This window comes from Lepisosteus platostomus, chromosome 2 (assembly GCF_059453375.1).
Source record: "Lepisosteus platostomus isolate fLepPlt1 chromosome 2, fLepPlt1.hap1, whole genome shotgun sequence".
NCBI lineage: Eukaryota > Metazoa > Chordata > Actinopteri > Semionotiformes > Lepisosteidae > Lepisosteus > Lepisosteus platostomus.
The window spans coordinates 33,771,378-33,874,048 of NC_142612.1; the positions used below are offsets into that span (position 1 = coordinate 33,771,378).

Genomic DNA, 102,671 nt, shown 5'->3' on the forward strand with positions numbered 1-102,671 from the left:
CATAACTCTCTATCATCAGTTCAGATGGACTGATACCAGTGGACTTTTGATGGAGTTGATAATGGGAAATTTCCCATTTTTTGCCGTGAATGTTTGTGATATTCTACCATGTCAGAACCTTATGTTTTATGTGGCACAAGAAACTTGTATGCCCTTTCATTTTTTAATTCTTTCATTTCCCTTCCTGTGAATTGTGTGTCCTGATCTGATTCAGTTCTCTGGGAAAGATGTGTAACTGGTGTTCTTGAATACTCTTGAATGAATACTCTTAGCTCTAGGTAGAGGCCCAGTGAAATCAATTAGAAATGTTTCCCAAGGCTTTTTTGAAGCTTCAGCCCTTTCCAGTTTAGCTCAACCTCTTATTCCTTGACTCACGGCTGCACATACTGCACACATTGCACCACTCCTCTGTGTCAATTTGCATTCCAGACCACCAGCAATATTTTTTACAGAACTTGTTTTTTTTTCTTCTGGTAAGGAATGTGTTCAGAAACAATTCTGATCTTATCTCACATTTTAAGGTGTACGTGTATGGCTGATACAAGGTTTATATGAGCAAATATGGTTTTTGACCAATTCATCACATTTCCATTCAAGTGTACAAAGATCTTTTGTTATTACCATGTTGATTATGATCTGTCACGATATGTGCCTGTACTTTAAAGTGATGTAATCTACCTCCAAAGCCCCCCAGTCATCAGATTTGAAATGTTCCTCGGTTTTTAATATTCAGGAAAAATTAAGAATTACAATTCGGAATTCAGGAATAGTAAATTGCAAGACTCCTCTGATGAGTGTTGGAAATCAATCAAACATAATAAGTTACGGACTCACCAATGGATTCTAAATATAGAATATAAATATGATTGTTGGTTTGCTACTGTATGCATATAAATATGTTGTATTTCTACAACACCCAAACATGCATAGCAAACCAACAAGAGTAATCATATTTATATTCTCAAAGACAAGTAATATGCATTTACTATTGTGAACTAACCTTTATCAAACATGTGTTTGCAATAATAATTTAACTATCAAGAATTATAATGAGAATTAAGATGCTTCATGCCCAAAGATGCATTAGCCAAACGTTTCTTAATAATTAATAATAATAATTGCTTACACTTATATAGCGCTTTTCTGGACACTCCACTCGAAGCACTTTACAGGTAATGGGGACTCCCCTCCAGCACCACCAATGTGCAGCATCCACCTGGATGATGCGACAGCAGCCATAATGCACACAGTACGCTCACCACACATCAGCTATCAGTGGGGAGGAGAGCAGAGTAATGTAGTGAACTGATCTAGTCTTTCAAAACAATGTTAGCAAAAATACTGTTGAGAGAACCATTAGTGAACTGTGGTCACAGTATAATTACTTTCAAATATAGATTCAAATTATATTTGAGTCCAAGACAAAGGATTTTCTTTTCAAGAAAAGAGACCAATGAAGGAAAAAGAGTAGAATTGGATCTATGCATAGATGTACTGTATATATATAGAAGCACATGAATTATCCTACCCAAGACTAAGACAATAAAAGTAAAAAGGCAATGGACACATTTTATCAATCATTTAAGAAAAATACAAGGAAAAAGGAATACACTGCTTCTAAATATCTAGATGAATACAAGTTTCGAATAAAGAAAATAAGTTGCAAATACAGACTAAAGGGTGGCCATGAGAAATTTGAGAGGTGGCCATGAGAAAATCTTGCAATGGGGACTCAAATAATAAATTATTATTTTTTTAAAAATCGACCTGTTAAGGATGACTCAAAAGGTCTGTGATATAATATAATATTGTTTAAAAAGAGGAAAAGGAAATTGCTGATGTATTAAACTAATATATTATGCAGGTATCTATCGGAGAGGAAATTGACAAGATGCTGCTGGCTGAAGAAAGCTGTAGATTAAATACTTCCTCATTACACAATGCTAATATCGGTTGAGGATGAGGAAGGGAGCTGGGCACCCCACCTCCTTACATTGTCCTAAGATCAGCTCACTGGCCTCACTCCTCTCCAGCTGGAATCTGGTACAGGATCCATTAATGGATGGATAGATGAATATTGCCATCCAGATTTAATCATAACCTAAACTCATCGTAATTCATGTATTCATGCAAATGATATAGGAACAGAATGACAGAAATGTTAACAGTATAGTACAGATTGGATAATGTGTCTTGCTAGATTCTAAAAATCCCCAGGTCATACAGGACACAACTTACACAAATTTGACTTTACATGAAAGTGGGTCACGTAATTTTCAAGAGCAGATTATATTACATGTGTGAAGAGCAAGCAGTGTGTCAAGTGGATAAATATTTTGGAGTGACTGTAAGGAATGCAGTCTCCACCAACATCCTCCAGGGCTCTGACTGTACACTTCAGTCCCACATTGCTTTCATGTACTGTTCAAGTTACAACCCCAACCCAGTGCTTTTTTTATTGAAAAGTATGAGTAATCCATACTGAAATCATGCCAGGAAGCACCCAAGTGATTTTATTATTTTTATTATTTACTGTACGTGGCACAGTGACCCAGTGCTTAGCATTGCTGTCTTGTAGTCTTGTGTACCTGAGTTCAATTCCGGACCTGGGGTACTGTATGTTCTCCTTGCATTTTATGTTTGATTTTACTGAATACAACAAAGGAGGGTAATTCCTCCCAATATACACCTCGTGCGTCTATGGAACACAGACATTGTGCACAGAAACTTCAAGCCAATTTGAAAGAGCTATGAAAATAAACAGTAGTGAACAGTAGAGAACATGGCAGAAAATTAGCAGCAACTGCGGATCAACACAGAACACTTGAATTTCATGGGCATTATATATAGAGATTAATGCTTCTGACATTTCAATGACACCTACTGTATCATTGTGCAATGTATACTTCCTTTGTTTATTATACTGTATCTCATGTTTTTAAAGAGGTTTATTAACCTCTTCTGGGCCGCCCCCAGCTTTTAAAGGCTCCTAGGCAAGATCTTGGAAAGGAGTGCCTCCAAATCACAATTTACACTACTACAGTTCCCACCCCAAACTTACTTTATTATTTAGAGCTATTAAATTAATTATGACTGCAAAATGTTTATTAACCAGCTTTGAAGAAAACCTCATAAATAACTTAAAACAAGAACAAGAAGCACATATTTCACACAGATAACTCAAATTTTAATGTTGAAAGTAATAACGTGAAATGTGAATCTATTAACTTCCAGTAAAACATGTTTAGCAGTCTACATGTCTAGGTAGAAAATGCGGCTTGTCTACCATTCTCCAGCTTCATGGATCTGACAGACTCAAAACCTAATGAAATACAAATGATTTATTGCAGTGACTTGATTTGTCACACTTCTGTTTGGTGTGCTTACAAGTTGCAACTACATGATTTTAATTTTAAACCATTTCAACATAGTTTACAACAGAAGTAAAAGATGTTAGATGTAATGAAACATTAATACAATTGATCATCACAACATTTACTACAGTACTTTTTAAAATTAAATGAAAAACATTCAGTGTAGCAGCAGCTGAAACCACACTGATACTTTCATCTTATGGCAAACATGAGAGTCATTTACTACAGTACATTGACAGTGAAATAAACCCCTACATTTACATTTACAACTAATAATATTATATTTTATAACTAACAAACAGATTAGCCTAGCACAGCAGCAACAGAGGAAACTGGAGGAAATTTCTGACTCATATTTGAAGGTGCTGATCTAAAAAACATATTTAGGGGTCCCCTGGTGGCTTCTGGGCCCTAGGCAGTCTGGTAGTTCACCTAAGCTGGCCCTAATTACAGGACAGAAATTGTGTTGTACTCTAGATTTCAATTTATAAACCAGGTTACATTTGTAGTCCTTGGAGCATTTATATATTTAAGTAAATAACTTAACCAACACAATGAGAACAATCTGTAAACTTATCTAAATTTATAGTATTAAATATGATAAACGATAAGCACTCAACTGCTATCTTTGGAGTTTCTGGTTTTTGAATGTTATTCAACAGAACAGAATTAGGAAGTAAAAACACATGAAAGATGTGGAGTAGCAGGTTTGATGTCTGTTGTCGTGCATTTTGTCATGAGACATTTCCTGCAAAGGAATGTGGAATGTTTCGGTTTCACACAGCATCTGGGGTATAAAAACTCACTGAGAGCTAATCAAGAGCAGAAGGACAACTCGCAAGATGCTGCCCTATGTTGTTTTAGCCGCGCTCCTCATTCTGCCTGGTAAGTTGCATTTTATATGACTGTTATTTTTATTATTTTGTAAAGCACTACCAAATATGACAAGGTCATAAACAGAACTCTGTGTAATTAAAATCATTTTGTCTTTTCTGCATTGAAATGCATGTGAACATGAAGTCTGTGAAAACAATAAAAACAAGTTGCTATTTCAAAATGAGTCACAGAATTTAGTTATTAGCCGGAACACAAACATAAAGTGACATGAGACACTGTGAACATCCATGGAACAGCCTGGCAGAGACGGAGTTGAACAGTCCTGGAACGGATCCTTTCACAATGGAAGTGTCAGATTCCAGAGTAACATTGTTTCTTTTCTTCCAATCAAGATGTCTAGGGCATACGTAGTAACAAAAATGGGTTTATGATTGAAGAGTGAGTTTTCTTTCCATGATTTCAGGACATGCAGATGAGGTGCAGTATCTGGAGAAAGCACCGCGAAATACAACCCAGCGTGTTGTAGGAGGGGTGACTGCCACTCCCTACTCTTGGCCTTGGCAGGTAAGAGAGCAGATTTCTTGTAGAATTGAAAAGTATTGACGATCTGAGGAAGACTCATGACGTTGGACTGCAGGATAGTGCTGACTTCACTGCAGCATAACTTGGAGTAAATAACTGGTTTGTCATATAAGGAAAAGGCCTAAAAAATAAGAACAATACACGTGTAGCAGTTGTAGTATAATGCTGCTTGTAATAGGTAATCTAGGCTTATCTTTAAAAACTACTGAAAAATCATTTTAAGAATTTGATTTTTAAGTTTATTTTTGGAAAATAAATTTTTTACAGCTCTTTCATCTTAGTATTATGTAATTTTTGGTTGACCTATAGACATGAATATCAAGTGTTATATTGTATAACAAAAGTATTAAAGCATTATACAAAGTCAACGTCGCCACTTAAATATTTCCAATATGCATTTAGATATCTTGTGAAGATTTTTTAATGAAACTCATGTAGAAACAGTAAAGTGAGGAGGTTTTATATAAAGTGGTTTGGTCTGGATGAAGTGCTCGCACAGCAAGGAATCTTGAATGCATCATGTCCATATTTTCTGTTTACTGTCCTCACACAGTGTTCTTTTTATTGTTGGTGCTGGGTTCAGGTCTCGTTGCGGATTTTCTCCGGTAGCTGTTTGTACCACACCTGTGGCGGCACTTTGATTCACAGCCGGTGGGTTCTGACAGCTGCCCACTGCATCCAAAGGTATGCGACTATCTCTAGTTAATTAGGACAGGGAAAAGGGACAGAATTCAGTGTTGCATCATAGAAGGTCAAAAGTTTTTCCCTCTCCTGTTTCTTCATATTTGATATTACACCTACCTGATCAGGGAAGAAGACGTCATTAAAAATTCTGTTTCCTTTAACAGTGGAACATCTATGGTTGCTTTTCTGGGAGAACACAATATTAATGGGATTGAAGGGAAGGAGCAACTCATTCCTGTGGAAAAGGCTGTGGTTCACCCCAGCTGGTCTAACAATGCTGCAATTGGGTTTGTGTTGCATTTGTTTTAATAAATGTTTTGGGAGATTCTGTTATTTCTGAATTGGTCAGTAGATTAATCAATAGGTTTAAATAAGCATGTTTTTAAAAGTTGTAGTGGAAGATGACTTATAAAAGCTATCAGAGGATTGTGATGCTTTTCTCAGCATAACCTGTTATGGAGATAGACAGGAGATTTGAGATATCAGGGAGGGCAAGGGGCATCTTTTCCTGTTCACTTCCTCTTCACAACATTTCCTGCCCTGTTTTAGCTCATGTCAATTCCTTTCCTCAGAACCTAAAAGTTTATATTTAAATCAATGATATTGTCCTCTAGAGTTTGTGCACAAAGTTATCGAACTAGCCTTGAAAGTGAACCATTGCTTATATTCACCTGTGTGTTCAGAGCCTGTCTGTGTTTTTCACTCTGGGCAGCCTTCCTTTGAAATATATTTGACTGAACTGGTCTCTTCCTGTGCTCCCTGTGTTATGTGCAGATATGACATTGCCATGGTGAAGCTGATTCAGGGTGCTGTTCTGAACTCCTATGTTGCTCTGGCGACACTGCCCAGCAGTAGCTATATCCTTCCTTCAAACAGTTTGTGCTACATCACTGGATGGGGACTTACTAGCAGTAAGTTTGTAAGAGGAAAATGTCTTCTGAGTGACAAAACCCATTTGAATCTAAACAGGAGTACAAATCAGTGTATCCTTATTAGTTCTGTAATGTATTCAGGTGAAATGAGTATTCAAATCCTTCCTTCCTTCAAACAGTTTGTGCTACATCACTGGATGGGGACTTACTAGCAGTAAGTTTGTAAGAGGAAAATGTCTTCTGAGTGACAAAACCCATTTGAATCTAAACAGGAGTACAAATCAGTGTATCCTTATTAGTTCTGTAATGTATTCAGATGAAATGAGTATTCAAATTGAAGATAAATAAACTGATTGAAGATAATAAAATACTGTGTGCTTTGTTGCAAAAAAGCACTTTACTTAGCATATACATGCAATTACATTGTTAAAAGTTGCATTCAAATATTTGTAAAAAGATGCATTAAATGTTTTAAAGGAGACTCTCCCTCACTAGTAATGATGCTTTCCTCTAAACTCAGGCATCTTTCCTTTTGCCAGAAATAAATTAGTACTCTGAGCACAGATAAAACATTACTGTGTGCCAAACATCTAAGGTGGGAATTAGCCAGACAGGACTCTCTTAACCCTTAGTGTAATAGTGATTCTTACATCTTTCTGAGTGTCTCCAGTTAGTACTGATGTGGCCCATGACAAGGTATTAAATATTTTTAAAACGCAGGTGTGCCGGAGAAACATACACACTGCTTTACATTCTAGGTGGGAAATATCAGTGAATCATCACCTGGAGACTTCAGAGTTCACAATAGAATTGTGTTGTAGGCAAAGGGGATTATAAATTGCTATAAATTCATAGTAACATCAGAAATGTTGTTAACAGCCAATGGACAGCTGGCAGCCAACCTCCAGCAGGCCAGCCTCCCCAGTGTAGACTACACCACTTGCTCCAGCAGCTCCTGGTGGGGATCAACTGTTAAGAGCTCCATGATCTGTGCTGGTGGAGATGGAATCAGATCAGGTTGTAACGTAAGTAAATCCACTCCAGATATCAGTTCTGTCATTATTGTTTTACTGTAGCTGTGGCTTTTTTTTTGTTTGATCTTAAGCTTGTATTTTGTTTCACAGCTGCATTAAGTACTCGATTGTTTGCATTGATCATGAAGATGGCTATCCCAGAAAAAAACATTTCTTTAGGTGTAAGTTTTGACACACTGACTTGTTTGCAAGGACTGTCTTTGTGTACTATTCAAATGCCAGAGCTTTGATGATTAATGTTTCCCCCTGCTCTGTAATCTGCTCTGTCCTGCAGGGGGATTCTGGAGGACCCCTGAACTGTTTTGTCAGTGGAAGATACCAAGTTCATGGAGTGACCAGCTTTGTGTCTTCATTAGGCTGTAATGTTTACAGGAAGCCTACAGTCTTCACACGTGTCTCAGCATACACAAGCTGGATCAACAGTGTAAGTCCAAAACTTTGTTTTTGATGACAAATGTTGATGGGTTTGCATTTGCAGGCAGGGGGTGTTTTAAAGAAATTTGCCACTAAAGAAGTGGAATTTGGAATATTAAACATACAATTTGGAATAATACTAATTCACAAAGTACATATTATCATATGTCCTACAACTGAATGTGCTCTGTTGTTCATATGTTTAATGAGTCTATTGCAAGCTTTTGCTCTAATAACTCTTTGCATGATCTGTGTAGCCCAGAACAATGTTGGCTTCCATTTTCTTTTATACAATTTAGCAGATTAAAAGTGCTTTTCTTTCTATATAAAACTGTATATTTATGCAGATATACAGTAAAACAAAATAAAATAAAAAATATCATTAACTATAACAGTATGTACAAATTGAAAAATGTACCATCCATGCTGCATTTTCCAGAATGCTGTCAAAACTTAGTTAACTTTTGGTACCTTCAGGCCACCTTGGTGACGTGTGTTTCTCTTCTTCTAGATCATCGCCAGTTATTAAGTATCAGTGGGCTGTGGTGAATGGATAACATTTCTGACACCTGCTGTGTGACAAGAGATGCACAATAACATCTATGTGTAATTTACTAGCAATAAAGCATTTTTCTTGCAAAAGCAAGCTATCTTTATTTTGTACTCTATATCTGCTATATTTTGATACTGACACATTTAACTTAAAGTAAATAAAGACATTAGCAATGTGAACAAAGTAATAGATGTTTTCCCAATATCAGAGTCTACATTTGGACAGGTATTTAGTAACAAGAACAACATTATAACACAAGCACACAACACAAAAAATTGCACAACATATAACATTAAATGTTACATAACACACAAAACTACTGTACGCGTTCCAGAGGCCTGCATCCTAACAGACTCAGAAAACGCACACGTAAGCCTGTAACCTGAAACACTCTGCAGTACCTTTACAGGCCAACAAGAGAAATACTCTTTTATCCAATACAGGGTTGCGGAAGAGGCGAAGTGAAATACCCAGCACTTTCAATAAAAGAATACAACTCAGCAATAGATCTCTTCCTGAGAGAATGGAATCTCTCTCCCTATTGTAAAAATGCATCATCAAATTAGGATAGAATCCTCTTTATCTAGAAGATTCTACAATAAATGAAATCAGTATTTTCTAAAAATACTATGACAGCAAGCTCTCAAAGACAATGCTCGACTTAATTTGCTAGATTCTGGTCTCCAAGACTGATCAGAGCAAGGTCCTCTACCATGCCACAAAAAAAGGCAGAAATATACAGTTGACATGATAGAGCAAGAGACAGATGATGATGTTTCTTCTTTTTTTCTCTCCTTCTTCTCTATCTCTTCTTTGTCTCCTCCTTCTGTTCTTTATCCAGTGTTTTTATGTTTTTTGTGTGTTTTCCTTTATTCAGTAGTTTATTCAGTATGAAAAATGCAGTGTATGTTTGGCGTAGTTCACCTGTTTGAGAGAGTTAACAGCCCATACCCCCCAGTATTGTGAGAACTGACCCAGGGCATTGTTGCAGGGGTGGTGTGAGGGCTATGAGAGAGTCCCAGTTGCGAGACTTATATATGCTGGTGAGCTGACGAGTGTGAGATTAGGTCTACCCTTCCTCCTGAATTTCTATTATAACTTTCTTACACCTGTGGTTTATTATTAACCACAAAAATTCTCCAGAAAATGTACTTTGATCCACTGGGATTACCTGTCTCTAATGTCAGCTTCAAGGGGTAAACATCCCTGCTTGAACTCATTGTTTTTAAATATTGAAAAACCCCAGCTTTTTTATTATTCTCCCCTCAAAAAATATTGTCCTCAATAATTGCTTGTATCAACATGCCAAAAGGGTGAAGGAAATGTAACAGATTTTTGCTTTACCTTTTATACACAGTGTTTGAGAGTCACTATAGCCTTCCTAAGGCACGGGGGTGCAGTGGTATCATCGCACAGTGAGTCCCTGGGTTCAGTTACCTGTGCTACAGTATCTCTGCTGTTGGTATGGAGTTTATATGTTCTCCCTGTGTTTGCATGGATTTCCAGTCGGCGCTTTCCTCTCACAGTCCAAAAACACACTAGTTTGTTAATTGGTTTCTGGAAAAATTGGCCTAGTGTGAGTGTGTGTGAGTGTTTGTGTCTGTGTGTGCCCTGCAATGGACTGGTGTGCTGTTGACAGTATTTTTAGCTCCCCTGCGACCCTGAACAAGATGAGTGGATGGATTTTGCCTTTCTATTCAAAGACTGTGCTTTTTCTATTCTTTCAATTTGTTTTGCTTTTTTTGGTTTTGAAATAAATAATAAATGTCCCTACAAATTGCCTGACAAACTGGGTGTGTTGGTGTGCCAGGTCCTGCCTATTTTGGTTCTACACTTCCACACCCTGAGACTGATTCTACTCTCCCAAACCCTGACACTGTTCCTTCTCGTTATGGAGTTTATATAACAAAAGTTCGGGAGGGATGACAACAACCACACTCAATCGTTCCAAGCCGACAGTAATTAGCAATCACTCCCTTCGTCCTTCCTCCACCAAACGCTATAAATACCAACTTGACATCTCTCTCCCTCGCGTGTGACTTTTGCATCCCACCTCCACCCCAACTCCACCTCTGCAGCTGGTACCCTTGAGGGAGGTTGACCCTCAGCCAAGGAGGTTAAGCCAAATATCAGCTCCATAATAGTTCATTAGGCTTTGATCTTGGGTGTTGTCATTCCTAGTGAACATTCTTAAACACTTCTCTGCCCAGGATGTTCTTTCCTGCTAAACTCTTCTCAGTCCATCTATTCCCCATCCATACAATCCTTAGGTCTACAGACAATTGTGCCGTAATAGTAGCAGTCTGTCTCTTTCTAGCCAGAGTATGAACGGTTTTATTCCCCGTCACAAATTAGTGTTCATCACTCAAAGATCAATTGAATCCATTCAATCTGTGTATTTATGTTGTTTTATGGTTTTATTTATTACTATCAATTAATCTGTGTCCAGTGGCAGCAGATGAACTCATGGTTTTGCTACTCTAATAATTCTCTGTATGGGGGTTTTATTCAGAACAATTAAAAGAAATAACTAGTCAGTAGTTCTCATCAGTATGAGAACCGCCCCTTGCTGTCTGTACTAAACCTAGTTCACTTCACTTGCAGCTACTTCTTCTGAAATCATTTGAGCTCCTGTAAAAAGGACAGTTTTGCTGGAGACACTGGCGTGCCAAAATCATTTTCAAACTTCAAGCTAATTTTAACTGCGGTTTCAAATACAGGGGCTCCAGATCTCCAGAGACGCTGTAACACACAGTCGTAATCCTGTCACTCATAATTTATCCCTGACTCTATTTGCCAAAAGGCGGTACTGGAGGTGGGGGGGCAGAGAAGTTGATTGAATGTTATTTGAGTTACGGTATTAGTGGCAAGTAGGGAAGCACGCGTGATTAGCAATTTTATTTGAAGAAATTAAGGTAGGAATACTCAAAATAAGTCCAATATTAAAGTTTAATTTTAGTTTAGATAGTTCTGTTACAACCGCAGCGTCCGCTGCTGCCAGTTTTTCTAAATAAACTTTTGTTAAGTTTTATCATTGTTAATTAAATAATTAATTTTACTGTCTGAGTTTGCTGGCTTGCAGTAGCTAGAAATTAATATTTCGATATTATTTAAACGTAAGAGTTCATCAAATGAACCATATGTACGACACATTTCCATCCTGGACATCATAGTCAGTTTTTTCTAACGTGGTGGTTGCTTTTAATACAGTTTACAGTATAATAAGACGTACATACAAATCAGATATGAAATTATTGACTCCCTCTGACTTTTGCACTGAAAAGACAGGTGCAATACTGTAGTTTTGACCTTCGGTTTGTGTGCAAATACGAAAGGCTTTTCTAATGACGACATCGAAATAAGTTGTTTTCATTCGGATATAATTCTGCATTAAAAAATCGTACTTTTTTAGGAAATCGCTGGATTTGCAAAATGCATGAGCCAATTAAGATGCATTAATTAATCTTGATGTTAATGCATTGCTGGCATATTTACGAGACGTACTGTGATTGGTGCAATATTGGAAATTCTGCAAATACTTTCTTTGCATTTTAGAGTAGTCTAAGAAAACGCTGTGCTCATGACGCCATAAAATAATAACAAGGAATGACTTATTACCCTGTAGCTTGAAAATGTAAAAGATAATCTTAAAGTTGTTTGTCATGATTCCATCCATATGTTCTGTAAGTAATAAAAAGTGAGCGAACAGCTGATTTACATGGAGTGACAAATAATAACAACAAAATGTATTTTCTGTTATTGCTGCTCTCAGGGTAAGGTCATTTTTCCTGTTCTAATAGGATCGGGCTGTGAATCCGGCCTGCTGCATATTTTCAGGGCGACCAGAAACGACCCAATTAAATTAATAAATTAATTAATAAAGAAAGGGTTTTTTTATTTTACAGCTTTATTTTATTTTAATGCACAGTGTGTGTTTGCATACCTGTTGGAGTAAATTAGGAAGCACGTGCAGTGCAGTATGTTTGCATGTCTTTCCGTGTGTATGAATGGTCTGGAATTCGTGTCTGGAAAAGGCAACCTCACTTAAATAAAGCAAATATTTTTATAATATGTAAATAAACATTGACAAAAAGTATAGAATGACGCAAGTTTTTCTTCTAATGTGAATGATTTTATTTTTTTATTTTTATTTTATCGCTTTACACATTCTTTCTACTCTAGCGTTGCCACTAGAAAAAAGAAACAACAACAACACATGTCTTTTCTGTTATTGCTTCTGTCAGGGAAAGGACATTTTTCCTGTTCAAATACAGGGGCTCCAGATCTCCAGAGACGCCGTAACACAGTCATAATCCTGTCACTCATAGTTTATCCCTGACTCTATTGGCCAAAGGGTGGTACTGAATGCGGGGATGCAGAGAAGTTAATTGAATGTTATTAGTGTATTAGTGGCAAGTAGGGAAGCACGCGTGATCAGCAATTTTATTGAAAGAAATTAAGGTAGGAATACTCAAAATAAGTCCAATATTGAAGTTTAATTTTCGTCTAGATAGTTCTGTCACTACAGCTCCGGCACTGCTGCCAGTTTTTCGAAATAAGCTTTTGTTAAGTTTTATCATTGCTAATTATATCATTAATTTTACTTTCTGAGTTTGCTGGCTCGCAGTAGCTAGAAATTAATATTTCAATATGTTTTAAATGTAGGAATGAGTAGCTTCATCAAATGAATCATAATAACGACACATTACCATCTTGATTTGGACATCATAGTCACTTTTTTTCTAATGTGGTGGTTGCTTTTAATACAGTTTACATTATATTAAGATGTACATACAAACAAGATATGAAATTATTGACTCCCTCTGGCTTTTGCACCGAAAAGACAGGTGCAATACTGTAGTTTGTTCCTTCAGTTTGTGTGCAAATACGAAAGGCTTTTCTAACATCGAAATAAGTTGTTTTCATTCGGATATAGTTTTGCATTTTACAAAAATCTTACCTTTGTAGGAACTCGCTGGATTTGCAAACTTCTTGAGCCAATTTACATGCATTAATTAATCTTACAAATTAAAGTTTTTCTTCTAATGTGAATTATTTCATTTTTTAAGTTGTGGAAGCACTTTATATCACTTTACACATTCTTTCTACTCTAGCATTGCCACTTGAAAAAAATCACTAACCGCGCAAAATTACTTCGAACACAGTGCGGCCTGCGATTTATAACAGTACACAAAGTATACCACTAAGTATTCTAGAAAATGCATTAAAAATAAATATAAATTCATTTTTTGGGAAACCCTACGTCTGCATCATTGCAAATAACCTCCTGTGTATTCCGCAATCATAAGAATACAGTAACTTTAACATTTAACAAGGGTAGTTTGTGTGTTGTGTAATTGTCTGAAATCAGACGGGTTCCATTGAGTTTCCTGTTTAATGAAATGCAACAATACATTCTAAAATTTTTCCAAGAAAAAGTAGGTCAGATATAGAGTGAAAATGGTTTAGGTAGCATTAAAGTTTTTAAGGCTATGCATGTGTAAAGTAGTATCATTGTTGGCAGGCATTCCATTTTGTCATGTGTTTTAGTTTGTACTGCATTTCAGACTTTAAGCCAAGTTAGACCTAAATGCTTTTCTACCTTAATATTAATCTTTTTTATCACTCTTGGTAAATTGCATTCATATAATCTATTTTCTGCTACTTCTCACACCTTCTAAAATGGGTGAGAGTCTGCAGGTTGAAAACCACTGACAGAACAGTATTGAATGATATACTGGCTTGTTCTCATGTTGGTTTTGGTAGGTTTGGAGGCAGGCATGTGAAAGGGGGGGACAAGTGATGTTAGTTTACAGATATAATTGCAGGGCAGGGCTTGTTAATTCATCTTATGTTTCCTGTTCAGGCAAAAATGGCTAGGTTTCCTTGTATCTGGTCTAGTAGATCTGTCTTGGGATTTGCTTTCCATGTCTACTCAGGCTCAGCACAGCAAAATGGTGAATCCAAGAGCTTCTGCACGCAAGAGGAAGGCCGTGGCCCCTAAGCGCCAAGATCTCCCCCCTCCTTTACCACCCCAGCGATCAGAAAGACCAGGTCATGATTTACTTTATGATTTTAGCAGTTCCTGTTTTAAGCCAGCACGTGTAGATGTCGGTTCTCTTCTGACTCCTATCACTGAATTTGTAATATTCCATTTGATCACTCCAGTGGTATCATTTGTATTGGTTATCTGTCACATCCTTTTGCAAGTGAGCGTCTGCAAGCTTAATAGGAAACACATTGGTGGATATGTGAGCACAAACTGTATTTACACATTTGTGTCTATGGTTAGTCTGTTGCCTTGTCTCTCTTTGTGGTCAGTGCATTAAATGGTCTGTGTTATAGAGGGAGAGTGTCACGACCACCAGGCAGTCAAGACCGACTCTTAAGCGAGCTAATCATCACCAGCAGCGGGTGATTATTAACAAACGCCGCCGCACGAGTTAAACCACCTGCACACACTCCACCATGCGGTGCGCAGTGCTATTTATACCATCTTCACTTGCTTCCCGCTGCTCGGTATTGAGTCTACTCCTTGAGAGCTTTACCTGGCGTTTTTTCCTGTACCTCGTTTATTCTGGTTATTGGACTCCCCTTCTGGCTTTTCGACTTTGCACCTCCCCTCTCGCCTCGGACTGTCTGCTACCGGAGTTCTCCCTGGATTACTATTTACCTTACGCCTTTTGACCACGACCTTGCCTCTCGTTATGTATTGTTCGCCTGCCTCATCTATTACCCGTGCCTGCGTCTGTTTAGGATCCTTGTATCTTCCCACCAGGGATTCCTAACAGAATACCGAGCCAAAGATGGATCCCGCGGACGCACAAGCCTTTCGCTCACTTTTCAATCGCCATTCCCAAGCTCTCACCCAGCTTCAGTCTTCGCTCCACATTCTCTCCAACCACGTTGCTAGCCTTCCGCCCTCCCCTGTCCCTTCGCCTCCAGCACAGACCACTGCTCCGATCCCTGTGACCCCGCCCACCACTCCCGTAACCTCGCCGTTTGTTCTCCCAGAAAGATATGATGGCAACGCCACGGGCTGTAGGGGTTTTATTGCACAATGCTCCTTGGCTTTCCAGTTGCATCCTGAGCATTTTTTTTCTCCCCGGGAGCAGATCGGTTTTGCCCTTTCCTTGCTCACTGGCAAGGCTCTGGACTGGGCAGCTGTGTTGCTTGCTAGGGGAGATTTTCAGTTTGCTGATTTCCAGCTTTTTGCTGACCGGCTCCAGGCACATTTTTCTCCGGTCAACCCGGACCTGACTCATCTCCGGCTCGCCTCGCTTCGTCAGGGTGATGGATCTCTGAATGATTATGTGGCTGAATTCCAAGCCCTCGCCACGGAATCTGACTGGAACCCTGAAGCCCTGATTTGCCTTTTTTCTAAGGGTCTCTCTGAAGATCTAAAGGACCACCTGGTGCTCTCACCACTTCACAACCGCTCTCTCGAATCAGCAATCGCTCAGGTGGTTGAACTGGACACCCACATTCGGCTGCGGAGAGCAGAGAGTCATGCTGGAAGCAGTCCTGGCCGTCCTGAAGGTACTACCCACATGGTGCCCACTCTGCATCATGCACCCCTTTCCTCGGAGGAAAAGGAAAGGCGCCGTCGGGAGGGACTGTGTCTCTATTGCTCTGCACCTGATCACCTTCTCTCTGCTTGTCCCTTGAGACCCCCGTATCCCTCTCGAACCCTTCCGCAGCCTGCTGTTAGAGTCAGTAGTACCGTTTTTTCTCAAACCTCGTCTGGCCCTTTATTCCCAGCTGAAATTTCTTGGACTGACTTACACCTTCCCCTTTTGGTTTTTGTTGACTCGGGGGCAGCGGGGAACTTTATGGACGCCACTTTTGCTAAGAAGTGGGATATTCCCCTGGCTCTGGTCTCACCCCCGATCTGTATTCAAGCTCTGGATGGATCCCCGATTGCACCTGGACGGATTACCTGGCAGACCGTCCCTCTCTCTCTAACAGTTGGTGCTACTCATGTTGAGGAAATTTCACTCCTTCTCCTGGACTCGCCTGCCTACCCAGTAATCCTGGGTCTTCCCTGGCTCAAGAAGCACGATCCCCACATCTCCTGGGACAAGAATGAGCTCATTGCCTGGAGCCACTCCTGTCATGTCAACTGTTGTCGTCAGCCGGTTAAGGTTGCTGCTGCAGTAACCTCTATGGAGGAGCACTCTCCCATCCCGCCCCAATACAGGCATCTGAAACAAGCCTTTGATAAGCAGAAGGCTCTTTCGCTTCCACCTCACCGTACCTGTGACTGTGCTATAGAGTTGCTCCCTGGAACCCTTCCACCCAAAGGACGGATCTACAGAGAATCAGGCTTTACAAAATTATATTAAGGAGGCTCTGGAGTCATGATTCATTCGTTCCTCCTCTTTTCCAGCCTGTGCGGGTTTTTTCTTTATTGGGAAGAAGGACGGCTCCTTGCGGCCGTGTATTGATTACAGAGGACTGAAACTCCATTACGGTCAAACATCGTTACCCCCTGCCTTTAATTCCAGCCGCTTTGGAGTCCGTACGGGGAGCCTCCATCTTCTCGAAGTTAGATCTACGGGGGGCTTACAACCTAATCAGGATACGTGAAGGGGATGAGTGGAAGATGGCTTTTATGACCACCCATGGACATTATGAATATCAGGTGATGCCTTTTGGTCTTGTTAATGCCCCGGTGGTCTTGTCTTCCAGTCATTCATGAATGACATCTTTAGGGACATTATTGGGAATTTTGTTTTGGTTTACCTGGATGATATCCTCATCTTTTCTGCCAACCCTAGGGATCATGTCCACCACGTCCAGGAGGTCCTGACTAGACTCATTAACAACAAACTCTATGCCAAGCTTGAGAAGTGTGTTTTTCACGCCTCAAAAATTAACTTTCTGGGTTACATCATTTCCCCCCTTGGTGTAGAGATGGACTCTGCTAAGGTGGCGGCCATCAATGACTGGCCAGCTCCTCGTAACTTAAAGCAAATTCAACGTTTTCTAGGTTTTGCCAACTTCTATAGACGTTTCATCCAGAACTTTAGCTCCGTCGTGGCGCCTATCACAGCACTAACCCGCAATCGACCAGGCTTGGGTAAATGGAACCTGGAGGCTAACCAGGCTTTTTTACGTTAAAACAACTCTTCAGTTCGGCACCACTTCTACGACACCCGGATCCCTCTCAGCCATTCATTGTGGAGGTTGACGCCTCAGCCTATGGGGTTGGGGCAGTCCTCTCCCAGCGCCACGGGGATAAGCACATTCCACATCCCTGCACCTTCTTTTCAAGGAAGCTCTCCCCCGCCGAGGTTAATTATGATGTCGGTAATCGTGAACTCCTAGCTATCAAGCTGGCCCTGGAGGAATTGAAACACTGGTTGGAGGGGGCTCATCACCCCTTTGTCATTATCACGGACCATAAGAACCTGGCCTACATTCAGTCGGCCAAACGCCTCAATTCCCGTCAGGCCCGTTGGTCTCTTTTCTTTTCTCGCTTTAATTTTGTTATCACCTATACGCCTGGCTCTAAGAATGGGAGGGCTGATGCTCTCTCTCGGCTCCATGATCCCCCGGATCTGGACTACACACCGGAACCAATCATTTCATCTAACAGAATCCTCGGGGCGATCCACTGCTCTATTGAGGATCAGATCAGACGTGCCCTCAACGGAGCTATAGTTCCTTTGTGCTGCCCGCCGGATAAGCTTTTTGTACCGGACAACTTGCGTTCTGCTGTCCTGCAATGGGGGCATGACTCCCGGTTTGCAGGCCATCCCGGGTGCACACGCACTCTGGACCTACTCACCAGAGATTTCTGGTGGCCTTCCATGCGATCAGATGCTGCAAAGTACGTCCGTGCTTGCCCGGTCTGTGCCAGGATCAAGACTTCGCGTGCCAAGAAGACCGGTTTACTTCACCCTCTTCCGATCCCACACCGCCCTTGGTCCCACATAGCTGTGGACTTCATTACGGACCTTCCTAGCAGTCAAGGTCATACGGTAATCTTGGTGATCTCTGATCGTTTTTCCAAGGCAGCCCATTTCGTCCCCCTCCCAGCATTGCCCACAGCCCAGGAAATGGCGTCACTGTTTGTGCAACAGGTCTTTAGGATACATGGGTTGCCCGACGATGTGGTCTCAGACAGGGGACCTCAATTTGTCTCGGCCTTTTGGAAGGCGTTCTGCCAAGCTTTAGAGACCCATGTATCTCTGACTTTGGGTTATCATCCTGAGGCCAATGGTCAGGTGGAACGGACCAACCAAAGCCTCCTTACCTTTTTGAGAGCCTTCACCTCCAACTCGCAGGATGACTGGTCATCGCTACTTCCCTGGGCAGAATATGCCCATAATTCTCTTACCTCCTCCTCCACAGGTCTCTCTCTCTTACTCTGTTCTCTAGGTTATCAACCCACTCTCATTCCTGTCACCCCTCCAGACACGGCTGTGCTGTCGGTGCGTCATTATATTTCCAAGCTGCGGAGGACCTGGAGAATGGTGAGGACAGCTCTCACCAAGTCAACTCAGCGCCAGGCCAAATTCGCAAACCGACACCGCAGACTAGCCCACCGTTTTCGCAGAGGACAGTTTGTTTGGCTATCAACAAGGAACCTACCTCTACACCTGCCTTCCAAGAAGCTCCGGCCTAGGTATATCGGCCCCTTCAGGACACTCTCCCGGATCACCCCAGTTACCTTCCGTCTTGCACTTCCCCCCACCCTCAAAATCTACCCGTCTTTCCACGTCTCCCTCCTGAAACCCTTCTACCACTCACCTCTTGCGGCTCCCCAACATCGCCCGCCACCCTCGCGTCGCATTCTGGGGCACCAGGCATATACAGTCCACAAGATCCTCGACTCTAGACGGAACCGCGGTACCCTTCAGTATCTGGTTGACTGGGAGGGTTATGGCCCTGAAGAAAGATCTTGGGTTCCGGAGAAGGATATTTTTGACCCTATGCTAATCAGAGACTTCCACAGGGACTATCCCGATCGGCCTTCTCGGGCGTCGGGAACCGCCCGTGAAGGGGGGGGTACTGTCACGACCACCAGGCAGTCAAGACCAACTCTTAAGCGAGCTAATCATCACCAGCAGCGGGTGATTATTAACAAACGCCGCCGCACAAGTTAAACCACCTGCACACACTCCACCGTGCGGTGCGCAGTGCAATTTATACCATCTTCACTTGCTTCCCGCTGCTCGGTATTGAGTCTACTCCTTGAGAGCTCTACCTGGCGTTTTTTCCTGTACCTTATTTATTCTGGTTATTGGACTCCCCTTCTGCCTTTTCGACTTTGCACCTCACCTCTCGCCTCGGACTGTCTGCTACCGGAGTTCTCCCTGGATTACTATTTGCCTTACGCCTTTTGACCACGACCTTGCCTCTCGTTTTGGATTGTTCGCCTGCCTCATCTATTACCCGTGCCTGCGTCTGCACAGGATCCTTGTATCTTCCCACCAGGGATTCCCAACAGAGAGATGCTAATGGACAAAGTATGTTTCTTCCAGGGACCAGTGCTATGATGGAGGTCAGCCCGGTCCAGGAACCTACTAACAAGCAGCTACGCAGGGGCCCTTCCACCAGAGCAGTAATGTCCTTTGCACTTCAACTGGGCACCACACAGGATACACACACACTGGATAAACTACACACACTCTGGATAGACACTGGATACACACACACTAGAAGCACACACTCTGGACACACACACACTGGATTAACTGTACACTCACACTTGATACACACACTCTGGATACACACACAAAATGGATAAACTGTACACTCACATTGGATATACACTCACAATGGATACATACTGTACACACAGTGGATACACACTCACAAGGGATAAATACTGTATTTAGCTTTGCCTGTGTCCAGTCCAGTACATCTGTGTGTAGATTGATTGTTCTTGTCTACACAGACTCAGCAGAGCAAAATACAAAATCAGGAAGAACCAGGTTCTGCTCGTAAGAGGAAGGCTGAGGTCCCTCAGCGCCAAGTTCCTCCCCCTCCGCCACCACCCCAGAAATCTGACAGTGCAGGTCAGTGCGAAGCTCCACCACTGTGTTTCTGTGTGTCTTCATCTGCCTGTCTGTCCCTCTGTGTCTCAGTTATTGTATTGGCCTCCCTTCAAATTTTAGTTCAGGGTTATTGTCACGTGTTCCTGAGTACAATGAAATGCTTACTTCCGTGTTTTCCTCAAACATGACAAATGACATAAAATATTACATAACATTGACAGAAAATGACATAACAAATTACATCTCAATTCTTGGAGACAATAACAGGGTAGCAGCTATTATTTAACAAACATTTAGATAGCAAAGCTGTGTGCAAAGTTCAGCAGTGGCTGTAAATTCACTCTGCTTTCTGATTCACAAATTCAAAGTTGTGGTTGTGTTTTGAGTTCAATGCAAAACAGAGGGGTGTAAGTGGGTGGAGAATTTAAGAGGTGGAGTTTAGGAGTCTTATGTCTGTGCTGTAGAAGCTTTCTTTGAACCTAGAGGACCAGGCTCTTATAAAAAGTGCATTTCCAGGGTGGTTTTGATCCTTGATAATTTTACTTCCCGTTCTTAGGTAGTGCGTGGATACTGCATGGTCATGGTCATGCATGGCATGGTCATCTGTCACTTTAATCATTTAATTTTTGTAAAGTCAGCTCTTGCAATAAAAAAATCAGTACACACACAACTGAATGCAAAGTGCTGCTCCTGTAAAGGTCCTTAAATTTGTCTTTTTTGTGATCCAGTCATACAATATGCCATGGGAAAATAATTGTGAGCATATGTCAGTTAACCACTGAAGTACACTAGTCATTGCCAAGCCTGGCCACATACTGTAGGTTGTGCATTATACAGTATAGTTTGACATTCTCTTCATATTTTCTTTTGAGGCAGGTTAATCTGCTAACCTTATGCTTTGTAGGAGTATATACCCAACCAAAATTGTGTTTATCTGAACAGCAGTTACTTACTTTTGAAATATTGGAATAAACAGATATATGCGATATATATAAATCTCTAAATTTATGAAGAAAAGTGTGTGACTGATATGCGAGTGCAGACTGTATGTGTCTATATTTTTGGTTAGTCTGTTGCCTCATATCTTTGTGTGAACAGTGCATTAACTTATTTGTTTTGTACAAGGGGAGAAGCCAGTGAAAAAGCGTACATACCGTCCAGGGTCCCGCGCTTTGATGGAGATTCGCCGGTACCAGGAATCCACTAATCTGCTTCTACGCAAACGCTCCTTCGCCAGATTGGTAATGTCTTGTACACACTCATGCTACACAAATAGTGGAAATACAGTAAGGCAGTGCACTGTATACAATGGACTTCTTTATTGTATGTTTTCTTGGTAACAGAAGAGCACTGATGCTGACAATAACTCTGCATGCTTGTCTGGTATCATTGTGTTTTGCTACCACAGTCCCACTACCCGGAAGCAGTGAGTGAGGTGAGGAGCAGTGAAGCTAAAAAACAAAGTAGAATTAGTAGGAGTTTAACTCAAGTCGCTTACTTGTGTCTCTCCACTCAATTCTAGAAGGTTTTGTGGGGGGGTTTTAATCACCAGCAGCTTCAGACATTTGCAGGGACATTAAATAGGACCATTTAAGCCTTGATTGATCTGCCGCTAAAGATGTTGTGTGGTTCCAGGTACGCGAGGTGTGTAAGCAGATGTTTCTGATGGATTACAGATGGCAGGGCATCGCTATCACCGCGCTTCAAGAGGTGAGACTGTGGGTTTACCTTGTGGTCTACTGTCTTTGAGTTTAGTGGTACTTTACTGTCACTCTACACCATTGACATACTTGTGTACTTGAATTTATATTTACTTCTACATCAGATATGAGTATACATATAAAGATTCACATTTAAATTGTTCCAGAAATGGCCAGATCCCATCACATCTATTGCCTGTCTTTGTCTGCCAATGCATGGTACAATATACCTGAAGCTGTACCTGGTTATCTGTACAACGCAATGTAATCACCCAGGAATCTGAGCCCTCTACTGCCACCTATCGGACTGTTGCAGCAGACCTAGTGTCTTCTGTAAATTACTGATCTTACTGTGATTGTTTTTCCACATATCAAATGTGGTTAAATGTTCCTGAATTGTTAGCCTTGAGACAGAAATTAATCTTGAGCTTTGTTATAGGGAAATTATTTCGTTTAACAGTTTAAAATTATTTAAGGATCTTGAATAATTGTGAACCGTGACATATTCCAGTGGGATAGACTGGCATTCCGTCCAGGGTGTGCACTGGCTTGGGTCTTTCGCATGCTGAGATCTGGCTCCCCTGTGACTCTAAATTGGAAGAAGCAGTTGGAAAGCAGATTGATGAGTGGAAATATACCATGTTTGGTGTACTGACTACTTGACACATTTTTTATGCTCACATCATCTGCTCCTTGTATTTATATAATATGAATGCAATACGTGAGCCTTTGCAAAATCCAGGTTTACCAAATTGTTGTGGTCATTTTGTCTGTCTGTTGGGAAATGCGCCCGGTGTCTCTGATCTACACCTCTGCCCTCTCTTAGGCTGCAGAGGCGTTCCTAGTGCGGCTGTTCCAGGACTCCTACTTGTGCTCATTGCATGCCAAGCGGGTCACCCTGTTCTCCAAGGACGTCCAGCTGGCCCGCCGTATCCGGGGTCCTGAGGACCGCGTGTGAGGAGCCAGTCCAGCACTGTTCAGCAGGATGGCCACAATGTCTGGATATTTGTCAGTTGTTACAGGTGTTGTATTTCCACAAGTTCTGTTAAGTTGGAAATGATTATGTTCGATTTTTGAGCTCCTGTTGAAAACTTTTCTATGTTATGCAAAGACTGTATTTGAAATTGTTACAGTATGTTCTGTTGTTTGAATTTTTATGATGTTGAAATAGTGGCTTGAATTCTGTACCTAAGAATACCAATAGTTTTCATTTGCGAGCACTTTTCAAAGTCCTGTACTATAACTCACATAATACTGAGCCTGTTACTGACTTTTCAAGAAAAGACACATTGGAAATGGTAGTTTTAAGTAGTATGTGGGAAAACAAAATGTATTTTCTGTTATTGCTTCTGTCAGGGTAAGGTCATTTTTCCTTTTCTAATAGAATCGATCTGTGAATCCGGCCTGCTGCATATTTTCAGGGCGACCAGAAACGACCCAATTAAATTAATAAATTAATAAAGAAAGGTTTTTTTTATTTTACAGCTTTATTTTATTTTAATGCACATTGTGTGTTTGCATACCTGTTGGAGTAAATTAGGAAGCACTTGCAGTGCAGTATGTTTGCACCTCTTTCTGTGTGTATGCATGGTCTGGAATTCGTGTCTGGAAAAGGCAACCTCACTTAAATAAAGCAAATATTTTTATAATATGTAAATAAACATTGACAAAAATTATACAATGACGCAAGTTTTTCTTCTAATGTGAATGATTTTATTTTTTTATTTTTATTTTATCGCTTTACACATTCTTTCTACTCTAGCGTTGCCACTAGAAAAAAGAAACAAGAACAACAACACATGTCTTTTCTGTTATTTCTTCTGTCAGGGAAAGGACATTTTTCCTGTTCAAATACAGGCGCTCCAGATCTCCAGATACGCCGTAACACACAGTCATAATCCTGTCACTCATACTTTATCCCTGACTCTATTGGCCAAAAGGCGGTACTGAAGGCGGGGATGCAGAGAAGATAATTGAATGTTATTTGAGTTACGGTATTAGTGGCAAGTAGGGAAGCACGCGTGATCAGCAATTTTATTGAAAGAAATTAAGGTAGGAATACTCAAAATAAGTCCAATATTAAAGTTTAATTTTCGTCTAGATAGTTCTGTCACTACAGCTCCGACACCGCTGCCAGTTTTTGTAAATAAGCTTTTGTTAAGTTTTATCATTGCTAATTATATCATTAATTTTACTTTCTGAGTTTGCTGGCTCGCAGTAGCTAGAAATTAATATTTCAATATTTTTTAAACGTAAGAGTTCATCAAATGAATCATATTTACGACACATTTCCATCCTGGACATCATAGTCAGTTTTTTTTAACGTGGTGGTTGCTTTTAATACAATTTACATTATAATAAGATGTACATACAAATCAGATATGAAATTATTGACTCCCTCTGACTTTTGCACTGAAAAGACAGGTGTAATACTGTAGTTTTGACCTTCGGTTTGTGTGCAAATACGAAAGGCTTTTCTAATGACGACATCGAAATAAGTTGTTTTCATTCGGATATAATTCTGCATTAAAAAAATCGTACTTTTTTAGGAAATCGCTGGATTTGCAAAATGCATGAGCCAATTAAGATGGATTAATTAATCTTGATGTTAATGCATTGCTGGCATATTTACGAGACGTACTGTGATTGGTGCAATATTGGAAATTCTGCAAATACTTTCTTTGCATTTTAGAGAAGTCTAAGAAAACGCTGTGCTCATGACGCCATAAAATAATAACAAGGAATGACTTATTACACTGTAGCTTGAAAATGTAAAAGATAATCCTAAAGTTGTTTGTCATTATTCCATCCATATGTTCTGTAAGTAATAAAAAGTGAGCGAACAGCTGATTTACATGGAGTGACAAAGAAATAATAACAACAAAATGTATTTTCTGTTATTGCTTCTGTCAGGCTAAGGTCATTTTTCCTTTTCTAATAGAATCGAGCTGTGAATCCGGCCTGCTGCATAATTTCAGGGCGACCAGAAACGACCCAATTAAATGAATAAATTAATAAAGAAAGGGTTTTATTATTTTACAGCTTTATTTTATTTTAATGCACAGTGTGTGTTTGAATTCCTGTCTGGAATTCGTGTCTGGAAAAGGCAACCTCACTTAAATAAAGCAAACATTTTTATAATATGTAAATAAACATTGACAAAAATTATAGAATGACGCAAGTTTTTCTTCTAATGGGAATGATTTTATTATTTTTTTATTTTATCGCTTTACACATTCTTTCTACTCTAGCGTTACCACTAGAAAAGTGCAATACTGTAGTTTGTTCCTTCAGTTTGTGTGCAATACGAAAGGCTTTTCTAACATTGAAATAAGTTGTTTTCATTCGGATATAGTTTTGCATTTTACAAAAATCTTACCTTTGTAGGAACTCGCTGGATTTGCAAACTACTTGAGCCAATTTAGATGCATTAATTAATCTTACAAATTAAAGTTTTTCTTCTAATGTAAATGATTTCATTTTTTAGTTGTGGAAGCACTTTATATCACTTTACACATTCTTTCTACTCTAGCATTGCAACTTGAAAAAAATCACTAACCGCGCAAAATTACTCCGAACACAGTGCGGCCTGCGACTTATAACAGTACACAAAGTATAGGTAGATAGATACTTTATTGATCCCGTGAGGGAAATTGCAGTGCAACAGCAGCTTAACACACACAACACAGCCACATTGTAACGAACTATATAATAATAGTACAATACATACAATACAATACTAGAGTTACTCACAGTCCGGACACACAAGAGCAAACTAGAACAGAACAGTACACAGAAAAAGTATCACATATATGAATATAGATATAAATGTAATATAGATATAGATATAAATATAGATGTAAATGTATTGTACAGGTCCCTGGCATATATTGCACAAAAGTGGTTGTAAACGGGAAAAAGAAAAAGAAAGAGAACAGATGTAGCAGTAGATGTGTATATGCGTTTAGTCCAGAAATACCACTAAGTATTCTAGAAATTGCTTTAAAAATAAATATAAATTCAATTTTTGGGAAACCCTACGTCTGCATCATTGCAAATAACCTCCTGTGTATCCCACAATCATAAGAATACAGTAACTTAAACATTTAACAAGGGTAGCTTGTGTGTTGTGTAATTGTCTGAAATCAGACGGGTTCCTTTGAATTTCTTGTTAAATGAATTGCAACAATACATTCTAAAATTTTTCCAAGAAAAAGTAGGTCAGATATAGAGTGAAAATGGTTTAGGTAGAATTCAAGTTTTTAAGGCTATGCATGTGTAAAGTAGTATCATTGTTGGCAGGCATTCCATTTTGTCATGTGTTTTAGTTTGTACTGCATTTCAGACTTTAAGCCAAGTTAGACCTAAATGCTTTTCTACCTTAATATTAATCTTTTTTATCACTCTTGGTAAATTGCATTCATATAATCTATTTTCTGCTACTTCTCACACCTTCTAAAATGGGTGAGAGTCTGCAGGTTGAAAACCACTGACAGAACAGTATTGAATGATATACTGGCTTGTTCTCATGTTGGTTTTGGTAGGTTTGGAGGCAGGCATGTGAAAGGGGGGGACAAGTGATGTTAGTTTACAGATATAATTGCAGGGCAGGGCTTGTTAATTCATCTTATGTTTCCTGTTCAGGCAAAAATGGCTAGGTTTCCTTGTATCTGGTCTAGTAGATCTGTCTTGGGATTTGCTTTCCATGTCTACTCAGGCTCAGCACAGCAAAATGGTGAATCCGAGAGCTTCTACACGCAAGAGGAAGGCCGTGGCCCCTAAGCGCCAAGATCTCCCCCCTCCGTTACCACCCCAGCGATCTGAAAGACCAGGTCATGATTTACTTTATGATTTTAGCAGTTCCTGTTTTAAGCCAGCACATGTAGATGTCGGTTCTCTTCTGACTCCTATCACTGAATTTGTCATATTCCATTTTATCACTCCAGTGGTATCATTTGTATTGGTTATCTGTCACATCCTTTTGCAAGTGAGCGTCTGCAAGCTTAATAGGAAACACATTGGTGGATATGTGAGCACAAACTGTATTTACACATTTGTGTCTATGGTTAGTCTGTTGCCTTGTCTCTCTTTGTGGTCAGTGCATTAAATGGTCTGTGTTATAGAGGGAGAGTGTCACGACCACCAGGCAGTCAAGACCGACTCTTAAGCGAGCTAATCATCACCAGCAGCGGGTGATTATTAACAAACGCCGCCGCACGAGTTAAACCACCTGCACACACTCCACCGTGCGGTGCGCAGTGCTATTTATACCATCTTCACTTGCTTCCCGCTGCTCGGTATTGAGTCTACTCCTTGAGAGCTCTATCTGGCGTTTTTTCCTGTACCTCGTTTATTCTGGTTATTGGACTCCTCTTCTGCCTTTTTGACTTTGCACCTCCCCTCTCGCCTCGGACTGTCTGCTACCGGAGTTCTCCCTGGATTACTATTTGCCTTACGCCTTTTGACCACGACCTTGCCTCTCGTTATGTATTGTTCGCCTGCCTCATCTATTACCCGTGCCTGCGTCTATTTAGGATCCTTGTATCTTCCCACCAGGGATTCCTAACAGAATACCGAGCCAAAGATAGATCCCGCGGACACACAAGCCTTTCGCTCACTTTTCAATCGCCATTCCCAAGCTCTCACCCAGCTTCAATCTTCGCTCCACATTCTCTCCAACCACGTTGCTAGACTTCTGCCCTCCCCTGTCCCTTCGCCTCCAGCACAGACCACTGCTCTGATCCCTGTGACCCCGCCCACCACTCCCGTAACCTCACTGTTTGTTCTCCCGGAAAGATATGACGGCAACGCCGCGGGCTGTAGGGGTTTTATTGCGCAATGCTCCTTGGCTTTCCAGTTACATCCTGAGCATTTTTTTTCTCCCAGGGAGCAGATCGGTTTTGCCCTTTCCTTGCTCACTGGCAAGGCTCTGGACTGGGCAGCTGTGTTGCTTGCTAGGGGAGATTTTCAGTTTGCTGATTTCCAGCTTTTTGCTGACCGGCTCCAGGCACATTTTTCTCCGGTCAACCCGGACCTGACTCATCTCCGGCTCGCCTCGCTTCGTCAGGGTGATGGATCTCTGAATGATTATGTGGCTAAATTCCAAGCCCTCGCCACGGAATCTGACTGGAACCCTGAAGCCCTGATTTGCCTTTTTTCTAAGGGTCTCTCTGAAGATCTAAAGGACCACCTGGTGCTCTCACCACTTCACAACCGCTCTCTCGAATCAGCAATCGCTCAGGTGGTTGAACTGGACACCCACATTCGGCTGCGGAGAGCAGAGAGTCATGCTGGAAGCAGTCCTGGCCGTCCTGAAGGTACTACCCCCATGGTGCCCACTCTGCATCATGCACCCCTTTCCTCGGAGGAAAAGGAAAGGCGCCGTCGGGAGGGACTGTGTCTCTATTGCTCTGCACCTGATCACCTTCTCTCTGCTTGTCCCTTGAGACCCCCGTATCCCTCTCGAACCCTTCCGCAGCCTGCTGTTAGAGTCAGTAGTACCGTTTTTTCTCAAACCTCGTCTGGCCCTTTATTCCCAGCTGAAATTTCTTGGACTGACTAACACCTTCCCCTTTTGGTTTTTGTTGACTCGGGGGCAGCGGGGAACTTTATGGACGCCACTTTTGCTAAGAAGTGGGATATTCCCCTGGCTCCGGTCTCACCCCCGATCTGTATTCAAGCTCTGGATGGATCCCCGATTGCACCTGGACGGATTACCTGGCAGACCGTCCCTCTCTCTCTAACAGTTGGTGCTACTCATGTTGAGGAAATTTCACTCCTTCTCCTGGACTCGCCTGCCTACCCAGTAATCCTGGGTCTTCCCTGGCTCAAGAAGCACGATCCCCACATCTCCTGGGACAAGAATGAGCTCATTGCCTGGAGCCACTCCTGTCATGTCAACTGTTGTCGTCAGCCGGTTAAGGTTGCTGCTGCAGTAACCTCTATGGAGGAGCACTCTCCCATCCCGCCCCAATACAGGCATCTGAAACAAGCCTTTGATAAGCAGAAGGCTCTTTCGCTTCCACCTCACCGTACCTGTGACTGTGCTATAGAGTTGCTCCCTGGAACCCTTCCACCCAATGGACGGATCTACCCTCTCACTCAGGCAGAGAATCAGGCTTTACAAAATTATATTAAGGAGGCTCTGGAGTCAGGATTCATTCGTCCCTCCTCTTCTCCAGCCTGTGCGGGTTTTTTCTTTATTGGGAAGAAGGACGGCTCCTTGCGGCCGTGTATTGATTACAGAGGACTGAACTCCATTACAGTCAAACATCGTTACCCCCTGCCTTTAATTCCAGCCGCTTTGGAGTCCGTACGGGGAGCCTCCATCTTCTCGAAGTTAGATCTACAGGGGGCTTACAACCTAATCAGGATACTTGAAGGGGATGAGTGGAAGATGGCTTTTATGACCACCCATGGACATTATGGATATCAGGTGATGCCTTTTGGTCTTGTTAATGCCCCGGCGGTCTTCCAGTCATTCATGAATGACATCTTTAGGGACATTATTGGGAATTTTGTTTTGGTTTACCTGGATGATATCCTCATCTTTTCTACCAACCCTAGGGATCATGTCCACCACGTCCAGGAGGTCCTGACTAGACTCATTAACAACAAACTCTATGCCAAGCTTGAGAAGTGCCTTTTTCACGCCTCAAAAATTCACTTTCTGGGTTACATCATTTCCCCCCTTGGTGTAGAGATGGACTCTGCTAAGGTGGCGGCCATCAATGACTGGCCAGCTCCTCGTAACTTAAAGCAAATTCAGGTTTCTAGGTTTTGCCAACTTCTATAGACATTTCATCCAGAACTTTAGCTCCGTCGTGGCGCCTATCACAGCACTAACCCGCAATCGACCAGGCTTGGGTAAATGGAACCTGGAGGCTAACCAGGCTTTTTTACGTTAAAACAACTCTTCAGTTCGGCACCACTTCTACGACACCCGGATCCCTCTCAGCCATTCATTGTGGAGGTTGACGCCTCAGCCTATGGGGTTGGGGCAGTCCTCTCCCAGCGCCACGGGGATAAGCACATTCCACATCCCTGCACCTTCTTTTCAAGGAAGCTCTCCCCCGCCGAGGTTAATTATGATGTCGGTAATCGTGAACTCCTAGCTATCAAGCTGGCCCTGGAGGAATTGAGACACTGGTTGGAGGGGGCTCATCACCCCTTTGTCATTATCACGGACCATAAGAACCTGGCCTACATTCAGTCGGCCAAACGTCAATTCCCGTCAGGCCCGTTGGTCTCTTTTCTTTTCTCGCTTTAATTTTGTTATCACCTATACGCTTGGCTCTAAGAATGGGAGGGCTGATGCTCTCTCTCGGCTCCATGATCCCCCGGATCTGGACTACACACCAGAACCAATCATTTCATCTAACAGAATCCTCGGGGCGATCCACTGCTCTATTGAGGATCAGATCAGACGTGCCCTCAACGGAGCTATAGTTCCTTTGTGCTGCCCGCCGGATAAGCTTTTTGTACCGGACAACTTGCGTTCTGCTGTCCTGCAATGGGGGCATGACTCCCGGTTTGCAGGCCATCCCGGGTGCACACACACTCTGGACCTACTCACCAGAGATTTCTGGTGGCCTTCCATGCGATCAGATGCTGCAGAGTACGTCCGAGGTTGTCTGTGCCAGGATCAAGATTCCGCGTGCCAAGAAGACCGGTCTCCTTCACCCTCTTCCGATTCCACACCGCCCTTGGTCCCACATAGCTGTGGACTTCATTACGGACCTTCCTAGCAGTCAAGGTCATACGGTAATCTAGGTGATCTCTGATCGTTTTTCCAAGGCAGCCCATTTCGTCCCCCTCCCAGCATTGCCCACAGCCCAGGAAATGGCATCACTGTTTGTGCAACAGGTCTTTAGGATACATGGGTTGCCCAACGATGTGGTCTCGGACAGGGGACCTCAATTTGTCTCGGCCTTTTGGAAGGCATTCTGCCAAGCTTTAGGGACCCATGTATCTCTGACTTCGGGTTATCATCCTGAGGCCAATGGTCAGGTGGAACGGACCAACCAAAGCCTCCTTACCTTTTTGAGAGCCTTCACCTCCAACTCGCAGGATGACTGGTCATCGCTACTTCCCTGGGCAGAATATGCCCATAATTCTCTTACCTCCTCCTCCACAGGTCTCTCTCCCTTACTCTGTTCTCTAGGTTATCAACCCACTCTCATTCCTGTCACCCCTCCGGACACGACTGTGCTGTCGGTGCGTCATTATATTTCCAAGCTGCGGAGAACCTGGAGAATGGTGAGGACAGCTCTCATCAAGTCAACTCAGCGCCAGGCCAAATTCGCAAACCGACACCGCAGACGAGCCCCCCTTTTTCGCAGAGGACAGTTTGTTTGGCTATCAACAAGGAACCTACCTCTACACCTGCCTTCCAAGAAGCTCGGGCCTAGGTATATCGGCCCCTTCAGGATACTCTCCCGGATCACCCCAGTTACCTTCCGTCTTGCACATCCCCCCACCCTCAAAATCCACCCGTCTTCCACGTCTCCCTCCTGAAACCCTTCTACCGCTCACCTTTTGCAGCTCCACAACGTCGCCCGCCACCCCCGCGTCGCATTCTGGGGCACCAGGCATATACAGATGCAGCCATTGAAAATGCGTGAGGTATTTCGCGGCATACTGCGACACGCCCACCGGGGTATCACGCAGTTCACGTGTGTCACGTTACTAACTATCCGGCGTCGCCTTGTAAAACCGCCAGGGGGAGCTTAACCTCTCATGTACAGCATTTGAGCCTTTAATTTTGAACTGTGTATTACAGCATGTTAATCATCAGTCATTAAAATGTTGGTATATTTTATGAAAGCAAGATTGCTCAGTTGGACAAAAGTACACAACCTACCTTTATCAGAAATATTTATGCATCAAAGCCTTTACTGAAGATATTACTAATAGTATTGATAATGGATGACTTTGGACAAGCTGTATACTCAAAGTATAATTTCTTTAGCACATTTGTACAAGCACTTGGAATCTGTCCAAGCCATACTTTGTCAGGCATTTTGTTTTACTTCAACGGGCATAAAAACTTCCTTGCTTTTAACAGGGCGTTTCATAATTTCTAACTACGAAAATGATTTAACATTGGTGGTGGTGGAGGGGAGTCCCCATTACCTGTAAAGCGCTTTGAGTGGAGTGTCCAGAAAAGCGCTATATAAGTGTAAGCAATTATTATTATTATTATTAACTGGCAGGTTGTGTGTTCGAATCCAGCTGGTGCTGGACTTTTCATTTTTATTTATTTATTTTTTAATCGCGTAACATAAACATATTACCGTATGCAAACTGTACTGTATACAGTATGTATATGTATATTTAATGTCTTAACTGTGCCCGTTTAAGCATTGAATATTCATATCTAATTTTACCACTGAAGGGAAATCTTAGTAGCTGAGCATAAAAAGAAGAGGAGCATACTGTAACGCGTGTGAAGGCCATAAACGATATTAATTTTGGAACATAAACATACAGTATATGGCTGGTCTCGGTACTTTAAAGAAAAAAATACACACCAGTATTCCATTTCTCCCTAAACATTGTAAGCTTTGAAGTCTTTAACTAACGTGATACCGGAGTCAACAAGCATACTTTTAGAATTTGATTAAAAGGGAATATAATATGGAATCGCGTATCTCAAGAAATTAATAACGATATAATTATATTCATGTTGCAAAAGAACTGCAACGGACATAAAAACTCCCTTGCTATTAACAGAGCGTTCCATAATTTCTAACTACGAAAATGCCAGGTGAAAGGATTTGTAAACATATTTTGTTAAAGCAAGTCAGTTTTTTCCGCAACACATAAAATACATTTTTCCACGAAAGTTTAGCCTTTGTCACTAATGAAACCACTAAATAAAGACATAAATATAGACATCTTAAGATTTGTTTTATTTAGTGTTATTAGCAGGATGAACTGTCAGAGTGTATATTTTGTCGCAGAGTTGCTGCAAGATGTTAACAGTGAAAAAGGTATTTAGAAATGAGTTATTTCAAGATGAAAAAGAAAACATACACGAAACATGGTTTCATTATGACCAGAATCGGTCTTGAGATATTTTTAACTTGATTTACAGTATTTGAGAGGTATGTCTTAACACCGATACTACAGTGCTTAAGTACTGCTCACGTACAGTATATGTTTCTAGGTTTATATTATGCATTTCATACGGTCAAATTACTTTTGAGCAACTAATAAGAAGCGCGAAACGGTATGCGTTTTAGTTTCGTTTTGTGCTGGGACCCGTGGATTGATTAGAGATATCAAGTACATACAAGTCATTTTTTAAATGTTGTAGTTCGTCTTGAAAAAATGTTACGAGTACATCATCTATCAACAATTACACAGGTTCTGTTTCCATATTGCGGATTTTGGTTACGTAATATTATTTTCTAGATTTCACGTTGTGAATATATGATTTGGGCAAACAGAGCCGCAAAGAAGTACATTATTGGTTGTTGTTTTTTTTTTTGCAGTTTTATCTAGAACAAGCGATGCTTAAACCTTTGTCTGATTCTTGTGAAACTATCCACACGACAGTTACAGTACCTAGGAGTTGACTTCAGTGATGTCACTGATGGGATGTTTCTAAAAATCCATCCTCTGTAAAACGTCTTCTCTAGTTGTCCTGCATATGTATTCGCTAATGAAGCTGTGTGTTCTGAGCCTGGATCTCTACATTTCTGTATGAACCAGCTTAGAGGGCTAAAGACAGCTTGTGTTTAAATTGAGTGTAAGGCAATTTATGCTTCTAAAGTCATGGTCAGCATTTATTTTTGTACTGTGCTGTAAACTTGTTCTGTGCCAAATCACATTATTTTATAGCGTTTTTATAGCGTTATCAAATCCGGTGGCGCTGTGTGTTAGTTTACTGACTCCCATGTCACATGGTCTGTGATTGAAACCTGTAAAACCGGTTTAATTCGTCACAGCCAGCACTCTTCAGGTGTGAGGGTCTTCTGCTCAGAATGAAACGCTAAAATGTTTGTGTATATTCTAATGGTAGTGGGGGCAGGGTGTGTGGGAACAGGTTTGGTTGAAATTGCATTGGAGATCTATGTTCTTCACACCTGAAACATTTTCTCTGAAAGCATTTTCTTCGCAGTTTAACCGATCTTGTTACAGCATGTTACAGTTTACTATTATTAACCATATTAATTTTAAGTGCTTAATGTAAAATCTTGTAAAAATATATTTTCATTGTTCAAATATACATTAAGTCTGACTATCATATAATAAGTTAAATACAAAACTAAAGAAAAAATAGGGTTAAATATAATTCAAAATATTTTGCTAACAGTGTTAACTGTTTATGAATAATAAAATGTATTAACTAAGGAGTAGGATGGCACAGTTGTTAGTATGTTTTTTGTTTTGTTTCTTTTTCATAAATACAACAGTAGTACCTGATGTCTCAGTGGCTTTCAAAATTAAATTATGCATGCAAACCTGTGAACTAGAAAGATAACTAAGATATCCATCCATTATATTCCATAATATCCATGAAATATATGGCGCTGAAATATGTGTGACGCAGTGGTGGCCTGACACGGTGAGGTGCCCTGGCAGCTGTATGATGCAGTGGTGGCCTGGCACGGTGAGGTGCGCTTGCAGCTATGTGACGCAGTGGTGGCCTGGCACGGTGAGGTGCGCTGGCAGCTGTGTGATGCAGTGGTGGTCGGGTATGTAGAGGTGCACTGGCAGCTGTGTGTTGTGACGCAGTGGTGGCCTGGCACGGTGAGGTGCGCTGGCAGCTGTGTGATGCAGTGGTGGCCGGGCACGGTGAGGTGCGCTGACAGCTGTGTGGTGTGACGCAGTGGTGGCCTGGTACGGTGAGGTGCGCTGACAGCTGTGTGGTGTGACGCTGTGGTGGCCTGGCACGGTGAGGTGCGCTGGCAGCTGTGTGATGCAGTGGTGGCCGGGCACGGTGAGTTGCGCTGGCAGCTGTGTGGTTTGACGCAGCTGGTGGCATGGCACGGTGAGGTGCGCTGGCATCTGTGTGATGCAGTGGTGGCCTGGCCCGGTGAGGTGCGCTGGCAGCTGGGTGATGCAGTGGTGGCCTGGCACGGTGAGGTGCGCTGGCAGCTGTGTGGTGTGACGCAGTGGTGGCCTGGCAAGGTGAAGTGCGTTGGCAGCTGTGTGGTGTGACGCTGTGGTGGCCTGGCACAGTGAGGTGCGCTGGCAGCTGTGTGATGCAGTGGTGGCCGGGCACGGTGAGTTGCGCTGGCAGCTGTGTGGTTTGACCCAGCTGGTGGCATGGCACGGTGAGGTGCGCTGGCATCTGCGTGATGCAGTGGTGGCCTGGCACGGTGAGGTGCGCTGGCAGCTGGGTGATGCAGTGGTGGCCTGGCACGGTGAGGTGTGCTGGCAGCTGTGTGGTGTGACGCAGTGGTGGCCTGGCACGGTGAAGTGCGTTGGCAGCTGTGTGGTGTGTCGCAGTGGTGGCCTGGCACGGTGAAGTGCGTTGGCAGCTGTGTGGTGTGTCGCAGTGGTGGCCTGGCACGGTTACGTGCGCTGGCAGCTGTGTGGTGTGACGCAGTGATGGCCTGGCATGGTGAGGTGCGCTGGCAGCTATGTGGTGTTACGCAGTGGTGGCCTGACACGGTGAGGTTCGCTGGCATATAATGAATATATTTCCATGGATATAATACAACTGTTATTATTGATCACCGAATTATTGTACTTGACATGACTTCATTCAGCCTTTCCTGAACGTCTATGACAGGCAGAGAGAGTGCTGTTTCTGGTGCGATCTTTTGCAGCTGACATTTCACTGTTTTAAACGAAGAAGAAATTAGATTGCTCATAAATCACTTATTCTATATAAACACAGCTTAATTGCCCTCCGAAAATCCTCTTTTTCTTGTTCGTTTTAGAGACCTTGATCGAAACTGATTTTAGATGTCAGAAAGGATTTATTTTCTCTGTATTTCCTACATTGCTTTGTCGAGATTTTAACTTTATATCTAACTTTATATCTAGGCTCAGATTTCAACTATAAATCGTACAGTGATTAATAGCAGTAAAAACTGATGTTTTGCGCCCTCCTACCACAAAAATATATGTTTAAAAAAATGTCATGTTCCCATAAAAAAGTCATGCCTTGGAGTATAGACCCCCAAGGGAATGCCATAGACTCAAACTGCAAAATAAACACATACAGAAAGAAAGTATTTGTATTGTAATTGCAAATCCTGGTACTGTATGAGTGATTGGTATGACTTTCCTCATTACAAATCTCTTAGAATTTAAATTTCTCTGTAACTCCAGGTCAGAACAGAGAAAATGTAACTGCCTTAAGGAGTTTACGATTATGAAAAATAGAAGGATAAGCATGATATGTATGTCTTCTGTCATTTTCATGTTACTGAGTCATGTTACTGAGCACCAAATCTTATTGAGAATATGAATCCATTTAAGGTTTATACCATTAAAGTAACGGTTTATTCCATGTTGAAAATGTTTGTACCAGACTTTTTTGAGGCCTGTTTAATTGTGTCTGAAGTCTGATGTTGTAAATTTTATTGTTAAAAAGATCCATGAAAATGTCACTACTAAAGTTAGCTGGTACTGTTGGTATTGTAAGTGGCAAGTAGAGCTCATATTTTAGATTTTGTGTAGTTGCTAGCGTTGAACTGTGTGTTGGACGCACATGAATTGAAGGAATGGGCAAACATAGCTGATGCGGATCCACAGAGCCAGCATATTAAGATGTTTATAATTAGAGGCAATTGGTTTAAATAACTAGGTATGGATACTGATGTGCAAGAGAGGTGGAAAGGCTGTTTCCTTAAGCCAGCACTATAAAATATTTTATTCTCAGTGAGATGCTGCCATTTCATAGTGGGTTTCTAACACCGTGTATAGTTCCATCCTCACAGTGCCTTTACTTCCATTTCTAATCTCTTTATCCAGTACAGAGGATTTGGAGCCTATCCCAGTAAGCAACGGACACAAGGCAGAATACACCCTGGACATAGCGCCAGTCCATCACAGGACAGACAGACACAAACACACACACACCAGGGCCAGTTTTCCCATAAACCAATTAACTTACCAGTATGTTTTGGAGTGCGAGAGGGAGTCATATCACACATATGGAGAAAAACCATGTAACCCAGAGAGAACATGTAAACCCCACACACACAGGATGGCAGGAATTGAACCTAGGACCCCAGTGCTGCAAGATAGCAATGCTAACCACTTCGCCACCATTATAAATGGATAGATATCTTAGTTATCTTTCTAGTTCACAGGTTTGCATGCATAATTTAATTTTGAAAGCCACTGAGACATCAGGTACTACTGTTGTATTTATGAAAAAGAAACAAAACAAAAAACATACTAACAACTGTGCCATCCTACTCCTTAGTTAATACATTTTATTATTCATAAACAGTTAACACTGTTAGCAAAATATTTTGAATTATATTTAACCCTATTTTTTCTTTAGTTTTGTATTTAACTTATTATATGATAGTCAGACTTAATGTATATTTGAACAATGAAAATATATTTTTACAAGATTTTACATTAAGCACTTAAAATTAATATGGTTAATAATAGTAAACTGTAACATGCTGTAACAAGATCGGTTAAACTGCGAAGAAAATGCTTTCAGAGAAAATGTTTCAGGTGTGAAGAACATAGATCTCCAATGCAATTTCAACCAAACCTGTTCCCACACACCCTGCCCCCACTACCATTAGAATATACACAAACATTTTAGCGTTTCATTCTGAGCAGAAGACCCTCACACCTGAAGAGTGCTGGCTGTGACAAATTAAACCGGTTTTACAGGTTTCAATCACAGACCATGTGACATGGGAGTCAGTAAACTAACACACAGCGCCACCGGATTTGATAACGCTATAAAAACGCTATAAAATAATGTGATTTGGCACAGAACAAGTTTACAGCACAGTACAAAAATAAATGCTGACCATGACTTTAGAAGCATAAATTGCCTTACACTCAATTTAAACACAAGCTGTCTTTAGCCCTCTAAGCTGGTTCATACAGAAATGTAGAGATCCAGGCTCAGAACACACAGCTTCATTAGCGAATACATATGCAGGACAACTAGAGAAGACGTTTTACAGAGGATGGATTTTTAGAAACATCCCATCAGTGACATCACTGAAGTCAACTCCTAGGTACTGTAACTGTCGTGTGGATAGTTTCACAAGAATCAGACAAAGGTTTAAGCATCGCTTGTTCTAGATAAAACTGCAAAAAAAAAAACAACAACCAATAATGTACTTCTTTGCGGCTCTGTTTGCCCAAATCATATATTCACAACGTGAAATCTAGAAAATAATATTACGTAACCAAAATCCGCAATATGGAAACAGAACCTGTGTAATTGTTGATAGATGATGTACTCGTAACATTTTTTCAAGACGAACTACAACATTTAAAAAATGACTTGTATGTACTTGATATCTCTAATCAATCCACGGGTCCCAGCACAAAACGAAACTAAAACGCATACCGTTTCGCGCTTCTTATTAGTTGCTCAAAAGTAATTTGACCGTATGAAATGCATAATATAAACCTAGAAACATATACTGTACGTGAGCAGTACTTAAGCACTGTAGTATCGGTGTTAAGACATACCTCTCAAATACTGTAAATCAAGTTAAAAATATCTCAAGACCGATTCTGGTCATAATGAAACCATGTTTCGTGTATGTTTTCTTTTTCATCTTGAAATAACTCATTTCTAAATACCTTTTTCACTGTTAACATCTTGCAGCAACTCTGCGACAAAATATACACTCTGACAGTTCATCCTGCTAATAACACTAAATAAAACAAATCTTAAGATGTCTATATTTATGTCTTTATTTAGTGGTTTCATTAGTGACAAAGGCTAAACTTTCGTGGAAAAATGTATTTTATGTGTTGCGGAAAAAACTGACTTGCTTTAACAAAATATGTTTACAAATCCTTTCACCTGGCATTTTCGTAGTTAGAAATTATGGAACGCTCTGTTAAAAGCAAGGGAGTTTTTATGTCCGTTGCAGTTCTTTTGCAACATGAATATAATTATATCGTTATTAATTTCTTGAGATACGCGATTCCATATTATATTCCCTTTTAATCAAATTCTAAAAGTATGCTTGTTGACTCCGGTATCACGTTAGTTAAAGACTTCAAAGCTTACAATGTTTAGGGAGAAATGGAATACTGGTGTGTATTTTTTTCTTTAAAGTACCGAGACCAGCCATATACTGTATGTTTATGTTCCAAAATTAATATCGTTTATGGCCTTCACACGCGTTACAGTATGCTCCTCTTCTTTTTATGCTCAGCTACTAAGATTTCCCTTCAGTGGTAAAATTAGATATGAATATTCAATACTTAAACAGGCACAGGTAAGACATTAAATATACATATACATACTGTATACAGTACAGTTTGCATACGGTAATATGTTTATGTTACGCGATTAAAAAATAAATAAATAAAAATGAAAAGTCCAGAACCAGCTGGATTCAAACACACAACCTGCTAGTTGGTAGTCACGCACCTAGACCAGTAGGCTACAGTACAGCTCGCATGAACAGGCAGGCGAAACAGCCCTACACAGCCCTGTCGCAGTACACGGATATAATCATACCGTTATTAAATTCTTGAGATACGCGATTCCATATTATATTCCCTTTTAATCAAATTCTAAAAGTATGCTTGTTGACTCCGGTATCACGTTAGTTAAAGACTTCAAAGCTTACAATGTTTAGGGAGAAATGGAATACTGGTGTGTATTTTTTTCTTTAAAGTACCAAGACCAGCTATATACTGTATGTTTATGTTCCAAAATTAATATCATTTCTGGCCTTCACACGCGTTACAGTATGCTCCTATTCTTTTTATGCTCAGCTACTAAGATTTCCCTTCAGTGGTAAAATTCAATATCTACAACGGGCACAGTAAAGACGTTTACAGTAAGTCTTTCTACGACAGACCAACGGACCACGAGTGCGCCTGTCGGTCAACCAATCACTGACCGCGGTATTTTGCGCCATCGCGCGTCACGATGCACGACGCCGTAGCCAATTACCTCCGGTACGTGTCTGTACCGCGCACTTTGAATGGCTGCATCTGTACAGTCCACAAGATCCTTGACTCTAGATGGAACCGCGGTACCCTTCAGTATCTGGTTGACTGGGAGGGTTATGGCCCTGAAGAAAGATCTTGGGTTCCGGAGAAGGATATTTTGGACCCTACGCTAGTCAGAGACTTCCACAGGGACTATCCCGATCTGCCTTCTCGGGCGTCTGGAGCCGCCCGTAAAGGGGGGGGTACTGTCACGACCACCAGGCAGTCAAGACCAACTCTTAAGCAAGCTAATCAGCATCAGCAGCGGGTGATTATTAACAAAAGCCGCCGCAGGAGTTAAACCACCTGCACACCACTCCACCGTGCGGTGCGCAGTGGTATTTATACCATCTTCACCTGCTTCCCGCTGCTCGGTATTGAGTCTACTCCTTGAGAGCTCTACCTGGCGTTTTTTCCTGTACCTCGTTTATTCTGGTTATTGGACTCCCCTTCTGCCTTTTCGACTTTGCACCTCGCCTCTCGCCTCGGACTGTCTGCTACCGGAGTTCTCCCTGGATTACTATTTGCCTTACGCCTTTTGACCACGACCTTGCCTCTCGTTTTGGATTGTTCGCCTGCCTCATCTATTACCCGTGCCTGCGTCTGTACAGGATCCTTGTATCTTCCCACCAGGGATTCCTAACAGAGAGATGCTAATGGACAAAGTACGTTTCTTCCAGGGACCAGTGCTATGATGGAGGTCAGCCCGGTCCAGGAACCTACTAACAAGCAGCTACGCAGGGGCCCTTCCACCAGAGCAGTAATGTCCTTTACACTTCAACTGGGCACCACACTGGATACACACACTCTGGATATACACACACATTGGGTAAACTGTACACTCACACTGGATACACACTCTGGACACCAACACACACTGGATAAACTGTACACTCACACTGGATAAACTACACACACTCTGGATAGACACTGGATACACACACACTAGAAGTACACACTCTGGACACATACACACTGGATTAACTGTACACTCACACTTGATACACACACTCTGGATACACACACACGATGGATAAACTGTACACTCACAATGGATACATACTGTACACACAGTGGATACACACTCACAAGGGTTAAATACTGTATTTAGCTTTGCCTGTGTCCAGTCCAGTACATCTGTGTGTAGATTGATTGTTCTTGTCTACACAGACTCAGCAGAGCAAAATACAAAATCAGGAAGAACCAGGTTCTGCTCGTAAGAGGAAGGCTGAGGTCCCTCAGCGCCAAGTTCCTCCCCCTCCGCCACCACCCCAGAAATCTGACAGTGCAGGTCAGTGTGAAGCTCCACCACTGTGACTCGCTGTGTTTCTGTGTGTCTCCATCTGCCTGTCTGTCCCTCTGTGTCTGAGTTATTGGCCTCCCTTCAAATTTTAGTTCAGGGTTATTGTCATGTGTTCCTGGGTACAATGAAATGCTTACTTCCGTGTTTTCCTCAAACATGACAAATGACATAAAATATTACATAACATTGACAGAAAATTACATCTCAATTCTTGGAGACAATAACAGGGTAGCAGCTATTATTTAACCAGCATTTAGATATCAAAGCTGTGTGCAAAGTTCAGCAGTGGCTGTAAATTCACTGCAAAGTTGTGGTTGTGTTTTGAGTTCAATGCAAAACAGAGGGGTGTAAGTGGGTGGAGAATTTAAGAGGTGGAGTTTAGGAGTCTTATGTCTGTGCTGTAGAAGCTTTTTTTGAACCTAGAGGACCAGGCTCTTATAAAAAGTGCATTTCCAGGGTAGTTTTGATCCTTGATAATTTTACTTCCCGTTCTTAGGCAGTGCGTGGATACTGCATGGTCATGGTCATGCATGGCATGGTCATCTGTCACTTTAATCATTTAATTTTTGTAAAGTCAGCTCTTGCAATAAAAAAATCAGCACACACACAACTGAATGCAAAGTGCTGCTCCTGTAAAGGTCCTTAAATTGGTCTTTTTTGTGATCCAGTCATACCATCTGCCATGGGAAAATAATTGTGAGCACATGTCAGTTAACCACTGAAGTACACTAGTCATTGCCAAGCCTGGCCACATACTGTAGGTTGTGCATTATACAGTATAGTTTGACATTCTCTTCATATTTTCTTTTGAGGCAGGTTAATCTGCTAACCTTATGCTTTGTAGGAGTATATACCCAACCAAAATTGTGTTTATCTGAACAGCAGTTACTTACTTTTGAAATATTGGAATAAACATATATATGCGATATATATAAATCTCTAAGTTTATGAAGAAACGTGTGTGACTGATATGCGAATTGCAGACTGTATGTGTCTATATTTTTGTTTAGTCTGTTGCCTCATATCTTTGTGTGAACAGTGCATTAACTTATTTGTTTTGTACAAGGGGAGAAGCCAGTGAAAAAGCGTACATACCGTCCAGGGTCCCGCGCTTTGATGGAGATTCGCCGGTACCAGGAATCCACTCATCTGCTTCTACGCAAACGCTCCTTCGCCAGATTGGTAATGTCTTGTACACACTCATGCTACACAAATAGTGGAAATACAGTAAAGCAGTGCTCTGTATACAATGGACTTCTTTATTGTATGTTTTCTTGGTAACAGAAGAGCACTGATGCTGACAATAACTCTGCATGCTTGTCTGGTATCATTGTGTTTTGCTACCACAGTCCCACTACCCGGAAGCAGTGAGTGAGGTGAGGAGCAGTGAAGCTAAAAAACAAAGTAGAATTAGTAGGAGTTTAACTCAAGTCGCTTACTTGTGTCTCTCCACTCAATTCTAGAAGGTTTTGTGGGGGGGGTTTAATCACCAGCAGCTTCAGACATTTGCAGGGACATTAAATCGGACCATTCGAGCCTTGATTGATCTTCCGCTAAAGATGTTGTGTGGTTCCAGGTACGCGAGGTGTGTAAGCAGATGTTTCTGATGGATTACAGATGGCAGGGCATCGCTATCACCGCGCTTCAAGAGGTGAGACTGTGGGTTTACCTTGTGGTCTACTGTCTTTGAGTTTAGCGGTACTTTATTGTCACTCTACACCATTGACATACTTGTGTACTTGAATTTATATTTACATCTACATCAGATATGGGTATACATATAAAGATTCACATTTAAATTGTTCCAGAAATGGCCAGATCCCATCACATCTATTGCCTGTCTTTGTCTGCCAATGCATGGTACAATATACCTGAAGCTGTACCTGGTTATCTGTACAACGCAATGTAATCACCCAGGAATCTGAGCCCTCTACTGCCACCTATCAGACTGTAGCAGCAGACCTAGTGTCTTCTGTCAATTATTGATCTTACCGTGATTGTTTTTCCACATATCAAATGTGGTTAAATGTTCCTGAATTGTTAGCCTTGAGACAGAAATTAATCTTGAGCTTTGTTAAAGGGAAATTATTTTGTTTAACAGTTTAAAATTATTTAAGGATCTTGAATAATTATGAACCGTGACATATTCCAGTGGGATAGACTGGCATTCCGTCCAGGGTGTACACTGGCTTGGGTCTTTCGCATGCTGAGATCTGGCTCCCCTGTGACTCTAAATTGGAAGAAGCAGTTGGAAAGCAGATTGATGAGTGGAAATATACCATGTTTGGTGTACTAACTACTTGACACATTTTTTATGCTCACATCATCTGCTCCTTGTATTTATATAATATGAATTCAATACGTGAGCCTTTGCAAAATCCAGGTTTACCAAATTGTTGTGGTCATTTTGTCTGTCTGTTGGGAAATGCGCCCGGTGTCTCTGATCTACACCTCTGCCCTCTCTTAGGCTGCAGAGGCGTTTCTAGTGCGGCTGTTCCAGGACTCCTACTTGTGCTCATTGCATGCCAAGCGGGTCACCCTGTTCTCCAAGGACGTCCAGCTGGCCCGCCGTATCCGGGGTCCTGAGGACCGCGTGTGAGGAGCCAGTCCAGCACTGTTCAGCAGGATGGCCACAATGTCTGGATATTTGTCAGTTGTTACAGGTGTTGTATTTCCACAAGTTCTGTTAAGTTGGAAATGATTATGTTCGATTTTTGAGCTCCTGTTGAAAACTTTTCTATGTTATGCAAAGACTGTATTTGAAATTGTTACAGTATGTTCTGTTGTTTGAATTTTTATGATGTCGAAATAGTGGCTTGAATTCTGTACCTAAGAATACCAATAGTTTTTATTTGCGAGCAATTTTCAAAGTCCTGTACTATAGCTCACATAATACTGAGCCTGTTACTGACTTTTTCAAGAAAAGACACATTGGAAATGGTAGTTTTAAGTAGTATGTGGGAAAGTGGTTTGCGGTAAGGAAAAGGAAAAAGAGTTATATTAGTTTCTATTTTGTTTTACAGGGTTAGTCAAAGTGTGGTTGTTAATGTTGACGGTTTATTACAAATTAGTTACATGGGTAACTGAAAAAAAAGATTTCAAATTAAAGCATAAATGTCAAAGATTCTAACAGTTACAGTCCTTCTGTGGAGGAGAAAATAATGCTTCAGTAAAGTAATTGACCTTTATACTTGTCTACAGCAACCCTGTTTCTACTAAAGGTTTTTTGTAGATTGTGTTTTTATTTATTGTGTTTGATATTATGTAATTTATGGTTATTATGTTTGTATTGTAATTTTTGCAAATAAAAAAAAAACAGGTGTCAAAATAGCAGACTTTAAGCTGACGGGACGTTAGGAGGTCTTTACTTAACAAAGGATCAAAAACAGGAAGTAAGATTAAACACACCGCTGTGGAGGTGCAGGAGGAAGGATTGTGAGGTGCCAGAGCTGGGGTAGGTGTCCAAATAGGTCTAATAAAATATGGGATACAAAAATAGACCATATTACAGTTTTTCTCAGCTGCTCAAATTCAATTCCTGAAACATACTTTTTCAAAATGGTTAATGCAAGTCCCGCGAATTAAGTGTGATTTGAGAAACACTTTTGTCATTTATGACTGTGTTTACACAAAATTCAAAGCACATTTGTACAAAACAATGAATGCAAATCTGCAGTTAACAGAGTAAGGCTTGTGAAACTAAATGAATTAATTAGTTCACAGCTGAAAGCAACCAGTCCCATGACTTAAACCTTACAGATAACAGCCACAATTGTTATATCATCAGTCAAAACTGAAGCATACATTTACTGTATTAGGTTACCAGTGAGTTAGTTTTGCAGAAGGATGGAGCAGGAACAAGTAGTTGAAAGAAAAAGGGGTCTGAATGCATGGTGATAGTGCTGGGGGGAGATAATGGGAAAGAGAAAGGTGGAGTTATACAAATACTGTACCTCTAATGAAATAAAGGTCACCACAGTCCAAATCATGGCTTAATAGTGACGTGGCAGGACCCTTATTGGACACGGAGTCATACTGAATGTGACAGGACAGTGAGGGGTAATATAACCATGTTACTATATCAGATGTTATCATCTTTTGAATAGCTTTCTGGAAGCAAAGATAGCCAGTATTCCATTTCTGGGCTCTATTGTATTGATTGATGTCCTGTTTTGCATCTGAAGCATGTGCTAAGTCTTTTGATTTTGTTAGAGCCTTTTGCACCTATATTGTCCTGTTTTGCAGAAAGATGGTTTTGAGGTTTGGTTAACTTTTTGAAAATGAGAACTTTCAAGAATTTATCTCAGGAAAACTGTGTTAAATTAGCACATGAGATTGCAAATGTCATTTGCAATCTCATGTGCTACATTAAGAAAAGAATGCTGCTCTGCTCTGTAGTCATTCCAGAGCAAGCAGGTACATTCTGGGGCTTAAAGAAAATTGACAGGCTGAAGTAAATTATTTTTTTAGTCTTGAAGAATTATTAAGTTGATACCCGATTCAAATATTCAAAATCCTCCAAGGAAGTGAAAAGGACAACCCCGTGGACTTCTTCCATTGTTTAGTTTTTCTTCTATTTAAACAGCACAAAAACTGGACAGAAAAGGAAACTACTGTAGGAAGAAGCAAGGGTTATGAGAAGAGATGTGGAGGAAGGAAAAGGATAAACAGCAAGCTGGGGGAAGGAAAACTATTATGGATGGGAAGAAGGATTTGGGAATAAAGCCTGTAATGGTCCACAAATACTACAGTATTCAGTCATTTGTTGAACTGAACAAGTACAGTGGCAACAGAAGGCAGTAATAAGAAAGAGGCTACTACCTTTATCTGACTCATTTGACATTAACACCGTAACGAGAGAGAAAGGACACTCCATTAAAACTGCACTGAGAGAAAAAAATTAAAAGTTAAAGGACATTTAATGGATATTAAAGTACATTAAAATCGTACTGAAAGGAGAAAATACTGTACATACTTAATTACTTTCTAAAACAGAGACTTCATATTCCTGTAGCTTTCAAGTCAACTACTGTTACATCATACCATTAAATTAATATTCTTAGGTAGAGAATTCAAAGAATATTTTGATTAAATAAACTTTAATAAGAAAAATAAAATCTTTACTTAAAAAAACATTTGTGAAACAGGAGTCTAAAACCCAAAGAACATTTAAAGAATTTCCAACATAACCACTGGAAATACAGCATCTGTAACAATGTCTAACTATCATCCAGCCAGTGAAAAATCTTTGCAACATATCAATGTGTTATCGAGAGCAGCTGGTGGCCATCCTGCTGAACGGTGCTGGACTGGCTCCTCACACGCGGTCCTCAGGACCCCGGATACGGCGTGCCAGCTGGATGTCCCTGGGGAACAGAGTGACCCGCTTGGCATGCAATGAGCACAAGTAGGAGTCCTGGAACAGCCGCACTAGGAACGCCTCTGCAGCCTAAGAGAGGGCAGAGGTGTAGATCAGAGACAATGGGCGCATTTCCCAACAGACAGACCATTTCATGAATTTTAAAAAGAATAAAAATACACTGCTTCCATAATAATGAAACTTCATTCTTCAGTCCTTTCAGATGCAAGTACGCATTCTCTAAAAAAGCCTTTGCAGAAAAACATTGTTCTACCAATATTTCTCACATTACAATGTCTGCAAACAAAGGTTGTATCAAGGCTAACAGTTCAAAGGTTTCGATAGTTGAGTGCCATCTTCAGACACCTAATTAGAAACTAACTCAAGAATAAGTCGTTTCTACTTTAACCAAAACTTACTGGCTTACTATTTATTTGTCATAAGAATTTCTTTTTGTAGTAGCAGTTTAAACGATCCAAAATTTGTCTTTAAAATTAATTTCCTTGCTTACACATAAGTAACGTGAAGGAACATATGCATAGACTTTACAACACAAAGCAGTCATGATCAGGTAAAGACGAACCTTAAGGTAATGAGGAGTGAAATAACACCACAGATTTGCCTCCTGCAAATCACTATAAACAAGTTAAACCACATTTGACAGGTGAAAAAACAAACATTGTAAGATTGAAAGCACCATCTCTGCTGAACTATTAGCTACAGTCCAGCAAGTGGCAATGAAGTGCTCATAGACTGCTGTGCTCTATCACTAGTGAAAGACCATTTAATTACATTAAATAGGCAACCAGGTATGATCTCAGGTATACAGTGCCTTGCGAAAGTATTCGGCCCCCTTGAACTTTTCAACCTTTTGCCACATTTCAGGCTTCAAACATAAAGATATAATTTTTTTATTTTATGTGAAGAATCACCAACAAGTGGGACACAATTGTGAAGTGGAACGAAATCTATTGGATTTTTGAAACTTTTTTAACTAATAAAAAAATGAAAAGTGGGGCGTGCAAAATTATTCGGCCCCTTTACTTTCAGTGCAGCAAACTCACTCCAGAAGTTCAGCGAGGATCTCTGAATGATCCAATGTTGTCCTAAATGACTGATGGTGATAAATAGAATCCACCTGTGTGTAATCAAGTCTCTGTATAAATGCACCTGCTCTGTGATAGTCTCAAGGTTCTGTTGAAAGCGCAGAGAGCATCATGAAGACCAAGGAACACACCAGGCAGGTCCGTAATACTGTTGTGGAGAAGTTTAAAGCCGGATTTGGATACAAAAAGATTTCCCAAGCTTCAAACATCCCAAGGAGCACTGTGCAAGCGATCATCTTGAAATGGAAGGAGTATCAGACCACTGCAAATCTACCAAGACCTGGCCGTCCCTCTAAACTTTCAGCTCAGACAAGGAGAAGACTGATCAGAGATGCAGCCAAGAGGCCCATGATCACTCTGGATGAACTGCAGAGAACTACAGCTGAGGTGGGAGAGTCTGTCCATAGGACAACAATCAGTCTTACACTGCACAAATCTGGCCTTTATGGAAGAGTGGCAAGAAGAAAGCCATTTCTCAAAGATATCCATAAAAAGTCTCGTCTAAAGTTTGCCACAAGCCACCTGGGAGACACCCCAAACATGTGGAAGAAGGTGCTCTGGTCAGATGAAACCAAAATCGAACTTTTTGGCCACAATGCAAAACGATATGTTTGGCGTAAAAGCAACACAGCTCATCACCCTCAACACACCATCCCCACTGTCAAACATGGTGGTGGCAGCATCATGGTTTGGCCCTGCTTTTCTTCAGCAGGGACAGGGAAGATGGTTAAAATTGAGGGGAAGATGGATGCAGCCAAATACAGGACCATTCTGGATGAAAACCTGTTGGAGTCTGCAAAAGACCTGAAACTGGGACGGAGATTTATCTTCCAACAAGACAATGATCCCAAACATACAGCAAAATCTACAAAGGAATGGTTCACAAATAAACATATCCAGGTGTTTGAATGGCCAAGTCAAAGTCCAGACCTGAATCCAATCGAGAATCTGTGGAAAGAGCTGAAAACTGCTGTTCACAAACGCTCTCCATCCAACCTCACTGAGCTCGAGCTGTTTTGCAAGGAAGAATGGGCAAGAAGTTCAGTCTCTCGATGTGCAAAACTGATAGAGACATACCCCAAGCGACTTGCAGCTGTAATCGCAGCAAAAGGTGGCTCTACAAAGTATTAACGCAAGGGGGCCGAATAATTTTGCACGCCCCACTTTTCATTTTTTTTATTAGTTAAAAAAGTTTCAAAAATCCAATAGATTTCGTTCCACTTCACAATTGTGTCCCACTTGTTGGTGATTCTTCACATAAAATAAAAAATTTATATCTTTATGTTTGAAGCCTGAAATGTGGCAAAAGGTTGAAAAGTTCAAGGGGGCCGAATACTTTCGCAAGGCACTGTACCTTGCATTGGCAGACAAAGGTAGACAGTAGATATGGTTGGTTTTCCTAAGAGGTGGTTTTCTGGAACAATTTACATTATTTAAAGACTTATTCATATCTGATGTATGTCACTGGTATAGAGTGACTAGACAATAAAGTACCACTAAACTACTGCAAGGTGTTACCTCTTGAAGCGCGCCGATAGCAATGCCCTGCCACTTGTAATCCATCACAAACATCTGCTGACAGACCTCACGTACCTGAAAACACACAATGTCATAAATTTCAGATGCTGGTTGGAAAAGTATCGACTTAGCTCAGGCTTAAGGCTTAAGTGGACCAGTTTAGCTTTCCTACAGAGATGTGACACTGCTGGGGATTCTAGAAAACCCCACAATTGAGCTACATAGGAGTGTAGAGGTTCCGAAAAGCCACAGGAGTTAAACTCCAACTGATTCTGCTTTGTTTTGTGCTTTATTGTTGCAGATCCTGCGGTCTACACTCACTGTTCCTGAGTGGCGTGAATGTAGTACCAAAGCACAATGCTACGAGGAACAGCATGTATGCGTTAATGCCACCAACAGTGCTCTTCTGTTTTAAATTCCAGTGTTCAGTGCGCTGGATCAATGTATTTTCCCTGACAAGGGAAAGAGAAGACATTACCACTCTGGCAAAGGGGCCTTTGCGTAGCAGCAGCTCAGTGGATTTCTGGTACTGGCGAATCTCCATCAAAGCGCGGGTCCCTGGACGGTACCTACGCTTTTTCACTGGCTTCTCCCCTTGCAGAAAACAGACAAATTAATACACTGTTCACACATAGGGATGAGGTAACAGAAAGACGACGAATACTGTATGCGTGCAGATAACCATCCTGCAGTTCTCTTACTAGGTTTGCAGGACATTGTTTATAAATACAGTCCTGAACCGACTAAAAAGAAATTAGAGGACTTGACAGATACCATACAAACAACAACACTGGAAAGATAAATGGAGAAACACTAATTTGGTGATGGGAGTCAGAAAACAATAAAGATTCTGTAAATAAAGCTATTTATATGTAAAACCTAAACTGTTAGATATCACATGATTTAAGCTGCAAATATGGGAGAGATGATAACAGACTGTTAACCCATCTGCTTGCCTGCATTGTCTGAGTCACCACTAATGTACATAATTAAATTTACAAAGAGGCTAATACAGTAACTGAGTTCCTCAGTGAAACAACACCCAGCAAACAGAGACACAGATGGACACACACAGAAACACAGCGAGTCACTGGCTGGGGCTTCACACTGACCTGCCCTGCCAGATCGCCGGGGTGGTGATGGAGGGGGGGGAACTCGGCGCTGAGGGACCACAGCCTTCCTCTTACGAGCAGAACCTCCCTGATTCCGCATTTTGCCGTGCTGAGCCTGTATACACGAGGACAATCAATCTACACACAGATGTGCTGTACTGGACACGGGAAAGCTAACTCACCTGCCTTTGCCTGAACAGGGGACATTATTGCAGGACTTGGCTTGTTAATTCACTTTTAATTGAAGTCTAAAAATGCAGTACAGAAAACATGAAAAAACAGAAGGCTTACTAACAATAACTTTACTCAACTTGTAAAGCCTTATAACATTTAACGAAATTAGTTTACTCAATATTTCACCACGTTCCTTTGTTTGTACATTACATAATATGGAATCCCATGCAATAAGATAGAAATACTGAATAACACAGAGTAATAAGGAACACAAGAATCTTAAAAACTGTAACATCTTAAACCCCAAAATATTTCCTTAATGAAGTAATGCATTAAGAGGAATGACATTTTAGATTTCCAAGCACGTGAAAAGAGGTTTTTCTCTCAAGAGAAATGGAAAGCTGGTCTCCCTGTCATGTGTTCTGACTTAACTACCGCTCTCCTCTTGGATACTGGTCAAGCAAACATTCCCACTTCTCATCGGTGATGACTGTAAGTGTTGTCCATAAGCCACAGCCAATAGACTTGTTCAAACACACAGACCAAGAACATACGGAAATTTCATTTACGTTGTATTGGGTTAAGCAAATGGAGAAGGAAATATTCCTCCATAGTAAATAATATAAGCTTAAAAAAAATCCCTATATTATATTATGTTATCTAATGTAGCCAGCAGTACTGATCCCTGCACAACACCATCAGCCATACACTTTGCAACGCGATATCGATACATATTTTACACCAATCACGGCAAGTCTTAAATATCCCACAGATACATGTAAAAAATACATTCAATAGTGTGCATCTTAATTGGCTCATGCAGTTAGAAAACTTCTACATTTAGTCAACACGATAGATATTTAAAAAGAAGCATAACTATATGCGAAAGAAATATGATATTGCGTAATTATATTATTCATTTCTCATTGAGTATTCAGAGCCTCTAGGATGTGTAAACTTACATAGAAGAAGTTGTGGAATAGTTTCTAGTTACTGGAACCAAGCGGGGAAATAAAATGCTTGACCTAATTTAAAAATGTATACAGTATATTCGACAATATCGACCTAGTATTATAAATTAAAAACAGTTTTTTTAATACAAACATACCTTTACTTGTTTTAAGCAAAATGTTGTTCAACCTCGCCTCTTGCAGCAGATGGAGTATTTTTAAAAAATGCATTTAATTAATAAGACCGCCTCTTGCCGATTTGTAGCCAATAGCGTGACGGAATGCATGATGAGTGATAGGTTAGTTACCTAACGGAAGGAGCCATCGCCATGTTTTGCACCGCCTTATCTTGGTATGTTATTTTGATTGGATAATTTCTTTCAAACCACATCGTTCGTTGATTGGCTGAGCGGCCTGTGAGCCGAGATCTGGGTTGTTTGTGAAGAAGCATGGATTAGTAAACTCACAATACATTTGCGTTTAACTGGATTTGCTTGTATTCGTCAGCTAAGGCAGCCCCGCTAGGGAACAATTCAAAGACATGAACAGAACGTAAATGCGTTGGTTGACATGAAGGTCTTCCTGATGACCATAGGGGAATTTCATAAAGCGAGGACAACCGGACAACTTTAGCAAATATGTCGATGAAAGTCTTGTCTGGTTTCACGAAGCAAGATTGAATATTATCTGGTTACCTGTAGTAACACATGCAGGTTCGGTCAAACACTGCCTGACTTTGTGATAAACAAGTAATAGGTTTATTCCATAATGAAAAACAGAAGAAAGAAAATACGTTTCGGCCGTGGAGCCTTCTTCAGGTGTCACCAGTTGACACCTGAAGAAGGCTTCACGGCCGAAACGTTGTGTTTTCTTCTTTTTTTCAGCATGGAATAAACCTATTAAATGTTATATTAAATAGTATTGCTTGTTCCTTTGCAGCCTACGCATGCTGACGCAGCTACCTACCTGAACTACTTTGTGATAAACAGTTCTGTACAGTTTTCTAGAAATCCTCTGCAAATACGTCATTTTTGTCAAGGGATCCAGTGGATATATGATCAATTGTGTAATAATAATAATTGCTTACACTTATATAGCGCTTTACAGGTAATGGGGACTCCGCTCCACCACCACCAATGTGCAGCATCCACCTGGATGACGCGACGACAGCCATAGTGCACCAGAACGCTCACCACAAATCAGCTATTAGTGGGGAGGAGAGCAGAGTAATTAAGCCAATTCATAGAGGGGGGTGTAGAGTGAAGCTACAGGAGCAACATTAAGCAAAGCGAATGAACACTGTTGGTAAACAGCCGAACTTCAAAGTAAGCTTCCTTCAACCTAATATAGTATTGCTTGGAGCGTATAACAACATTATGCAATGCAGCCGAGTATTGCTTGCTGTACAGCAGGGGTGTCCAAAGTACGGCACATCACCGAACCCCGAGTTAATTAAGATTGGAACTAGATTTGGCATGATATTAGGTAAAAAAATGAAGTGACGCCGGAGGCCCGGGTTCGAGTCCCCAGCGGTACCCACGTGAACCCGAGAGCGCTACACTATTTTGAACACTAGGTGCCGCCATCACGTAAAATCACATCTCGAAACTGATTAGCTACCCCTTCGGCCTATGAAACTGAAACGGCCCCCTCTTTACTGTCTTCAAAACTTTAATTCTGTAAATTAACGTTAGCAAGCTTTTGAAAATGGCGGAACCAAAGAAACGAAAAATTGACAGCGAATGCAGGAGATTCCAGTCACGTTGGCAAAATGAATACCTTTTCACCGAGTCCTGAGGCAAGTGTGTCTGTTTAATTTGCCAAGAATTAGTTGCTGTAATGAAGGAATATAATGTAAAGAGACATTATGAAAATTAACACCTGTTAGAGTAGTCCCCTAAATTAAAAGGCAATTTGGTTATTGGAATGCACTTATATCTGGTATTATTTGAAGTAGTCCAGGTGGGTATCTGCGTCAGCATGCGTAGGCTGCAAAGGAACAAGTAATAGATTTATTCTATGCTGAAAAAAGAAGAAAGAAAACACAACGTTTCGGCCGTGGAGCCTTCTTCAGGTGTCACCTGAAGAAGGGTCCTGTTGACACCAGTTGACACCTGAAGAAGGCTCCACAACTGAAACGTTGTGTTTTCTTTCTTCTTTTTCAGCATGGAATAAACCTATTACTTGTTCTTTCTGGTATTATTTGTTTATTTGGCCTCACCTGTAGCCTGTGGCTCGCCGCTCCAATTTTTTTCTCCATCTGGCCCCCAGTACAAAAAGTTTGGACACCGCTTCTGTAGACGATTTGTAGATGGCAAACTCCTATGCCAGAAGGATGCCTGTCTTATGGCTACAGCTGCTCTCCAGCAGGAAGTCTTGGGAGTTTGTATTCCTGGAACCCTGGACCTTTCTGCCCTTTGGTTACAGAAAACAATCTTGACAAGAGCTGCCCAGTCAAACGTTACAGGTGAGCCCTAATAATCATACCTGTTTTTTAGATAAAGTGTGAAGTTTAGTAACAATAACTCACTTGGGTGAATCTGCACTAAACTTTTTCAGTGCTTAATTAAAATTTTCAGATTTTCCATTGCTTAATGAAACAGGTGGTTGTCATTGAATTCCTACCCCTCCTTATGGTAGATTTCATATACGGACAGATGGCATGGCAGGAATACCACCGAACAGCAGAACTTGATCTTGGTGTGAGGTATTTGTCTACAGTGGGATACTTCCTGCCGACCTCTGACCTGTGGTGCAGTGATGATAATGAGCACTTTTCTATTAAGTGTTGGTTTCTGCTTCACATTTCAGCCCTTTTGGAGATGCACACATTTTTGTTTAGTCAAAAATTAGACTTTTCATTGTCCAACACTGCCCTGCACTGTGCAAATCTGGCAAGAGGAAGTGGTCTACAAACACTGTAATAAATACTTACTGACTTACTGTAATATTATTACTGCTGTGGGTTTCTTCTTCACATCCAGAAACTTTTGGAGATACGCAAATTTGTGTTTGGTCTCAAATGAGACTTTTACCTGTCCAGCACTGCACTGCACTGTGCCAGTTTTCCAAGACGAAGTAATATAAAAACACCAAAAACATTAGCAAGGATGCAACAGTGAATGAAGAACTATTTTCTATTAGCTGTGTGTCTTTATATCGCTTTCCACACTGTTTTTGGGATGCACAATTATTCTTTTGCCAGAAATGTACTGTAACTACCCTGTCCAGGATTTTTTTGTTTGTGCTGAATTTGTCCCCCGAGATATAGCACATTATGTTTTCGTAGTGTGACAGTCAGCCCCCATACAATAGCTCAGGAGAACTGAACCGGGGTGTTTCATGAACCAGGTTTAACAAATTCAGGATTTTCTTCAATTAGCTGGATTGAATTAATCAGATAACAAACTTCGGGTTTAGTTTTGTTCCATGAAGGCGAACAGTTCAATTATCCCGTTAAAGTGAGTCTACACGTTCTTGCTGCACTTCAGTAGACATGGAAGGTAGAGCATCAAATCCTTGAATCATTTGCACCTGGAAAACCACGACAAAAGCGAATGCGTCTTCAGACAGTGACCATGATTTATGGCTCTTCATAAATAACTATGAGGAGAAAAACCTGTTGTTTAACAGGTTAACAAAGATAGATACAGGTTACAGTATAACAAAGAACTATACTGTAACCAATGCAAAAGTCAGAGAAGACACCAGGCAAAGAATTGCAGACAAATTGAATGTGGAAGTTAATTATTAAATCCAATGAAGTATGTCAAAATAAGACAAAAGTATAAAATGTCAGCAAGCTCGCAAGTATTAGCATTATTCATTTGATTTACTCATTTGATAATAAAGGAAACATTGTGATAATGTAAACTGTACACAAATTTAAAAACTTCTTTTGGTGGAAATTATTGACAGCTTTTGTATATTGTGTAATCAATAAGAATTTTTTTAGGCTTGGAATTTATTTTTTAACCTGTACATTGATGGGTGAAATAGGGGCCACTCGGCCATCACAGTAAAAAACTGCACCAGACACAAGTAATCATACTGTAGTCTGAGTTTCTGTTAATGCTGAACTACATCAAGCATTATTAACAATGTATGGACTTGGGAGAATGTGTATATAAAGTATAGCCTGCTGTCTGGTGAAACAGTATTTTTAAAGAAAATATATCAGCAAACTATAAAGGTTTTTGACAATCTCTAAACTTTCATTCTTTCCACAAAGCTCCAATGTCAACTGGATCCATGGAAAAAGGTGACATCATTTTTACAGGGGACTGAACTGTCTGTGATTCAAGCTCTTAACCAGTCAGGGTAAGTTTAAATTAAAGTATTTCACGTAATCATTATACTGTCTATACCCATGTGTAACAGAACCCCACTTGAGGTGAGATGAGTGTAGGGGAAATCTGCCTTATTAACTAGTATTAAGGTGTGGGATAGTCTGGGGTAGTGAATCGGTGTCTCTCTAAGGGTGGTGTATTTGTATTTCTTGCCTCAAGTTCTTTTTGTTCTTTACTATTGATCAAGGTCCTTGCACAGACTCCCGTTATTATCCACACAGTTTAGAGGTGATGTGGGGTTGCACAGCAGGTTCAACTGTGCCTGGACTGGGAGGGGGCTCTGGAGCAAGGTGCAAATACACAATGCATTTTTTCACCTGGCCATCCGGATGATCAACATGGTGGCATTGTTTGGCTACAAAGCAAAAAGTAGTTCCTTAATTAGGAAACTGCGACATACCCCTCTCGCAGTCCTTTGACTGCTCGTCTGTGCTAACCTACAGTATGTGGTACAGTACCTTAAAAGGAGTAGCAGTGGAATATCCTCAACCTGGTCGATTTCTTTAACAGCTGCCCTGTTACATAAAGAGACTTATTCCATGGTGACTTGCTAATAAGGACAGAAGATACACTGGGGGGGGGGAATTCACAGATTCCAACAGACAACAAGATTACTGACGTCTGTATAACATTATTTACATACTATTATTTTTACTAAAATTATTATTATGCTAAAGTTAAATTTAATCTAACAGTACTTTTCCTTGAATTTAGATCACTATATACACCGTATTAATGTTTAAAAATGTATCTAAATCCTAAATTTAAAAACATTAAATATTGGTCCACACATAACATTGTTAACCTCTTTATCCAGTCCACAGGATATCAATCCATTGCACAACACACACATACAAACCACAGAAACAAACAGGCTAACATCCACCACAGCTTTTTTTAAGAAGCCAATTAACCTGAGTCGAGCAGTATGTCTTTGCATGGTGGGAGGAAACTAGAGCACTCAGAGGAAACCCACACAAACATGGGAGAACATACAAACTCCATAAGGATAGCACCCCAGGAATAGAACCGAGGGCCTCAGCACTGTGAAGCAACAATATTAACCACTGTACCACCATGCTGCCTTACATGTTAAATTTATATTCTAATAAGAATGTCTCTTTAGCATTATAGATATGAAATTTCAAAATATTTAATGTTTTGGTCTAGATTTTGCTTTGCACACTTTACTTCACAGGTTGACACTCAGCATTCTCTGTCACAAGATTGAGACCTTGCTGTGCTATTCTATGTGACTCCCTTTTTTCTCCACCTGTGCAAAGAAAATAAACTCATAGGAACTCTCCACTATCTCTAGCTGACTTGGAAATATTATTAAGGCTTCCACTGGTCCTTGTGTATCCCTTTATTTGTTAGGTATGCAAACCGAAACCTTGTATATACTTTAATTTAGTCTTTGTAATTTGAAAGATCTGCATCTATGGGATGCTGTTTCTCTTGCTTCTTATGGGGTTCTGACATCTTTGTCCTCCAGGCCAGGTTGTTGTTCTCTCAGCTACCTGAGTTAAGTCAATAAAGAAAACCAATTCAAATCACACCTCTGCCTTTTCTAGATCTGCATTCAGCCAAACTACTGCATCCAACTAAAATGCAGCATCATGGCTCTTTGTTTTCCAATAGAGGAAAAACGTATCTAAGTAAAACACCAGCGGACAATAACACAGGCTTGCTGCAGAATGTCAGCTTGCTCTTGGTGGGAGGAAATGTGCTCTTTTCATTGGTACACATTTGGAAAGTTATCAGACAAACTCAAATACATTCAGGAGCTCAAGGTTTCTCAGAGTATTTTATCCTTCCAGTTGTAGCACCAAATATGGGTCCAGATAGATTTCCATTTCCCAAGATGCACATGATCTTCTTTCTGTCTTAACAAAGCACCACATTTGACTTAAACAATTCTAGCATTTGGAACTGAATAGATTACAGCAGCATGAACAAAGCCATGGCTTATTTGAAGAAGCTCAAGTGGATAGCTGCGTCAGCATGCAAAAGAGCAGGTAAGAGTTTATTCCATGCTGAAAGGAAAAGAAAAGAGACGCAATATTCTGTTTATTTGCTACTTTCCCTCTCTCTCCCTCACACCTGAAGAAGGCTTCATAGCCAAAACAGCCATTATGTCTGTTTTCTTTTCCTTTCAACATGGAATAAGACTTATTTGTGCCATACTGTTGACATGCAGATGCTTGCTTCATGCAAGAGTTTGCTTTTGCCAAATTGGCATCTCTTGCCATCTTCTGCTGAGTCAAATACAAAGAAATAGCATCAGACCACTTCTTCTTGTAGTTATTATGCAAGAACTGAAGCAATGCTCACACAAGAACATCCATGGTCCTCTTTTATACCATTGTAAACATGGTTTAAGTCTATTGACTGTTAATTTTCCTCTACTGCCTGATAATTCACCAACATTGCCAGATGATAATTCTTCAAACTTCACTTTCAGCAGCATCTATACTGACACCAGCTATGCAAACTGATTTGAAACATGGCTTTGCAATATGACTTTTTTTCTTTATATCCCTACCTTTTCTACATTTTCATTGAAAACCATATTTTTTCCAATCTGCATACTTCAAAAATTACAGTATGTATAAAAAATAAAAGATACATTTGTGACTCAACTGTAATATTAATGTAATAATTAACTATAATGTTGAAAAAGGAAAAGTGATGCCAAACAAAAAGCAAATGTAAATTATGCCAAAGGGTAGTTCAAAATGTATTTCTGCTAATTCTGCTGTTCTGATAATCAAATACTCCATAATAATTCCATAATGCATCACTTGCACTTTTTAATACTGGGTTTGCAGAGATATTTGGAGCATCCGAGTTGATACATGATGTTTCATCACAGAGGTTTGAGTAGGTATCTGCTTCAGCATGTATAGGCTGCAAAGGAACAGGCAAAGGTTTATTAAATGCTGAAATGAAAAGAAAACCTTCTTCAGGTGTGATGGAGAGAGTAGTTAAGAAGGGGCAAGGAGCAGGGAGCAAATGGGCGTGAATCAAATGAGAATGAGTGTCCAAACTGTGTTTTCAAGAGGAGAGGTGTGAAAAGCTGAAATCTGCAAATGAATGGAAATGATTTAGAAGGAGATTGTCGATATGAGATGATGGGGAAGTTGTCATTGATGGTCCTGGGGATAGAAAGGGTGGTAGGGAAGAAGGTGAATGGAATAGGGTTGTGAGTCCCAGAGTTCCTATTTGGTTTGATGATCTGAGATGTGTTTTTGTCTCAGGTGAGGGCTCTGTCAATAATGAGTTTTAGGTATCCTTTATCAGTGAAAAAGAGTGCATTTGGAAGGTTTGGTTATGGAAAACCACATCATTGTGGAATTGTGGAAGTGGAATCTCACCACAAACTCAAGTCACTTTGCCCTTTCTGGGACTGTGCTGCTACCATCCATGAAGAGGAATGCTGGAGAACACAATATCTGAACATCCCATAGAAACCCCTCATCTGAGAACCAGATATATCACTACCATGTATGAGATCCCTCAGAGTCTCTGGTGTCAGGAGCAGCACAGAATCTACACTCGATCCTGCCTGGAAGCACAGCAGTGAAGCACTCAGACCACAAAGTGCACAGGAGTCAAACACCACAGTGCAATATAATTTATGTCATATGATGCACAGCAATGTACTGTACATACAATGTACTGTCTCAAAGCTGGTGCAACTATTAATTGATAAATAACGGGAAGACAACGCATTAAATGTTGGAGAAACAGTATACTGGACTGTTTCTCCTTAAAACTAACAAAATTCTATCCAAAATTCATCATTGATAATATGTAAATGTTTTTTACCGATTCCATCTGATTTTTCCCATTAATAGTTTTACCACATTTTTAATAAAACAAGTAGGACGTTTTCTATCCTTATTTCTCCTCCTATAGATTAGGGATAACAAGTGATTATATAACTTGAAAAATGTAGATCCTTAATTTAAAACACTACTATTAAGTTAAAGTAGTAGTGGTAGTGTGGAGCCATGGAACAGACAACATTATTCTGTTGCCTAACACTCACACTTACTTACATACATAGTGTATGTTTTTACTTATTTACTTAACATGCTGTGGGATTTTAAAACTAAAAATAACTGTTTTGGTGTGCTTTTAGTAACATGCATTTACTTTGTTTGACTTCCTTGACAATAATATTTCACATTATGCGTTTCTAAGATATGTATTCTAAAGTAGGTTGAAGTTTACTCAAGGGTCTGTGTAGTAAAGCACAGAAAAGGAAATATACTGTCCACCGCAAACATGACAAGCTTCATCAGAAGTACAATTCAGTTCAGTTTATTTGTCATATGCACAAGTGCAATGGAATGCTTTGAAATACAAACACCAGAGTGAACATTTAAACTGTGAAGAATGAGGTTAGTAATGCAAACTATAATGTGAATTGCAGGTTCAGCTTCACAGTTTCTCTCACTTTTCTCTGTACTCATTTGAAGCTGATCATGATGGATCTATAGGTGAAGTACAGGGAGTTTTCTTTCTTTATGTATTTAGTCCGGCTGCTCGTGAACATTGAGCAGAATTAAAGGTGAGCTTCACTGAATTAATATTCATTAAAGTACTGTAATTGCAAAGTGCATTTGAGTCAGGATGAACTTGGTTACATGTTCCTTCAAGGATTAAACTTACAGATGTGTATAGAAAAACTGAAAAATGGTGGGAGATGAGGAGATAATAGTTTATGAAACTCTTTAGCTGCCTACTCCCCTCAAAAACAGAAGCACCACAATCTGATAGCTGATATCGATAAATAAAATCTGACTTCATATCATTAAAATAGGAGAAGCTGGGTTGTGAAACATCTCACAGAGTCAAGCTGATTGACACTCCTCTGCACTGTTGAGCTCAGTTCCCTCTTCCCAAACTATATAAAGAGCTTGAGTCTGGAGAGAATTTTACAGAAGAGCCCAGGTGAGCAGAGAGACAGAGAGACTACATACACTGTTGGCGCTGGTGACCAGGTGAAAGTCCTTTTCACTCTCTTCAGCAGACAATCAAAGTGTCCTCTGGCAGTTTTAGAGAGTTGGTATTAATTACTTTTTTCCAAAACAACTGTACTAACTGCTGGCCTGTCTCAGGAGTGGCTGGAAAGCATTTCCACTCCAAGTCTGTTACAGCCCAGGTGAGCTTTTGTATCTCTAGAGCCACTCTAGGTGGCCAGGTACAGATAACATGGTTATGGAGTGAACTGAGATACAACAGGCAAAGTTTGAAACTTTGAAAAAGACCATTTAATTTTAAATGGCAAGAGTACTTATAACATCCTACAGACAGGCAAACTATTAAAATTAAAAATGCAATATTATATATATTATTATTTTTCATATGTAATCAGTTGGAAATGATTTTATATCCATTGATTTATTGTAGTAAAAGATACAAAACCAAAACATGCCTCCAAATGTTGCACACTTTTGAAGGATTTTGAATGAGTGTGATTGAGGTGCCAAGATTAACACATGGGTTTCTGTGTGTATTAAGGAGTGTGTAAAGGAAAGGCACAATATGTGTTTGTGAATGGATGTAGCTGTGTACACAATGTACAGCTTTCTTTATGTATTTCTTAGTTTATTTATATATTTGTTTGGATCTGTTGACTTTCCATTAACATTGATCATGTGTGAATGATCACCAGACAGTACTTAACAGTGCTCTTCTACATGTTCTCCATTTCTTTTTCATTTCTATTTTTATTTAATTTTAATTTCTATTTTGATTTGTAACAATTATATCATTTCTTTATTAAGTTGCAGAAAATGCAGCCAAAATATCTATTTTTTGCAGATTAATCCAAGAGTATAGCAATAATGAAACTATGTCAAAGATATATAAAAATAACTTTTCATATAACAACAAAACAAGCAGTATGAAAAAAACACTTACTGTATACTGTATGTGGAGGCGTTTAGTGATGTTTGAAGCTGCTGAAACTGTTTCGTTCCTCAGCCTTCTTAAATAAACATTCAAGTGTTCTCAATTTCAAGCACTCTCCTTACTTAGGACGGTACAATGCAGTGCTGCAGTATCGTGATGAACAGTGAGAAATATATTTTCCTTACATGATTAAACTTGGTATACTCCAGCAAACCATGAGAATTAGTATTATTAAAATTTGGTTGTTAATAGTCCTTTGCTCTTCCAAAATGCAAATATAGATCTATTTAATACAGACTTTAGTTGATGTCAGACTTGGTGTTTTTTCATCATACCCTTTCAGATGTGTGATCACTCTTCTCTTCCAGAACTGATTCTCAGGAATGAAGACAATTTTTCTGCTGCTCGCCCTGGGGGCTGTAGGCATGTGTGCTGGCAAAGGTAGGGCAGATAGACCCAGTCCATTACTGTGTTTGATACTGTGATTCATTTAGGTTTTATAAACCCTTAAGCTGGGAATTATGTATCACATGCTAAACTGTTGTAAGATTCTGAATGTCAGTCAGTATGTTTAGGACCCTGATCTGAGCTCTCCTTCCTACTCTAAGTGTTGAAGTACTGTAGTGTGCAGTAAGTGTGTCTGTATTGTTGCAAATATGGTGTTACAAAAAATAGACTTACAGAAATAGGCCAGACAGGATAATCAGCAATTAAAATACATTATCATCACTTACAAATTGTATAGATAATACCAAGAATATACCAACAGTTGGTATAATTAGAGGTGCTTGAGTTCATTGTTCTTTAGCACAGCTTAAAGGGACAAGTGTGTTGCTACAGTAGTAACACACAAAACAACAAAACATAAAACATACAAAAAACTCACTTTACAAACAAGGCACAAATAGTGAATAGAGGAGTTGAAACCCTACAGGACGCCAGTGCAAGGACTCAAGGACAGGAGTGATGTGATCACTTGCAATAGACCTGGTCAGGATTCTGGCTGCTGAATTCTGGACATATTGTCATTTGTTCAATGTGGATTTAGATACCCCAGTGAGCACAGTTAACGTAATCTATACGAGACAAAATGAAAGTGATGATGAGTTTTTCAGCAACAGTTAGTGACAACATAGGACAAAGTTTGGCAGTATTTTTGAGGTGGAAGAATGATATTTAGACAATATGTTGCACATGTGAGTCAAACATCAATCCTGGATCAAATATCACCCCAACGTTCTTCAATTTAGATTAACCATCCACAGATAGAGTTACTGCGTTGGTTTTACATAGTTGATGGGTAATGTCGGGAAGCATGACTTCAGTCTTGTTGCAGTTTAAATAAAGGAAATTTTGAGTCATCCAGGTTTTTATATCAGAGATGCAATTAGAGAGAGCAGAGACTGCCACATGAGTGTCAGGTGTAGTATGGATGTTGATTTGAGTATCATTAACATAGAAATGATCATTTAGACCATGTGATCTTAACAGCTGACCAAGTGGAAAGTAGCGCTCCCAGTATTAAGCCCTCAGGAAAACCAGACTTCATGAGTCCAATTTCAGAACTAAAATCACCAAGGCAGACAAAGTGTCAGCTATTAGTAAAGGAAGACCATTTAAGAGCAATGTCAGGAACTCCAAACCCAATCCAAAATGAGAATGTAAAATGTCATGGTTAGCAGTATCTAAAGCACCACCAAGAAGAATGAGGATAAAAAAGAACAAGAATCAGAAGCCGTGAGAAGATCAACGTTCTGTGCTGTGTAGTTGTGGGAGCCCTGATTGGAGGGATTTAAAGAGGCTATTTGCAATGTTTATTTAATTGTAACAGCACACTCTAAAATCTTTTGCAAGAAAGGTTGGATATGGGAAAAAAATTGTTGAGGTTGTCCAGAGCCATATTTGTGTTTTTTTACATGGGGTAACAGCAGCAGTTTTTCAGGCCAATGGTACCTCACCAATGCTCAAGGACCCATTTACTAAGTTGGGGACAATGGGGCAGAGAGAGGTGAAACAGGATTGAAATAAAGCAGTGGGAATGGAATCTTATACTCACGTGGTGGATTTCATACATGAAACTAGTTAACTGAGTAGAGAGAAGGGAACCAGTAAAACTAGGGAGGGGGTGTGGAGACAGTCTGATTTAGATTTACAAACTGGGTAAGATCAAAGCCTTCCAACAAAGGTGGAAAATCCTTAGCTGAATAGGAAGACTGTGAATCAATATGGATATTAAAGTCACCAAGAATAAGAATCCTTTTAAACCAGACAATTCCTTGGATCATTGTCACTCAGACCCCATGCACATCAATAAACACCTCAGTTCCTTCCTTTCTTTGAAGCTCATGAGAACGGCAACTTCTGACACTAGCTAAATGTTTGATCATTGACTCTAGGTTCTTGAGACACCTCAGTTGATATTTCCAATAGCCTTATCATCTTCCTCCTTTCCTCCTGTAATAGAAGTATTGTCACCAATAATCACTTTCATCACAAGACTTTATCAAGTGCAGAGCTTATTAAATTAAGGAAATGTAACAGATTTCTGTTTCTACCTGAAATATTTCTGTCACTATAGATTGTTTGAAGTGTTTTTCCAGCTGGTTTCACCTTAATTATAGTTTTATCAAGCGGATTGGCAATACTAGGACCCTCACTCCGCCAAAACATGTTTTATAGCCAGTGGTCCCTGCATAATAAAATGCAAAACGTTGCGTGGAAGCTCCACAAGTGGACCCAAAAAAAGTATCCCCAGCAATGGAAGTCACTTTTATTTATGCCATACATACAGGTACAGATTTCAAATTCTGATCCTGAGAGAAGATTAATTAATTAATCCACAAGTGTTTGTTGCTCAGAAATTTGGTGATTAGTGAACAATGTTCAGTGACAGAGCAAAAATGTTTGCAAGACCACAAGCTTTTCAACTCAGTAGAGACAAAGTGGGGTCCTACTGATATTATCTCAAGCTTTCAATTAAAGAACCCTTAAAATTGCAACAAAGGAGCAGTTATAGTTATTAACATAATCTAATATAATATAATATATAGAATCTGATATATTGAAACACCTCAATAGCCACTTCCAATAGCTGTAACCTTATTAACCCTTACACTAACCCATTGACCCTAACACCTTTAACACTATTAATCTCTGCTGACTTCCCTGTCTTTCTCACACCTGAAGAAGGCTCCACAGCCAAAACATTGTGTTTTCTTTCTTCTCTTTTCAGCATAGAATAAACCATTTACTTGTTCCTTTGCAGCCTATGCATGCTGCTGCAGCTACCTACTTGAACTACACTATTAACCCCTCTCTCTCAGTACAGTGTTAATGTTCTATAGTGTTCAGTTTGTCTGTAGTAACTTCTTTCTCTCGGTGCAGTGTTAATGTAGTGTTCAGTCAAAATGTCTTTATTAACACTATCCTTTAACCTCTCCATCACAGAGCTGTCAAACTGTACTGAAGAGGAATGTCCACGACGCTGTTCCTGGGGCTGGAAAAGAATGGGCCACAGGTGTATCAGGTTTTACAATGTTCCCCAAACATTTTATAGAGCTGAGGTAAAGATGCTGTGCGTATTATTTGTGAGGACTACATTAATTAACTAGAGACACACTGTAATTGTTACTGCCTCCACATTTACACAGTCTAAGCTATTTAGAAATAAGAAAACAAAACCAAAATTTGGTTTTGCTATCCTGAGTCCTAATTTCTTTTTCTTCTAGTCGTTCTAGTCTTTGCTCTTGATATCCCCTAAGAACAACAAATTAGTACTTTAGAAACTCTTAGTGATTCCTTTCCTTCACCAATGTCTCTCTCTCATTTCCTTCTCTCTTTCCTTGTACAATAGCAGTATGAGATGGTACATCTCTTCTTTTAAACCACTCTTTCCATGTGTTAGGTCAGGAGTTTATTTTCCCTGGTTGTATTTTCTTCAATATATATTTGTCCCAGTCCTAGTGCCTTGGTGTGAATTGTTCTCCCTGACTAATTGGAACAGCTTTTAAGTTTATACTCATAAGCAGCTGACATTAGTAAAGCATTTGTAGTCTTTCATTTTCTCAGTTGCAGGACAGACCACATCTCTTGCTCAGGACTCAAATTATATTGCATAGCAAATGTAGCACAAATGAGCCTTGTTTGGTGTGCGCAGTCTTTTAAGCAAATGGATCTCTTGTTCCTCCATCGTGGTTCAGTTAGAAAGATCTGTGAAGTCTAGGACACACTTATTTAATACTGCCCATCAAATTGGCGTCAGAGGTTTCATACAGTATATCTACTACATCAGTACATTTGCATATATTTTAATATTATAACCAGGAGGTTTTGCAGTTTATTCAAGAATGGTCTATGAAAACTGATTTATGCTCAACCATCTTTAAATCCATCCCGTGCCCTAAATGGAAGTCAAAGTCAATGTCCTCCTGGAATGGATGTTATCTTTAACATCATCAATTATCTTGGAAAATATCCACAGTACAGGCCTGATTAGGGTTTTTGAATTAAAGAGAACCCTTTGTACTGTACATCCTTTGTGAAAATGCTGATATTTTATGTCTTTCTCACTACAGACATTAGAAAGACATGTCAAGAAAAAAACAGAGATGCATTTTATTGTCTTTTTTCAAAAGTTTGTTTCACATTGTGGCACACTTATGATGTAAATTTCTCTATCTAGGTCTTCCCTAAAATGTCTACTACCTTTGATACAAATTTGAAAGTGATTGAATAAATATAAAAAATTGCATGACTTTTTATTAACACAGGACTTGAATTGGTTTTCTCAGCCTTCCAAAAATGTGATATTCATAATGAAAAGAATAAACCATCTACTATTTTATTGTTTTATTTCACTACTGCCAGGCTTTGAGAGTCTTCTTATAATGTTTACAGTTAAAAAATGCCTTTTTTACATTTTTTTTGTATTTTTGTATTTATACAGTACTCAACAAGTTTAGTAAAATAAAAAAAATCACAATGAAAGCACCTTTTCAAAGGAAGGGAAAACATGATGTATTTTAGTCAATGTTTTGCTTTTGTGCTTGCATTTTGCTGTTGAACAGATAAGTTATAAAAATATAAAAAAGTGTTTCTCTAAATTGAAATGCAAGATGAATATTCCTGTGAAAAAAGGTTAATTTGCTTTATGTTGATGTATCTAGTTATGAAACACAGTAAGAAAAGCTTAGGTTATCTTGTGTTCTGTCATATATAGCCCATGGTGTTGTGTTTTGATTTTGCTGGTAAAAATACATACTATATTATTCACTCGTTGTGCAGTTTCTGTCTAAAGTGCTGGTTAAACTTAAAGGTCATGGGGAGGATATTGGATCTGTGATATGAGAAACAATGAAAAAAAGTGTAACATTGAAAACAAATACACACATTCAAGCAGACATGCCTACCACGGGATCTATGTGGAAGCACATTTTCTGATTTTCTTCCATTATAAACTAAAAAAAGTATCTCAGAGAGACAGAATATCAACTGCATGTTTTAATGTGCTGATTTTAGTGTGTTTAGTTCCTTATCTGTCTTTCAGAGAGCATGTCGCCATGCTGCCAGGAGAGGACATTTGATCTCAATCCATTCAAGGGGTCAGAATCACATAATTCAAGCTGTAGTAGCAAAACGGAACTGCCGCAGACAGAGTATTTGGATCGGGGGGAAACGTTTCCGAGGGGTAAGGTTTGACTCTTCTCTATTTAAATCATCGGTTCAGATCAGCTGTATGAAGCTAGGGAGAGTAGATTCACCACAAAATTTCCCATACTGAACTGTTGTATGACAGAAACACTGAGGTTTCATCAGATGTTAATTAGATAGAGTGAAAAAATGTGAGAAACTGTAGGCCTTGTTCTTAATACGTCCCTAGAAACAGTTCTATTTAACTTAAGAGGAATAGGAAAGAGCAAATTAATCTTAAAATATATAAATTCTAATTGACTAGGTAAATACATCACTATGTACCATTGCTTATAGGTCCTGATGGTTGACACAGGTCAGTAAGAGCTCTTCCTCATATACAGTATATTAACCATAAGGCTTCTGGTGCTCTGTGCAATCTTGTAAACGACACAAGTTGATGAGGAGGGTAGGCTCTAACTCAGAAGTGGAGACGTGAGGCATGTTTTTACAAAAACAGAAACAAAAGAGATATAGAAGAGATTTAATTCAAGTATATAAATTCCTAAAGACAATGATTCGGTACATTCAGAGGACTGATTAGCACTTAGTTGTGAACAACACATGGTCAGAACTACAAAGTAAAAGAGAATTGTTTTAGGGAGAAGAATAGGAAAATATCAAGACTTGACTTCCCAGACAGGCATGTAGAGAATTGCCTGACACAGTGGAGAACTAATACAGTGCTATGATGTCAAAAGAGTAGCTACTGTACATCTGATGAAGTAAAGGGTGGCAGCACATGAGTTGCCTGTAATGAGATCTTCAATGATACTGAAGTGCCATTCTGGTGAGAAAAGTCAGAGATATCAAAGACAGTTTGGTTAGTATATAATGTGTTTAAATCATAATATGGGTTTACTGTATATCATTCCAGAGCAGGCGTTTCTATTGGGTAGATGGGAGCTCTTGGAATTACAGCAGCTGGGGCTGTGGAGCGCTGAATGAGTCCTGCAGGAAACAGAGATGTATAAAAATGAACTACAAATGTGAGTGATTGTCTGCATGTTTTTCTGTGTTATGAATTTCTTTTTGCAAATAATCGTTTCCTTCTGAAGAGCTCTGCAACACCTGTGTGTGTATGTTTTTAAAGGCAACTTGAAAATCCTATCCAATGTTTCGAAGTATTTGTTTATTCTGTGCCAAGTTTCCAGATCCAGACACCCGGACGATTTTCAAGAGTTAGGAAAATAGTGCCTGTTGTTTGTATATTTTATACCTTGGACTTCTGGAAGCAATACAAGTAAATAAAAGATGTACTTAGAGATTGTCTGGTGGATCAATTGAATGAGTTATCAGTGTAGTGACTGATTGATATCAGTATCAAATTATCATTGAATCTAACAGTCCATTGTATGTTCAACCTTGGCATTTGATGTGTGATTTGTGCAAGTCAGCGAATGCTTTATTCAAAGTTTTGATTCAAAATTCAGTTGACAGTCATTTAATTGACTAGATGAACAATTTACAGAATTGACATGGATGAAACTCTTTCAAATTCCCCTCTGCAGACGGTGGGCGCTGGTCACAAATTAGCTGTCGTGCCCGAAGACCTTATGTGTGTGAGTACCCTCTGTACAAAGGGGAAGAGGAGACACAGGAAGGGACAGAAGATGAGCTGGAGATCAACGCAGGAGTAGAGACCAAAGAAGAGGCCGGCGCAATGTAATGGCTAAATAATAGCCTGCAATTTCCCTCACGGGATCAATAAAGTATCTATCTATCTAATAATGCTAACAGAAATGGCCAAGGACTTTCTTACACCATCTGCTCAAATAAATCAAATCGTTCTTAAATCTTCCGTATATGTTTCACATCATCAGTCTGAAGTTTTTTTTACATTCTCCCAAAGGAAAATGTTTTTTCAGCAGAACTCCTGGCTCTTGTTCCTCTCTGAGCCCTCAGTGTTTTAATGTGAATTAATTGCATGATGATCTGCAGCCAGTGTCCTTTGTGGCTCATTTTGGGACAGATGATTCCAAAATACAAGCTATTTCAGGAAACAAGTAATAAGTCAAACAATGTCATTTTCTATGGAAGAAAAAAAGTTCTTACAAAACCTTATACTGAAATACTTAACATCACAGGATGCAGAAGGTTTCAGCTCCACTTTGGTTGTTTCTCTTTTTGTTATCATTATTGGGATATATCAGCTAACTGCTTCAGGCAAAAAATAAAAATGAAAAAAAGTAAAACTGCTGCCAATTTTGCTGCGATCGAAAGGACACCTGTCTGTCGATCGGCCGCTCGCTTCTTCCTACAGTGAGAACACCTTACACAGAGCCCATCTTCTGTTAAAACACAGCTGTGGTAGAGACACTGTATTCATGTGGCAGAACACACAGTCACACTGCAGTGTCAGGATATCACTCTAGTTACAGGACATGACAAGGATGCTCCTGATATCCTGATATTCCCAATGGAGTTCTTGTGGGGGACTGAACTGTGATTGGCTGTCTTAGATTTGATCTGCATGTGACAGATGCCAGTTGCGCACTTGCTGGGACAAGTCTTATTGAAGGACTGAATTATAATTAGCTGTGTTAGATTAATCTGTTCATGACCGAGACAGTGATCACACTCAAGTTGCTCAACTGTTTGGTCCACATCAGGTTTTACAGCCAGCAAGCTTTTGTTCAAACTGGATGGAACTGATAATGCAATAAATCTTTAAATCATTGAAACAGACGCTTTGCTCTCATTCTCTATCCATCTATCGCTGTAGAGACAGTACAACAGTCCAAAACTTGCTATTTCAAAATGCAATTTTAAATAAAGAAACAGTCAAGAGTGTTATCCTATTCTGTGCCTAAGCAGAGTTTTGGAAAATGTTCCTCCTGAAAACTGTTAAACTAGTTGTATGAAATATTTTGGTCTTTCACCTTAAATCAGTATTTCAAAATGTTTTACTGCCTGTTTAAATAAAGGAATACCTTAGTTATTGTTCTATTGGTCTTGGCAATGTTAGATGACTAGATAATGGCTGACTACAATATGCTACCCAGAGCCAGCAGATCACCAGATCACAATTAGGTGTGCACATTTAGATGGTCTGTCACTGTTCTTGCCTTGTAGAACCCCTTAGGGTTCCTATGATGCATCAGTGGTCCCCTTACAGAGACACCTGCGCACTCCAGAAGATCAGTGCATTTCTCAGATGTTCTATTTGCAGAGTGCAATTGTAACAGTAAATTTGGAGAGTAGTTGACAACTTTTAGGAACAAAATAAACACAATAATTTACAGTCTCACACAAGGATTCTAGATATACAATATAGAATTTATTGATTTAGACAAAATATGCATAACAAACATATATATCTGTTAAACAATCTGCTGTGAACACAAATGCTTTCAGTAAGGGATTGCAAAAACAGCATTTCACTGAAGTAACTTCAGTTAAAATACGCATTCACTATAATAAGTAGAATACAACTAAACCACATTCATTTTCTCAGACACAAAGAAATATACATTTATTGTAGTGAACTAAACATCAAAGGTGTGTTTGTAATGATAATTCCCGTGAAGTGTGTAATTAATGAAGTTATACTGAGAAATCCATCGTCCAAACATCCTCAGTAAGTTTAAACTTTCCAATGGTAAAAGCTGGCTGGGTCAAGCACTAGCTCCATAGCAGCTAGAGAAGAGAGAGAGAGCTTTTCTTTATGCTGGGAGCAGGCTGCTCTGCCAAAGAAGCGTCCTGCTGACTTTGGTCTTTAAAACAGTCTGTACGTGTCTTTTTGAGGTTAAGAAGGTAGGCAAAAGGGGAATAGCTGTGCTATAGCTTTTTGTGCAGGATATTCTGGATGTTGCCAGAAATAAAGAGATCAACTGCCTGGCTTCATGGAGAAAATTTAAGTCCTGACTTGAACTGCTTGCAGTCACATGGGTGTAAAAGTCAGTTTGACAGTTTAGAGAAAGATCTTCAAGTCAGTGAGTTAACCAGAAAAAAAAGACTTGTGTTCCAGTTTCTAATGGGCAACATCACCAGTTGGTGATTGGCCAAGATGCTATCAGGTTTGATTCTAGTATCCACAGATCACTAGTTGTAGTTGTATCTTCCTATTGGTGATGGACAGTGACCTTTGACCTTTGACCTTTGGGAATGAACCAGCCTGGAGACTGGCTGGATCCCTTCAATGCTACTATACAGTATATAGCATTAAATGTAGAACTTGATTCTGTATACTACCAGAATGTATAACAATAAAATTCAATTTGTTCCAATTTATAAAAGGTATGAAGGAATTTAGTGGATATTACTGACACATACTCTAAATTCATATACTATATACACTGCTTTGCATTTTAAGATTCATTCTTCATTAAGAAGATATATTGCTTCACTAGAAACAACTGAAGCTGTATATCTGTGACACATGATTTGCAGTAGGTGGTGTCTAGTTATCATAGAGTCTTGACAAGCATGTGTTTGTTCACTAGTCTCTCAGCCTTAGATGACACACATCATCCCACACAATTCATTCCACAAATATTGAATGGGACTCAAATTTGGCAGGTTGTGCATCCACTACATAATTGTAAATTCTCATCTTGCAAGAAATCCATTATTTCATGAGCTGTATGAAGAAATGTGTTGTCCTCCTGGAATGCTCTCACGTCAGGATGAGCCTGCAGGAAGGATTTTATATAGGACTCATGATTTGACCTTTAGAAAACACTGTATCAGGCATATTAATGACTAAAAATTATTAATGTTTTGTACTGTATGCGGTATATCAAATACAGACAGGACACACAAGACACTGACACATTGTAGACAGGATACACATAGTGCAAATTACAAGGTAAATACATAATACAATATACACAACACACTGGGGGGATTTAAACCCTGTTTCTGGAATTGGGGTGGGTGCAAGAAGATTCCTGGGTGTTGAAGAGCCTAACGGCCTGCGGGAAGAAGATGTTAGAGAGTCTGGTTGAGCTAGCCCGTACACTGTGATATCTTTTCTCAGATGGTAGGAGGGCAAAGAGTTAATGGGAGGGGTGGGAGGGGTCATCTATTTTACTGGAGGCCCTATGTATGCAGTGTTTGTGATAGATGACATAAATGGAAGGGAGAGAGGCTCCAATTATCTTTTCAGCTGTTTCCACAATTCATTGCAGGGTCTTGCAGTCTGAAGCGATGCAATTCCCAAACGAAACAGTGATACAGCTGGTCAAGGTGCTCTCAATGGTGTCACGAAGTGTTCCTTCCGGACCCTATGCAGACGACACGATCCAGGGATTAGTGAAGAAAACACGGGGAAAAAGTCATGCAGGATACGGGAATGAAACGGGGGGGGCGTGTCCATGGAGTGCTGGTGGTCGGGGGAGGTGAGGCCGAGGCGAACAACCCAGGAATGAGTCAAGAGGGAAATCCGAAAACAGGGCAAAAGTCCAAGGCCAGGCAATCCATCCGAGACAGACGATCTAAAATCAGAACCAGGTCGGGACCGGCAAGGGAAACTGGAACGGGAACTGGAGCGCCCTTAAGAGCTGGGGTTTGAGATCATGACAAATGGTGCTTCTGCAGAAAGTGGTAAGAATGGGCGGGAGAAGGTTTGCTCTCCTCAGTTGCCGCAGGAAATAGAGACATTGCTGTGCTTTCTTGGCTAGGGAGGTGGTATTGAGGGACCAAGTGTGTCACGAACAGTTCTTTCCGGGCCCTATGCAGACGACACAATCCGGATTAGTGAGGAAACACCGGAGAAAAAGTCATGCAGGAGACGGGTATGGAGACAGGGGAAGTGAGTCCGGGGCGAACAATCCAAGACGAAGTCCAAACAGGGAATCCAAAACAGAAGTAAAGTCCATGGCCAGGCGATCCATCCAGAGGATTAAAAACCAGGAACTGGGTCAGGACCGGCGGGGGGGATCAGGAACAGAAAGCTAAAACCATAACGGAGCCAGACGCAGCAGGACCCGGGCTCTCATGAAACGGAATTCAATGAAGAGCCTCGAATGACTGCGTCTGGCTTTTAAGGGGGAACAGAAGAGGGGCTAGAATAAGGAACAGGTGCGGGTAATGGGGCAGAACAAGGAAGGGCTGGAGCACCCTTAAGAGGAGGAGTAGCGATTGTGACAAAGTGAGATCATCTGTAATGTGTACACCAAGAAACTTGGCGCTTCTAACTGTCTCCACAGGGGAGCCATTGATGTACAGTGGGGAGTGATCAGCGTGGGCCCTCCTGAAGTCAATGATTATCTCTTTTGTTTTGTTTACATTAAGAGATTGTTGTTTGTGCACCAGCCCACTAGTTGTAGCACCTCCTCTGTGTGGTGACTCATCATTGTTGCAAATGAGGCCCACCAAGTGTATGTCTTAATAGGCAATATTTATTATCTTCAGATTTATTTCCTCTGCCATACTATTCCAAGTGTTAATTGATGAGTATATCTTAATAAAGATTTTGGTTTCAGTATGATTCTGAGGATGGAACTGTCTATGAGGGAGAAAAAAATTCATTAATTTCAACTCACATAGCATGGGAGCTGTAGCCAACCACTTGTTACATTTGCAGTAGTCCCTCACTACATCATGTGGAAGCAAAGCAAGACCACCAGAATATACAGTAGCCTTTCTTTGTTTACAGGTAAAGTTATACAAACAACAATTAGAGAGAACCTAGAAAACAAAAATCTAGTAATTTTATGAGACAGCAATCGTGGATTTAGAAAGAGATTAACTTAAAATTCTTTGACTAAAACAGTTGACGACAATTAAGAAAATAAATCAGGATAAAGAAATTCCAGGATAATAGAAAATTAAAAACAGATGACCATAAAGATATAGTAAACAGACTTAAAAGCTGCTCTCAGGTTTCTACATAGAAGATCTCAATAACATACCCCTGTTTCAAAATGAGCTTCAGTAATAATGGGCAACTTATCTCACACTGAGGTTCTAGAGGGGGGGCAAGGATGGCCAATCAATCACCAGATCCTGGCAGTATTTTCCTAGTCATACTAACGGAAAAGAAAGGTGTTTTCATAGACCCCACTCTAGGATATTTCACCTCTCATGGTGGGGGGATGGGAGAGGTACTGACAGATTAGAGAATGTCATATGTAACACCAATTCATTAAAAGGGGGACAGAGTGAACCAGATAACAACAGTCCAAACAGTTTTATTAATATAATGCTTTAAAAACAGTATTAAAACCTATATTAGGAGAATATGTAAATTCTTTAGATATGGTTTGGGTAGCTTAACTCAAAAAGGATATTACAGCCTTAGAAAGAGTTGAAAGAAGAGCAAGAAGACTGATTCCTGCTCTAAGGGATTGTTGTACACAGACAGGTTAAGGAAGCTAAAACTCTTCAGTCTCCAACAGAGATCTGATTCAAGTAGAAACATTTATATGGAACTTAGTAAAAGTCAGAATCTCAAGCCACAAAAAGGACACAGAATCACAACTGGAAGCTAAAGGGGAATTCATTTTACAATGAAAAGAATGGGAACACTTCTTTACAAAAGTCTGAAACAGGCTTCAACATGGAGCTCCTTCAGGAAAAAACTGGAACGACAAGCAAGATGGACCTAATGATTACTACGTTTGGATCTTATCTTAAGTTGCTATGTTCTTAATGCAAGTATAGTCACTATTAGGTTTTAGAATTCATTAATGTATAATGTACATATTTAGAAATATCTGCATAAGGGAACCTTTAACACAATTGTATTGAAAAAAACCTGTGACATTCACACCCTTTAAAGAAAGAAACTGCAAAATCTCACAAACGTCTTTCTCAATACTGTAACAATCCAGTTGCTGATGGCCTGAGGAAGCCAGAGACAGAGGGGAAAAAAACAAAATAGAAATAAAAAGAATGCGCTGTGGGAAGCGGAGGAATTGGGGCACTCAGGTGAGAGAAAAAAAGGCGCCTTAGCTCCAAAGAATTTCATTTCTGACAATACCATAATCTCAGCCTCTGAACATCAACTTCTATCAACTATCAAAATACTGTGAAAAGAGACAGATTAGTAGAGAATGAGAGCCAAGAGTCTGTTTCAATGCTTTAACAATTTATTGTGTTATCAGTTCCATACAGTTTGAACAAGAGCTTGCAGGCTGTGTTGTCCCAGCAATTGAGCAACTGGCATCTGACAACTGTCACTGTCACTTGTAGATCACATCTAAAACAGCCAATCACAATTTAGTCCATCACAAGAAGTTCAGTGGGAATATCAGGATTCTACATCAGGCCATGAGCATTCTTGTCGTGTCCTGTAACTAAAGTGATAACCTGACACTGCAGTGTGACTGTGTGCTCTGCCACATGCATACAGTGTCTCTCACACAGATGTGTTTTAACAGAAGATGGGCTCTGTGTAAGGTGTTCTCACTGTAGGAAGAAGCAAGCGGCCGATTGACAGACAGGCGTCTTTTGGTTCTCACAATGCAGTGAGACCGGCAGCAAAATTGGCAGCAATTATTTCAATGTTTTTTTGCCTGAAGCAGTTAGCCGAGATATCACAACAATAATAATTATAACAGAGAAACAACCAAAGTTAAATTCATACTTTCTGCATCCTGTGAATTTAGTATTTCAGTATAATATTTTGTAAGAACTTATTTTCCTCCATACATATCTTTTAGAAAGCTGAGATTCTCTGCCTAATTACAGATGTATGCATCAGCACAACATCTGTCCCAAGACTTTCTCAAAATGAGCCACCAAGGATGACGAATACAGTTAGTCATGTAATTAATTCAGATTAATTCACATTAAGTCAATAAGGACTCACTGAGTGGAATAACAGACAGAAGTTCTGCTTAAAAACATTATCTTGGGAGAATGTGAAAAAACGTTCAGGCTGATGGTATGAGACTTATGAGGATAATGTCCTAAGTTCAAGGATGGTTAAGATGGTCTAAGAAAGTCCTCGGCCATTTTCTGTTAGTATTATTATTATTTTGCCATTACATTGCGCTGGCCTCTTCTTTGGTCTCCACTCCTGCGTTGATCTCCTGCTCCTCTCTCACTTCCTGTGTCTCCTCCGCTTCCTCTCCATACAGAGGGTACTGGCACACGTAGGGTCTCCGGGCACGGCAGCTAACTTGTGACCAGCGTGCACCGTCTGCAGCAGAAGGGGGAATTTGAACAATAGTTTTACCTTTGCCAATATACTGTATTGGTCGTCCATTCAACCACATTACTTTCAATTGATCTTTGAATCAGTAATCAAGAAAGCTGTTGCTTTCATGCACAAATGAAACATCAGTTGCCCAGTTGAACATGCAAAGGACTGATTTGATGAAAATTAAATGAAAAGTTAATCAGTCACAACACCGATAACCCATTCAATTGATCCATCAAATAATCTCTTAGTATATAATTTATTAACTCCCGACATATCGTATTAGTAAGAAATGTCTGACATATCAAATTGCAAGAAACAGGCACTACCTGTCTAGCTCTACAAAATTTCTCAGCTCACTGTCTGGATCTGGAAACTACGCCCAGAATAACAAAACACTTTATAACAGGAATACATTTTTAAGTTGCCTTTAACAACAGCTGTGGCAGAGATCCACATGCACAGAAGGTAACACTTATTTTCAGAAAGAAACTCAGGAACACAGACAAATGCATAGGCAGACACTCACATCTAGAGTTCATTTGTACACAGATCCTTCTCCTGCAGGACTCATCCAGTGCTTCACAGCCCCAGCTGCTGTAGTTCCAGGAGCTCCCATCCATCCAGTAGAAACGTCTGCTCTGGAATGATATAAACCCATAAAATGTTTAAATACATTATGTACCAACCAAACTCTGTCTTTGATATCTCTGACTTTTCTCACCAGAATGGCAGATTACAGGCACACTTTGATTCACAAAGCTGAGGATCCTTCACATGCTATGCTGCAATTCTTTACTTTTAGTTACTCTTGCGACATCATTGCACTGTGTTTGTGCTCCACTGTGTCAGGTAATTCTCTATTCTGTAAGGCCAGCCCTGATTACCCTATGACTGGTGACCTGTAGATATATATGACCTGAGTTTAGGGTCAAAAGGTCGAGAATACAAATGCAAAACCAAAACAAATGTGGATAAACTAAAAAAACTGAGCCCATAATAACCAATTACGGTTAGGTAGTAATGACCTTGGCCAATGAAAGTTCTACACCTAGAACAAAACCTCTAAGTTACTGTCGCAACTCTTTATATCCTTATTTTGCATCCCTAACATCTTCACAAAGGCTTCAGATGAAACTGCGGTAATAGTCTTAATGCTCTATTACAATTGTTCAAACAATAGATATGGAAGTTTCCATAACATTGGCCAAAGTACACATTATGGTATTTCTCAGGGTTAAATAGAGGAAAGGACATGTTTTCCTTATATGCTTCCAAATGAAGGAACACCCCTAGAGAAAAGAAAATGCACTTGGAGTCACCTTAATTTATTTAGATTTATTTTATATACAAAAACACTTTTTTCTGATGCTTCTCTTGTTCAAGCCAAGGATTCAGGATAGAGTTAACATCATGATGTAGGTTATTGCAAACACAGGTACTTGCTGATTGCCGATTCGCTGAAATGCTGATTGGGAGATCTGTCAATCCTCTTCCCTTTTCTTTTTATAAACCTCATGCCTCCATGTCTGTGCTTGACATTACCTTTGTCATCAACTTGTTTTTTCTGCACATTTGTGAAAAACACCAGAAACTTAACAGTTAATGAACTATATATGACGAAGAGCTCTTACTGACCTGTGTCAACCATTAAGGTCATTAAGCAGTGGTGTATCACTACTTCCCTTGGTCCAGTTAGAAGTTACAGTATATCCTTTAAAATGAAATTGCTCTTTTCTATTCCTCTTAAGCTTAATAGAATTGTTTCTAGGGATGTTTCCAGACCAAGGCCTGTAGTTTTTCACATTTTGTCACACCATAAAGAATACATCAAACCTTACTGAACAGACTACTTTTTCTTATCTTCTTCTGTGAATCATTTTGCTGAAAATATGCATAATATAAAAGAACACAGAGATGTTCCAGTCAAGTATATGTGAAAGAGCCAGACACCAAGTCTTGATATTTTCAAGTTTGTTCCAGAATTAAGTGTGAAATAGATCCCTAGTTCTACCCAATAACAGACATTAGGTATTTATATACTTTAAATCTCTTTTTTCAGTCCTCTTTCCTTATCCTTTTATAAGCCTCATGCCTCCACTTCTGTGTATACCACTGTCCTCCTGATCAATTTGTGTCATCTGCAAATTTGTGAAAAACATCAGAAGCTCAACAATTAATATATATGACGAAAAGCTCTTACTGATCAGTGCTAACCAATAGGGCCTGTGAGCAATTAGTATTTAAATCCTTTAAAATTAACATGTTCTTTCCTATTCCTCTTAAGCCAAATAGAAGTGTTTCTAGGAATGTTTTAAGGGTGCCAGAAAGAAGAGTTTTAAGGGATGAATGAATGTATTGAGAACAAGACCTTCTACCTTTAGGCCTGAAAAACATCTGTTAGAATTTCAGGGATTCTATTCTACAATAGTTCAATATGGGAATTTTTCTGGTAAATTTACTCCCCATGGCTTCATGCAGTTAATTTGAACTGATGTTGGGAGTTGTTTAAATGGAGAAAAATCAAACCTTACCCCTCGGATGCGCTGACCCCCAGTCCAAATACTGGGTCTGTGGCAGTTCCCTCTTGCCACTACAGCCTGAACTATGTGATTCTGACCACTTGAATGGATGGAGATCAAATGTCCTCTCCTGGCAGCATGGCGACATGCTCTCTGAAAGACAGATAAGGCACTAAACATCAGCACATTAAAACAAATACATGTAGCTGATCTCCTATGTATGTAAGAAATAAAAATTAGATCAAACATAGAAGAAATAAAAATTAGATCAAACATAGCTAAATTTTTTAGTTTTATAATGGTAGAAAAGGAACAAATGTGCTTCTGTATTAAAGATGGTTGAACATAGACCAGTTTTCATAGGCCATTCCTGCACAAACTGCCCAACCTTCTGGTGAAATAAAAATACCCAATAGAAAAAAACCGTATACATTTGCTTTGACTACAAGATTATTAAAATACATGCTTAAGTACAGATGCAGTTCAAAGATATATGAAATATCTTATTTTCTTGATTGGATGATACCTTACACATTGTTAACTGGGGGGGGTTGTTTTTCTATTATTTCTATTAGATGATAATGCATTTTTATGATGTTCCTGATTGACATACATATCTTTATTATTGTCAAAAATATAGTATAACCTACCTATCTATTGTTGCTTATCTGCTGGTGCATTGTGCCTCTACTCAATTACTACCTCTATCAGTCAGTGCATCTCTAGTTAATTCATGTGGAATGCACTGATGGTATGCACAGGGTCTTTACCTCAGCTGCGTAAAAGGTTCTGTGGACACCAAAATACTTGATACATTTGCTGCCCATTTGTTGCCAGCCCGAGGCACAGCGTCGAGGACAGTCCTCTTCGGTCGAGGTTGACAGCTCTGTGATAGAGAGTTTGAAAAGTGGCGTTAATAGACATATACTGACTAAAAACTAAATTAACAATGCACTGAGACAGAGAGTTTAAAAAGTGGTGTTAACAGACACATACTGACTTAACACTGCACTGAGAGAAATTAATACTGAAAAACTGGACACTACAGAATGTTAACACTGCACTGAGAGAGAAGTTAATACAGATACACTGCAGATACATGGCACTGAGTTAGAGGGGAATGAATACAGACACACTGACTAACTGTACACTACAGTACATTAACACTGCACTGAGAGAGGGGGGTTAATGCAAATACACTGGATGCAATAAAGCGTTAATACTGCACTGAGATAAGGAAATAGAACTCAGATCAGGATCCTATAAACTCTAAACATAGAGTAGTCTATAATTGCTGACATTCAGTATCTTACAATTGTGCAGCATCTAATGCATATTTCTCAGGTTTGTTAGACGTTTTATGGGTTTATAAAACCTAAATGAATCACAGTATCAAACACAGTAATGGACTGGGTCTGTCTGCCCTACCTTTGGTGGCACACATGCCTACAGCCCCCAGGGCGAGCAGAAGAAAAATTGTCTTCATTGTTGAGAATCAGTTCTGGAAGAGAAGAAGAGTGATCACACATCTGAAAGGGTACTATGACAATGACAACACCAGTCTGACATCAACTAAAGTCTGTATTAAATATACTTGCATTTTGGAAGGCCAAAGCACTGCGATTAATCACATTTTAAATGGAGTTTATAACAAAAGTTCAGCAGGAGTTCAATCGGACTCAGTTGTCAGTAATTAGCAATCGCTCCTGACCTCCATTCCACTCCCAAATCCTATAAATACCTACGAGATCCCTCTCTCTCTTGCATGTCTCTTGCATCCCACCTTCACCCCCTCTCTACCTCTGCAGCTACCCCTTGGTAGGGCCAGGAGGTCAGCCCTCAGCCAAGCTGGTTAAGTCACAAATTCGCTCCATGACGCTTTAATCTTGGGTGTTGTAATTTCTAGTGAATAACAGCAATTGTCATGGTTTGCTAGAGTATATCATGGATAATCATGGTAAGGAAAATACCATAGATGTCTCATTGTTAATCACAGTTGTGTGGCACTGTATTGTTCCTTTCATAAGAGATACCTTTTGTATCTCTTACTACAATTAATCAATTGATATAAAATCCTTTACAACAGAGTACAGTGAACTTAAGATCATTTGCACTATAGTACACTATAAAAAAGCTAAAAAATCATATGCATTATATTACATATTCTTAAGTATTTTGTCTATAGGATGTTATAAATACTTTTGCTGTTTGATTAGTCAGTTATAATAATGTGGTCTTTTAATGACATTTTTCTTTAAGTTTCAAACCTGATGTATCTCAGTTCACTCTAAAACACTATGAACCATCTGTACCTGGCCAACCAGAGCCACCCAAAGCAGTTCTAGAGATACAAAACCTCAGCTGAGCTGTAGCAGATCTAGAGTGGAAATGCTTTCCAGCCACTCCTGAGACAGGCCAGCAGTTCTGCGAAAGTACCAAAGGACACTCAGAGTACCTAGTAAAGAAAGAGTGAAAAGGATTGGCTCTCACCTGGTCAGCAGCGCCAACAGTGTATGTAGTCTCTCTGTCTGCTCAACCGGGCTCTTCTGTAAAATTCTCTCCAAACTCAAGCTCTTTATATAGTTTGGGAAGAAGGAACTGGGCTCAACAGTGCAGAGGAGTGTCAATCAGCTTGACTCTGAGATGTTTCACAACCCAGCTTCTCCTATTCAGTCAATGAAAAGTCAGATTTCGTTTACAGATACCAGCTATCAGATTGTGCTGCTTCTGTTTTTGGGAGGAGTAGGAATTCCAAGAGTTTTGAAAGAGTTTAATAAACCATTACCTCCTCATCTCCCCCCCATTTTTGTGTAATGTAAAATGTAACCAAGTTTACCCAATACATACATGAATGCACATTAAGTACTATAAGTGCGAGTTAGGTAAAATGTTGTCTGTTCAATGGTTCTGCACTACACTACCACTTTAACTTAATAATAATAACACAATAATAATAATAATTCCTTACACTTATATAACACTTTTCTGGACACTCCACTCAAAGCACTTTACAGATAATGGGGACTCTCCTCCACCACCACAAATATGCAGTGCCCACCTGGATGATAGTGTGCCAGTACAATCACCACACACTGGCCATCACATATCGGATGGGGATTATTAGGAGGCCATGATTGGTAAAGGCCAATGGGAAATTTGGCCAGGAAAACAATGTTGCTCTGACTTTAAGACAGTACATTGACATATGCAGTTTTCACTCACATTTTATTGCACTGTGGTCTTTGACTCCTGTGCACTTTGTGGTCTGTACACTTCATTTCTGTGCTTCCAGGCAGGGTACAATGTAGATTCTATGCTGCTCCTGACACCAGAGACTCCAAGGGATCTCATACATGAGTAGTGATATATCTGGTTCTCAGATGAGGGGTTTCTATGGGATGTTCATATATTTCTATTGTGTTCTCCAGTATTCCTCTGAATATGGCAGGAATGTATGATTGGTAGCAGCACAGTCCCAGAAAGGGCACAGTGACTTGAGTTGGTGGTGAGATTTTAATGAAGGGGAAGGTTACTGCTGGTGTAAGATCTCTATTGTATTTTGCATCTCTTGATGGAAGTCTGGTGGCAGGAGTTTCAACTGGACAGGAAACCAGGGAGGGAAAGTGACCCTGGTTATGGTGCATTACTGTGTGCAACTGTGGCTGGAGAGCTGTATTCCAAAACTATGTAAACCTGTGGTAGGACACTGGTCCCACATCCTACTTGTCCCATTCCCAGGTCATTCAAGCAAGATGTTGCAGCCAGCAGGACAATTCTTAATTTAGTGTTTTCACAGATCTATTTACCATGGGACTGGAAGGTCATCCTGACAATTTCTATATAATATGGGATTGTTGTGAAGTATTTGTCATGACAGCTGCATTAGCAGATATATATCCTGAACTGCCCTTTGGTTTTTGTGTTTTTAATGTTTGCCTGGTTTTGTTCTGTCTTTCAATATTATATTAAATTATTATGTCAATATTAGAGTAAGGTCACAAATTTGTCTTTTATTTTTTACATGTACAAGTGAATGTGGGCAGTTTGACAGCACTGGTTTCCATCTACTGTATCCATCTATTTTCTAACCATTTCTTCCAATTCGGGTTTGTGTAGGAGCCAGAGCCAATCTCTGTAAGAAACGGGCGCAAGGCAGGGTGGTACACCTTGGATGGGGCACCAGCCCATAACAGAGCAGACACACCAACACAAACACACACTCACAACCCAGAGTTAACCCACATGAACAAGGGGAGAACATACAAGCTACACCCATGTGTGGAATTGAACCTAGGGTAGCAAAGGTAGTTCAATAATAGAAGTGTGGAATAATAATGTAACACATAAGGCCTCCATTGGTTGTGAGAGCCAGCTTACCAGGGTGGGGATGTCACTGCCCTTCCCTGTGAATAACAAGGACCGCAGCCGCCGGGCTGACGGGAGATTTCCCTTTAGCTCAAGAGGCTGGGTCCCTGTTGAGTGATGCCGGAGGCCCGGGTTTGAGTCCCTGATGGTGGCAGAGGCGAGGGCACCCACGTGAACCCCGGAGCGTTACAATAATAATAGTAGTGTGGAATAATAATAATAGTAGTGTGGAATTGTGTCAAGGCAGTAATATTAGTTCAAGTTGGTAGCTGTTGGTAGCAGCACCATGCTGTGCTGAAACGTTGTGTATCTTTTCCTCTCTTTTCAGCATGGAATAAACCTTTACTTGTTTCAAGGCAACAATGCTAACAACTTATGTCACTTGTAGTGGACTAAAGAAAAAAAAAGAGACAGGGCAAACCGATGTTTCAAATCACTTTTCAAAGCTGGTGTCAGTAAACATGTTGCTGATAGTGAAGTTTGAAGAAAATATCACCTTATATTAAATAATGTCAAAGTATGCTCTCTTGCTAGAAAGATATTAGTGTAAAATCACTCAAAAACACCCAGACACAAATGGAAAATGATTATTGATGAATTTACAGGTGATTGTGGAATACCAACAGTCAACACACTTATACGTGTTTTACAATACATATTCCTGAGTGAGCATTTTCTTCAGTTGTTGCATAATAATTAAAGCGATACAAGAAGTGGTTTCATGCTATTGCTTTGTATATGACTCAGCACATTGTTTGCGAAAGTTAGAAAAAATGTCAAAGGTAAAATCTTGCATGAAGCGAGTACCTGCAGTATGGCACAAGTAAGCCGTGGCTTTGTTCATGTGGCCTTCAGCTTCTTTCATTTCCAAATGCTAGAATTGTTTTAAGTCAAATGTGGAGCTTTGTTTCATTACACCAGAAATAGCTGTACAATGAAGAGTGTGCTCAACTTGTTTCGGTTTGCAGATCCTACAAATAAAGGGATATTAAAGTTCCAGCATAAATAATATTTCCAGTTCACCTAGAGACAGTGGAGAGTACTGGTTGAAAATAATGATCTAATCTGAGTTTGTTTCCTTTGTCCAGATAGAAAAAGAAGTGAGCCACAGCAAGTAGCACAGCGAGGTCCCGATCTTCAGACAATGGACGTCAATTAACATCTTGAGATATGAAACATCCAATTGGGTGAGCTAGAGACATTATTTATATTTAGGTAGGCAGAAATAGGCAAGATGGCCTCTTTCTGAACATTTGCTAAAGCTCCATCATGTTTTCCAGTCATCCATCCATTTTCTAAGAGCTTCATCCAATACAGGTGACATGTCCTGTGTTTGTAATCCTGTCCATAGGTCAGAGTGAGCACCATTCCCTGTTGAGCCATGCAGCAGTCCAAATATACCATTTTCAACAGAATTTTAGCAAACTTTGTATTAAACATGCATGTGCTCCCTGGATCATGCAAATACTATCAATAAGATAGTACTATTCATGGTCCAACATAAAACAATTTCTTTACAATTTCCTTGTAAAGGAAAACTCTTGAGACAAAAAAAAGAAATTAATTATTCTATCATCAGACTCAAGCATATGCAGCTAGCAAAGCAACAAGTAAAGGTTTTAAACATGCTTAAAAGAGAGGAAAAGAAACACAATGTTTAGGCTGTGGAGCCTTCTTCGAGCCACACCTGAAGTAGTTCCACAACTGAAACAGTGCGTTTCTTCTCTTTTCAGCATGGAATATACATTTACTTATTCCTAGGCAACAATGCTAACAACTATGTCGCTGGTAGGGGGCTCTTTTCTGTTTTCAGCGTGAAATAAACCTTTACTTGTTCCTTTGCAGCCTACGCATGCTGATGCAGCTACCTACTTGAACTAACATGTAGCTAGTGTAAAAGAAAGCTTGGGAATGAAATGCCACTAATTCATCACCTTAAATAACTTTTTCGCCTAAAACATTAAATACTTTGAACTTTTCATTTTAATAATTGAAGCACAATAACATCGAAGAGCCCTTTGATTCTTACATTTTATATACTGTATTTTTTTACAACCATCTGTGACTAGGAAGTATCTCTTAGAGTTTAGATGAAGTACCAGACAGAGTAAACACTTCGAGCTTCAAAGCAGAGCGGATGTTTGCTGAGAGGTGGGTTGTCCCCTGATCAAACGTTGTAAAACTTTCCTAGGTATACCCTAGGTATATAAGTTGTGGGTTAATGATTGTCAGTGAGCAGTACAGAAGCACACCATATAAGGTCACATGAAGACAGAGGAGAGACAACAAGAAGAGGATGAGAGAAGAAAGGTCAAACCACAACAGAGGCGTTGGAGATGAGAGACAAGAGAGGAGTCTGGAGGAATTGGAACTTGAAGCTTGTACCAGGCTAGAGCCCCTACTTTATGATCATCCAAAAAAAACCTGAATGGAACTAAGTATTTGAATCCTGTTAGGGGGAGCATGCTATTCTGTGTTTTTAGGGAACTTGGGTTTCCTGGGTAAAAGATACCTTGGTTAGAGATGCCTTTCCTACTCAGGGGTGTGTTTTTAGAATAGGGAAATAGGCTTGCATTTATATTATGGCAACCTGGTTTGCAGAGAGAGAGATTTAACTGCAGATTGTATTGCATTTATTAAGAAGGCAGCTTATCTCTTATTTGGCCTCTGTAGGCATGATTTATTTATCAGTTTAATACTTAATAGACGTCTGGGGGGGTTTCTGGGTGATTAGAATGTTAGGTCTCTGAAATGCCTTGTCTTGTACTGTACACTAGAGTAACGTGTGTTGTTTGTTGTTGTGTGTAGTGTAGTTTATGTCTTGTAATTGTTAATAAACATTTGCTTAATCAAGTGTGCCCGGATTATTACTCCTTTTACCAAAGCTGTGCCAGTGAATAAAGAATTCACTTGCCTCTAATTATACCAACTGCTCAGGTATATTATGGAGAAATCACTTACAGGTTGGGGGTTATGAAAATTAATTTTACTCATTGGCTAAACTGCTCAGTCAGTTCCTGATTTTCACCATTTTTGTAACCCCACATTTATAACAATATGGAACAGGTGTTTTTATCTAACACACAAACTAATAACAATGTAATAGGAAAACATTGTACACTTGTAATCCAAATTACATTAAACCAAAATTAAATATAATATGTTATATTGTTTATATTACATTGTATATCTAGCTCAGGTGGGTAGCTGCGTCAGCATGCATAGGCTGCAGAGGATCATGTAATAGGTTTGTTCCATGCTGAAACGGCCGAAATGTTGTGTTTTCTTTCTTCTCTTTTCTGCATTGTATATATAGAATGTATATATATATATTAATGTATATATATTATATAGCATTTGATGTTCTCATTAGCAAGGCACTATGGAAAAAGTCTCTTATGCCTTATCCACCCCTGCAATCATCACACGTTCATGAGTATGACTATGCTCTATATTAAGGACTATTGTGTCACAGGTATAGCTAGATAGTATACTGTCCCCAAACTGCAGTACTCTTGTAGTCGACTACACCACTGAACATTTTTAAGTGAGCAAAGACCTTTTTCCCCCCAAAAAACAGCTTCTTAATATCTTTCAGAAGCACGATTGCAATCACATACCAGTTGTTACACCCAGCCTGGGAGAGGCTCGTGTCCTGGTTGCCATTAGCAACCAGAGCATTTGTACGGGGTCCAGCTCCAAACCCATGTGAATGAAAATAGGGGGTGTTTCCTGAAAGCCACTTATTTTTCAACCATACAGCCAATAATTCAATTACCTGATCCTAAAGAAGACTATTTAAGGCTTTCTCTCTGCTTGTTTCACTGCTCAGACATTGACAACGCTATAGGTTTTGCTGCACTGTGCAGTGTGCTGAGCCCACACCTTTTTTCCTGGAGCCCTGAATGTGCAGTGTTATATTCCCTTTCTGCCCATTCCCTTTTTCCTTTATGCCTACCCTCATTAATCTTTCAATTAACCTGCATCCACTTCTCTCTGACCCCTCGTTTAAGCCTCGGTTCATCTGAAGATCCTCAAGGTTGCTCCAAGACCTTGCGTATGGAGCTTGGCTTGCAATTTGCCACCACCCTGAACTTCAGGGACCCTAACATAACTCCTTACATCCATCCATCCATTTTCTAGCTACAGTACTTCATCCAACTCAGGGTCACAGGGTTGCCGGAGCCTGTTGCTGCAAACAAAAGGTGCAAAGAATTTAACCCTGGCCCTGAGCATTGGTAAGCAGCAACACTAATCACTGCATCACCATGCCGCCTACTAAATGACATTAGTGCTTTTTATTCTCTAGCAATTACAACATTTATCACTGTCCACCTGACACACCGAACACATAACATAATATATCCAAAAGGAGCACACCCTCACAGGACCACTTGAACCTTCAAGGATCTTGGTCACCCAAATCCAAATTTTCCAAACAAGAAATATTGCTCTTCTCTTGGAATAATTATTTCATTGCTTACACTTATATGGAATTTTCTGGACACTCCACTCAAAGGGCTTTATAGGTAAAGGGGACCCCCCTCCACCACCACGAGTGTGCAGCCCCACCTGGATGATGCGACGGCAGCCACAGTCAACACAATATACTCCCCACACACCAGCTATCAGTGGGGAGGAGAACAGAGTGATGAAGCCAATTTATAAATGGGGATTAGTAGGAGGCCATGATTGGTAAGGGCCAATGGGAGATTTGGTAACACACCAACTGTTTTCGAGAAACGCCCTCATTTTTAATGACCATAGAGAGTCAGGACCTCAGGTTTACGTCTCACCTGAAGGGCAGCACCTATTTTACAGTATAGAGTCCCCGCCACTATACTGGGGTATTAGGACCCACACAGACAACAGGGTGAGCGCCCCCTACTGGCCCCACTAACACCTCTACCAGCAGCAATCTTTTTCGCAGGAGGTCTCGCATCCAGGTACTGACCAGGCTCACACCTGCTGAGCTTCAAGGGGTCACCAGTTGTGAGCTGCAGGGTGATATGGCTGCTGGCGAATGGCATGGCATGTTGCTGAATAGCTCTTTCTGGTACCCTGGCATGTGTCTTTCTAACACAGAGGCATACGCTTCAGTCCTGGCTAACCTGAACAATCCATCTGGATCCCCCTACCCTGTTTTCTCTGAGTCCAATACTGAATGTAGGGGGGAAGAAGACAATTTTTGAGCTTTGCTGCCTTGTGTAGAGTCACTTATGGTATCCGAGTCCTCTCCAGTGTCCAGTGGCACAATCTGGATCTCCAAAATCTCTTTTCTTCAAATCCTGCTCTACCTGTCCTTGTGACTGAGCATTTATTCAAACTGTTGGACAAAGTTACATTTTTCAAAGTAATTACAGTTACAAATTACTTATGTGGAGATTATTTTTGAATTTGACAGAAGTTAGAGAAATTTTTAAAAAGTCATTGCTTACAATGCTCTTTGTAATGTGTTTGTAATGTGTAGTAAAAATGTGTTACTACTTTTAACAAACAGCTAAGAATTGAAATTGTTTTTAATTTAATTTATTTAATTATTTTTTAAAGTAGCTCGAAAATCTCGTTAATATCTGGAAATACATAGAGAACATTGATCGCTCTCCCTGAGTACTGACTACAGAAACTCAGATTATCGCCCCATTCATCTGTTGAGTAAGAATGGCATCTTTATATTTTATTGTTTTTATTCAAAGCATTTTATATTTCATTGAATTTAAACAGTCATCAAAGAGCAGTACAGAATTGCATTTCATCTGGGATTGGAACTTGCAACTTTCTCTAAACTCAAAACCTTCTTCTTTGAAGAGTCTTACTTAACTGGTTATGTTCTTTACCCCTCTGCTCCTACTATACTTAGTACCACCATCCACGGTCTCCTATGTGTATTGTAATTGTGTTTTATCTTGTGTTTATTTATTGTTGTCATTTTGAAAAGCGCTTTGAGAAGCCACCTTTAAAGGCGCTATATAAAATAAAGTTTATTATTATTATTATAGTTACAATTCTGGAAACCACACTTATATTAGCACACGTAGTTGCAGTGACAACTGTCATAGTAATAATAAGAGATACAGCACCAGTAGTGGCATTAGTACTAGTAATAACAGTAAATGTCTGTATAATGCTTTTAAGAAATATGTGCACCTAAACTCACACTAGTCTATTAGTCTATTATCCCCTCGCTTAAAATTCTCCCTGTGTCTGCACCTAGTTACCCATCACTATGGATAAGGATAGAGCTAAGTATTTCAAGTAGGTAGCTGCGTCAGCATGCGTAGGCTGCAAAGGAACAAGTAATGGTTTATTCCATGCTGAAAAGAGAAGAAAAGAAACACAACGTTTCGGCTGTGGAGCCTTCTTCACATTAATTAAATTTATGGCTCCTCTATGACCCTCCTAAATACTCCTAACCAGAATGAAATCAATGTGAGCACAATTAGGATTTCCATGTGGCATATTTGTCACAAATATGAATCCAATCCCAAGCTCTATGGTAGAACTACAAGACTCTCTATAATCCTAAAATTTATATTGGGAATTTAAATTTGTCACAATTATTACAAGGTATGAATAATTGTCTGTATGAGTCATTACAGACAATAAGGCTAATAAACCTGAGCGTCTGAGCACAGGCTGTGCTGTCCTTGAACTTTCAAAACATAACTTTTTTTTCCTTCTGTAATAAAGTAAGTAACTCCGGTAAGTAATCTAATGAAATTCCTGCTGGAGAACTTTATCAAGGAAACACTTACTGGGCACTGCAAGTAAGTACATTATCTAACATTGCCTGGACATTTGTAAGGTATTCCTTTATTTAAAAACTGAATAGAGATTCATTTATAGTGAGAAAACAAAAAATTCCGCTAATATGTGTTTAACTGACAGCTTTCAGTAGTTGCACCCTCCAAAACTCTGCTCAAGTGATGTTGCTTTATTTAAAATTTCATTTTGAATTTGCAATTGTCTTGTTCTGAGGTAATCACTACCTCACCAGTGATTTCAGTGTGAACATATATTTGTTAGAATAATAGAAAATAGACAGATCAGTAGAAAATGAGAGCCAAAAGTCTGTTTCAATGCTTTATAGATTTGATTTATTGCATTATCAGTTGCATACAGTTAAGAAAGAGCCTGCAAGCTGTAAAAGCTATTGTGGATCCAGCAGTTGAGCAACTGGGGTCTGAAAGCTGTCCCTGTCACATGCAGATCAAATCTAAGACAGCCAATCACAGTTCAGTCCCCCACTAGAACTCCAGTGGGAATATCAGGATATCAGGAGCATCCTTGTCATGTCCTGTAACTAGAGTGATAACCTGACACTGCAGGGTGACTGTGTGCTCTGCCACATGCATACAGTGTCTCTCACACAGATGTGTTTTAACAGAAGATGGGCTCTGTGTAAGGTGTTCTCACTGGAGGAAGAAGCAAGCGGCCGATTGACAGACAGGCGTCCTTTGGTTCTCACAATGCAGTGAGACTGGCAGCAAAATTGGCAGCAATTATTTCAATTTTTTAATATATTTTTGCCTGGAGCAGTTAGCTGAGATATCACAACAATAATAATAACAGAAAAACAACCAAGGTGGAACTCATACTTTCTGCATCCTGTGATTTTAGTACTTCAGTAGAGGATTTTGTAAGAACTTTCTTTATTCCATAGATATCTTTTAGAAAGCTGAGATTCTCTGTCTAATTACAGAAGTTTTCTGAAATGGATTGTATTCCAAGTCTGTCCCAAAATGAGCCACCAAGGATGTTGACTCCAGTTAGTCATGTTATTTATTCACATTAAGTCAATGAGGACTTAGAGTGGAATAACAGCCAGGAGTTCTGCTTAATAAACAAATTATCTTGGGAGAATGTGAAAAAACGTTCAGACTGATGGTATGAGACTTATGAGGATAATGTCCTAAGGATGGTTAAGATGGTTTAAGAAAGTCCTCGGCCATTTTCTGTTAGTATTATTATTATTTTGCCATTACATTGCGCTGGCCTCTTCTTTGGTCTCCACTCCTGCGTTGATCTCCTGCTCCTCTCTCACTTCCTGTGTCTCCTCCGCTTCCTCTCCATACAGAGGGTACTGGCACATGTAGGGTCTCCGGGCACGGCAGCTAACTTGTGACCAGCGTGCACCGTCTGCAGCAGAAGGGGGAATTTGAACAAGAGTTTCACCTTTGCCAATATACTGTATTGGTCGTCCAGTCAACCACATTACTTTCAACTGATCTTTGAATCAATAATCAATAAAGCTGCTGCATTCATGCACAAATGAAACAACAGTTGCCCAGTTAAACATGCAAAGGACTGATTCAATGAAAAATTGATATGTTAGTCACATGAATCAGTCACAACACTGATAGCCCATTCAATTGATCAATCAGATCATCTCTCAGTATGTAATACCAGCAGCTGTACCCTGCAGCTCACCACTGGCAACCTACTGAAGCTAAGCAGGTGTGAGCCTTGTCAGTACCTGGATGGGATACCGCATGATTGGTGCTGAAGAGGTATTAGTGGGACCAGTAGGGGGTGCTCACCCTGTGAATCTATTTGAGTCCTAATGCCTCAATATAGTGAGGGGGAGACAATGCTATAAAAAAGGCTCTGTCCTTCATATGAGATGTAAAACTGAGATCCTGACTCTCTGTGGTCATTAAAAATCCCTGGCATCCTGGTCAAATTTCCCTTTGGCCTTTACCAATCATGGCCTCCTAATACATCTATGAATTGGCTTCATCACTCTGTTTTCCTCCTCACTGATAGCTGGTGTGGGGTGAGCGTTCTGGTGCACTATGGCTGCTGTCACATCATCAAGGTGGGGCTACACATTGGCGGTGGTAGAGGGGAGTCCCTATTAGGTGTAAAGTGCTTTGAGTGGTGTGTCCAGAAAAGTGCTTTATAAGAGTAAGCAATTATTACTGATTATCATTATAGTCATTCACTCCTAACATATCCTCTTACTACCAAATGTCTGACATAAAATTGCAAATAACAGGCACTAAAAGTCTAACTCTACAAAATTTCTCTGCTCTGTCTGGATCTGGAAACTAGACCCAGAATAACAAAACACTTTATGACAGGAATACATTTTTAAGTTGCCTTTAACAACAGCTGTGGCAGAAATCCACACACGCAGAAGGAAACACTTATTTGCAGAAGGAAGGTCAGGAACACAGACAAACACATAGGCAGACACTTACATCTAGAGTTCATTTGTACACAGATCCTTCTCCTGCAGGACTCATCCAGTGCTGCACAGCCCCAGCTGCTGTAGTTCCAGGAGCTCCCATCCATCCAATAAAAACGTCTACTCTGGAATTATATAAACCCATAAAATGGTTTAAATACATAATATACCAACCAAACTCTGTTTTGATCTCTCTGACTTTTCTCACCAGAATGGCAGATTACAGGCACTCTTTGATTCACAAAGCTGAGGATCCTAAATGGGCTGCAACCCTTCACTTTATTAGAGTTACTTTTGGGACATCATTGCACTGTGTTTGTGCTCCACTGTGTCAGGTAATTCTCTACATATGTAAGGCCAGCCCTGATTACCCTATGACTGGTAACCTGTAGACATGACCTGTGTTTAGAGGTCGACACTCTATTCTTTTACTTTTGAGCAGAAAGACCAAGCCAACACAAAAGCTGGATGAACTAAAAACATACACATCCTGTAATAGCTGATTATGGTTGGACTGTAATGATTTGGTCTATGGAAGATCTACACCTAAAACCAGACCTCTTACTCACTATCAAAACTTTATTATATTCTCATGTAGAATGCCTGTCTTCATAGAAGCTTCATGTTATACGGAAGTAATATTCTTGATGTTTTAAGACAATTGCTGAAAGCATACATTATGGTATGTCTCAGGGTAAATAGAGGAAAGGACTGGTTTTCCTTAGATTCTTCCAAATGAAACCCATAGAGAAAGGAAAATACACTTGGAGTCACCCTAATAAATTTAGATGTACATTGTAGCCCCAAAAAACTTTTTCAGTTGATTTTGTTTTTCAGACCAGTTGAAATAATTGCTAGGATTAGAAATAGAGTAAAGATCTTGCTGTGAGTTATAGCAAAGGCAAAAACGTTTCACGCTGTTTGGAAGAGTGGTCATAATTAAGAATCCTAGTCTAATACACTATATAGCTTCACTGAAGGTATTATAAAGGACATATCAAACCCTAAATCTCCTTTGTCAATTCTCTTTCCTTTTCTTTTTATAAACCTCATGCCTCCACATCTGTCATCAACTTGTTTTTTATGCACGTTTGTGAAAAACACCAGAAACTTAACAGTTAGTAAATGTCGAAGAACTCTTACTGACCTGTGTCAACATTAGGGCTAGTAAGCAGTGGTGTATCACTACCTCCCTTGGTCCAGTTAGAAGTTATATCCTTTAAAATGAAATTGCTCTTTCCTACTCCTCTTAAGCCAAATAGAAGTGTTTCTAGGAATGTTTTCAGACCAAGCCCTGTAGTTCATCACATTTTGTCACACCTCCTAAAAAACGTCTGCTGGAACATCAGGGATTCTACCCTCCAACAGTTCTGCTTGGGAAATTGTGGATTTACTCTACCTATACTATTTTGCCCTGGCTTTGTACAGCTGATTTGAAATGGTATTAATGGAGAAGTAAGTCCTTACCCCTCGGATGCGCTGACCCCCAGTCCATATACTGGGTCTGTGGCAGTTCCCTCTTGCCACTACAGCCTGAACTACATGATTCTGACCACTTGAATGGATGGAGATCAAATGTCCTTTCCTGGCAGCATGGCGACATGCTCTCTGAAAGACAGATAATGCACTAAACATCAGCACATTAAAACAAATACATGTAGCTGATCTCCTATGTATGTAAGAAATAAAAATGAGATCATTTATAGCTAAATTTTTTAGTTTTATAATGGTAGAAAAGGAACAAATGTGCTTCTGTATTAAAGATGGTTGAACATAGACCAGTTTTCATAGGTCATTCCTGCACAAACTGCCCAACCTTCTGGTGAAATAAAAATACCCAATAGAAAAAAGCCATATACATTTCCTTTGACTACAAGATTATTAAAATACATGCTTAAGTACAGATGCAGTTCAAAGATATATGAAATATCTTATTTTCTTGATTGGATGATACCTTACACATTGTTAACTGGGGGGGGGGGGGGGGGTTGTTTTTCTATTATAATCCAGATGATTATGCATTTTTATGATGTTCCTGATTGACATACATATCTTTATTATTGTCAAAAGTATAGTATAACTTACCTATCTATTGTTGCTTATCTGCTGGTGCATTGTGCCTCTACTCAATCAATTACTACCTCTATCAGTCAGTGCATCTCTAGTTAATTCATGTGGAATGCACTAATGGTATGCACAGGGTCTTTACCTCAGCTGCGTAAAAGGTTCTGTGGACACCAAAATACTTGATACATTTGCTGCCCATTTGTTGCCAGCCCCCGGCACAGCGTCGAGGACAGTCCTCTTCGGTAGAGGTTGACAGCTCTGTGATAGAGAGTTTGAAAAGTGGCGTTAATAGACATATACTGACTAAAAACTAAATTAACAATGCACTGAGACAGAGAGGTTAATACAGACACATTTACTGACTGGACACTACAGGATATCAGCACCACACTGAGTTAGAGAGGAATTAATAGAGACACACTGACTAACTTCACACTACAGTACATTAACACTGCACTGAGAGAGAGGGGTTAATGCAGATACACTGGATGCAATAAAGCATTAACACTGCACTGAGAGAGAAGGAAAGAGAGCTCAGATCAGGATCCTAACCTATAAAAAAATGAGACTATGATGGCTGACATTCAGTATCTTACAATTGTGCAGCACCTAATGTATATTTCCCAGGTTAGACATTTTATGGGTTTATGAATCGCAGTATCAAACAGTAATGGACTGGGTCTGTCTGCCCTACCTTTGGTGGCACACATGCCTACAGCCCCCAGGGCGAGCAGCAGAAAAATTGTCTTCATTTCTGAATCAGTTCTGGAACAGAAGAAGAGTGATCACACATCTGAAAGGTACTATGACAATGACAAAACACCAAGTCTGACATCAACTAAAGTTTATATTACATATACTTGCGTTTGGGAAGGCAAATGCACTGCTATTAATCAAATTTTAAGAACAGCAATTTTCATGTATACCATGGATTATCATGGTAAGGAAAATACCATAGATGTCTCATTGTTAATCACAGTTGTGCGGCACCACATTGTTCCTTTCATAAGAGATATCTTTTGTATCTCTTACTACAATTAATCAATGGATATAAAATCCTTTACAACAGAGTACAGTGAACTTAAGATCATCATTTGCACTATAGTACATTATAAAAAAGCTAAATAATCATTTATATTACTTTTTCTTTAGTATTTTGTCTATAGGATGTTATAAATACTCTTGCTGTTTGATTAGTCAGTTATAATAATGTGGTCTTTTAATGACATTTTTCTTTAAGTTTCAAACCTGATGTATCTCAGTTCACTCTAAAACACTATGAACCATTTGTACCTGGCCACCCAGAGCCAGCTAAAGCAATTCTAGAGATACAAAACCTCAGCTGAGCTGTAGCAGATCTAGAGTGGAAATGCTTTCCAGCCACTCCTGAGACAGGCCAGCAGTTCTGTGAAAGTACCAAAGGACACTCAGAATACCTAGTAAAGAAAGAGTGAAAAGGATTGGCTCTCACCTGGTCAGCAGAGCCAACAGTGTATGTAGTCTCTCTGTCTCTCTGCTCACCTGGGCTCTTCTGTAAAATTTCCTCCAGATTCAAGCTCTTTATATAGTGTGGAAAGAGGGAACTGAACTCAACAGTACAGAGGAGTGCCAAGCAGTTTGGCTCTGTGAGATGTTTCACAACCCAGCTTCTCTTATTTTATTAATATAAAGTCAGATTTTATTTATTGATACCAGCTATCAGATTGTGGTGCTTCTGTTTTTGGGGAGCATGGGCATCTTAAGAGTTTTGAAAGGGTTTCATGAGCAATTATCCCCTCAAGTCCCTCAATCTGCTGCACATCTGTAAATTTAATCCTTGAAAGAAAATGTAACCAAGTTCATCCTGACTTAAATGCACTCTGCACTTACAGTACTTTAATGAATATTAATTCAGTGAAGCTCACCTCCAAATTGATCAGCTTCAAATGCTTACAGAGAAAAGTGAGAGAAACTATGTACTGTAGCTGAATCTGCAATTCACATAACAATTTGCATTAACAAACCCATTCTTCACATTTTGAGTGTTTGTACATTCAGAATACTTCACACTCTGCTGTTTGTACTTTTGCTGAAGCTTAATGTCATGTTTGCTGTAAACAGTACAGTACCTTTTCTATGCTTTACTACACTGACCTTTGAGTAAACTGTAGCCTACCACAAAACACATTTCTTAGAAACAAATAATGTGAAACATCATTGTATACTCAGGGTCCAGGAAAGTCAAACAAAGTAAAGGCATGTTTCTAAAAGCACATTTTTGTCTCAAAATCCCATGGCATGTTCAGTAAATAAGTAAACCTGTATGTGTGTAAGTACTATAAGTGTGAGTGTTAGGTAACAGATGTTGTCTGCTTAGTGGGTCTGCACTACCACTAACACTAACTTAATAGCAGCATTTTAAATTAAGCATCTACATTTTTCAAGCTATAAAATTACTTGCTATCACTCTTCTACAGGAAGAGATGTTAAGGCATTAAAAGGTCCAATCTGCTTTATTAAAAATTAGGTAAAAGTATTTAAGAGAAAACTGGGTAAAAAAGCTTGCATATTATCAAAAAAGAATATTTAGATAATAATTTGTGAGTTCTTAGGTGAAACAGAATGGTATACTGTTTCTATGCCACAACCATAAATAGGTGCATCAACTATTTGCAGTGTCATATGCTGTTTAGTATTTTGACAGTCTGTTGTACTGGTTTTTTGACAATAGAGACTCTGAGGGATCTCATACATCGGTACTGTTATATCTGCTTCTCAGATGAGGTGTTTCTTTGTAATGGTCAGCAGCATGGTCCCAGAAGGGACACAGTGACTTGAGCTGGTGGCGAGGCACATTTCTGAGATGCTGATGTAGAGGCAAGTCATGGCTGGTGTAAGAAGTCTATTGCATTTTGTATCTACTTGTGGAAGTCTGATGGGTTTCAACTGGGTAGGGAACCTATCCTTTAAGGATGGGGATCCTATTTGCCTCTCGTGCATTACTGTGGCTGTGTTCTACCAGATAACAGACCAGAAAGTCATCCTGCCCATAATAACCCATTAGAGAATTTACTCTGGGTCACAGCACACCATAAGGCTGCAGAGGAACACAGTGTTTGTAATGGGTTTAAAGGGGTTAGATAAGAAAAGAGACCTCTAATTACGAGATTCCATTAGCTTTTTTTTATCTTTCTTCCAAACTCCCCTTAAAACAGAAATATAGGGGTGCAGAAATCCAGTAATTATGTTAAAGAATAATTTCATACTCTTTTTAGCAAAGATAAACTTTGGAAATTGAAAACGTAAATAAATTAAAGGAAATAGTGATTCCTGCTGGTGATTAAAGATTGTCATGTCTGAAAGGATTGATCTCTTAGCAGTATGCTTGTTTTTCCCTTTAAATTTGTCACTATTTGTCACACAAAGGCTAAACAAGTACATCAATGTACCAGCACTCCTGGTGCAATAAAGCAAAGGGTGTTGAAAATCCTAACTAGTTACTTCTGAAACACCAGTATCTTGAAGGAGTAGGCTTTATCTCCTCTATGTATAGTAGTCACCAGCGCCGAAGTCCTGGACAATTGTTAGTATGACAGTATTTAAATTTGAATAAAATATCCAGATATGCAATTTCTAAAGCATTCTACTGTAATATAACCATTTTAAAATGTTGCTGCTTAGCATCTTAGCACAGAAATAATCAGCAGTGTTTTCCAATGGGTGAATTATCTAGGTTTTCTGATGACAGTCTTCACTTTAAAATTAGTTCCCATTAATATCACTGATTAATTCTAGTAAATAACACATAAGAAATTGTTGAGCCAGGTATGATCACATACCTCATTGTTTTTAAGAATTTGCTCAGAAGCAATAAAAAAACCTCCTTGCAGGTCTTGTGGTTTGATTCACCTAGAAAACAAGAAGAGAAACTAATTTTGTTTGAAACATTTTCATGTGCCATTGTACGCTAATAATGTGTGTTAAAAACTTGTTAAAAAATGTGTCAGCCCCAAGACAAGTTAAATTACCTTTCTGGGTCTGCCATCATATTTACATATTGGTTGTAGATAATCAGAAATGCTTATAGAAGAACATCATCTACTGTAGCAGCTCATATACGGATATTATAATGAAATGCTCCAAGCATCTCTGTAAAGCTACTCTGAAGTTCTTCTTGAAAGTATCAGTGAGGTATTATTGGATTTTTGGTATAGTAAAGTTAATTGTCAGAATAGCTGAATTAGCAGAAATCCGTTCTGAAATGCCCTTTGGTTTTTGTGCTTTAAACATTTGCTTGGTTTCGTTTTGAATCAGATTTCCCCTTTCAATATTATATTCAATTATTAATGTCATTATTAGAGTAGGGTCACAAATTTGTATTTTATTTTTTGTGCATGTACTAGTGAATGTGGACAGTTTGGCAGCACTGGTATCCATCTATTTTCTAGACACTTCTTCCAATTCAGGTTTGTGGAGGAGCCAGAGCCAATCTCTGTAAGTAACAGGCGCAAGGCAGTGTACACCTTGGATGGGGCGCCAGCCCATAACAGACCAGAAACAAACACACAAATCCAAATGCCAATTTTCTCAGAAGGTCAAATTAACTTATCAGTACGAGCACCCAGAGTTAACCCACATGAACACAGGGGAGACATACAAGATACACTCATGTGTAGAAGTGAACCCAGTAATGAGCCCCAGAGTGCCAAGACAGCAGTGATCACCACTGTATCACTGCAGCATTGGTATATTTCATAGAAATTTAGGGAAGGTAGAGGGATAAAGGAAAAACGGTTTCTTCTGCAAATCCATGTTTCAAATTACTTTTCAAAGCTGGTGTCCGTATACACATTGCTGATAGTGAAGTTTGAAGAAAATATCACCTTACAATAAACATGTCAAAGTATGTTCTCTTGGTAGAAAAATATTAGTGTAAAATCGTTTGAAAAACCCAGACACAAATGGAAAATGATTTTTGATTAATTTGCAGGTGATAGTGGAAAACCAACAGTCAATAGACTTATACATGTTTTACAATACATATTCCTGAGTGAGCATTTATTCAGTTCTTGCTTAATAATTACAGCAATACAAGAAGTGGTTTCATGCTATTGCTTTGTATATGACTCAGCACACTGTTTGCAAAAGTTGGAAAAAAATTCACAGGTAAAATCTTGCATGAAGTGAATACCTGCAGTATGCCACAAGTAAGCCAAGGCTTCATTCATGCGGCCTTCAGATTTTTTCTTTCCAAATGCTAGAATTGTTTAAGTCGTGGTGTTTGGTTTTAATACAATAGAAATAACTGTACAATGAAGAGTGTGCTCAACTTGGAAAATGAAAATGTATTTGGACCCCATTCTGGTGGTAATCCTGGAAGTATAATTACTGTGAGAGTCTTTGAGCTCCCGTATGTATTTGAGTTTGTCTCATAACTTTCCAAATACGTACCAATAAAAAGAGCACATTTTCTCCTGCCAAGAGCAGGCTGACAACTTGCAGCAAAGCCGGTGTCATTTTCCGCTGGTGTTTTACTAAGAAGATAAGTCTTTCCTCTACTGGAAAACATGTAGCCATGACGCTGCATTTTAGTTTGATGCAGTAGTTTGGCTGAACCCAGATCAAGGAAAGGCGGTGTGAGGTGAGCTGTGATTTGAATTGGTTCTCTTTATTGACTTAACTCAGGTAGCTGAGAGAACAACAACCTGGACTGGAGGACAAAGATGTCAGAACCCCTGAAAGAAGCAAGAGAAACAGCATCACACTGATGCAGGTCTTTTAAATTACAATTACAGCCTTTACAAGGTTTTGGTTTGCAGATCCACCAAATAAAGGGATATTAAAGTTCCAGTGGAAGCAAAAGTAATATTCCCAATTTATCTAGAGACAGTGGAGAGTACTTGGTGAGAATAATGGTCTAATCTGAGTTTGTTTCCTTTGTCCAGATAGAAAAAGAAGTGAGCCACAGCAAGTAGCACAGCGAGGTCCCAATCTTCTGATGATTGACATCAAATAACAGCCGGTGATATGAAACATGCAACTGGGTCAACAAGAGATGTAATTTATATTAAGGTAGGCAGAAATAAGCAAGATTCGGGTTTGGCCTCTTTCTGAACTTTTGTTAAAAACTCCATCATGTTTTCAATTCATCCATCTATTTTCTAAGAGCTTCATTCCATACAGGTGACATGCCTTGGGATTGTAATCCTGTCCATAGGTCAGAGTAAGCCCCATTCCCTTTTGAGTCACTCAGCAGCCCAAATAAACCATTTTCAACAGAATTTTAGAAAAGTTTGTACTGGATCATGCAAATACAGTACATGAAACAGTACATCCTAAACCAAAACTTCAAATACCTTAAAATATTAATTTTAATCAATGAAGCACAATAACATCAAAGAGCCTTTAATAGATAATCTTTATATATATATAAGGTGTTTTATTTAATAACAATAACAATTTCTTTACAATATCCAGTTAATAACAACATACATTTATGATACATACTATTCACTTTTTGAAAATCAAGAGAATACAGTCATCCAAGTTAAATTATACAAAGAAATAGATTATTTTAGATGTACAAAATAAGATATATGTTTGTGTGATGTTTATATCAATGTCAATAAATTTGTATCTGTGTAAGACTATGGATTTCATCCACTGAGCATTTGATATCCTCATTAGCAAAGCACCATGGAAAAAGTCTCTTTATGTGCCTTATCCAACCCCATAGACGAACTTGCTCTGTGTGAGGGAAGCTTGCTTCGCAGGTATAGATACTGACCCAAAACTGCTGGATTTTAGTAGCCAACTTTTAAGGGTGCTAGCTTATTCAGGTTCTTCTTGAAAGAAGCCAGGATATCGACTTCAACGTGGCTGTGTTTCCTGTTCCATCATCCCTTTATCCTTTGTGTCAGTTTAAAAGGCACTTTCACATACTTTAGTTTTCACTTTTTCCCTCTGGTTCATGTTTCACTTTCGATTTAGAAGATATACACTGGGTTGAGTTTTGAAGCTTTTCATTGCTTGAAGCTAAGCAAGTGTGAGCCTGGTCACTACCTGGATGGGAGAGCTCCTGGGAAAAACTAAGGTTGCTGCTGAAAGAGGTGTTAGTGGGGCCAGTAGAGGGTGCTCATCCTGTGGTCTGTGTGGGTCTCAATAACCCAGTATACTGATGGGGACACTATGCTTAAAAAAGGTCCTATCCTTCAGATGAGATGTAAAACTGAAGTCCCAACTCTGTGATCATTAAAAATCTCAGGGAGTTTATTGAAAAGAGCAGGGGTGTTTCCCTGGCATTCTGACCAATTAATTTACCAATTCTGGCCTCCTAATAACTATATAAACTGGATTCATGACTCTGTACACCTCCCCACTGATAGCTGGTGTGTGGTGAGCATACTGGTGCACTATGACTGCTGTCGCGTCATCCAGGTGATGTTGCACATTTGGGGTGGTGGAGGGGAGTCCCCATTACCTTAAAAGTGCTCTGAGTGGAGTGTCCAGAAAAATGCTATATAAGTTTAAGGAATTATTATAATTATGTCAACCTCCTGCTCTGCCATGAGACTCCTGCCATGCCCACCACTGACTTCTCTCCTTCCAATATTAAAATACAGAAGACCATGAAAATCCAGTAATTCCACACTAACACTACAGTAGAGTAAACTTTATCTAAACATTTTTAAATTGCACACAATTACAGTATTCCACTTGACTTACTTGATTCTTAGTCTTAAATATTGTGATATATGTTACCTCTTCAGATCTGGAATGGACTGTTCAG

At 39.8% G+C, this 102,671-nt stretch overlaps 7 protein-coding genes across 10 annotated transcripts; 4 read left to right on the forward strand and 3 right to left on the reverse strand.

Annotated features, from left to right (window-relative positions):
- The first annotated feature begins 4,112 nt into the window (after positions 1-4,112).
- On the forward strand, positions 4,113-8,439 carry LOC148676330 (chymotrypsin-like elastase family member 1). Its single transcript, XM_088606389.1, has 8 exons — positions 4,113-4,259; positions 4,675-4,775; positions 5,377-5,477; positions 5,642-5,764; positions 6,252-6,388; positions 7,229-7,374; positions 7,658-7,807; positions 8,309-8,439. The coding sequence occupies exons 1-8, from the start codon at positions 4,217-4,219 to the stop codon at positions 8,324-8,326; spliced, it is 819 nt and encodes a 272-aa protein (XP_088462515.1). The 5' UTR covers positions 4,113-4,216; the 3' UTR covers positions 8,327-8,439.
- Positions 8,440-11,073: 2,634 nt separating this feature from the next.
- LOC148676331 (histone H3-like centromeric protein A) lies at positions 11,074-23,739 on the forward strand. 2 transcript variants are annotated; one of them, XM_088606403.1, is made up of 7 exons: positions 11,074-11,265; positions 14,290-14,404; positions 19,843-19,922; positions 20,259-20,379; positions 21,484-21,599; positions 21,994-22,068; positions 22,885-23,739. In XM_088606403.1, the coding sequence occupies exons 2-7, from the start codon at positions 14,305-14,307 to the stop codon at positions 23,014-23,016; spliced, it is 624 nt and encodes a 207-aa protein (XP_088462529.1). In that variant the 5' UTR covers positions 11,074-11,265; positions 14,290-14,304; the 3' UTR covers positions 23,017-23,739. The 2 variants fall into 2 exon arrangements, with proteins under 2 accessions (XP_088462529.1, XP_088462538.1); XM_088606412.1 differs by lacking the exon at positions 11,074-11,265 and adding an exon at positions 12,547-12,811.
- A 142-nt stretch (positions 23,740-23,881) lies between these two features.
- On the forward strand, positions 23,882-44,815 carry LOC148676332 (histone H3-like centromeric protein A). Its single transcript, XM_088606425.1, has 7 exons — positions 23,882-24,110; positions 26,776-26,890; positions 40,865-40,944; positions 41,355-41,475; positions 42,554-42,669; positions 43,064-43,138; positions 43,955-44,815. Exons 2-7 carry the CDS (start codon positions 26,791-26,793, stop codon positions 44,084-44,086), a joined length of 624 nt encoding a protein of 207 aa, XP_088462551.1. The 5' UTR covers positions 23,882-24,110; positions 26,776-26,790; the 3' UTR covers positions 44,087-44,815.
- A 1,572-nt stretch (positions 44,816-46,387) lies between these two features.
- LOC148676333 (histone H3-like centromeric protein A) lies at positions 46,388-51,938 on the reverse strand. Of its 2 annotated transcripts, none has more exons than XM_088606438.1 (5): positions 51,865-51,938; positions 50,583-50,697; positions 49,949-50,064; positions 49,471-49,545; positions 46,388-46,936 (listed from the first exon to the last, which is right to left on the reverse strand). In XM_088606438.1, the coding sequence occupies exons 2-5, from the start codon at positions 50,680-50,682 to the stop codon at positions 46,805-46,807; spliced, it is 423 nt and encodes a 140-aa protein (XP_088462564.1). In that variant the 5' UTR covers positions 50,683-50,697; positions 51,865-51,938; the 3' UTR covers positions 46,388-46,804. The 2 variants fall into 2 exon arrangements, with proteins under 2 accessions (XP_088462564.1, XP_088462574.1); XM_088606448.1 differs by having other exon boundaries at positions 50,583-50,720; positions 51,865-51,882.
- An 8,995-nt stretch (positions 51,939-60,933) lies between these two features.
- Positions 60,934-70,352, forward strand: LOC148676334 (galactose-specific lectin nattectin-like). 2 transcript variants are annotated; one of them, XM_088606544.1, is made up of 6 exons: positions 60,934-61,067; positions 62,349-62,421; positions 65,428-65,543; positions 67,526-67,666; positions 68,546-68,657; positions 69,180-70,352. In XM_088606544.1, the coding sequence occupies exons 2-6, from the start codon at positions 62,364-62,366 to the stop codon at positions 69,335-69,337; spliced, it is 585 nt and encodes a 194-aa protein (XP_088462670.1). In that variant the 5' UTR covers positions 60,934-61,067; positions 62,349-62,363; the 3' UTR covers positions 69,338-70,352. The 2 variants fall into 2 exon arrangements, with proteins under 2 accessions (XP_088462670.1, XP_088462679.1); XM_088606553.1 differs by lacking the exon at positions 60,934-61,067 and adding an exon at positions 61,076-61,228.
- A 5,334-nt stretch (positions 70,353-75,686) lies between these two features.
- LOC148676335 (rheacalcin-2-like) lies at positions 75,687-81,890 on the reverse strand. The gene is made up of 6 exons (XM_088606578.1): positions 81,772-81,890; positions 80,710-80,782; positions 80,052-80,167; positions 79,294-79,434; positions 77,289-77,400; positions 75,687-76,759 (listed from the first exon to the last, which is right to left on the reverse strand). Exons 2-6 carry the CDS (start codon positions 80,765-80,767, stop codon positions 76,602-76,604), a joined length of 585 nt encoding a protein of 194 aa, XP_088462704.1. The 5' UTR covers positions 80,768-80,782; positions 81,772-81,890; the 3' UTR covers positions 75,687-76,601.
- An 8,830-nt stretch (positions 81,891-90,720) lies between these two features.
- Positions 90,721-96,530, reverse strand: LOC148676336 (snaclec coagulation factor IX-binding protein subunit A-like). The gene is made up of 6 exons (XM_088606567.1): positions 96,375-96,530; positions 95,598-95,668; positions 95,046-95,161; positions 94,304-94,444; positions 92,850-92,961; positions 90,721-91,785 (listed from the first exon to the last, which is right to left on the reverse strand). The coding sequence occupies exons 2-6, from the start codon at positions 95,653-95,655 to the stop codon at positions 91,628-91,630; spliced, it is 585 nt and encodes a 194-aa protein (XP_088462693.1). The 5' UTR covers positions 95,656-95,668; positions 96,375-96,530; the 3' UTR covers positions 90,721-91,627.
- Positions 96,531-102,671: the final 6,141 nt, after the last annotated feature.

Excerpts from the sequence above, each read along its gene's own strand:
- LOC148676336 (XM_088606567.1), bottom strand. The coding sequence starts at position 95,655 with ATGAAGACAATTTTTCTGCTGCTCGCCCTGGGGGCTGTAGGCATGTGT. Across the intron at positions 94,445-95,045 it reads GAACCTTTTACGCAGCTGAG|AGAGCATGTCGCCATGCTGC; the intron begins GTAAAGACCCTG and ends TCTGTCTTTCAG. Across the intron at positions 92,962-94,303 it reads GGGGTCAGCGCATCCGAGGG|AGTAGACGTTTTTATTGGAT; the intron begins GTAAGGACTTAC and ends ATATAATTCCAG.
- LOC148676333 (XM_088606438.1), bottom strand. The coding sequence starts at position 50,682 with ATGCGGAATCAGGGAGGTTCTGCTCGTAAGAGGAAGGCTGTGGTCCCT. Across the intron at positions 50,065-50,582 it reads CCGGCGATCTGGCAGGGCAG|GGGAGAAGCCAGTGAAAAAG; the intron begins GTCAGTGTGAAG and ends GTTTTCTGCAAG. Across the intron at positions 46,937-49,470 it reads CTATCGGCGCGCTTCAAGAG|GCTGCAGAGGCGTTCCTAGT; the intron begins GTAACACCTTGC and ends GCCCTCTCTTAG.
- LOC148676332 (XM_088606425.1), top strand. The coding sequence starts at position 26,791 with ATGGTGAATCCGAGAGCTTCTACACGCAAGAGGAAGGCCGTGGCCCCT. Across the intron at positions 40,945-41,354 it reads GGGGCCCTTCCACCAGAGCA|ACTCAGCAGAGCAAAATACA; the intron begins GTAATGTCCTTT and ends TTGTCTACACAG. Across the intron at positions 43,139-43,954 it reads CTATCACCGCGCTTCAAGAG|GCTGCAGAGGCGTTTCTAGT; the intron begins GTGAGACTGTGG and ends GCCCTCTCTTAG.
- LOC148676331 (XM_088606403.1), top strand. The coding sequence starts at position 14,305 with ATGGTGAATCCAAGAGCTTCTGCACGCAAGAGGAAGGCCGTGGCCCCT. Across the intron at positions 19,923-20,258 it reads GGGGCCCTTCCACCAGAGCA|ACTCAGCAGAGCAAAATACA; the intron begins GTAATGTCCTTT and ends TTGTCTACACAG. Across the intron at positions 22,069-22,884 it reads CTATCACCGCGCTTCAAGAG|GCTGCAGAGGCGTTCCTAGT; the intron begins GTGAGACTGTGG and ends GCCCTCTCTTAG.
- LOC148676330 (XM_088606389.1), top strand. The coding sequence starts at position 4,217 with ATGCTGCCCTATGTTGTTTTAGCCGCGCTCCTCATTCTGCCTG. Across the intron at positions 4,776-5,376 it reads CCTACTCTTGGCCTTGGCAG|GTCTCGTTGCGGATTTTCTC; the intron begins GTAAGAGAGCAG and ends TGCTGGGTTCAG. Across the intron at positions 6,389-7,228 it reads TGGATGGGGACTTACTAGCA|CCAATGGACAGCTGGCAGCC; the intron begins GTAAGTTTGTAA and ends TGTTGTTAACAG.
- LOC148676334 (XM_088606544.1), top strand. The coding sequence starts at position 62,364 with ATGAAGACAATTTTTCTGCTGCTCGCCCTGGGGGCTGTAGGCATGTGT. Across the intron at positions 62,422-65,427 it reads AGGCATGTGTGCTGGCAAAG|AGCTGTCAAACTGTACTGAA; the intron begins GTAGGGCAGATA and ends TCTCCATCACAG. Across the intron at positions 65,544-67,525 it reads AAACATTTTATAGAGCTGAG|AGAGCATGTCGCCATGCTGC; the intron begins GTAAAGATGCTG and ends TCTGTCTTTCAG.
- LOC148676335 (XM_088606578.1), bottom strand. The coding sequence starts at position 80,767 with ATGAAGACAATTTTTCTTCTGCTCGCCCTGGGGGCTGTAGGCATGTGT. Across the intron at positions 79,435-80,051 it reads GAACCTTTTACGCAGCTGAG|AGAGCATGTCGCCATGCTGC; the intron begins GTAAAGACCCTG and ends TCTGTCTTTCAG. Across the intron at positions 76,760-77,288 it reads TGTACAAATGAACTCTAGAT|ACGGTGCACGCTGGTCACAA; the intron begins GTGAGTGTCTGC and ends CTTCTGCTGCAG.